Source organism: Myiozetetes cayanensis, unplaced genomic scaffold, assembly GCF_022539395.1.
Source record: "Myiozetetes cayanensis isolate MyiCay16 unplaced genomic scaffold, myiCay2020 scf4, whole genome shotgun sequence".
Taxonomy (NCBI): Eukaryota; Metazoa; Chordata; class Aves; order Passeriformes; family Tyrannidae; genus Myiozetetes; species Myiozetetes cayanensis.
Window position 1 is genome coordinate 63567405 of NW_026087631.1, and position 124134 is coordinate 63691538.

Consider the following 124134-nt stretch of genomic DNA (forward strand, 5'->3'; position numbering starts at 1 on the left):
GCAGGCAACTTACCACTCCCTGTTCCTTGTCATCTTTGCCACAATGTGCTTGGAACAGTCTTTTCCAACTCAGGGTAGGCATGTCCACCCCATGTACAGCACCATATAGATATTTATAAAATAAGTATCCTGTTTATTAATTTATTTTTAAATATATATATATTTGATACCTACAATGTATATCCTATGTCCAGCTGTCATTTTGAGGAGTGTTCAGAGTGAAGAAAGCCACATGCACACCACAGTAGTGTTGCCATAGGTACAAGCAGAAGCCTGAGTGTTTGTTGCTTGGATATGAAAGATTTTTCAGGCAGGAAAAAAAAAATTAAAGCATCACAGTTACTGTAAACCCAAGAAATGAGGGAAGATGTGCAAACAGGTTTGGATGAACAGGTTAAAAAGCAGTGCTTCTGGAAACTGATTCTATGATTAAAAAGTTCACAAACCTGGATGGTAGGAGAAGCTCTAGACTGGTGGATACCTTTGGGAGCTTTGGGTTCCTGGCTCTGTTGTAACAGCCAGACCTCTTGCCCTGCCCAGGCATTTTCCCCATGGTTACAGACAGCACTTTTCCTTTGGATTGCTCTTTAATGGTTTTTCTCCACTGCAGCACCTGCTGAAGCGATGACAAGCAGGATACCAGTGAGTTAGAAACCTGTGAACCATCTGACTTGGTACTGAAGTGGGGCTTAAGAGTTAGGCTTTAAACAACACATCACATAGGATATGCCATCAAATTCAGCAACTTCCCCTTGATGAAGCCAGTACTTTGAGTTGCATTTGAATTAGCCGAGTTACTTCCATTGAAATGTAGAACTATAGATCATCTAAGTTGGAAAAAACCTCTAAGATCATCAAGTCCAGCCATTAACCCAACACTGCCAACTCCACCATTAAACGATGTCCTCAGGTGCCAAATCTACATATTTTTTTAAAACCTCCAGGGATGGTTACTCCACCCCTTTCCTGGACAGCCTGTTACAGTGCTTGACAACCCTTTAGGTGAAGAAATTTTTTTCATAATATCCAACTTAAACCTTCCTTGGGGAAGCCTGAAGCCATTTCCTTTTATCCTGTTGCTTGTTACCTGTGACAAGAGACTGGTCCCCACCTTGCTACAGCATCCTGTCGTGTGATTGTAGAGACCGATAAGGTCTCTCCTGAGCCTCCTTTTCTCCAGGCTAAACACCTCCAGCTCCCTCAGCCACTAGATATGTGCTCCAGACCCTTCCCAGCTCCATTGCCCTTCCCTGGACATGCTCTAGCACCTCAATGTCTTTCTTGTGCTGAGTAGCCTCTTTCTTGTAGTGAACCCAGGATCTGAGGTGAGGCCTCACCAGTGCCGAGTACAGGGGGATGGTCACTGCCCTGGTCCTGCTGGCCACACTATTGCTGACACAGGCCAGGTGCCATTGGCCTTCTTGGCCACCTGGGTACAGTCTGGCTCATGTTCAGCCACTGTCGACCAGCACCCCCAGGTCCTTTTCCACTGGGCAGTTTTCCAGCCACTCTGCCCCAGGGCTGTAGCACTGCAGGGGTTTGTTGTGACCCAAGGGCAGGACCTGGCACTTGGCCCTCTGAAACCTCACACAGTGGGCCTCAGCCCATCAATCCAGCCTGTACAGACACCTCTTCAGAGCCTTGCTACCTTCCCATCCACGTTGGTGTCATCTGTGAAATGACTGAGGGCGCACTTGATCCCCTCATCAAGATCACCAATAAAGATATAAAACAGGACTGGGCCCGGTCCTGATCCCCAGGGGACCCACCGTCTGCCAGCTGGATACAGCACTTTTCACCACTACTCTCTAGGCCTGGCCATGCAGCCAGTTTTTACCCAGTGAACAGTGCACACGCCCAAGCTATGAGCAGCCAGCTTCTCTAGGAGAATGCTGTGGTAGACAGTGTAAAAGGCTTTGCTGAAGTGCCTATCTGCTGGTTGTCCTGCACATGCTGCGTGATGGCAATCAGTATGCTCTGCTCCATGAGCTCAGGTTGCCAGGCCTGGAGTTCCCTGGATTCTTCTTCCAGCCCTACTTGTAGATGGGCATCAAGTTTGCCAACCTCCAATCAGCTAGGACCTCCCCAGTGAGCCAGGGGAAATGATAAATGATAGAAAGTGGCTTGTTGAACACTTCCACAACTCTCTCAGTGCCCTTGGGTGGATCCCATCTAGCCCCATAGACCTGTGGGTCTCTAAGTGATATAGCAGGTCTTTTCCCTGATCATTTCCCCTTGGATCATGGGGGCTTCGTTCTGCACCCTATCCCTGTTGTCCAGCTCACAGGCCTGGGTATCCCGAGAACGAGGGGTCTTGCTACTCCAGACTGAGGCATTAAGGTGGCATTAAGTACTTCAGCCTTTTCCTCCTCCTTTGTCACTATCCTTCCCACCACATCCAACATAGGATGGAGATTGTCCTTAGCCCTCATTTTGTTGCTGAGGTATTTATAGAAACATTTTTTATTGTCTTTTATGGCAGTAGCCAGGTTAAGTTCTAGTTGGGCTTTGGCCCTTTCAGTGTTCTCCCCAACATCCTTGTAGTCCTCCCAGGTTGCCCCTTCTTCCACAGGTCATAAACTCTCCTTTCTTACCCAAGTTCCAGACAAAGCTCTCTGTTCAGCCACACCAGTCTTCTTCCCCACTGGCTCATCTTCTGGCCCATAGTGATGCCCTGCTCCTGTGCCTTTAAGATTTACTTCTTGAAGAATATCCAGTCTTCCTGGATTCATTTGCCCTTTAGGACTGCCTCCCAAGGGACTCTGTTGCTGAGCATATGTTACCCAAGGCAAAAATGGTATCTCAGATCACAGAAATTCGGAGACCCATGTTATCATGAAATATGAGTCTCTGAGTTATTTGACCTTGTCTGCTGGAAATTGGCAGAATCCCCAAAAACTGAGGAGAGGGAGTAGTTTACTTGACATCAAGAAGGCTTATTCTTTCATCTCTTGTCAATAAAATTTATGGAGTATTAATGATCATATGAAGCTGAAAGTTATGAATCAAGTTTGTTACATAATTATTTTTCTTCACATTTTATCTGTAAAGTATCCGACTGCCTGTCTGAGTCTTTCCACTCAGCACCTTCATGAGACTATGCAAGTACGAAGGAATGTGACTTAAAGGCCAGACAGGAGGAAAAAAAAGGAACTAAGCTATTCTCTATGCTTTTCTGTGATGTTTCAGTGTGTTATCAGAAGCCAAGGACTTCAGGGAAAGATGTCCTAGATAGAGGCACCACTGAGGAGGGGGGAATTTGCTGGGTATCTACAGCACCAAAGAAATCTATATGCTAAAGCAGATTTACAAAGATGCAGTAATGATTCTTCCCCACATGGTTTAGCAAACCCAATTACAGTTACACTTCCACAGATGACTCCAAATGCTGCTAAAAGAGTTTATTAAAGACCATACTAACAGTTCTCATAACAATGGCACGTACAGTGATTCAAAATCATGACAAATAGCGTGGAGTTTTGAAGAGCATTATTATAACACACCTTGGACAAGAACAAAGCAGATGTGCTGTCTCAGAACTCTACAAGCAGGCCTATGAAATACAAGAGTCACATCATACAGCTGTACAAGTATCAGAGAAAATAGAAAGGAAAAAAAAAAAAAGTCATTCAATTGCAGTCCTTGAATTTATTGACAGTATTACAGTACTTTATGGGCAAGGACTGGCTTGTTCCAGCTGCACTTTCCAGAGCACAAGGGCAGCTGGAAAAGCAAAAATATCCCCAATAAAAACCCTCCAACAAACATACCTCAGGTGCAATCACCACTCCAGACCTTCCTGCTTACGAATTTTCAGTCAGAAATTCTGACCTCCCTGCAATTACTTCGCTCAGGACAGTGTTTTGTTTTGCAAGAAAACAAAAGCAGGATGCTTCTTTAAGACAGTGCAAAAATATTTCAATGGTATCATCAATGGTATCGTAAGATTAATGACAATCAGCGTGGATCAATCACAGAATCTTCAAGATCAGAACCGAACGAACGTGCTGCCCCTTGACCAGCACTCCAGACTGAGGGCTTGCAGAGGGGAGGCTTCTTCCTCTCTCCCAGGCAAGCCATTGTTTCTGGGTTCATAGTGAGGAATGGTCTCAGCTACTCCAGGGTAACAAAATGCTACAGAAAGCCTGCAAGTATGAAATTATCCAATCCTCTGTCAAAAACTAACAAAAGAATATTGAAGTGGAAAAAAAGTACATAGCAGCCATGTAATTTGCCACGGCTCTAACTCTACAGCTCTAACGTTGATCCCTTCCTTACCACGTTGGTCACGGTAGCCAGAGCGTGCCTGGCGGAGCTGAGCAGCTCACAGCACCCCCCCGGCGGCGCGGGATTCCCGGCAGCACGCGGGGATTTGTGTTCTCCGAGACACACGATCTAATTACAATGGCAGGGCAGCTGCCGCCTGCTCCCGGTGTGTTGCCTTCGCAGCTTTTGGCTATGAGATCTTAGGCCCCTCTGCACTTGTCTCTCTGCAGCACACCCATGGACATGCATTCATCCAGGGTGCATCTCCAGAGCGGTCTGCCACCTCCTTTTTTAAGCAGATGTTGAGGTGTCTGCATATCATGTTGGCATAATCTGTGACAGAAGATCCCCAGGCAGCTCCACAGTACATGAATTCAATGAGAGATAACTGTGCTTTGTCAAACCCCCAAATCATCTCCTCCCAATTTCCACACAGTTGTGTGTTTGCATCGTAGTGAGATTATGTAGAACCTTTTTAATGCCTGCCAACTTCAGAGGATAAAATCACAGTGCTGCATATCAACAAAACCCAGCAACTCCAGCCTCCAATATAAAATAATTTATATACACAAAGCAGAATTTGCATCTTAAATAAGAAGAGATTGTCTCATTCTCTATGGTGTCTTACCCAGCTACTAAAAAATAAATAATTCACATCAGATTGATGGATTTGTTTCCTATACAGCACACGTGCGCTATCGGAGCTGACAAAGACAACATGAAAAAAAACCTTTTGCAATTAATAAAAGAGAATTGTTGAACACTTGCACATATTGGCACAAGGCAGAAGAGAATAGGGAACATTACACAGCTCAGCTCAGGTGCCTTCCTCTGTGGAGCGGGATTCAGATTTCAACTTTACAAATTCTCTGGCAACTTCATCATTGGTTCTCTGAGAGAGAATCCTCAGGATTGTAAGTCCAGTCTCATCCATGTGAATCCTGCGCCCGAGGGGGCACCAGCAAGCACAGCTTCCTTTGTCTGCTATGTCTCTGAGCTGCATCACTGCTATCCCCAGTACCCGGTCCTCCCGAGCAAAGCAGTAATCCTTCACACAGACTTGGAGCTCGTAGGCATCGGGGCCATCTTCGTTCCCCAGGATGCTGAAAGACACACACAGTTTCTAAAGTGTATAAATTCCTCTGCAAAATAAAGGTATCAGCCACAGAAACTCATTTCTACAGAAAACCTTGGTCAGAGAGGGAGAAGTGAAACTTATAGCATGTGAGCATTTTTGCTGATTTATAGCAGATAAGACAACCTGGTTACTTAAAAAAAAACCCAACAACAACCCTTATCAAGTTGCCTTTGCAACTTGTGTGTGTGTGTTAAACTGTGAAATGAGAGGAGCATGGAACGTTAAAGCCATGCTAATAGATTTTCAGCTCAGAAGACTTTAAGCATTTCTGCTTCTGTTAAGGTTGCTTCATTTCAGAATTACTATTTTAATTAGATAAGGTCTTTGTTAAAGATTCAAACTCTTCCATTAGAGCAAAAGCTAATAAAAATAAATCCCCAACCCTTCTGATGTTTCTAAAATTAAAAGAAGGAAGGGAACAAAATCTCTACACTTAGAGGAAGCATGCCTTTTCCCACAGAATAGAAAAATTGTATGAACATTCCCTCTCCTCCAGATTTCCACACGCTTTTGCTGGTCAGCTCTGCTCCACTCATTTTTACATGTACAGCTGAGTGAGCACTAGCCTGCAGCTCCCTTTGTTGAGCCTTCAAAGAAGGAATGTGTCTTTGTAATAATGAGAGAAAGCCAAATAGGAAGAGATCAATACTCGACGTTGAGAAACACCGCAATTTTAGCAGTGCAAGTACCAGTTCCAAGGGCTGTATCCTTGGAAACAAGTTCAGAAAGCATGTCCCGCAGGTCAAATAGGGATAAAAATGCACACTAAGACTAAGAGAACGAAAAACATTTAAAGAACTTTTAGCATCAATTCTACCAGTAAAAGATACAAAGTTCATTAAAATGACAGAGTAAAATATGTTCATAGGACACACAGTGCATTTCAGAAGGTAGCTAAAGGGCTCTGCTGGTACAGAACAGACCTCAGCATCCCACCTGCAGCAAAAATTCCCCTGATCTAGAGTTTCCTGCCAAGGAACCAGGCACGGGGCCAAGCTACTGGTTCACACACTCTTCTGGGCCCTGAGCAGGCTGTTTGTGGACACCGAAAAACCCTATCTGCCCTCTGCATCTGCACTTGCCACGCCAGATCCCTAGGCTATTTTTCACACTTACAAGTGAAAGGTTTCATTGTATTTTGGAGCCCAGTTGTTGCTCTTTGACTTGGTTGTGAACTTCCTCTTCTTGTCACTCTGATGGGGCCCAATCATGGTGATTTCAACAAATGGACGGAACATGCCAGACGTCTGCCACTTCAGGTCGTTGGCTGCCACAACTGGAAAAGAGAGTTATCATCTGTTCCCTTTCCGCTCCACCCTGCTTCCAATTTCTTGTTTCAGGGGACAATGTCACAGCATGCATGGGCAGTGTATGTTTGGTAGTACAAAAGATATATATGCTTTTTTGATCTCATTTAAATTCTGTGAAGGGAATTTAATGTTTGGGACATACAGCTTCTTCTGTATGCATGCCAAAAAATTAGCCAGAGAAATCAGGCATCCCTGCAGCTCCAGGCAGGCTGCCTTGAGAGTTCAGTGCTTATATCTACCTTATAGGTAGGATAAGAAAAAAAAAGGGGGACTTTTTGGAGGCCAATATTAAGGTCTCTGTTGAAAAGGAAAATGAGACTGCAGGTGAGACAAACAAACAATGTGAGCTGTGAGTGGTTCCAGAATCCACAATTATTAGATTTTTAATTCTCTTTCTGTCTCAGGTCACTGCAGGGAACACACTGAAGCAGAGGAAATAGCTCTGAAAATCAGCTTTTGCACTGCAGTGCAGATTTAGCCAGAAGAGAGGCCTGAAGAACTCTTTATGTAAATCTTTAGAGGAAATTAAAGTAGTTAAGTATGCTGTATTCAACTAAAGGAGACGAAGGAGGAAGAGGAAGCCTGGGATGAATCACTACTTTGGCTATTTTCAGAGCATTTCTTCAGGGACCAACGTGGCCTTCAGGATGGGGGAGAGGAGCCTCTGAACTCTTACTGGTTCTGTGATCTCTGGCTATACACTGAACAGTTTCGCAACACCACCCTGTCACGCTGCCCCGTTCTCTGCAGCACAGACTAAACTGTGGCGCCTGGTGAGAGCCATCATCTGATTTTTGTTTACTGCTTATACCGTTGCCAATAAACAACAGCGCTGTACATTGCCGTGTCACTGGCTGGACAAGCTCATTTGCTGTTTCTCTACATGTTCCTGATGTGAAACAGAGAAAACAGTTGTGGACTCAGATCCCTTGAGCTAACACAGAAATATCATGGCTGCCAACTGGAGGTTTGCCTCGATGCAGTCACGGAGCCTGAGCAATAACACGTTTTGCCATACCTTTCACCGTGACCTTGTGTTCACCAGTCCCTGGGTGCGTGTACAGGTCGATCTGTATGGACACTTCACCCACAGGATCATCCACACCGGAGCCTGTTGGAAGAAAATGGGGCACCCCCCGCGCACACATGGATTACTGTTTATTGGCACCAATCTTGGCCTCAGCAAGAAAACACGATGTTTTCACAGTGCACCTTCCATAGCCAGCTTTTCAGTCAACACCAATAATGTCACATTAATGCAAGATATCATCAGGCTCGCATGCCCAACACGCATGAACACTAACATTTCTTGCACTCCACCGTGAAGATCACATCCTATTGAGAATAATAGCAAGGATTTCAAAAGAATTTAAAAGACCTAACACTCAACAATGGACCTTCACAGAGAGCAAGGATTTTTCAGAGGTTCCTGCCAAGGTATTGTGTGTACATGCAGGCATTCCAGTGGTGGGCATCAGCATTCCTGTCCGCTCAGGGAAGAAGGGAGGACAAAAACCCCAACAAACAAAAAGAGGGGCAGAGGACATAACACAAGAGAGGAAGTTTAGGGGAAAAAAATACATAGATGCTAGTGATTTGCACAGAGCTATAGTGCGGTCTCACCCTCCAAGAACCTTTTTCCATGTTGCACATCAATTGTCATCCTGATTGCCTATCTGCTTCCCTTTGGAGGATAATGAGAACCCCTTCTCTGTTGTGCACCAAAAATGATGAGAGAGAAGTAATCACAATTTGCATACTTGTTTCCCTTTATCAGTTATCAGGGAGAAAACCAGATTTAGCTTCAGAGAGGAAAAGATAATGTGTTGCAACAGAGGGAGAAGATCTCATGAACCTCACCATTCACGTATTATGATTTTTTCATCTTTTTAACTTTTAATCATGATTATCATGGAATATGTAGGAGTGCCATTTTTCTGGGTAGTAAAATCAAGATGTCATGTAATTACAGAATAAGACTGCTTAGCAAATGAAAATGAAGTCTTTGATAAGATAGCGAGATTAATTTTGCTTTCGCTTTGATAACTGCCTGACCTCAGGTTGACAATTAGCAATGCTGTTGTAATTGAGGTACCTACAGGGTAATTGAGTACCTATGAACAACAGTGTTACTTTGTTAGTTTTGAGGCTGAGACACATTAGTAAGTGAAAAACTGATCTGTTTGAAATTCTAGATAAGGAATCAAACATTTTGATTAAATCTAATAAGTCAACTTTCATATGAATGATCTGCAGTAAAACCACTCATTTAAAATACAAGAGGTCGAGAGGTAATCTGTTCAATTCTCTGAAGAAAATTACATGCCACAGAACTGTAGGCAGTGAAAGTCATATTAATATACATGTAAAAGTATCTGAGTAACCAAAAGAGAACCTCAAATTATTACCTTAGGGTAGATTCTAATGCTTGACCTGAGTACAATAAACAGTCTTTAGGCTGTAACAAACATGATTTTGAACGTACTGTTTCCTCCCCACTTAGAAGGACAGTGTTACTTTTTTGTATATAAGCATAGAGCTTTAAAATCGGTAGGCTTAATTATTGACCTGACTCATCTGATGGTGTGGGTCTGTCACTTACACTGTTGGCGTTTTCCATAGGAACAGACAGGACTGCCAACAGTATATAACTGCCAAATCCACGTAAACATCAGCCAACAAACACTCAGGTCTTCATTTTATGGATCTTTAGTGTAATTTATACATTATAAAGGAGACACTGATGCTTCAGAAAAATGATGGTGGAATTATGCCATTACCTTTGAGGAAGATAGAATTTAGATTATTGTTTTATTCCTAGCTTTGTTCTTTCCTTTTCATACAAAAACCTTATTCAACTAACTGAAATTACAAAAAAAAAACCCACTTTGAAAAATGCCAGCTGAGCACATACAACTGTGTGCATGCACATGCTTGCACATGCAGTGACAAGCAGATTTAATCCTTAACATGAAAGTCTCATTGGCATTGCAATACTGAAAGGTGAAACTGCAGAACTGAGCTCGTGCAGTGGGTTACAGATGTATTTCACCTAAGATAATAAAAAGATTTGGGCAGCAAAAAAATAAACTGAGAGATGAAACATTACAAGATGAAACATTATTTTTTTTTAGGGGTCTCCTGACCACTCAGACCTTTAGCTATTCCCCTTCAAGCCAGGTGGTTCAAGCTTGGCATAACCTTGAGTGCAAATCAGACATTTCCATGTATTACAGTAGCCCTTCTCAGCAAACCACACACATGCAAGTCCAGGTCTTGAAATACACAGCCCGTGGTAAAGGGTGGGGGAACAAGTCTGCAGCATCTCCCAAAAAACAGTCCATTTTCAAGACAAGGTTCATAACCCATTAATAAATCTCAAGCCTGGGGACAGGCTCTCAGGCAAGGTACAGACTTCTAAACCGCGCAACCTGTGGCTCTGTCTGTGGGATGCAAGCATTCAGTGGAAGTTCACTTCTACAGGGAACTACAGGAAACAGGACTCTGGAAAAGGTTTCTGAGCATGGGTAAGATGACTTCAAAAGCAAGGCAGTTGGGTAATGTTGTTATGGTAACAACATTAATCTTGAACATACCCTTATCAGGAAGAACGTCCTCATTAGCGGTAAACCTTATACCTTTCCCATCATGCACTGAGACATGAATTCAAAAGGTAAGAAGCAAGCAGGATAAAGAGAGAAGAGTATGAATTACAATACAATCAGCAGTGTCACTTAAACACAAGACAAATATTCTAGCTCTTAATAACAAACAAAATATCCTCCTAGGTCTTCTGCTCCAGCCCAAGCTTTGGAGAGCAACGCTGTCTGTGAGTAAGGGATTATCTGGGTTAGAACAGAAGCAGAATTTGTGCTGGCAAAACTAAACTGCAAGCCCTGATCCAGATCTGCAGAGCAAATATTTAACAGCATAGTGCTATCGAAGCCTGAGTAATAAGGAAATGAGAGCTGTAGGTACCTCACAAACTGGAAGAAGCAATCATTGGGCAGTGAAGTAAGAGAAGCAAGAAGCATTTAAATAATTCTGCATAAAGCCATGTCCTCCCATGGGCTTGTGGGACACTTGACTTATGCAAAGGGAAACACTGGTCACAGCTGTAAATAGAGGTGCTGTCCTTTCTGCCCCTTCAACGAGTGGGCAGATCTCCAAACCCACCTACCAACTGTGAGTAGAAGTGTAAGCAAGTAATATCCTTCTTTAGCCCAAATCCCAGGAGAAACTCATGCCTTTCTCAGAGATATTCCATCACAGATATTAGGTGGAGGATCTCAAATCTTTCATTCCCCAAACAGAATCCAAAACTCTCAAGCACACTAATATACAAGATGCTGATTTGGACCAGCTCAGCCTACTATGCCTGGTACCTGTTCTACAAAGTGGCTCAGATAAGTCACAAAAAATGCCCTCAGTCAGCTATGAGATATAATTGATTACCTCGCAACATGTGCATTTTATGTCCTAAAGCTAGAGTTTCATTCTTTCTAAGCTTCTTAAAAAATACATAAATAAATACCCAGGCACACATTTCTGTGGCAACCCTCTATCCTGCTGCTCAGAGATTATGTTCTATTATCTTTGTGTTTTGGCTAAATATTTGCCCCCAGTGAAGTTCTACAGTCAACTCATCATTGCATAAAGCTGCTTTCTCATATCAGCTTTGAATTTGTCACTTTGTGACTTCAATGGAGCAATTTCTTTTTCTAATTTTAAATACTCCTGACTGGCATGGACTGGAGGAGGGCATTGCATTGCAGCACACTTCCTTGTATCTTGGGTCATCATGACAACATAAGAGAATCCACTTAAAAAAATAGCTTCAATTCATGGTTTGGATATGTATGTGAAACATTTTCATAGAGCAGTAGAGACTGAAAGCACTCAAGTGTTCACTCAAGTTCCCTGTTAAAAAGTGTTCTGAGTAACTGATGGCAACAGCCAAATTTCCGGAGTCCCTTGTGAATGTAGAAGTCTTTGACCTGTCTGGCCACTGGATGTCATCGTTGCTCTGCTGGGACACAGCTACAGGACCATTCTCTCAGAGGCAGGTACTGACTTTTAGTTAATTTCAATGTTTTAATGCAGTATGTTTCAACCTAAGCAAGACCAGACCATGCTGCTAAAGGCAGGGATCACAGAGTTACAGAATCATCATGGTTGGAAGAGACCTTCAAGATCATCTAGTCCAACTGTCAACCCAGCACCACCATAATCCCCCTTAAACCATGACCCCAAGCACCACATCCACACCTCTTGAACACTTCCAGAGATTCTGTTATCTCCCTGGGCACCTTACTCCAATGTCTAACCACCCTTTCAACAAAAAAATAAATTCTAATATCTAATCTGAACCTCCCCTGGGACAATTTAAGGCCATTTCCTCTCATCCTTTCACTTGAGACATGGCACAGCAAATTCCCACCTCACTTCAATCTCGTTTCAGGTCCCCCAAGTCTCCTCTTCTGATGATTCAGCCCCCCACAATTACACTCAACCTTTCACTTTAGAAACAAACCTTGCTTTGCTTACGAAATCTCTGTACTTTCTACTCAGTTAGAAGAATGCCAGTATCAAGCACGCTCATTTGCACAAATGGGAAAAGTTTGTCAGCTAAGGAGTGCTTTCCCCTTGATTCTGGGGCTCGGTGTGATGGTATGCTGGCAGAGTTAGTACCATCTGGGTGGTTGCCAACTCTCATAGTCTTGGAAGGATTAAAGGAGAAGGATTCCATGCAAAAAGATGGCAGGAGGACACCCCTATGGAGCTCTGAGTTTGCTGCTGAGATGAAGTAGCTTAATGACATATATTTAAACAGCCCGAGAGCTTAAATGCATTAGTTTTGGTTTTGACCTAACCTCTAGTAGCACCTATAGCCTCTTGGTGAGATTCATAGTCAGCTGGTGAAGGTCCTTGACTAGAGACCAAATTATTCTCTACAACAATCTGGAGATATTCACATGGAAGCAATGAAAGATAGAGACAATTAACTGTTTATCCCTTCAAATTCAATGAAATAGTACCACTAAGCCATAAGGCTTCCCAGAGAGCCACCAAAAACTGTGGTGACCCATCCCAGCAGCTTATTAATATGTTGTGGTGATCTGTAAACATCTAGCTCCCACATATCCTTTAGGTCCATGACTCATCACACTTCTGTCAGTCAGCTTTAGTCAGGCCTGCACGGGCTGTGCTGGCAGCTGGCCTGTGACACAGGCACTGACTACTTTCTGCAGTGGTGTCTTGCTGAAATGGTCCCCCACACCACCGTGTTAAGTCTCGGTACAGTAACTTCAAATTTCACTTAAGTCACCCACCCACATTAATTCATGAAACGTGACTGATAAGGATTGCAGAGAAAAAAGACCACAAACACCCCAAGCCTTATGTTCCACATATCTCTGCTGTCTCAAAATGTAGTCATGGAGTGGGAAATAACCCCCTTTTCCTCCTTCCCAGTTTTAAAAGCTCTGAACTGTCACGTTTCCAGAAACGTTGCTGCCAAAAGCACTCTACAAACTGGCAGTACAAGACAGAGAAATTATGAACAGAGTGGAGAGCTCCATTCAACTCTGCCAACAATACAAAAGAGTCTTACCCTGAGCTGTCTGACTCTGGACAAAGGTTTTGATGAGAGTGTCTGTGGTCTGAGTGTAGAGAGAGAGAGCATATCGAAGAGACTGCAGGTCTGGACTCTTCTCCAAGAAGGTTTTTTTCAGACCATTCCCACCAGCATGGAAATATTGCTAAGAGGAAAAAGAAACAGGAAAAATACTGAGCAAGAATTGCAACCAGCAACAAACACATATGTGCTATTGCATGTGCAGATAGGAAAGAGCTGGAAAAATTCACAAAACAGCTTCTGTGCTGGAAATCCAGCTCTTAGACCAACTGATACCAACTGCTCATGGCTTTCCTCTTCCAAAGCACTGTATGTATGCTGACTCCCAGCATGCCAGTTACCTGAGCCTATTCAGGTTTAAACAAACTCTTGCCATTTCCTGAACTGGGACAGGCACTATCCTCCCACACAGGATTTGGGGATGGAGTAAGGGAAAGACAGAGACAGAAATGGAATCACTTACTTTGATTGTATCCAGTGCCAGGTCCAGAACAGCACACTGCTTTGGAGTGAGACTCCTAGTTTCTTCTCTCACCATATGATCCTGCAAACAACCATTATATTTGACACGGGCATGCTATGAGAAGGTAAAGAAAAAGGAGGCCCCACTATCATCACTTTTTCTGGATTCATGCTGTAGTTATTTGGTGACAGCATTAATTCAGCTCTTTAAGGAATGCTTAATGGAATATCTCAGTCATTTATTACAGCTTAACTTGAAAATAAACTCATTTTCTCTCTTTTTTTTGCGGCCGCAGGACACATAAATAAGGAAAGAAAGTGGACAGAGATAAGTGACAATTTAAAATCACAGTCTGCCTCTCTAGAAAGCTCAAACAAAAGTCTGTCTGCTACCACTGTCATTCTAGAGCAGCTACAACAAAACTCCCAAAACACCACCTAAATCAAGGAATTCTGGTAACTATAAGTCAAAATTGTGATATGTTGTTTCTGGATTTTTTAATTCTTCTAGCTACAAAGATCACTAATTCATCATGTCATCAGTGTCATCTTCTTTTGCTAAAAGAACACGTTGTTCCCATTAAGACCCACCATCTCTAATAGCAAACAGCCAGAAGTCACTTGGTAAAGAATTCCCTTTCCTGAAGTGGGAGCACACCCCTGTTAAGACTCCTGGCTGACAACAAGGATGTGCCATTCTTTGGTGTTTCACCAATCTCTTCTCTCTGATGCTTAGTCTATGTCTCAGGGGAAGACAGCATATTTTAGGAAGTTGCGCTTTGCACAAACTCAAATTGTAACTGGACAGTCAGGCCAGCTGGCTGCAGGTTGGGTGCTAAAGCATTCGTGAAAAAGATGTAGGCAAATCAGGCAAAGGTTATTTATGCTACTTTAAGCACGTCAGAGCCTCCGATAAGAGACACTTCCCAAGACGCACAACTGCTAAATTGCCTTTCAGTAAAGCATGCCTAGTGTGTGGCACCATGTGTGCATTTCACACAGACAGACCTGCTGGCTATCTTGCAGTTTGGTGATTCTTCACACTGCCTGGTGCTGCTCCTATTCATTATCCACTGCGATCCATCTCCTGCCTGATGGAGACGGGGATCGCCGCAGTTCAGGTGCAGCGCGAGGCATTTGCCATGCTTCTCACAGACATCTAGCTGGCAACTTCACACAGTGCTGCATTAAACTGCACAGAAGATGCCTCTCGAATTGTCAGTACCTCAGACAAGCTCACACTGTGCTTTCTTGAGTAGCAGAGACATGCCTCCACTTGCCTCTTTCCCCCGCACAGGACGCTCCTGGTCTGGGGACCTATGTGCAGTGGCACAGTACTCTGTAAGCTGCAGAGTATCTCCTGTTGTGACAAGCTGTCCTGAGGGAAGCAATACCTCTCTTCCCTCTTCTTCATGAGCTAGGATTAATTCAATTGAAGATGATGTGGCTTCACACTTCAGTAGACAGAGGGTAAAGCATTCTTTTCTCTCTCTGACAGTCAGATAAAGAGCAAAATCAGCCAGAGCCCAAAGCCACATTAGTAGGAGAGGCCAATTTACTCAGGGTAGCTGTGTTTCCAAGTCAGAGTGACTTTCACATCTGTTAAGATGACTTTCTAGACCTGCCTGCCAGATTGCCCAGACTGTGACAGAAACCAGGTGGTTTTTCTTTCTCAACATTTTTCTCTTAAACACCTGAAGAGCTCATTCAGCCCTGTTCTGAGCGGTCATTCCCCCAGTGCCCATGCTGTCAATGTGCAGCAGCACATCACTGCTTTCTTTGAATTTCCCAGTGTCATTTACTTCAACACATTATATAAAAATAACCCAGCGACTGGACTGGAGATGCTTGCACCTACTCACAGAGGAGCCCACGACTGTCATTCCTCTGCATACCTGCCCTCTGCAAATCCCACACTGTTCCTGTAAAGGACTGTGCAGAGTGCTACCTTGCACTTCCCAGACTGCCAGCCAGGAGCAAGATGCAAATATTTACGTCAAATAATTACGCAACCTCAAGCAGAAGAAGTAAAAGACCCCGAACAACCCAACAAACTTGTCAAACTCATCCTTGTATTCTGCACAGGTACTCTCAGAAGAAACTCTGTGGTCAGAGCCTGGCTATTTAACCTGGGGGCAACAAAAGGAAGAAGAGGTGGCTGCTCCCTGCTCCAGCTGCTGGCTATTAAGCAAACTAAGCAGAAAGAGTTTGATAAAAAGTGGGAAGCAGATATGTGGCACCTAGGTGCCAGGTTTATGGTTGGCTTTCTGAGCATTTTAAAATACACTGTGAAATTGATTTGTCGTCAGGATGAGAGCCTGTGCTTGTCAGGTCTGTCAGTCTCAGTTTTCAGCTGAGTTATCTGATTCACTAGGGCTCTGTTCTCCCTGCTCTATTTAAGACCAAAAAAGCTTAAAATCCATCCCATAATTTTCCCAGGCTTTTAGTGGAACTGCAAAATGAAGAACATAGAGACTCTGAAGGACCATTTACTCATGCCTTCCCTGTTAGCCTGTATGTGCCTGCAAAAACAAAAGGACAAAAATTTGTAACATCCACGATGCTCACAAGGACCCAAACAACGTACACTCTTTTAACACTCCTATTCTTCTAGAAGTTTTCGGACGCAACGTTGGTTCACATAAAGGTTTCCAAAATTCACGTTGGTAGAGTGGTTTCCCACTTGAGCACGACTCTCTTGCCACATATAAAATCCTGTGTACCTGTGCTGCTGCAGTTCTTTATGCGGATGTGCAAATAAAGGTTTGAACACACACCAGGGCTTGCTTGATTTGCATGATTATGTGCATTTCTAAAAATGCACCCCAGGGTTAACAAAGTTAAGCTTTACTGTAACTGAACTGAAGACAGGCTGCTGCTGAGGGATGGCCTTCATCTGACCAGTGCAAACGGAAACCAGCAAAGCTTCCAACTCATTCCTGGCAAAAGGCATATGTTTGAAAATTCCAGTAAAAAGAACATATGGAACAAGTAAAAGACAACATTGAATGTCAGTGGCCACGCTCAAGAATGCCAGCAAGCCACAGGAACTCACAGACTGCCCTTGTGACGTGGGAGAAGGAACAGAGCTCTGCCCCTCAGACTGCAGGAGGGCCTGTAGAAGGCAGGGATGGCTTCTCTTCTGCAAATGCTGGGTTCTTGCTGATGTTTTTGGAGGGGGAAGGGGATACTCACAGTAAACAGGAGTCACACTTGGATACTGTGGTTCAGCTCCCATTTTCCCAGGCTGGCTACAAAGCTCCTTTCTACCCGTTTTTCCCACAGAAGCGACACACAGCACTGCAAGTGCAGGAAGCAGTGAAGGAAATGCAATCCGTAGGAGCCACCATGTCACCAGGGAGGACAGCCTGACCGTGGGAGTGCATGAGGACATCACTCAGCACAAGTGACAGCTATTCCCCCCGGGGAGCCACACTTGAAGGTTTATTTTATGTGACTGTTAACTGCTATGTAACAGCCTCAAAATGCAGCTGGAGAAGAGTGTGCACATGTAATTACATACCTGCATGTCCAGATCACTTACTAGGATTGCTAACAAGCACCACCTTAAATGAGCTGTGTACTGGCCTGGCTCATAAACATGTATGTAAAATGTGTCTGCTAGGCAAGAGAAATACATAGGTGTATGAAAACAACTGTATTAACTGTGCAAGACAAAAAATATATGTAAAGAGGGATGAATAGATTTTGAAATTACTCCTAATCACTTAGGAGACTGTCCTTTGGTCTGGGAAGATTTCCCTGATTGTGCTCCAAGACAGAGTTCATGTTCAGCTCCCTCGCAGAACAGTTTGTGTACTGTGACGCTTCAGCTTTAGACCTCCTCTTGCACAATACTTGTCTTGTAGCACAAGTCCAACCACAGCATAGTGCAATTTGAATGCTGGAAGGCGTCACTATTCTCATACCATTCCTGTCGTGATCAGTGAATTAGTGCTTGATTTGCTTATGATGAGGTGGCGTGCACTTCATAATGCTCATGTCATGCACTGTCATGTCATGCACTGTCAAAACACATCAACAGAGCCTTCATGCTAAATGCCAGCTTGCCTGTAAAGAGAGCCCACGCAGAAGGAATTTACAGACACAGGCTCTCTTCCATAACAGTTATTTTTGTAACAGTCCATATAATTCATCCACAGCTAGCACAGTCGTCTTTCCAACCAGTACCTCATTAGGGACTCCCTTTTATACGTGGGGATACAGAGGAACTGCACAGACAATTGAGAAATCTACTTTTTTTTCGTTTTAAATTGATGCCCCAAACTGATCACTGTATCTACAGAAGAGAAAAACTACTTTGATGATTAAACTCACAATAAAATTAGCTGTTAAACACTATACTAATGTTAGTAGAATGCATTTAAAAGCACATTTAATGCATTTAAAAGCATCTCTCTACAACTGCATTCAGTGACAAACCACTGGAAGCACAAGACATGCTATGCACTACTACACCTCCATGCTTACACACAGGGACAACAACAGAAGCCATGCAGGACAATACCTTCAGCTTTGACAAGTGTCCCAGTTCCTTAGCAGCACTGAAAATCAACTGTGTGCCCTATGATGGTGAGAAGTTAGAAAAGAAAGGAGGGGAAGAAAAAGGTTATGAACAAGCTTTGCATATATTTCCAAGCAAGTCAAGTCAATTCACAGCTGAAACTTTATATAACCTTCCCAAGGCCAGTCACAACAACTGGACTCCTTGCCGGTTTATTATCTAGTGTAAAACCTGGCATTTCCATGGATACCACATCAGGAGCTATTTCAGAGCACAATATTTTGCTAACTGGTTCTCTCTTGTTTACAGCAGCTACTCATTTACCCAGTATGTGGCTTCAAATGGATTGCACAGGGTTGGGGTGGAGGCAGTGCACTGGAATCATCTCCATGTGCTCCTTCAGATGTCACATCTAAATACACATGAAAACAGCATAAGAGTGGCCAGAGCAAAGGGTCACAAAACTGATGAAAATCTCTCTGTAGAGGTGGGGCCTAATCATCAGGGTGGAGGTAAAGCACACCTCAGATCAGAAACAAAACTGCACCCGAGCTGTTTACAAGTGAGAGATTGCCAAAGTCCAGCGAATACTACAGCATCAAGGGCTTGGCCAATGGCTCTTCTTCCTCCACTGTGCCTTACTGAAGCTGTATAACCAATGAAACAGCATAATGGGAAGATAAATCCCAATGTCAGGAAGTCTTGCTTCAAGTCACTTATGCTCCTGTATAATGTATTTTTATATACTTTTTCAGCAATGGTTGCAACCAAGATATTTTTCTTTTTTACCCTATACATCATTTCTCTGTTAGCAATATTCCCTTTGCCTGAGGATTGAAGCCCAAAGTTAATGAGAAAGTCAAAAGCAACCAAGACAATTCTCCAGTACCACCTCCCAAAGATACTTAATGGGGTGTGCTATAATTTATTTTCTTCCATTTGATTCATCCTTTTCATTCATTTAATTTTGTCTTTTTCTTAAAAAAAGTCACCATTGTCTATTACTCCACTTGGTGTGAAACCCCAGCTTACTATAACTCTGACTACAAATTTGCACTCCAGCTCTCTCGGGCTAGTCAGATTTGGGCTTTAGGACCAAGACAAAGCTACAGGTGAGCCCTCTTCCCTAGTTAAACCTCCCCTCCATTGTCTCTCTCAGGAAAACCTTCAGCACGTCAGGAGCAATGCCCTCCCAAAGACCATCTTTGGCTCTCCTCACTTGTACTTGGTCACTAGGGGCTGGTGGTACAGTACATGTTACTGCAGGTATCAACTGAGAAGTGCCCAGGGATGTCCCAATTGAATGCCTGAAGTAAGATTCCAGGGATGGACACTTCCAGGAATGCGTTTGCAGTAGGGCCTTTTGCTCAGAAAAACACCTGGGAGATGAATCACAGAATGGTTTCGGTTGGGCAGGACTTTCAAAGATCATCTAGTCCAATTTCTCTGCAGTGAGCAGGAACACCTTCAACCAGACCAGGCTGCTCTGAGCCCTGTTCAAACTGACCTTGAACACTTTCAGAGATGGGGCATCTACCACCTAGTCTAAATCTATCCTCTTCTGGTTTAAAATCACACTTGCTCCATGATACCTATGTACCAATTGGTCACTTAGGCACTTGGAAAATAAATATTAACACTTAAAATGTGTTTCAACTAGATCAGGTTGGTCAGAGTCCCACCTAATCTGGCCTTGAATGTTTCCAAGGACGGGATATCCTGTATCAGGACTGTTGGCTCCACCAGCTAAAGGTCTCCAGTAAACCCCATTCTCCTTTCCACCGCCCTTCTTCCCTCTCCTTTACTACCCTTTCTCATCTCGACCGTCTTTCCCTCTCCCACTTAATCACAACTGCTATGACCACTCCCCACCCCAAAATACCTCAAACCATAGTGAAGCTAAATGTAAACCCAGAGTTACTATATTGCCTTTTATTAGTGCCTATCTTGTTCATCTTTTCTTTGCTGCCTTCCTTGGTATTTGGTTGTTTCCTTTTGTTTGTTGCCTGTGGAACAGGAACTACTCCATACGCGCATTTGCAGAGAAGACTCTGGGAACTGGCTACAACTGCCAAGATCACTGCTGAAGTAATTATTTTTTTTTCCCCTAGGATTAAAGTCAACATTAGCCCAGATCAGCCCAGCTAAGGGTACCTCTCATGAAAAAGGCTGTTGCTAATGGTAGCAGGTACCCTTTTATAGAAAGAAAACAGGCAGTTTACAGCTGTAACACTGGAAAGACCAAGACCCGCTCGAGGGAAACTGCACACTCTCTGCCCATTAAAACAGCAGCCCAGAGCTGAATTTTTAAGATGAGGTTTTTTTCCTTTAGTTTCCCTGGCTTTGGAAATTTCTTCAAGCTGAAAGACTCTGTGACCTGAAATTACAGATCACCTCTTGATTTGCTCTGCTCATAACAATCACCTAACCCTCGCTATTCCTCAGCCTTTTATATTTGTTGACTACAAATCGTCACAGAATGAACATTATTGATTTTGTAGCTAAACAGAAGCTCTTGATAAATGATTAAATTCACAACTTTTGGCAGGGGTGGAGGGGAGAGTGCAGACAAGGACAATACATCCACAAAGGAAAGCTTATGAACTGAAACTGGGAGCTTGACTTGCTGTCAGTATCCAGTGGATAGTGTTTAAGACAACTACTCTGTAACGTAAAAGAGAAGTATTTTCTCTGTATTTTCAGCAAGCAAGGTTGAACATGATTGCATACCAGGAACAACAAAGAGATTCCACTGTGGGCCATGCCAAATAACTCACCAGAGTACAGGGTTTCAGCCAGCAGATGTGCCTGCTGTTCCGTACAATTGGCCACAAAGGTTTTTTTTGACTTATGGGTCTTAAAATTTAAGGTTTTCAAGCCTATAACCAAGCGGGGGGGTGTGGGGGGGATCAACATTTTTATATTCTGAGTTCTGAAAAATGGAGTAGTCTCAAAACACACTAACATCAACATTTCTTAATTCAGTATTTTCAACATTCACTGATTGCTTTTTTTTAGATACACTTGAACAACAACATTAACCAGCCTTGGCACGTAGTCTCACTGCTGCAGGCTTCTAAGGAGGGCAGGCCAGTAACACTGAGCAATACTCAGTGACTGGATACGCTTCACAGAACAAAGCTGCTCAGATAACTACTCATTTCTTGCATGCTAAGAAAATCCTCGTCAATCAGTGCAATCTAATGCATCTGCAAGGAGAAGTTATTTTACTGTTACACTGAGTTTGTCACCAATGCTGGTAACATCTAATGAAAATCTGGACAGCTCCTTCCTCTGCCAAATGGCATTCTTGTAAACAAGATGCCATACTGCTAAAAAAAGTTATTTATTAATGAAAAAAACACCACAAAGTTCTACAGACAGCACTTATTCTAGGGAATGAAAACAACTAAACTCAAGCTATCAGGTAGTTTTGAGAAAAGCTGCCTACAATGGAATTGCTTAAAAGGACAAGGATAGAAATGGGGAAAAATTAAGTCCTTATCATGCCTAGCTCTGTGGCAAAAACAGCTGGAAGGGGGACAAGCCTTCGTGCTGGTTTTTTTTGCCTCTTCCCATAATACTAGCTGTATTTTCCTAAACTTTACAGTAACAAGAAACACACCTATAGTCCACAATTCAGAGATTTTAAATTCCTTGTTAGTGATCTGATGCTTTTTTCTCCCTCAGTGAAAGTATTTAGAGAAGGATCATCAGCTGACTCAAGTCTAATTGTTAGAAGCCAACAGAACTGCACTGATTTATATTCCAAGCACCTCAAACCCTCAAAGCTTAACTGTCCTACTGCTCAGTTGACAAAGTTAGGAAACAAAAGCCTACTGCAAGTCTTTTGGATTCCAATCCTTTTTTGTAAAACATATTATTAGTGAGGCTTATTTTTCTGAGATATACCAGTGAAAGGAAGTTTAATCTGCTATTGTACATTCCTTTCCCGTATTTTTTTTTAATTCCTACATTCAACATCAATGAGATCTGATAATTTTTAAACAGCATTTTAAGTTCATTTAAAAAACTCTGTCATATCTGGCAATGTTCATTTGCACACATTAAAAGACTATTTTTTTTCCATTGTGGTGTATTAATCACTGACAAAATAGGCTTAAAAGTGGGGATGAAAAGGGGAAAATAATTACCTGACAGTACAGAGATCTAGACACATGTGCAGTTCACAGACCATAATTTTATTCAAGGCTAAGAAAGTTTTTTCTCCTCATCACAGAGGCAGCCTTAAACTCTTCTGCTCCTAGCTAGCACAAGGGAGAGGATTCATTTAAACTAACACAAGTTAAGAAAGGTTTCTGAAAACCTCTTAAAGCCACACTCTCTTCCACCACAAAACAGCTCTGAAGTGGCTCAGGCAGATGAGTCTGAAGAACAGACGGTTTGGAAGTCACATGTCCTCAGCTTAAAGGAAATTTAGTTCTTATCCTGGACCATGTTCTCATTTTGTGAGGAGAAGTCTGACAAGTAGAAAAAAGCACAGCAGGAACAAACATAAATGGAGCCTCTTGTGAATGGTTGCAGTGTACTGTGTGAAATAAATAAAGGAGAGGCTCCAGAGGAATCATCTGGGTGTAAACTAAGCAACTCTTCACTGACCTCACTAGTCACTGATGGCATGGTACAGTTTCCTCCATTCATTCAAGCAGTAAGAAAGAAATATGTAACTAACCCATTAATATCCCCAAGTGTTGCGCACTGAACCCTGAAATAAAGACTCCCAAAGTGTATATATCCACTCAACCAAGACAGAAGGTGTTTAATTAAAAGCTGATCTTAAAATTAGGGAGGTGTGAATTACTTGGTGAGTTACTGGAGAACACGTTGCTACCAATCTCACAAGCCACAGGCAGCCAATGCTCAGAGAGGCTGAAGCATCTGAAAGTCATGAAGGACCCACAGCTCAGGTTCATCAGAGCGGGAGGTTGTAAAACTGCCCTATCCCCACTGGATCCTTCACAGGCAGTAGCTGACACTTTCCCCCTTGGGCCCCACCCTTGCACAAAATATTCCAGAAGCTAATTTAAGTGGAACAATCAGTCTGGAGAATGGCATTTAAGCACTGTGCAGTATGGGGGTCATGCAAGTGACAGGTGAGACAAACTGCAGTGTGACTTCTACCTGATGCTTGCCATGATCATCATCATAACCACTTCTGCACCTCCATCAATTTTACACAAAGAAGAGAGAGTATGCCATAAAAGAGATGCTTTTCTGACATGAATATCCCCTACTTCTTAAGAGCTGCAAAGGAGTTTTAGGAGGGAAATCCCCATCAGTGGTCCTTCAAATCTGGAGAGGCACCACTGGGGCTTTCTTTTGCTGAGGGCTGGGAGGAAAGTGTGTTGCAGTGCCTGAGGCTATTTGTGTCTGATGTGCTTTCAAAAAAAAAAAAAAAAACAACAAACCACCACCACCAAAAAAAGCCACCAACCAACCAAAAAACCACAGTATCCCCCCCAAAAAAACCCCAAAATTAGATAAGAGGTGCTTGACAGAGAAGTAGAATAGCAAAGAGAATGTACTGCTTCTGCCCATGCTGACAACCCTGAGTTTTGCCTTGCCTTGCCCTGCCAGCCTTCACTACTGGGAATGATGAAAATCTGGTGGTGACAGAATAAATTGCTATGACCCAGAGAATAGTGGAAGAAGCTCTTTGTCCTTGTAGCTCATCTAGCTTCAACACAGGTTCCCTGCTCGAGGCCTGCAGACAAGGCCATTTGAATCACTGCTTTGTTCACAACTGTCCTTCTGAAACAGCGACTCTCTCCCAGTTTGGACTAGTTCAGCCTCCTTGCTACCATCCAGTGATGACCATTTTGCACTACCTCAGACAACTGAGGATACGCTTCAATTTGCTTCTCAATTTGAAACTGAAGTGATGGCAACAAGAAACTCTTTGTGAAGAACACTCTAAATGGCTTACAGCAACATCCCACAGATTGGAAGAATTGGCTGATAGCACTTATTGCCTCCTTCATGATACAAGCACTGAATCACTCCCCTACTCTGCCTTTGAAATACAAAACTAGCAAGTATAAAGCTCAAGCAGCTCCTCCTTAGTTCTGTCTGAGGCCCTTGATCTCACTGATTCCATTCCAAATGGGTCATGTTAATGCCGCTCTTACATGATGATTTTAGCACCTGTCCCCCGAGACTCCTTATTAAAAGTGATTCAACCGAGAAAAAGAAATTTCATCCTCCTAAATTAATTTTCTTTTTCTTCCTTATAAATTAAAAAGGCAAGCGGAAATTATTGCTCTGAATCCAAGCTCAGAGAAAGCAGTCTTCAGCAAATTGTGCCTTATGCTAATTTTATGGTTGTAGGTATGACAGCACAGTTTTAAAGTTGCCATCATCAAGGCCAGAGACAAGGGCCTTCCCTCTCAGAGCAAGAAACACCTTGTGCAAGAGGCAGGTTTGCATCACTTCCCTAGACACTGAAACCCAAGAAGTCCACTCAAAATACACGAGGGAACTGCTGAATAGTGAAAACCACTATTGTTCTTCCCACCACTGGGAAAAAACATAAATCTGCGTAAATTAGCCACAGACTGGAAGTTTACTCTAACAGAGAGACAAAAAGAAGTTCTGGATCATCTGTAAATAATAAGGTTATAGCCCAAACTTCACAATGCCTCCAACTGACTACATCCCAGAGCAGCTGGGCATGCGTGACTGATATTTAATCAGTTTCTGTGGTTTCTCAAAATTGGGGAAGAGTTAATCTTCCATTGTTAAAATCACTACTACATTCATGACACACATTCATCCAGCAAGTCCACAGAGCTGAACAATTACACAAAAGACTTCCTCTGAAGGAAAACTGTATGGACACACTTCCAACTCCCCAACATCACAGATTTCCTGCCATGCTGACGTTAAAGTCTTCTGGGGAGCAAAACAGGGGATGGCTTCATTAATAATCAAGCTCAAATTAACCATATCTGTACAGAGAGACACTCAAATTAGCCCTGATGATTAGGCAAAAGGGCTTACAGGTGTTGACCTAATGCCATGAACACAACACTAACGGCTCGATAATCCCACATACGCAGACAGCTCTCCTTAGAGGATTGCAAATCCCTAATCAATGACAGTTGATACACTGGATAGGAACTCCTTTTGGATCACGGATTTTTAATTGTTTTTTTTTCTGAGGCTTGCTCTGTATCTTGCAACCCTACTATAAAGAGAGCTGCTCTCTTTCTTTACTAGGTTACAGACATGTTTTTCCAACCTCAAGCAGCCAAATTTACCTGGAGAGATGACTCATTAGGTCAGGGAGATGAATTACACAGGCAATGGCAACGCTTTCTGGTATGAGTCAGGGAGAAGAAAATGCTTTACCGTATGGTCTGTAAGAGGAGGCAGCACAATCAGCTTCTCCATGGTATTCATTACCACCCTCCAGAGCTCTTTCAGCACCCGCTTCAACACTGTCTTTTCACACACTGTTGCAAACAGAGTCAGGCTGTAGGGAGAGAGCAGGAACTAAGTTCAAAGAGTGCAATATACAATAAAAGAGGAGATATGTATAAAAGAACCAGTGCCTTACCCAAAGCAGTTATAATGATTGTTTTAAGGGTTAAAATCTTCCCTTTTTCACAAAGTATAGCCTTTGCTCAACCTTGGAGTTCTAGAACTAGAGATAATGGCCAAAATGGATTTTTGACATTTCTGATCTCAGTGATTTCTATTTATTGACCTGGGGGTTACAGAAGGTATCACTTGGTGACAGGTGGTTGGGAATAACATATATAGTCCAAATAAGAGCAGGTACCATCAAACAGGTTTCCCTTAAAAAGATGTATCAGGTTTATAGAGAATACAGGAAAAATTATAAATATAGAATAATAAGTTTTAACTTCAAGCTGTATTATAAGGATATATGTCGAAAGTCTTAAATTAACACTTCCCAGAGTGTTATGCAGAAATTCCTGTACAGCTTCTGATAGCTGCTCAAGTCTCTAAATCTTTAACCTCTACAACCCCCCTGAAGCATCTCTTGGACTCCTCTATATTTTGTTGTGATTGCATTCAGCACCAATCAACTGCCATATGTTTGTCTGCTCTAACATAAAGACATTCTGCTTTATCTCCCTGGTTTTTCTCCCTTTATTATTGTACAGGCTATCAAAAAAGGCCACAAATCACCAGAATTTCCTTTGTTGGACTTTGGCATTTGCTGATCACACTGGAAGAGCTACAGAACAGGAACTCTGTGGCCAGTAGCAGGGCACAGGTGACAGCTGGCTTTTCTACAGTGTGTAACACCTTCTCCCAATTTCCCTTCTTCCCACAGCTGGTTAGACAGTAAATGAACAAAACTAAACAGGGATAAGATTGATGCGGGGTGGGGGGTGTAAATGCAGTAAGCATCAAAAAATACTCTCCTTCTTCAAAGGAGGAAAGAAAATAATCCAGGCTTGGATTATCATAATCAAAATTACTTGCACCACAGCTGGATGACAAGCCTGTAGCATACCAAGTTCCCAGTGGCACAAAGGAGTCTGGCTTCTCAGGATTCATGAAGGCATGCATGGAAAAAGCTCACACGAGAAAGCTCCTAAATGTAATGACTGCTGCAGAGAGTCACTTAGCACACAATGACCCAAAGCAAAGGTGGGATAACCAACACTAAGAGCAACCAAACTCCCTATATTTTAAACTTGCAAAGCTTCACATCTTTTGCAGCATTTATTATGAAAACTGATGACCGCCCCTTCCAAAATAAAGAACTGCTGTGCATCAGCAGGAGGTTTAGCTTCTACAATGATTAAAAGCTATTTCTCTTTGTAGTTCAAAGCTTGGCTGACAAAAATTATGTCCAGTTAGCCACATTTAGCTGTCCCAGTACAGCTGAATCCTGCTACGTGGTATTAATGGCAACAGTTAATGAAAGCAATGGCTCAAGCTTATGCACATCACATGGTTCGGAAGCTTATTTGCTAGTCAGAACAAACTGGGTATGACCAGAACACACACGCTTAAAACAATTGGGATCCTGAGTAGTACATGTATCAAGTATGCAAGCACTGTTTTCAATGTGTTTGCTAACTGGTTACAGTACAATACCTATAGGAAACATAGCTACAAAATTTAGAATTTCAAACTTCTCCACTACTTGATCAGTAGTGTGTTTTGCTGATTGCTTTAATTGCCAGAGGTAGAAAAAATAATTGAGAGTGCACTGTGGCACTGAATGAGGGCTGAAGAGGCTATCCATGGCTTGTGAGAAGCAGATATGAGAAGAAAAGCTATTAATTCTTCTTGAAAATTTGGAGACCAGAAATCTCAATAACAATCCAGGAATACAGAGCTATTTTCCTCTCTGCCCCATTCCTGTTCCAATCCAATGAACTGTATGTGCAGCATAAATTTGAACACTCCCTTACTTTCCATCCAGGAAATCCATCAATGGCCTCAGGACATTATCTGCATCTTGTGCAACTGTGTTTCTGGCATTAGCAGCAGAATTTGCTGTCCCTTTCACTTGACAGAGGATATCAGACATTTGCTTGACGCACTCATCAATACGAGTCTGAAAGCTGAAGAGATAGGAGAGAGGCAAAAACAGGATTATCAGTGGCAGAGATATAGGGTAAAATATTGCAAATTCATAAACCATGCACTCAGTTACTCTTCCTTTATGAGACTTGCTGCTCTTTTCTTCACTGCACTTATTTCCAAGGGGCACGCTTTCCAGTTCCTTATGCCCACCACCCACACACAGCTAATCACCTCTGAACACGAGACACAATCACATTTGAGAAGAGTTTGTTCATTCTTCTTGCAGAAAGAAATTACCCTTTCCTGATTTCAAGAAACACTGTTATTCTTAGCTCAAAGCACCCTGCTGTATCCTTTTTCTGCTTTCTCCATTTTTCTGCAATGACACAATGCATGCACAACTCTGAGCACCCAGGAGTCCATCAGCAGAAATCTGGTTATGACCCATCACAGGCTAAGTCTTTAAAATAACAGAGACAGCCTGAAGGCAGGCACCAACTTTAAATCAGTTCAGTGCCATACAGTCCATGCCAGGTGTCAAACTGGGATGTGGGGCTCAGCTGTGCAATGAGCAGTGTCCCTGTAATGAAGTGACACACAAGGCATTAAAGTACAATTACTTTTCCATCTCTTCCTGCTAAGAGGAGGTTCAAAATTAAATAATGCAATGATAAAAAATTATGAATAGATCAGCAGAGCTGATAACAAATCAATTCAGCAAATAAAGGAAAATGCTTTGACATTTAAAAGAACAGTTAGTAACAACAGGCACTACAAGTGACATTTAACTATCCACTAATGGCACAGGGGCTTGAAACCAGGAAGATAAGACACTGGTAGGAGCTAGGGTAAAGTTTTAAGAGCAGGGACGCAAGTCTGGAAATCAGCTTTGCATCTGCCTAAATGACCTGAACTTCTGGTGTGCGAGCCACCCAGGACACCTGTGGGTTGGGTGCTATGGTACAACTGCTCTGCCCTGTGGCTCTCACCTTCTTTCTCCACCTGGTCACCTTTCTCCACTGACACCTCCAGCCTCACAGTCCCTCTTGCTCCCTTCTAGCATGCCTCTCACTGGAACAATTCCAGAGCTTTCCTTCCATGAAGCCTCCCACCTTCCCCATTTCTAGCAGAGAGAGGCTTGCAGCACTCATTTGTGGCTGCATTGTCAGCTTAACCAGAGACTTAAATCACATCAAATGAAAGAGCATAAAAAAATTTCCTGTACTGCTGACAGTCCCTGTTCTGCCACAGGCTCATCCCACCCCACAGTTCTCCCAAACACTGCATCAGCTGCAGGGCCCCGCTTCAAGATGCATTAAACCTCCCAGCCAGGGCTAAAAAATAACAATGCCTTAAAAGATAAAAAAAATTATGAGCTAAAATTTTTACCAACTTTGTGAAAAATAATAAATCAGTTACTGTGGCAACAGGTTCACGTGAATGTAAAGTTTGTGTAGATGTACAGCTTGACAGGAGTCTCTGGCAGCAGCAAGCTAAAAAGTGACCTCACCTGTGCTGTCAGACAGGGCCTGCTACTCCCTAATTCCTGCAGAAATTCCCGTCTTCAATCCTTCAGCCTCTAGGGGCAGAACAACAGCTAGCCTTGCATGAAGTATAAACCCTTCCAAGACTCCTGTTCGCTATGATACCTCTTAAAGCAGAAAGTACTTCTATGTCCAGACAAAATCCTCTCTCAGCTCAAAGGTGACGAGAGTCCCTGGACATGTGCTGCCTGATCAGCAAATACAGTTATATTACGTAGATGAAGAGGAGTTAAAATCTGCAGCATCAGATGTTCACAGTGTTGTAGGAGCAACTGCTTACAGACTCTGCACAGAATATTGCAGATATCTGTCTTATCTTCTAAGTTTACATCCTTTAGAAGATTCTGCTTATACAGTAAAACTGCAGCTCTGCTTTTCACTCCCTGTTACTGTTAAGGAATGAACAAAGCATCTGAGCCATCTGACTGGCTAAATTTCCCTCTGGCTTATCTCTCTAAAACACTTCCCAGTAGGTATGCTGAAACTGGATAATCTCTTTAAACCATATTTGCAAATGTCAAGATTGTACCTTAATTATTTTGTAGCAGCAACACCATGGAGACAATATTCAGATTAAAAAAAATAAAAACTCACCCTCCTAATTATGATTTCTCACTCACCCTTCATCTAGTTATGAACCTTATTGATTAATTTTGGTTACAGTTTGAGCCTCTCTATTTCTTGCTACAGCATCCATTACTGGCACTGGGAACTCCTCACTTATCTCCCTGCTTAGCTCCCTGTGCAGAAATCCAAACAGTCATTGACAAATCCCACTATGATTTTTCAGTCATAAATACTGCAAATCTGTAGACCCCAGGAGGCCAAGTTGGTACAATTTGCCTTGCCTTGCCTGTATTCAAGCTACATTGTGGTTTATTCCTGCATTAATCCTGTTATGGAGCCCAATATGAAATGAATGGGGTTTGTAATGAGAAGGGGTTGTTTTTGAAGATCAGTTAGGAGTTCTGCATTTTTAGATTTTCCTTAATTGACAGCTTTTATGGTTTGCTACAAAATTATTGTAAAGCTGAGCACATTTTTATCCTCAGGTAAATGGTAACATGATTCGTAATAAAACTTAATTGCTATCAATTACTCTGGTGATATTTTAGAGAGCTCCTCTTCTTGAAACATTAGAAAACACCATTTGCAGCAGCATTAGAACAAGTCAATCTCAAATTCCAAACCTGTTTCCTTCTTATTCCAATATTCATTTAACAATCAGAAATCAGTCAGCTGTTTCATACATTTAGAGCAAAATGTTTAAACATGAATGTTGTTTCATAAACGCTAAGCTGGAAACTGCTTTCTGAGCAGTAAAGGAGCAGGCAATTCTGTTACTGACAAGCACTGCTTACAAAAAAAAAAATCACTCTATGTAAGTCAAATACATTTCACAGTTGAGAGATCTCCATGTTATATTTTCCAAGCAGAGCAATACAGAAGAGAAGGACTTTAAAAGTATTTCTCACTTCTTTAGATGGTCTCAGTATTTGAAAGGCAATGAATTTAGGACAAAAAAGAAAAATATAATGCAGTTCACAGGAGTTCCTTTTCTCTTCTTAACCTGACTGAATGAGATTAGACAAAAGAAAGGAATGCTTCAAGGACAGGGACCTCCTAATACTCACCTGTTACCAAACACTGCACTCAGCTCATCCAAAACGTTGTTCAGCTTCACCTGGAGCTCTTTGAGATGGTCACTTGCTTCTGCATCCAACTGCAGATGAAAAAGAGCATTTAGTTTGAACCCAGAGGGCAGTCTGCTGTCCTTTGCAGTGTTTCTCTTCACTGTTGAAGGTACACTTAATAAGCAAATGAACTATCCCCACTGGACTCTGCCATCTAGGATGCTCTCCTCCACTGCCTGCTGCTGCTACAAAAGCTGTGAAATTATCAACATCAATTATTTGCCTAAAAAGCAGCAAGTGATTTCCCCAGGCTCCAATACCCTTCAATGCCCTTCCTGAGGTTTGTGAAGTTGAGGAATAAAGTGCATGTGAACTCCCTGTGGCCAAGAGTGTAACTAGGCAGAGAAATCACGTACTGTGCAGTTATCTTCAGCTCATGGGTCATTTCACCCCTCTAAGTTTAGAATGAGACAGGGCTTTTCAGACTGGTTGTTATTTACTTGTGCGTGATCTTGAAAGAAGCTGTTTCACCTTCCACCCTGCTGCCAAATATTCCAGCTGAAGACTGACCCAGCCCCTGCTCTCAGAAGGTTGGACCCCAGAGATCTTGAAAATCTGGTGACAGTATAATGGCAGGAGCTGTCGTGCACTTATTGCTTTTGGAAAGTATAATCTCAGCTTTAGGTATTGAGCAGATGCAGCTCTACTCACATGGAGCCAGACAGCTTTTTGTATGCAAATGTTCAGAGGAGACTTCAGGAAACAAAAGCAAAAATAAGGTGCCCCAAGCACTACATGAATGCTGTTGACACCTTGGCAGGTTCTGTAAGAAAGCACTTCCTCCATTATTATCAGCACAAAGCCACCTGTTTTTGCATGGAAAAGTGCCCTGTATTCCAGCTCTAGTCATCCCTCCAGCATCAAAAGAACCACTTCTGAGCAACCTACCTGTGTGTACACCTAACAACACATGATGAATGCTTTGGGATCACTTGCTCTGAAAAAGTAACTTGTAAAACAGATTTGCCTTTGTATGCAGGCAGGCAAGATGTTTGTAAAATAAAAAACCTCACAGAAATGCTTGTATTTGGCATTCACAACTTCAGTTCTTACCCCTAAGGCAGAGCGTCTATTTACAGATCTAATGAGCCAGGTACCAGTACAGTGGTATAAATCAGTTTAGATATTTACAGTATATCCATCTATATAGGATTTGAACACAATGGGAGTTCCCATTTCTAAATTCAGTGCCAAAGCCCTTTTCATATTCCTCAGCATCTGTCAGAGAAAGCGAAGCCTTAGGGGATTTGGAATCTGATCTGTTCACTTTCCTGTTGTAAGCTGGCATGGAAAATTGACTCTATTACGCATTTGAACCTGTGCTAATGAAACTCCTGGATCAGAATTTTAAAAGTAATTAAACTAAGAACCAACAACCAAGCAAATGATGATTACTTAGGCCTTATAATTTTAAGCATTGCTACCTCTGATTATTTTTCCTTTATTAAACTGAATTTCTCTTTCTATTAACTTTCTAACACCCTTGCTCTATGACAGCAGAAGGAAGCTAATGTCATGCCAATCAGCATTCATTCCAGCCAAGCTTGTAGGTAACAAAACAAAAACAGCATCTGGTGGTGGTGGCTTCTCTTGCCCCTACATTAATCCTTCCCTCCCACGGCCCAAAGGCACAATGAGTCACAAGCTGTCTGGTTTGTTATCTACAATCAATGGCACGGAACTGTCCCATGATTTTGGCCATTTCTGACAGACTTGAGGTAGGAGACCAGTTCAAGATTCATCAAAACATTCCAACTAACTGCTTTTCCAGTTGGAAAAAAAAAAAAAAAAAAAGCCAGAAGAATTTGGCACAAGACATCTGTTCTTCACAATTTGCTTCTTATGAGCTACCAGGTGCACATTCTAGAAGACATCTGAGGTCAGGATGAACAGCTTATTGCCCTGGTTCATGAATTATTTTTCTGTGAGGTGGCATGGAATTACTTTAAGCTTCCCCTTGCTACTGTACTTGTTCACTGCAAACTGATCTTCCTCAGAGCAGAAGAACAGTTGATTGCTGTCCCAGTACTGTGAGAAGAGACAGCAGGAACAGTGCTTTGCCAAGGGGATGAGCTCCATTATCTGTGGTAAGGAACTCTTATTCCTCCAAAGCATCAGCTCACAGCTCCCTGGCTGCATCTGGCAAGACAGCTGCCCAGATTTAACTTAGAGGTGCCCAGCCTCACCCTCAGGAAGCCAAACTGTGCTGGGTAAACATTCTGGTTCAGTGTCCACCAAGTCCTCTGCTATCCTAGAAAAGCTGTTGTCCTCTGAGCAACTGCTACTGAGGAGATGGAGTTCAGATAATACACATTACATAAGTGCTTAGGCTGTGGAATGCTTTGGCTTTGGGAAGCAAATTTCAGGAAATTACCTGAGGATGATTTAAGTCCATTAGGAAGGGGCTGGTAAGTATGTGCGGCTGTTTCAAACACATAAATTAAATGCTAGCTACAAAGTAGTGTAGCATGTGGTGTACCTGCAAACTACTCTTTGCCAATGTGGTGAAGCACTGATAACAGTGCTCAAATGAACCAGCACTGGTATTGCTGCTGCTGCTCAGCAATGAATTCTGAGCATATCAGCTATCATTGATAGCAGGAAATGCTACTTGGACTGCATGATAAATCTGGCTGGTAAAGCAGAAAGCAGTGTTAGGCAGCTGGGTCACTGCCACATGTCACATCCACACCATTTTTGTTGTAAGCTGGACGTGAGCAGGCTTATGATCTCCATTCTGTGAGTGTATCAGAGATAATTCAGAGGAGGAATGAAAAGTTCTCTGTGCAAAAAAAAGGCACAGTACCTACAGTGAGGTGGCTTCTGATCTCTTGAACCAGTGTTTCAATTCCAGTCAAATTTGCGTATTTGAGACTAAATGTGTGATACTGAAAAAACTGAGGTGCAAAGAAGGAAAAGCTAACCCTGAATTTAAATTTCAGGGAGGAAATCAGGGCTCTGTTAATTTTCTGCCAAGATTTGGGACTTGGTACTTCAGAGAACCTGGGCCTCAAAGTCTCATCCAAGCCCATTTAGGGCTGAAATCTCTAGTTGTCTTCTAATCTGAATGGTGGCATTTACAGCACAGGGATATCAACTTGCATTTAGGTTGATCTCCTGCTTCTCTCATGCATAAAACAGAACCCCTGAGTCTAAGAATTTGCTCTGATGGGGTTCCAAGTTATCCAAGAGATGCCATTAGTTCTTCTTTGGTTTCCACACCAACTGGTGAAGTGTGAGTGACCAGAACTGAAAGGCTTCTCTGTAGCTGGTGTAGGTGGAGAGACACGGCTCTTGCCTTTTAAAAGGCTGAAGATGTTAATCAATTCACATCTACAAGGCAGAGACACTGTGAAATCATCAGGTCTGACCTAACCTATCAGCAGGTAAAGAATTATGCCCTGCTAATTTATTTTAGCTTTATGCTAGTTATGGAGTTCCTCTGACTCCAGTTTGAAGCTGCTTATTTTTACTCTGCCTTCCTCTACCAGCCCCTGGGAGCTCCACTCTGCAGAGGTGACTGTGAGCCAGGGAGCTCACCAGGTCCCACCCCCTTTTAAGGACCTGCACTGAATCCAAACAACAGCTGCCAACTTCCCAAATACTAGGGTGGCCTTAGCTATGGCGTGTGGGAAGCTAAAGAGGAGCAAACAGTGGATACCGCAAATCCTCTGAGAACACTGCTATTAAATCTTGGCTGTTTCTAAGCTGCCCTGCAATTTGTTATTCAGGTGGCTAACTTAGGATTTAAAATGTGGGCTAACTCTGGCTAAGCATTAAGAGGAGAGTTTCCTGAAGCTTTAATTGTGCAGATTAGCTTGAAACCAAAGGCATGAAAATTGTGTGATGACAATATGCAGCTACTCAGCAGCTAATTCCTTGAGTTCCCCAGGCAGTGCTTGTCTCTGATACTCACCCCACATGATTGACTTCAGGGAAAAAAAAGGTGTAGAAATGTTTTAAACTAGTCTTTCACAGTACATCTAGACTCCAGCAGTATGCAATGCAGTACCACACTTTTTAATTTCAGTGCCATGAGTTCATTACTTGTAAAAAGCTAAGCAAAATAATGGACTGCAGGCTGAACTCTGCAGGAAAACTGCAGAGGTGGGTGGAAAATGCAGGAGACATTAAGTTTTATTAGATAATGTATGAATAATTAAATAAATGGGCCAAGTTCAGCCAAACACTAGCACTGAATGTTTGTAGCTCACCTTAGCACAGAGCTAAATTATAATCTCCATTCTGCGGTGTATTGGAGATGATTCAGATGAATCAAAGGTTTCAAAAGGTGTTCATCAGTTTTTATCCAGGACTCACCCCCCCAGTTCCACTGTTCATTATGCTTTTAATGCAATCTGCCACTCCATAAACACTGCCTTCCTAAAACATGCTTTAGGGATGTCTGAGAATGCTCCTGAGTCATGGTCATGCTGTTTTGATCCCACGAGATCAACACAGCACAAAAGGGAAATAAAAGTATTAATTATAATTCCCGAAAATAATTTAAGATACTTTTCTCTGTGTATGCACATATGTCTGTGTGTGCATCAATATATTTGCCATGAGTTCTCAAGCATAGACCCAAGAGAATCCCCCCACACAGAGCTCTCTGAAGCTTTGCTGGCTGTTGTCCTTATTGTTTCTGACTAATAATGTTCACAGATCACATGATGTCAACACATTAAACCATTTTTGCCCTGTTTTGTACCTGTGTGATGTATAGATGAATATAAAAGAGATCTCTCACAGAAAGTAAGAACTGTCCTTCCTGAAGGAGGATAAAACCCACAGCTACATTTTCCAAAAAGTCCTGTTTTCAAAGCTGTTGTCTCATCAATTGTTACCCAATAGTCAGGTTCAATCTGCATCAGAAAGACTACTCTACTAGGACAAGACCTTGTTTACTCTAGCAAAACAGAGAACCTGCAGGTTTCAAGTCAAGAAGCAAATGTACTACATAGTCACCAAGCAGGAAACCCCTGGGGACAGCAAATAATGCAGGCACCTAACACAACACGATTTATTTCTGGTGATCAGCAGCAGCCCCATGAAGTGCAGTAAGCATCATTTGAGAAGAAAAGAAAAAATCACTTCCAAAAACCAGCTTCCTAGAGTGTTTGTCACATTTCTTCCTGTGTGTTTTATTGCTCACAGTCTGGATTTCTCTCCCCCTTTTTTCTTTTGATTCCACAGCACAGGGGAAATAGTGGAATTATTACCTGTGTTTTACCTTAATTACACCTCCTGAGGAAGGTTTTAAGGGGCAGAATGCAGAAAAGAAGTCTAGGCAAAGTAGCCAACAGTCTCAAGAAACACCTGTTATTCTCCACTTATTTAATACAGTATCAGGGGATATTTTCAATTTGAACTATAGGGAAACCCTACTTAATGGCTACCGCTACAGAAAATAGTAGCAAATTGCTTCCTTAAGGGAAATTAAATGCACAGGCATTAAAATTTTATAAGCCGCTTCACAAACATTTCATCACAAGTTTACTTTTTTCCCCAAAAATGAGCATTTAGCTACTGCTGCTATTACAGCTGGGACCGTATAATGCTAGCTCTTGATGTAGGGCTCAGAAATTAGTATTGTTGAGGTGACATGTGAAAGAATGACAGCAGTTTTCTTTGCCTCATGGGGTAAATCTATTTGTTGAGATTTTTGCCACTTCATAGAATTCTGCCACTGAGCACAAGAAAGATTTGGAAAAGCAATATAGGCAAAAACTAAGCTGTCCATCAGCAAAGCTGACTCTCCTCTTGGCATACAGGTCATAGCACAGGCTCTATCACAACACAACCAAAGTAAATGCACTTGAAAATAATTTTTTCCTAACATCAGCATCAGCAGGCTTTTCTTCATCTTCCTGAATCTTGAAAAGCAGTGAAAAAAGAAGAGGGAAAAAAAAAGATACATACATTATATTAGAACAGAAAGAGTGATCTGGGGAGAATAAAACATTATTTCTGTAAAAATGACCGTCTCATAAAAAAATAGACACATCTGAGTATCCCTCAAAACATGAGTGCAGAACTCTTATTTGCATATCTGTAATGTATTAGATTTTGGACATTTCATGCTAAAGGTACTGTCCCACAATTGCATGCCATATAAAATGATTCAGCTCTCAACAGTTCTCAGACTTCTCTGTCTTCAGGGTTGAGAAACCACCAGCCACACCCACATCCAGCCCACATGAGCATGACATGCAACCTTCTCTTTCCTTCTCCATGCTATTCTGTGCTTCAAAATATTTGGTCCTGCTTTTTATGACAGATATAGGTGAAAAGTCTTCAGCCACTGCTGCCTCCTCACACTTACAGGGCCAGGTGTCACAAGGCTCTTGTCATGACTGCAGGCCTAAAGAACCATTACAATGCACATACCCCAGTAACAGCAGTGCAGCAGGAATGAGCAACACTCAGTCTCTGGGCTCTCTTACCTCTTTACCACCCATGGCTTCAAACATCTTCTCCAGCTGCACCCGCAGTTGTTGGATGTTATTCATCAGGATGCAGGGCTGCAGGGACAAAAGCAGGTGCCTGTTACTGCTCAGGATGCCAACACATTATCACCAGTGAGAGACCCTGTGCCTCAATACGCTTCCCCAAGTACCACCAGATCCAAGGCAAACAGGAGGTAGGGCATGCACAGATTTCAGCACTCAAACATATATAAAAAAAAAAAAAAAGTCATTTTTTCTTCAGCTTGAAATGGGACAGTCAGTTCCAGAACACCCAGATAGGAGATGTCTGCAAAGTACCAGATCTACAGAGCAATCTGTGCCCACTTTTCTTTTCAATCACCTCTGTAACACACAACTCAGGCAGTGTGGAAGTTAATTTCAAGGCGACCTGACAGCCTCCAAGCCCTGCAGATCATCTTCAGGACCTGTTTTTATTTTAGGGCCAAGCCACAATTCAATCTGCAAAAGCAAATGAATGATGATAACAATGCTAAAAATATTTACACCATCACCACGGCCAGGTGCAATGTGAGATTGGTTTCATCAGGACAATTATGTGATTCTCCAGAGCAAAAGAGAAGCTCAGCACAACTCACCAGTTTCTCCTTGGAACAGTAGGACTCGAAGCTCTTGGAGAGTATGTCAGCATACTGCATCAGCACTTTCCCAATAGTCTGCGAAGACAAGATGTGAGCACTGTTACTTGTCCTCTACGACTGCATAAGAATTCCAGGAAATAAAACAAAAAACCCCCCATCACATTGTTTTACTTCTCACTAAGGAAAGACTAACATCTGGATGTTGAGGGTATTACCTTAGCAAACCTCCTATTATAATGAGCAACAATGACAGGATCTGGGCACTCCAGCTTCTTAATGATCTCAAAGCTCTGATTGAGCTGGGTGAAGACATCCACCACCGAGCAAGAGAACAGAGCATGCTCAGACGTTTGCTGGAACTAAAACAGAAGTACAGAGAGTCATTGTCAAGCAGACAGATCTGAAATACACCCATTTCATGTATGTTTCCATCATCTGTGGCATTGAAGGCAGGACAAATTTATCCAAACCTACATCTTCCTCAGGAATTAATCAAAAAAACTCTCAAAAGGCGTAGAGATGCTAAATAGCCAATTGAATTGGGTTGCAAGTTTACTGTCCTTTACCAGTGATGACATGACAAGCACCAGGGAAGTGCAGCTTGATGTTGAGACTCTTGACGAAATGCATGGTCTGTCAGTTAATGAGGAAAGAAAGAGAGAGTAAAGAGCTCTTTTTAATTGTATATTTTAAAAAATTTAGATATTAAACAAAATGTTTCCATTAGTATCACAGACTACAGTCACTGAATAAACGAGAAAGCTCTTCTCTCCATTGGGAATAGTCAGCAAATTAAGAATAAGATTGGTCTGTCAGTGGATTAAGGTCACATTCTCACTGCATGACTAAGTACATGCAAAGTGCCTCAATTTTCAATTTCAATTACCTCTCCCAAACAGAGAGAGCACCAAGCCACTGGCTGACAGATTAACAGCAGCAGAACAGACATAAATGAATTATATATACCTTGCTATTAGAAAGCTCTCTGTGACCTGTAAAGTCCTAAAATAAATGAGTTTCCCAGTTGTTTGGCAAGCAGAAAGGGCCACATCCTCCATTTGTATGACAGTTGAATTTACAGTGTTTTATTTGGTTCTGTGCACTGAGCGATGTAGGACCAAGTGTTTCACTCAGTGTGACCTACATACCCCATCTTTTTTATCTCTCTCCAGAGCACCATGCAGGAAGTCTAAGGAAACATCTTCATTTTCATCCAGCCACTGCATCACAAATTGCTCAAACCACCTGTGGGAGGGTCAGGAAAGACAGCAAGTTACAGCAGGAAACAGAGCACTCCAACCAGTGCTACAGTTCCAGCAAGCCTTGTGAAGGCTTGCCACTGTTAGATGTCTGAATGCTGCTGTCTGTGCATGTAGTCCAAGTTCCCAAATATACTCGTACCTGTTCTGAAGCAACCAGTGAGCAGGGCCTGTACCATGACTTTGGCTGGACCAGCAGGACACAGCCCAGCTCAGCCTCTGCAGACTGCTGGTCTTGAGTTGTTTTTGTCCTTCTCCCCATCTTTTCTTTTCTTGGTACCTTCCCTTTTTTTCCCCCTGAGAACCACATTTAACTTTGCGTCATCTCAAAGCACTTTGTTGTTTCTTCCCCTTTCACTCAAGTGCCAGACAGCACAAGGGAAACTTCCACACCCACCATCTCTGCATGCCAAAGGGCACCTCTCCTGCTGCCCACTTGGATGTACCAGCTTTCACACGAGAGCTGCAAACAAATATAAAGGGAGGAAAAGAAGCACCTGTTTCCCAGGGCCCTTAAATCACCTCATCTGGAGATACAGATATCTCCCTGGAATACCAGACAGAGGAATCAAGGCTAGAAGTTTTCTCCACTTTAATCCTACTTTCCCTTTCCCCAAGGCTCCCTTAGAACACCCTCCCATTTCCATGGGCTGCTGGTCTCACTGTGAAGATGCCTGAATAAGATCAACCTCAGGTGACATTTGCTAGGGCTTGACAGCCTGTCAGCAGCTCTCCATTGTTTTCTTCTGAAGAAGCACAAACTTAATTCATGTTGAGCACTGGACCAACTGCATTGGTGCAAGAACCCCAAAACAGGGAGTTTCAAGAACAAGGACAAAAAAGTTTGTTGTTCCCCTTCACTTTGGAGGATAAGCTAAATGGTAGAGCAGAATTTAAGAAGCTGCCACTGCTGAATCTGAAACATAAGCAGTTTCTCACATGAGCTGGCGTCTGGAGTTACCTCCTGCGCTGAACAAAAGGCTTCTACGTTATCCCACCTTGTCCAAACAGACAAGGTGAGAGGCAGCTTCAGTGATGGGATCTTACAGCTGGTCCCTCTCTTCTCTGCTCTGTGGGACATCTTCATACAGTACAAAAAGGGGGGGTGTGTTTTGTTGTCTGTGTTTAAGCAATAACATAGCACTTACAGCCTTATTTAAATGTCTGTCTAGAATTTGTTGCATGCAAGTGCCAACATAGCACAGCTGAAGCAAATCTTCATTTCAAATATTACTAAACAGCATTCACAAATAAAAGAAAAAAGTGCCCATGTGTGATTTAGTCCATACAAAAGATTATTATATGAGCTTCAGAGAGTACAGCCTCCTCTAAACAGGCAGCTGTGTTCATAGAGATTGTGCTAATTATGGGCTGAGTTTGCAAAGAACATGAAAGCATGTGCCAGACATGAGAGGGAGATCAAGAGCAAATTCACAGGCAGAGCACACTAGATAGCCTTAAATACTCTCTACACTTTGAAATATAAAGCACATCAATGCTAATATTGGAAATTGTAACTGACACAGTGTTAAAATGCCAACAGAAACCTGTCTATGCAGCCCTATTTATTATAGACAGCAACAGTGGAACACTGTCACAGACATATGGACTTCCTGTATTCTGGAAAAATTCCTTTTGAATGGCACTTCAGGCTCCTAAAAGTCAGCATATGTTGAAGTCTGCTGCAAGTTTCTCAAGCTTTCAACATTTTCTTTTAAACTGCAATAGTGTATTTTAAACAGCTCGAGCCTTAGAAGGGAACTCAGGCATTTTACAAGGAAGCAGCTATATATCTTCCACCTGTTTCACAGTTCCCAGGCTGTGAGCTGTTGACTGCTTCACATGTCATAGGTCAGTGCACAGGGAGGATTACTTGTTGGTGCCAGAAGCCACAGTTTTCACTCTGAGAAGCAGAGCAACTTCTTGATTATCATTCATCATTAGTTACTGCACCACATTCACAAGAAAGAGCCATTTGCTGTTGAGAACAGTCACTGCCCATTTTTATGGCTACCATATGCTGACGTACAAAATCAAGTGCATAGGTATTTTACTGTCTTGCCAAATTGTCTAAATAAAGGTGGCAACAAAAAAGGTACTGCTGGGTGGGGTGAGTATGGTATATCTCCTTCCCCCTCATTAAAAAAAGCATTGCCTTCAGGAAAAAGTTTACTATGAATATTAAGTGAATCGCTTAGGTCAGGTCAGGACATTCTGTAGATACATTTGCAAGGCCAGCCTCAACTTTGCCCTTTATTTCTGGCAGGAAAACACAAGAGATGCAAATAATTCATAAATACTTCCAGTCTATGTGCATATTCAGGACCAAAATATGCTCTGAACTGTAACACAAACCTAGAGTTATCTTAGGCCAAGTACCCCTTACAGTGCCCTATCAGGTCTTGGGGTGCTGAGCAAGTGAGGGGAACTGCAAAGGCAACATATTCTAGAACCATATTCAAAATTATCTAGCACAAAAATGAATAAAAATAATCTGATTTCATGCAGAAATAGCTTCGAAATGTTATATGGCAAATATCTTCTCCCTCGTCTGCTTCAATTATTGATCTAGACGCAAACGCTGTAATGACTCACGCACCAGCACACAAGGCAGTAGCTCACAGTGCTCCTTCAGAGACATTCTGTGCTCACTGGGGTCAGCAGTGACTCCAGACAGCACAGAAAACCCCTCCAAACGAGGTATGCACGGAACACACTTCAGTCCTGCCTGTTGGGAAAGGGAGCAGCACTTTGGGATTAAATGGAAGTTTACCTCTGCTGGCTGCATGACAGAGAGGTAACACAAAAGGCTACCATTTCAGCTTGGCCATGAGCATGGCTCCTGCAGTGTCACACTTTACAGGTGAATTCATCTTGTGCATTTGCTGTGGGTATCCAGTGAACAACCTGTGGGCCTTGGCAAGTGCTGAGGCAAGAAGGCAGGCAGGGTTCCAAAGAGTAGAAGAATAAATACTGTGTTTGATGAAGAGAGCCAGGATAAGTCAATAGGATCTCAAGGAAGGAACACCTTCCCCCACCAGGGAGGAGGCAGCTACAATGCTAGCTGCATGCTAACATCAGTATTAAAACAAAACATAGAACACTTACTTTACACATCTAAAAAGCTAGGTCAGCTGGCAGCTAAAAGCTGAAGAGAGGAAGTTTTGAAGTCTCACTCCCAGATACATAGCTATTTCCGTTTCATAAACTGCTGCCAATTTTCAGAAAATAAAGGAAGTATAAACACTTCAGCTTCAATACTTTGGAGCCTTCACTTTGTTCAATTATATCTCAAGGCTATCAGAAACATGGTTTCTCATAGTTTCAACATGAAAAGCGAGTCTGTGGATAACCTCTTGTCTGACAAGAAGTCAAGCAACCCAACTGTTGTCTGGACAGCAGCAATTTAGTTTCACCTAAAGAGTTTACTGATGTGCAAACCTGATGTGTGGACTCCTTTGTTTAAGGAAGTTTCAAGACTAAAAGTGCTTGTGATGAAGCGAATCAAAGGACAAGAGCACATAGCTGTAATTGATATCAAAGGGATATTTCATGACAGGTGAAGGTTATGGTTGAAATAAACATCACCTATGTGTGACAATGTGCCTATTGTACTAAAATAAAAGAGTGAAGTAACAAAGCCATCGGCTGCAAATGCACATGAGCACTGAAGCCCTACCACAAAGGCCAACAGAGCAGAACAGACTGCAGAAGTCTGCAGAACAAAACTGAGCGTCATTATCCTGATTACACAGGAGAAAAAGAGAGATTAAGAATGTCTGATGGCTTGCCTGAGACTGCCCCGACTCAGAGGCACAGCAAAGAGAACAGGGCTTCTGAGACTGCCATTCCAGCACCCTGTTCACTGAGTTTATGCCTCTTGCTGACCTGATTTGTTAATCAAGGCCCACAGCCCATGCCGAGCAATTATGCCAACTGCCTCCGTCTTATTAGTATGCAGCTGGCACCAGGCTTGAGGGACCACATGAACAACAGGATGGGAGGAGAATTCAAAGTGCCAAACTGGAAACACAGTCCAGGCATGATGTGTTTTCCAAGGGGGACATGTGCAAAGTGCTGCATTCGGACAGAAGTGAACAGTCACGTACAGGATGGGAACAGTAGCGTGGCAGGACACAATGATGAGGGTGCCTGTGGGCTGGCCTGTGGCCCACTGGAAGCACCACTAGTCAATGATACCTCTGAATAAAATTTTAAAAAAAAGGGTTGCTGTCAACCCAGAGAGCAGCAGCAACTGTCTGCAAGGCAATGCAAGGCAAGGTCTAGATGAAACATCGATATTTAAGGCTTGGTATCGTATGTTCAGACACAGGCCAGCTGGAAAGAGGTGAGTAAACCTCCCTTACAAGGAAAGCTGGGAAGAAACAAGAACCAGCAGAAGACTGGGAGGAGACACGAGTAGAATATTTTAGTCTTGTAAAGCAAGAACAATTTATTCTCCGTGTTCAGCCTATAACAAGCTCAAATCAAAACAAGAAAGATTTGGAGGGAGAAAAAGGAAAGTATGTTAAACTCCTGAAAACCAATGGAGGGGTAACAGTGACACACAAGAAAAAAGGAGATGTGGTGCAACCACCACTGAAAGCCTCCGAAAACCAGTTAAAATAGTGGTCAGACCCAGGATACCTGCTCTTGCCTTAGGCAAGGAACTCTAGCTACAGCATTATCTCTGCTTTGCTCCCTTTTGGGCTCATAGACCTTCTCCAGGTCTGAAATCTACTGTTGCTCTTTTAAAGTTAAGTAGAAGTTACAAACAACTGCTTCGAGCTCAAGAGCAAAAGCTTATCTGATGTTTACAGCTAAACCACCCAGTCTTTCTAAAAAAGAGAAAACATCTTACAAATCCTGTTGTGTGTACGTATGACATCCACACACACAGACATACAGTATATACACATAAACCTGTGCCTACTAACACAAGAATGTAAGCCTACATCTGCTGTTCAAGAACTGACCAAAGCCCACACTGCAGGCACAGAGGGACTTAGAGACTGTCCATGCCATTGCTAAAGCTTTTGAAATGCTGGGAGATATTGTACAATAAGGGACCGAGTTGGGTCGGGGCAATGGCATAGAACACCACAGGGGACAAACATGCACATAAAAAAGCACAGAAAATCAGGAGTGAAGACATGCTGTATCATGAAGGCAGTCACGGGAGAACCAAATGATCCCTCTACCCTCAAGGTAATGCAAGGAGACAGATAGTGGGGATTTACTAAAGGAGACATAATACACTCACGCTGGATATTCAGGCACTTTTCCCTTGAAGGCAGGCAGATCACGAACATATTCATTGTACAGCCACTTCACTTTGAAGTGTAAATTCATATAGTCCGCGCTTTTACACAGTCTGTGTTTCTCATGCTCTGTAAGGAAGGAAAAATAAGCAGTTAGGCCTGAACTTACCACTATCATTGCCATCAGGCACAGGAAGGTTTTATAAAGTGTATCTGCACTATGCAATGTTTTGAGGATGAAGCATCTACAGAGTCATAAAATCTTCACAACACAGGATTTTGGCAGCAGGCACGGATTCTTGGAGGTTGACCATTGGGGCTCTGGAGTTTATTTCTGTAGCTCTAATTAATACTTCCATTTGTTGAAGATTTTTGGTTGTCAAAGCAATAAAAACAGAGCAATCTCTTATGGTCTTTTCATTTAACATATCGCAGTTGAGATTCCATCATTGCAGAGGAAAAATCATGGCAAGCAAATCTGTTCACTCTTGGATACAAAGGCAATAGCAACATGTTACACTACATCCCATAGGAGACAAGCAGAAAACACCAAGAGTTTGACAATATGAGTCACAAGAAAGTTCAAATGAACTACACAAGAGGTGGAGCCTTCCCTGATCCCTTCTTTTCCAGAAGGCAGCATCTGCTGTTGAGCCTCTTCCTCCCTCCAGGTTTCCTCATGTTTTTGTATCCAGACAATGCTGGGACAATGCAGTTCTTCCCTGTATAATGCACATACCTCCACAGCATGACCCTTCCCACACACCTATGCTGCTGAAGCACTGGCCATACTCAGATCTACATTTCAACTCCTCAAATCACAGCTCCCCTTACTTAACACAAGGAATGTATGCACCATGTCTTCACTCTCAAGGCCCTTCACAGCCTACGTCCACACTACCATCTTCCAGCAATTGACTCCCACCTCTGATCAGCCCACAATCCCTGTTTTTAAACTACTTGTTAAGTTCTCCCAAACGCTTTCTCTCCCAAGCCACCCCTCATGTGCTTACAACAGGCAGCTCCTTCTACTGCACTTCTTTTCTTCAAAATCTCCCTGGAAAAGATTGAAATTAATTCCTTTTTCATGATGCTATGAGGATTCAGCAGCTGGCTTTTGTCTGCACTGTGACCCTGAGTTATCAGGTGATCAATTCTGCACCGCTGCTCCCCAGTGCTGCCTGTCCATATCCATCTCTTTCGTTTGCCAAGCTTCACAGCAGGAATACACTTTGTGCCAAACTTCTTTGTTCACTCTAGCACCACAGCAATCTGCTAGTCCATGACTACAGTGTGAGATATACTAAGACACACATGATTTTAGCTCAGGCTCAGCTTTACACCCTTAGAATTTGACTTTAGGCTTTTCTTCCTATCTTACATATGAGTACCTCATTACTGATGTAACTTTCCATGGGCATCACTGCTGATATGCAGACAGGACTCAGCTATGTTAAAAAGAGGAAGTATTTTTCTTAACTTTGAATGGATTTAATCTAGGACTTCAGTACAGGTATCCAGTAACTGAGTAGATCTGTGCACATGTGAGCAATACATGCTACAGACACTCATAAGTGGAAGACACATCTTCATGATGCAAAATGGCCATAGTTTTCTAATCAGTTACCTGACAGACAAGCTTATCTTACATCATCATCATCATCATCATCATCATCATCATATATTTTCATGTAAATGTGAATTCTTGCAACTAATTCAAAACACTGAGAAACTTCCACATCTCTCTTGAGCTTCACTAATCTGCACAAGAAGAAGGTCCACATCAAGTATGAATTATCCAACTGAAAACACTAAATGCAGAGAAATTTTCATTCAAAATTTTTCCATAAGCCTTGGCAACTGCCAAGCAGTGGAATGCCCAGTATCTGAGAGACACAGTCCCCAGGAGTCATGGTTCAATGGACATATTACATGTAGTATGGTCCATTTCCCTGCAAAGTGAATTTGCTTGTATTGCAGCTGTGGAAAGTACATTCCTTTTTTATGTTATGTATTATATTATGTTATGTTATGTATTGTATTTTTTTTGAGCACTAAGGAGTATACTCAGTGTCTGAACTGCTGACATCTCTCAAGCAACTGCAGAAGAAAATATAAACACTCTCCACAGATCTGGAAACAAACAGAGCAATAACTGTGCCCGCTTCTCTCCCTGTGACTGAGGAAACCAGTGGACAATTATAACCTCATTAACTTGGACATGCGCTGCCTCCAGCTGCTGTTCCCGCATGGGGAAAGTGCTGTTCCTGCAGAGGGAAGGTCTGACTTGGACAAAAAAAGGACTTAAATCAGACTTAGTTCCTCAAAATTAAGCAATGCACTAAAAGCAAGGAATTCAAGCCTTTTTCTGTTTTTTTTTTAGAACATTTAAAACACTTCTAAGTTGCAGAAGACAAAAATGCAAAGCAGCCACGGAAGCTAAGCCCAAGGACGGCTACTAGGACTACCTGGCCATCTAAGTGCTAAAGGAAACACTTGACACTAAGAGCATAAACTATAGGAAAGTAAAAGAAAGAAGGAGAGGTCTTACCACCGTAAAAGAGAACTTTACGTATGCGAAAGAGAGGTGGGGCTTGTGACAGAGAAAAGACAAAAGTGAACTATAACAGCTCAAACATTCTGGAGGACAAAGAAAGCCAACAAAGACTCAAATCCCCCTCATTCCCAACAGCTCACACCATCTGCCTTCCCTCCTTCAATGGACCCCGCACAGTTTTGATAAGCTGCTTCCTTTATAAGGGGAAATGTTTAAGACCACCTGAAGGTGACATGGAAACAAATCAGTCAGGGCATACATTGAAAACCCATTTTAGAAAAAGTGAAGATCCTGGGAGCCATTAAAGTGAAGATCCTGGGAGCCATCAGTCTTAGAACATTTCTGTGCTGCTTTATAACCTGCTGGCTTTTAAAGAGCTTAGCAGCAGCAGCAGCAGCAGAACAGCACAGAGATATTGTCCAGCAACTATTGTGTTTTATCCTGAAAAGACCACAGAGTTCTGTAAGTCTCACACACTTCCTCACCAGATTTCATCTGCAAACAGTCCCCAGTGAAGAAAAGCTTTTAGGGTCACCAAGGCCATATCATTAAGGCATTAATAGGGAACTGCTCCCTAGCAGCACAGTTTCTAGCATCACATCCAGTTCTACTTTTTCAGGCAGAGAACAGTGCTTCCACCACATCCTTCAATTCACAGATTATGCTTCCTGATTGTTAGCCTACTTTTCATGGGTTAATTTCTAGCAAATAATGCCAAATTTCTGCAAAGAAACTCTAATAGGTACCGAGGCTGTTGAAGCATCAACACTTTAGACAGATGGCATCTGTGTGTGCCTCTGATCCCCTTCTCCTTATTAGAAGTGAGAAAGTGGCAGAATGATTTATTTCAATCCTGCCTGCCAAGTCTACTCAGTCTCTCTACCTATCAGAGACGCTTCCAGTTTGCAACTCTCCTAATGCTGATGTGTCCAAACTAAGATAAAATGGTGCTGTCAAGGATGACGTTGATTTTCTATTACTGTCTTTTAAGGCCTTTCTAATAAAGGAAGAGCACAAACCTCTTTGCTCGAGGTGTTTGTGCTTTCTGGGCCACAGAGGACAGTGAGAAACCTATTAACTCTCATTAACCAGTCAGTGTCCCAGAGGTTGTCCCAGCCAGATGACTTGGAAAATCATCATCTACGCTACAGTGATTCCAGGGGAGCATGATCCTGCCAGCCAAGAATGGGACACACGGTCATCTGATCTGTTTTGCTCTTAGGTTGATGGGGAACACAGGACACTTATCAAAGACTAGTCCTGTACTGCCTTCGCCAGTAAACAGCCAAGTGCCAGGTCTGCTGTGAATTGTGCCTTGAGTTATCACTGCTTTGGGGAAGACAGAAAACAAGAGGGTTAGATCCTGGAGCTCCTGCTATCTCTGATGATGAGTCTCCTTAGGAGAGCTGAAGGCGTAAGATCTGTCTGCAGTGCACTTGCCCTTTCAGCAGTCAAACACATGGCTGCCTGATGGCTGCTACCAGTTCCTAAAACACATTTTAGAGAATAGGAGTTTAATTTTTATGACTCAAACATTTCTCACATCAGCAATCTAACTCTACAGAAGGTGCCCAAAGGACACATGGTGCAGCATCCATCCACAGGCTGTCATGAACTCTGGATCTGAAGCCCTTAAGCACTGTATTCTAGGCATAAGTTAGGGTTTATACATTGTCCTGCACAGGCTGCATGGGTGCACATGGGGGTAAACTCCAGCTAGGAAAGGCACGATGGGGAAAAAGGAAAACAACTCACACAGCCTACTACTCTCCATCTCAAACAAACTATCTCCCACCTGAGCCTCCCAACTCTCTTCCACACTGTGTCCTGGAGAGCACTGTGGAAGTATGAGGCTGGAAGGAGGCAGGGGGCAGTTTCATGCAGCCAGGCCTGCCACTCTTTCCACTCCAAACCCTTCACGTGGCCTTTGTGCAAGAAGAAAACTTAATGTCACTGCAGAGTGGAAGGGCCAGAGATCCTCAAGCCAGGAGGAAAGGTATAGAGCCACACATGAACTGGAGCTCTGACCTCAGTAGCTATTCTTCAAGAGACATTACCTACATCTTAATGCCTGGGACCCAGCAAAGGGGCTATTTCCCAGAACTGCTCAGTCCATCAGGTACTGTTAAAAAATTGGACTGATGGATCAGAACAGGAGTCTTCCTTACAGCACATACCCTCTATTTGTACAGCAGCAGTATGATCTTTCAAGTCTTCTTTGCAGATCTGTTTTAATGCTGGCATTAAACTACAGAACACTAAAGCTAGTGTGAGAAACTACATCCAAAGTGCTAAAACTATGGGTAACAGATTAAAACTCTTTGTCTATTCACAACTACAAGCTCTTTGTCTACTCACAACTCACTTCAAGGAGCATGAACTTACCACTTGGTGAGGTGAATGAGCTCATGTGATCCAGAACTTAGGAACAGAACATAAGGGAAAACATCACGAAGAAAGTTAGGAGCAAGTGTTATAGTCTGGGTTCATGTGCACATGAACATATCTCTACAAAATAGATTAGCTTTTGTTGAAGAGAGCTCCTGATGCATACAGACCTTCGAGCACACCAGAAATGTACCCAGGGATGATGCCACGAACCGGCAAAATGAATATGAAACTCTTAGTGCAGTTAAACTGGTAGAACTATCAGTGACTGAACCTGAGAAATGACAGAGCCAAGAGCTAAAGACAGCAAATCTAATCATCATCCTTCACATCATTCAATTGGTTTCCTTCAATCCCTTTTTTAACCTAGTTTAAAAAAAATACACTTAGCTAATCCAATCATCTGCATTTAAAATATATGTACTAAGGCCTATAACTGAATTATTGTAGAGCTTGTTCTAAAGGTTATCTTCACAAGTTTCTGGAGAGCAAAGCAGTGAGGAATCACACTTGCCTCAAATAGAATTTTGCACCCTGAGGATTTCTTGAATATATATTTGGAAGAGACACACCCCAACACTCTCTATTGCTGTCCAACCCTCCTGCAGAACTTGTGCAACTAGAGTACAAATACATTACCATGCAGTTTTTCAACTTTTGCTCAAAATGCAAATCCTCCTCTGTCCATCACCCGCCTTTGTGTCAACTTTTGTCAGCAATAAATATTTCGAAAAGGGATGGTCTTTCAGCAAGTATTTGCTATGCACTGGGGAACTAAGGGGTGGAAACACGATACCAGTCCTTGTCTTAAGAAGCTCCCAAGTGACCAGAAGGTTGTCAGGAAAAGGTAAAATAAGCCCAGATTGATGAATGGGAACAGAGTCAAAGGGGACATGGTATGAGATGTGAACAGAGAAAACCTGGGAGGCCAAGCGAACATGGCAATCAAATAAAGTCATTAAAAAGACAAAGAAAAAAAACCAGTCAAAGTCATGACTCCTTTAACAGTCAAATTCACATATGTAACCTTTTTACAGTTACATTTTGGATGCAACAGGGAAAGAGAATCTTAGGAAAGTAAGCAACCAGATTTGGAGAGATGTCACGGCTGCAGAAAAAGGAGGAAGATAGGGCACTTGCAACAGTTAGAAGAATAAATTGCATTATATGTTCTCAACAGCAAGCACACAGGAGTAAATAGAACCATAGATTGGCTTGGAAGAGACCATAATGATCATCTCGTTCCACCCACCGTGCCATGGGCAGGGACATCTTCCACTAGACCAGGTTGCTCAAAGCCCCATCCAACCTGGCCTTGAACACTGCCAGGGATGTGTCACTCACAGTTTCTCTGGGCAACCTGTTCCAGGGCCTCAACCCACTCACAGGGAAAAGTTTTTTCCTAATATCCAATCTAAACCTATTTGAAGCCATTCCCCCTTGTCCTGTCACTCTATGCTCTTGTAAAAAGTCCCTCTCCATCTTTCTTGTAGGCTCCCTTCATGTACAGGAAGGTTGTAATTAAGTCACCCGGAAGCCTTCTCTCTTCCAGGCTGAACAATCCCAATTCTCTCAGACTTTCTTCATAGCAGAGACGCTCCATCCCTTCTATATAAGTAAGGACAAAACTGAAAGGGGAGCTAAAACGGTTTGCAGGAGCAAACAGTTTCTAGGGAAAGATAACATGAAATTATCACTGTTGCCTCAATCTCTAACATATCAGCAAGTAGTGACAGTCCCTATAAAAGACGTTCTTCAACAAAGTAGGTCTTAGTCCTTCTTCCCAGTGTCTGTTCTTACATCAGCATGACCTCACAAGACAAAGGCACTGCGGGGTACAAGCATATATAAAAAGCTGCTAACACAGAATTGAGAACATTTCATCCAGCCTTGCAGCCTGCTGAACTCAAGCCCACAGCTGGCAAATAGCCTCCCCCCACAGCACAGTCTCTGTATCTGTTGCACTGACAGAGATTAATAAAATAAATGGAGTCAACCTTCTTCACTTACAGAGCAACCCCACAGACTGTTTCCAAAGAACAAAACACAGGAAACTCTCTTACTGGCAGCATTTTTGTCCTAGCAATTTGAACTGAGAGTCTAATAGGCTCTCATTTCTATAAGCAAGCTCAAACCAAACTGGGGACAAGTGGATTGAGCAAAATTTTGTGAGTGACCAAAAGCAGTAGGTTTGACTGGGGTTTGGAATATGAATACAAACACTAGCATGCCACAAACAGCACCAGCACTTCTCTTTTATCACAATAGCCCCTTATAGGTGATCATAGAGCCCAATACTGCAAAATACTGAGAAAGCAACTGCTACCACAGCTGCAGAGCTAGTGGGAGCTGGATGCTCTCTGAACCTTGTAAAAAGCTGATAAGATTGTGCAAATCAATGCATAGAAATAAAATCAAGTTCAGAAACTGTAATCAACCACCTGAAGAGTACTTCAAGTAGCAGAATTCCTTTCCGGAAGTTTGCTGGGCTTTGCATGCCTAACTCTTTTTCAGAAACAGTAAAATTTCTTCCCTACCAGGAGGTGGAATTATGTAAAGGCTAATTCAAAGTGAAGATGTCTGCAGCAGGAATTTTCTAACAGCATCTTTCTGCCAATGGCTTAGACCATCTATGCTGTACTATCCAGGGAACTAGAGCCATGGCAAAACCCAGAGTCCGCCCACGTCTTCAGCCCTTTTTACCACAGTACACTGCAGAATGAAGCTGCTGCTGGCTGCTAATCTAAGCCAACGTGACCTCAGGTCAAAGAGAACTTCTGATTTCAAACCAGCTGGGATGACAATAAATAGCTTGCAACACAGCCTGACACAGAGGCCTGGAGCTCACACAGACCTCGGCCTCAATTCTCCCCCATAAGGCAGCTGTGCACAAACAAGCCACTGGAAATCCCTGCTCCAAAAAGTGCTGCTACTCCTGTGCTTAGGCCTCATTTTCACCAAATGGATGGAGAAGAAGAGATCAGCAACAAGTTAGCTAGCAGCAGTGAGACATTCTCTTACCTTCCATGGCGTATTTCATATCCTGGGCAAAAAGACTCCACATCACCTCTGCGCTGATCTTCCCAACTGCAAGCTCCTGAGGAAACCTGAGGGGACATTTGGAAAAGCTTTGGTATGTGGCAGAGCAAAAGGCTCTTCTTTATTCAGCTCTGAGCTACACTATATACTGAAAAACTCAACCTTACAGAACTGCCTTCACCCTGTATAAAGGTCCGGGTGTGAAATTTGGAGACGGTGAACTGGACTCTGTGGCATAGATTAAGTAATCTGAAACCAACACTGGTTTTAACTCATAAAGCCAGACCCTGGATGTCTTTTCAAGTAGTAATGTATACAATAATTCTGGGAGTGTGATCTCGATGCCCTTGCACCTTTTTCCCTTTCCTTGTCCATTTTTTTATTCTCCGTTTCAAGGGTTACTAGGCTGACATGTGAATGATAATAACCTAAATGTTAAATCAATGATCACTAGGGCATAATCCAGCTGTTTGTGTATAATACTGTGTCAGATCTCTCTCTCTCCTGCTCTGTGGGACTGTTGGAGGGGTGTCCACTGGTTAAACAGACCCATTTCAGGTTCCTTTCCAACGCTATGCCAGCTCCACCCAATGCAATCTCCCAGTGCTGCACTGAACACCATGTTCCTAAATCACAGTGTAAGGCACCACTGTGTGCATTAATGTGCACCCCAGAACTGCTCAACATCAGAAAAAACCAAAAAGAACTCTCACCCCGTTTTCAGGTGCCTCCCTGAGTTCAGGATTGTAATAATCAGGGTGTTTGTGCTCGAACGCCAGCGTAACTGAACCTTTTGAAACTCTTCCATCCCAATCAAAAAGAGTTATTTATAAAGGCAGAGACAGATAAGACAGAAAGACAGACAGACAAGATAAGTACTTCTATAAATGCACAAGTGACAGAAGAGAAAGAAAGCAGTTCAACAAATAAAGCAGAGCGCACACAGACTAGTATTAGCCACACGGGACATGGAAGATTCTTACTGATTCAGGACTGGGGTATAGGAATTCTTGTCCTCTTCTATGATGGAAACTATCAAAGTGATAAGCTTGGGCCAGAAATCAAGGTTCCTGATGCTGGGGCCCTGTTCCTCAGGAGGAAGGTCCTGATTTTTATTCTGGGAAGGAAGCCATTGGAAAAACAGCATAAACTTTAAGGGGACAGAAAAAGCTGGCAAATGTAAATCATCATCCAAACTCCAAACACTAATTACCTGTGGGCCTTTTCTCCGAAGAGCTTAAAATTAATAATTACTATTGGCAATTTGCCTGATCTAATGCAAAACACAGTAACATGCCAAACCATGTTGCCTACTGGTGGCCTCAAACCCAACTAATCCCTGTTCTGTCATTTACCATGCCAAGAGCAGGCCAGGCTCCAGGAGTCCTGCTGAGACAATTATTTTCCCTAAGCTAATTCCAAAAACTTGCTTTTTAGGCACCTGGTTCATGACTACATCCACACTGACACATTGTGTGTGCATTACTACAGAGTGGTTAGAGGAGCTTTTATGGATTTGAAAACAGTTTGTGTCTAGAGGCACCTCCTAAACTCAGTACAGGATAGTGGCTGCTAGAAAACAAGGTAAAATTTCACTGCTCGAGGTTTACAAATGTTAAAGTTTCCTGGATCAGTCTACGTCTGCTCTAATTGGCTTTTGCTCATTCAAAGCTACATCAAACCTTCCCTTCACAAATAACTGCTGAGACTGGCAAAATGCATCATAATTAGTGTAAAACAATTATCATCCTCCACTTACTAATTAGCGCTCATTATTTGATTACAAGTTTTGTGCATTCAGAAGATAACAAGTCACGTAATTTTGTTTGTGTTGGCTTTTTGTATCAATTAGTATTCTTGTTATGATCTTAAGGAAATCAGAAGCTTGGACTTCTGCCTTCTTATCAGCTACTCACAGGGTCTGTCTGGTACTCGCGACTGTACAGCTCATGACAGTTGTTGAAAATGTACTCGTAGGTGGAGTTGAGACAAGCTTTCACACAGTCCTTCACTACCTGGCTGGCTCGGGGTGGGCTCTGCAGCTCTTGGACCTGGCAAGGAGACAGCAAAGGGAGTCAAACAAAGCACTGTTCATAAATCAAGCAGGGAAGGAACACAGTGCCAGTTTGGGAACCACCCAGGTCTCGGTGGATCTGCTTTCAGCAACTTGTGCTATCAGTGACCTGAAGCCACAAATGGGTCACTCTCCCCAGGTATCAAAAAGCAGCGATGACACTCCTCTCCCCACAGGACCATTTGCAGACTAAAAAGAGATCCTGAAGTGTCGAGGAAGATTTCTCAAAATAGACAGATCATGTGGCTTGATATGTGTATAATCTGAGACAAACACACAATTTCTGCTGAATTTATAGGATTTTGTTACAAAGCCAGCGAGTAATCTTTCCCAACACTGGAATAATGTACAACAGACCAGCAGAGCAGATAACATCTGATCTGGAAAGTCTTACTGAAGACCACTTGTATGCCTTCAAATACAAAAACGTGCATTAAGGACATCTTTCATCACAAGCTTTATTGAATTTTAAAGCACATCAGAATCCCTAGGGTCATGCCAACTGATACGCCTTCTCCTCTTGCAACAGCAGCTGTTTTCATTATTTCTTTGTTATGTTGCTTTAGAAAAATGCTGCAGGAGCACTTTAGACTAAACAGATAGGCAGGCATCACCCTGCAAATACAACAACGACCCAGCAACTTTGATACTGTCAGTATCTCTAAACTTCTCAGAGGATTTCTATAAAGCAAACTTTCAATACAGACAGACTGTCTGAATGAACACTTAAAATAGAGTTCCAAAACATCATTTACCCTAAGGGTTAGGAGTAAAATTTTAAGAACTTCCTGAAACAGCTCAAATTTAACACTTGGTTTTTGATAAGATAAAAATTTCTAAGTGACATGTACAAACTGATGGCAGCAGGTTGTAAACTTTAAAAAAAATTTAGAAACCAATACTCAGAAATTAAAAATAATCTCATTACACACTGCTAGAACAATAAACTTAACTACAGAACCAGCACATTAGCATTCATAACAACTCCTCTGGATCTCTACAGAGAGTTATTATCTTATTGCAGTATTTTGCCACCCATGAGATAAACTCTAAAATATTTACTAGATAAAAGATAGTGAATAGATGGTAGTGACTGATATTTTGTAGGAAAAGCTTCCTAATGATGTTAACAGAAGCAAATTATCTTCCTAAAACTAGACAATTTTCTTTATTCCTCCTCCTTTTTTTTTATGCCATATTTATGATTCAAGAACCCTAGGCAAAAACCAATTTACATCTTCACAGTGCAAAACACAGTGAAGTAAAGACAAAATGTGGATGTTTATACATGTTCACAGATGATTTCCATTTTCCTTAAGTGTCTAAAACAAAACAACGTGAAACAATGCTTTGAAAATGGGAAATCAACTCCTGGGGGAAAAACTGCAGAGGTGCCATTCCCATCCCCACCCATATCACTACCTTCATCCTGAAAAAAGTGATGCTGGTCAGCAAATCCACTGTAGACTTCAGGTCCTGCAGGCGTTCACGGCTGCTGGCTGGGAAGTTATTCTGTTGACAGAAAAGGGAAATCCTGTTGGAAAGCACAGCCAGATCCATGCAAGGCTTCAAGCATGTGCTAAATAAGGAAACTGTCTTGGAAACATTTCCTGCTCAAGTAGCTTGTACCAGTCAAAACAATGCTCAATAAATAAGGCCTTTTTGCTGCAGGAGCTTATCTGTTTGCTTAATTAAATAGCTTCTCATAAGAATGTAAAGTCCGTGGATGCCAGAAGACTGACAGCCCTTGGCGGCAGGAAATCTCTCCTTGGCTGCAGAAGGAGCAGGCTGGGAACAGCCTCGCCCCTGGCAGCCCTGGCCTCTTGCCTGAGGTTGCTTGTGTGGGCCCTTTCCTTTCTGCACTCACTGCTTGGTGTTTTGGTTGCCCTTCTGAGATGTTGAGAGGTGTGGTGCATTAACACCTCTCCAGAGAAATAAACTGGACTGAGAAGGAAAAATGAGCACTGTTCCCTCTAAGAAGGAATCGTAACCACTCAGTCACCTGTAAGACCCCATCTGCCAAGATAACTACATATCCTTCAGTGCATCCTTCCCTCTAATGCATTTATTTTACAAACCCTTCCCATCACCCTGCTGTCCACAGACATACACACCTTCCTCTTCCACTCTCTGGGTTCCACTGAAACTAGAAGTCTTGTCCCTTCCATATACGACACATATTTGTGTATGTGCCCGTATGTATATATATGCATGTAAATACATATGCTGACTGCAGAAAGTTTTGTTTCCTGCATGAGATCCTCCCTCTCTGACCTCAGGCACTGCACCCTTTCCTACACTCCCACTCTCTCCAACCCGTGTCCTTTAACTGCATTCATGTTCCTCAGCAGGTTTTTCCATTAAAACCGATGTGATTTTCAGTTCTGCTGCAAGTACAATAGCAAAGGCAACCTCCACTTGGGTAGTCTCTTCTTATTTGCAAGTTCAAAAATTATTTAGATACAAAGGTAAAAAAGGGCAGAGGAGAACAAGTGTTCACTTTTTATTGAGGACTTGAAGAAGAACACACAGTCTCTTGACAGTAGTAATTGAGTATTACTGCAGTTCAGCTAACCACTGCAAACAATTTAATGCTCTTTGCAGTTATTTGTAGATGCTCATTTCTAGATAACTCTCCTTTTAAGGTTAACTTGTCTACATGTGGGCTCTGTGGAACTCAGGGTATTTCTCAAAATCAAAGACTTTGAAAGGTCAAGATCTAAGTACAAACCACTGCATGAATGTGAAATGCTGTCTCCTGTCTGGAAAGCTGCAAACTAACACCTTTTCTTCCGGATCTTAACCTGCTCTTCAGGGGTCTTAAAATAATTACTAAATGCTCTCACATTGCTTCAGACATTTCTCTAAATATAATGGCAATTAGATAACACCTTAATTATTAGAATACACAAATCTTTCCTGGTCCTCTATGTAAGATCTTACTTGTTTGTGCACAGGTCAGTTGCATTAGCCACCAAAAAGCAGCTTTTAATGAAGACCAAGCAAACAAAAAAGGCATCACTGCTACAGATTCCTATTGCCATGCATTGATAATTTGCCTTCTGCTACTCAGTGGCTCTATTTAGACCTTCTATTACTAGTACTGTAGCTTCAGAATAGCTCTTCATATACTATTCCTTTTATCTTCTTTTGCACTCTGCCCCTTTTCCTTTTTGTTCTCTCTTCCTAATGCACTTCTCTTAATCTGCTCGTGTTTTTCTCCTACATATGTTTTTTGTGTTTCAGATGAATGCACTAATCAAAAGAGGATCTAGTTTAAAATAAATAAATAAAACCAAAGCTCACATTTTGCCACCATTTTTAAAATTTTCAATGAATTAAACACCAACTGAACTAATATGGCAAGGAAATAAAGAAAAAGAAAGCTAAGTCACGTGATAAGAGTATACTGACTCTGCAGTAACAGAGAAAGAAAGCAGAAGGTTTACGAAGCCTGTTAGATTAATGCCAACATTTAAAACTCATCTAATCACAAAGTGTTGAAGAGGAGAGAGTCTCAAATCTGACAATACATCTTTTGTAGATCCACAGTTAGGGATAGTGATTTAAATTTGCCACATCTCAAATAACTGACAACATGGTTGTGGGTTCTCTAAAATATTTCTGCCATAGTAGGGGAGAACAACTCTGTTTTCCATTTTTAGATGATACCTGAAGTAGCTGATAAAAGTAACTAAAATAATTTAATCCAATCCAACTGGCGTTTCTAGGAGAGTATCAGAGATAAGCACAGTTCACAATCCTCAAATTATTTTGGAAGGCTTGAGGAAGTTATAAAAGAAAAAAAAACATGACTTAAGTTCTGTCCATGAGGAAAACTAAATGGTATATTTGAGTAATAACAAGTTTGTCATGACAATTCCTGACGACACAAACTACACAAAAAGTTAGAAGCATATGAGAAATCCAAATGGTGTGTTTCCCCTCTGCCCACCAGAATGCCTGAAAGGACTCTGTTTATTCCCACTCACCCTGTACATTGAGAGATCAATCCGAAGTGAATTATGAAGCTGGTCCAGAAGCTTCACAAATCGTTCTTTCTGTTGAGCAGAGAACACCAATAAACACCACATATCATCACTGTCCAATCGATGTTCAGAGTAAGCAGCAGGCTATCAGGTAGTGTCAGATCTCATGAGAGCAGGAGGAAGCAGTATGGATACATGGCATTGTGGAAACAGTGTTTTCTTTCGATTCTTGGATTTACTTTTAAACTGTAATTATTTCTGAAGTCTGTGTAACGTTAGAATTGTCAGAAAAAACACTCCATAATTACTCTGAAGTAGAGGCAGAAGAGAAACCCCTTTGATTTCTAGCCTGCAATTTACACCAAACTTGTATTTAAGAGAAAATATTTATTCAGAGATGAATAAAGTACAGCAGAAAAGGGTCTAATTCAGAGCAATAACACAGCTTCAAGACCTTATCTATTAGTTCAGTGACAAGCAGTTCAGTGACAAGTATTATAGGCTTCTTGTGACATATCTTTCTGAGGTAGATTTCTCCACTGGCTTCTGATTCAGCACTGTGAACATCTCCTCAATCTATTTGCAAATTCTCAATCTGATGGGAAGCATAAGCCTTTCCAAATATTTTGTTAGCATACTCAACTCCACCACAAGTTATGTAAAAAATATTTTAACCATTAGAGGGATAGACATTTCTTGTGGCTTCGAGTTTGTTTTTTCTTCCTTAAAGACGTTGCTATTTTTAAAAACAAAGTTCTGAAATTACTAGATTGCATGGTATATTTCACCAACAGCATCAGCAGCCTGAGTTTAGTATTGTTTGCTCATTCCATACCATCTGTGCCCTAGTGTAACGTGAACATAAAGAATAAACATCACATTGCATTACACTGATTGGTATAAAAAACGTGTGATGATGACGACAATAAACCCATGCTCTTTGTGTAGTCTGAAAGAGTTTTACTGCTTCCAGCTCCTCATAGATTTGAGGTTCCTTAAACAGAAGTTATTTACTGAAAGGTGGAAGCACCGCGGGGAAGTTACAGAAGTCCAATTGTAACATCACCAAACACGCAAACATACCCCAAAATTGGAGGCTGCAAAGCGGTCCGAAGCAGACACATTTGTGGAGGCAGTGGTGTGTGCATAATAAGCATTGATATTGGCAAGTAAGGTGCTCATCACAGCTGGCACGCCTGGGCACATGTATTTAGAGGAGAGACATGCAAAATGCCTGCAAAAGGACAGTTCTGTAAGTCATTGTGGTCTTTTCTGAGTGGCAGGGCTAGACTTTATCCCTTCAATAGACCCCTTATTCTGGTGGGCACTGACAAACAGATGCAAGTTATGTTTCATCCCTTTACGTAGCTTTCCAGCATCTCAGAGCCTTTTTCAGAATGATGCCATCCAGACAACAGCTCAAAATGAGAAACCCCTTCACTACAGCCCTTTCTAGATCATAAAACAACTTCTCAACTATTTGTTGCCAACAGCTTGTGACTCAGGTCATACCCTGGGTCCTGATGCCAATTCCTAGAAGCAAGCCTGACACAAGGTAATCTATATAATTTGCTGCTGCTTGAGGCAGACATGGGTTCTGAGGCGACATGACGCAGCAGCAACTGCCTCGGAGAGGCACAGAGGGAGCACACATGCTGGTATTTCTGTGTTGCACTGATATGTGATTCCTCATGGCTGACCCTTCCAACCTGCAGGAATCATGCCCACTCATTTGCATTTTCCCATTCTCTCATTAAATGCAAGGACCCTCCTTCAGGAAATCTCAAAATTATGCCAGGAGTGCCCAGGCTCATGAAATGATTAAATAATCAAAGCAAATCTGTTAGACATAAGGGGAGAAAAAAGTAATCAGAGCTTAAGAGGTCCTGTATTATGCGAGGGGGGCAAGTAAAGTTCATTCCAACAGGCAGGAGAGTTGAGCTGTTTTTAAGCTGGAATCTTCAGAACTCCCAAATGAAACCTGGAAGCTACTTTCCGAATATAGCTTTCTGCTGAAGGAACTCACAGAATCACAGAATAGTTTGGGATGGGAGGGACCTTAAAAGTCCTCCTCTGCAGTAAACAGGCACATCTTCAACCAAACCAGTTTGCTCAAAATCCGTGACCTTGAACATTTCCAGAGATAGGACATCTACCACCTCTCTGGGCAACCTGTCCATCCCGTATTTTACCACCCTTGTTGTAAAAAATTCTTTCCTTTTATGTAGGCAAAATTTACCCTCTTACAGTCATGCTTGCTACATGATACTTATGTACCAACTGGTCATTTAGGCACTTGGTAAATAGATATAAGCACATAAATTGGCTTTGTTTAACATTAAGAAGAGAAAACGTGAGAAGTAGGGATCTAATCAGTGTCTTGACTACTTAGCAGAGAGGGGAAGGTTAGAAACATAGAATCAGTCATTAAGGCTGGACAAGACATCCGAGATCATGGATTCCAACCACTAAAGTAGCATGGCCATTATTTATTTTATCACTAAATCATGGCCCTAAGTGCCCCAGCCACATGTTTTTGAACATTCCAGAAATGGTGATTCCACCATTTCTCTGGGCAGCCACTTAGGGAGAAGACTGAGCCAGGTCAAAATCCTTTCAGAGGGAAGACTAAAAGACAGGCAGCAATATGCTGCAGCTACAGCATAAGCAATTCAAAGTACGATTTTCCAGTCTGGATTTTAACCAGGAATTTCTTTCCCAGAGCACTACAGCCTGAAGACAGGAGCTAAGAGAGGTAGCAGACCTTCATCCTTGGAAATTTTCCACGTACTGAAAGAGCCCCAAGCAGCCTGGTCCAACTTCCAAGTTACACCTGTTATAAGTAGTGACTAGATCTACAGAGAAACCTTACAATACGCAGAAAAGCTGCTTGCAAGGTGACATGAGTACAGTTCGTAACTCACCCATGGACCCATAACCCAAAACTTTCTGCTTCTAATGTGAAAGAGTTCACTTTTGTCTGCTCTATATTTACATTTGAAATAAGAAATAAGCTAGGCACAGCGCTACTAGTCTGTAAGAAGAATGACTAATCCCAAATCCAAGTAAAAGTATAGTGACAAGGAGAAGGTTCTTTGAAGATGAAGAACTGCATTAGCCAGCTCCAAAGAGGACAAATCAGTGGCTCCATTACTCAAACTTTCTATAAATGCCTTCAGCAGCATCTGGCAAATCAGTCAGTTCAAAGGACTGTAACAATTGCTGCGGCAGTTGTGTAGGACAAATGCTTTCACAAAACCTCATCCCTTCTCACATCATCAGAAATATTCAGTGGGAATCCTGAGCAATATCTTTTTAACAGAAGAGTTCTCAAATAGGGATTTTTGACAGTCTGAAAACAGGAATGTCTCAGCCACCAATAATAAAATACGGTCCTTTATGCTAGTGAAGTTGCTGTAATTCCTTAGAATTATTTTTAAAGGTCTTCACACAAATGCTGAGATAGAAGCTTAATTCCAGCATTTTGCCAAACATTATTTTCCAGACTTTGAGTAAACTGGTGATTCAGAGACAGGCTCGCAGCAAGCCCCATAAGGAGCAGCTGTCACTGCCAAGCCTTCCATTACCAATACACTTCATCATCTAAACAGTAAAAGCCGCCTCAATTAGTTACACCAATTACGTGCACAAAACGCATCTTACGTCATGGCCTGATATATTGATTCAATGCCGTAACGCATTGCAAATTCATCCACGATCTCTTGAGCTGTCTCGTCAAAATACACCTTCCAGGCATCATCTCCTTTGGCATCAGGGATCTTCACCACCCCATTTCCTTGCACATCTGTGAGATGGTGAAAGAGGTTCTGAAAGACAAAGCAGGGAATAAGTTTGTGTGTGAGGCTGCTGAAGGTTTTAAACAAGATTCATGAAGATCTTGGAACTGCTGAGGTGGTGGCACTAACACAAATTCCTTTGTTCTCCTCCTCTTTCTTTCCCCCTACCCATTCTGTGTTTTCTGCTTTTGCCTTCTTTTCTTCTTGAGTGCTCATAGCTGAATTTTTTGCATGTGGACCTACAGCTTTACCCAGCAGACACTGTGAACAATGCAGAACAGTGTTTCAGTGCTCTGAAACCACACACTAATTAGTTTCCTGAAACCTACACATTTCTGTCCTCGGAAAGATATGTCTTGGACAAGCTATTTAAACTAGCTGATGTTACAGCTCTGTATCAGCATCGTAATTATTATTATACAGCAGAACAATCCAAAGAGGGTTTTTTCTTCTGAGAAGGATACCCTTAAGATCACCCCTAGCAACTAGACACTTGCATTATTATTCATCATTCCCTTTCACTTTATCTAACACTACAAAAGTTTTCAGCTATCATTGCTGTGCAGAAATTGCACAATCAGCTCAGTGGGTTTCTCAGTAATCCTCAAATTCAAGTCACTTGCAGTTTCATCAGCCTTTCAGACAGCTGGCTCCCTGCAGTAAGGGGTGCAAAAGTCTAATGATCTCATTAGTAGCTAGAGGACTGTGCTTTACACTACTATTTTTCCTGATTAAATTATCCTTGCTGTAAATCATCTTCATTTTAGAATACACAAATGAAAGAAGGGGATGCTTAAGAAAGAGACCTATTTGCAAAAAAACAGCAGCAAGTGATCATGGATGTTCAAAGAAAAAAAAAAAAAGAAATAGCTTACCAAACAGAAGCCATCATAAAATTAAAAAAACAAATATGTATTAAAGGAGACAACACAGCCTACTAAAAGAAGCCTACTAATGTTTTTTCTATGCTCCAGAGCTGTCCAATAGACAGCTCCTTGCTAAAGCCAGAAGATACCACAAGACTCATCCAACCCAGCGTCTGGAAAAATAATCCATAAATGTTGTTCCTGTTGATGAGCAATCCTCTCTGTGATGCAACTGCCCTTCTTGTCTAAGATGAATTTACTTAAACCTCACTGGACTTTAGGATATTCTTATATATAGGGCTCTGACTACTCTTCCTTATTCAGGCACTTAAGAGTCTCAGCCTACCACCTGCCTTCTCTTTGACATAGATAGACTGGGTACCGTGCACTTCTCCAAGGCAAGGTTATTCCTTTAGTCCTTCTCGTAAGTCATCTTTGGGTTTCTTTCAACTTCTGCAGCACTGCCTGCCCAGTTCAGCCCATCCTGAGACAGGTCGGTACCCAGTAACCTCATCTGATCTTCTGTTCCCCAACAGCACAGTTCTGTTTCCCCAAACAGTTGTTCATAACTACACACCAGTGCACAGACAAAAGAATTTATACCACCAGTATCTGCATCACTCAACAGCCAGAAACAAAACCCTCCGCAATCATAATTTACTTACGAAGCATTTTAGTATGCTTCCTCTAAAGAAAGACATAGATACAGTACACATTGAAAACATCACTCAAGGAATTTCAGACATTTCTCCACATTAAACTCATGGTTATTTGGCTCTGAGTGGATCCAATGCCTCATCTCTGCCTAACAGTAGCGCAGCTGTGACATGGGACAGACTGAGCCAGCCAGCCCCCAGCATGGGGGAGACAGCCTAAAGTTGCCTTTGCCTCTCTGACAAATGCAGGTCTGATGATTCACTATGTTACCAGGCCTGCATAGGAGGGAAAGGAAAGCTCACCTAAGGCAAAGGGGCACATTCCAAGGACATGAATGTCAGAAAATTGCTTCTTCAGTAGTCAGAAGGAATATGGTGGTGTTCCCAACTCTTACCTCATGAAGGCAAGTGTACTGAATATGATACGGAGCCACCTTCTCCTCGCCTTTGATCTCCACACTGATTTGCAGACGAATAGCCCCAGACACTGCAGACTTATCTGTTCTTTTCTCTAGAGGAAGAAAGATCAGCAATTGTATGCATCGTTCATGTTCAGAGCACAGACATCTTGGGGTGACAACACTGGCAAAGAAACTGCTGGAAGCTCAGGCTGAGTCACCTCAGAGAAAACTTTCTCTTTTCTTTCTAAACATTGAATACTAAGTAGACATCAGCAAAACAACTGCCATGATACACCCTCAATATGACACATCTAGCTAGAACTAGGTACATTTTTAGACATAAGACAGCCTTCCTGTCAGCAAATGTGCTACAGGGTCTTGGATTCAGTCAGCTGAACTAAAACCACCAAGGACAGATTCCTTTTCTGAGAACATAGCTGAATGATGTGGAATTCTTCCCTAACTTCATATAGCCCTGAACTCCTGGGAATTGCTGGCTGTCCCTATCAAGAAGATTTTGGACCTCTTATGACTATTACTGTGCTTGTCAACTCAGCACCTGTCGGGGGTGGATCAGAAGAGGCACCATCTGGCTACTCTAGTACTTTCCTCAACAGTCACTGGGAAAGGTCTCAGCAACCTGCCAGCCCAGTGCAGTGCACTTGATGGTTTTATAGTCTGGTAAAATGTTCATGTTAAAACAAAAGCAAAAAAAAGGATGTATGTAAAAGGGCAGTATGCCTCCAGCACAGGTGGAATACAGTCCTGCTCCAAGCATTTAATCCACTGTACTTTTCAATGCCTGACAGAAAAAACCCACCAACCTTCTGGCATGTTATGCTCCTCTTCATTTTAACTGGGATCATGTGCCCTTTGAAACTATGTAAGCTTTTTTTGTTTCCTTTCTTGCAAATTGTCCACATGCATCCAAGTGCTATCAAACATTCCCAAACTGACACGTAATGTTTTCAGTCCCAAAAGCCTTGCTCACCAAGGTTGTACCACACATCCATCTCTCCGCTCAGAGTACGAACTTCAATGATTGTCTGCCCCAGGAAATCATCTGACTCGCGTTTCAGTCTCTGCTTGACACGAGACTTGATGTCATCATCTTCATCCCATACTCGCACCTTGATCCGGTCAGAGGAATTATGGCACTCACTGCAAACAAAAGAAGTGCAATTTTAACAGTGCACACTGCAGCCAACATTTACATGCAGCACGCTTTGCGTTCCTCTTGATCCACTCATCCAGCATTAGAGGGATGTATTACTAAAATCTATTAGCAAAATGTAAACAATGCCTGTTTATTTAAAAGTCTGGTATGAACTACTGAACAACCTCTTGGTGCAATCTAAATGCTCCTGTGACATGGCAGATACTGCACTCCAGACGCAAGCTGAAGGACCGCCCTGCCCTGACCTCAGCCACCTACTCCACACTTACTAAGTGGTTGTGACTCTCCTGCTTGTCCTCACTGTCAGCAGCAGCTCCCCAAACTTGGGAATTCTCCTCACAGCTGACTGTGAAGCCCAAAGAAACCTGGGGATAGCTAAACTGATAAATGCTTTCATATACCCCCCCAAAATGATGATGAGCGTCGCACTGGTTTCAGTAGCTCACTCCATCAATGACCTCCTGTTCAGCTGTAGGTGCTGAGGGATACCTGTCTTTATGCAGTATCTAGGACAGCACAGTCAAGGCCTGTGACACACACCCTTCATGCTGGTTTCTAAAAATAGGATAAATAGCTCAGGTGGAGGTAGATCTCTTACTTCAAGATAGTCACAAAGCAGTAGTGTATGAATGCACAATACATTATAACCAAATGATACACGTACTGCCTGAGGGGAAAGGGTGGGGTACAGTAATTACAGCATTGGTATTTAATTACTAGAATTGATTCTGCCCATTATTCACAGTTTAGACTGATACTTTGTGCTCTGGGTAGATCAATAAAGACATTTCCATTAAGAGAAGTAGTTTACTGTTTGATGAATTGGCACCCTCCAGTTTAATGCACAGGCAGAATTTGCAGACTCTCCCTCTTTTTTAGGTGTTTAGACACCTTTTGTAGATCCAAAAAAGCTCTTGGATGACAGAAGTGGGCAGGAGAACTGTATTATAAGAGCTCTGCTCATTTACAGGGCATGCAATAAAGCAATTTGAATGCTCATATGAGACCATGACAAGGGTGATTACTCACCATAACTGCTACAAATGTCTACCCTCAAGCAAATAAAACCTATGAAAACAGGCAACTGCTGCTGAAGGCCTGTTTTCCAGCCTTTTTAACATTAACATGCTGCATCTGTTGCTAAGCAACAGGGAGAAAGAAGAAATGGGTCAGAAGAGATCTGCTAAGCCTGGTCAATAGGATGTGGCAGTGACTGGTATGAGCATGCTCTCTCACAAGAAACCATTTGGGCTCTTATTGCCACCACTGTGATTCAGGACAACATTTAACAGATGTCCACGCAGCTCCTACTGATTTTTCCAGTAGAGAGGGATAGCTGGGAATTATATGGACAAAGTCAGAGGCAATTCCATGCAGTTCTGATCATGGACAGAGCACATCACTGCTCCCTGTCTTTGCTGTGCAATCCATGCTGTATTTAGAGTTCAGGAGAAAAGAGGTTCTATGTTTGGCTTTATTCTCCTCTCCCTCCTTTTTTACTGCAAGAACATCTTCCTTAACAAAATCGTGCAGCCAAGTGTTCACAAGCAGGGAATTCCTGGACTTGCTGTTCTTTGTAGCTCTCAAATTTATCTGAGTACATTGCCATATTTACCAGCAACACAGTGTAACCATGTTAAAGAAATCCTCTCTTCCTGACATGGTGTGCTAATGTACAGCCTGGCAGTTTTGTAGAGGCTCAGTGTTCAGAAATGCATGGGTGCCTAAAAACACAGACTAGCACACGCTGCCATTTACAAAGCATCAATAAGTCCTGACTTCTTTAGACTTCACCTTCTGGTGAGACAGCTCTTTTTTAGGACTGCTTTGATCTTGTTTCTTTGCTACCAGTGGTCTTTCCTTAAAGAAAACATTCACTGTTCAGACCTAAATCTAACTTAGGCAGTCCCACATGCATCATCCCACGCTCCTGAGGTGGCTGGCTATCATCCTTCACTCGACTACAGCAGCATAACTCACTGCTAAGTGCTACAGGAAACTTTGCAGTAGCAATTACTGAGCTACTGAAGCTTCTGTTTTACCACACCTTTCTCTGCTGTTTTTAAGAGACTGCTCAATTTGTATTCTTTATACTGGTCCCATGCCAGAGAGTGAGCTTTATCACTTGCTCAGAGCAGCTGAAAGCCTTGAGCTGGTGGCTTACCATAAAACATCTAGGTTTGTAAGAACCACAGCCCTTGCTTTTGGTTATGTCAAATCCAGAGGTTACCTTCCAGAGAGCACCCCAAAACAGAACCATGAATACTGGGAGATTTGGGCTTTCTGACTGGAAGCAGGTTTTCTAACTAATGACATAGCTTCCAATTTGTGACGACTCTGTAAGACTGTGGCTAACAAGCTCTGCTGCTAGAAGCTTTCCCCTTCATTAATACAGGAGCTGGCACATTTCTCAAGATGCCTGCCCCACTTCTTGCTATGTTTTTATGAAGCTTGATTTCACTGTGTGCACACATACGTCTGTCCACCCTCCCACAGCCGAGCTCCCACAGCTTTCCCAAGAGGATGCAGAAAAGGAAAGTGACCCCAAGGAAAGGAAGAAATTACCAAATGCTCTCAGGTCCTCTTGAGTGCAAGAGACTGGAAACCACATTTGCTATGTACACAGCTCAAAAATTGCCTCTTTCTTTTTTATCTATATTGTCTTTGTGTTTACAATTCGGCCACTTTTACACTTAAAGCTACCAAATAAAGTAATATTTTCCAGAAACAGTACATCAAATTTTTAAGAAAAATTTAAAACAAAAAAAGGTGATTTTATTTTTTTTTTCCCCCCCATGAACTTTTTCTGCCTGAAGCCAGTGGTTGCTGCAGAGGAAGCAGCTGAGCCTGGTTCTGCTGACTTGTTCTTCATCCCACTCTCTACCTCCGTTCTCTTCTACCACTTTGGTCTTTCCCAGCAGCAAAGCCCCAGCACCCACGCACATCCCCTGCACTGTCAATATTTGGGTCTCTTCCCAGGCCCAGCTAGCAACTGGGCTGAGGGGAAGCACGCGAGCACACGAAGCTGTAGTTAATTCTGTTCTGCACACAGTGACATGCCCACACACACAGCAATTAGTATATTGGTGGCTAAACAGAACAAGCAACTGTTGAATTTACACTATAATTCCTCCCACAATGAAGTTAGTAATTTGCATCCTTCTAATCCAGCCCTAACTTCTGAGAAAAAAAAAATAAAATTGTAGAAAGTGATTCTTAGCTGTGAGATCTCTGCCCACGTTGGGCCAAATTGGCTCACATGATGTCAAGGGTTTGGGACAGAGTATTTAATGTGCTTTGTCTCCTCCAAAGTGTGGAGAGAAAGAAAAAGGAGAAGTGTCTAAAAATGACCAGAACATCACTTCTGAACCAACGATTCATCCTTTGAAAGCAAAAAAAGCCTAACAACATTTGTGCTGAATTTGCTAATTTTGATTTGTAGAGCTGACTACCTAATAAAGATAAAACAGAACAAGTAGATTTAAGCAAGAACAGACAGTGAAAGTGAAGGACCAAAGGAAGCAACAATATCTTGCAGATTTAAAGCTAGGTTGAAGCCCAGAATTAAGTAATTTTATTGTGTGTTGATATTAAAAATATTTATGGTTCAGAGAGTCTAGTGAATATCTATATGTCCATATTCTGTGAGCGGTTTCCTTTGAGTGTTGTGGCTGATGCAGCTCTCAAGAAGGGCCTGTAAAGTTTCACAGTCTGGTGCAGTGGACATTTCAGACAATGACAGAGAAAAAGAAAGAAAGAAAGTGCAGAGCTGCTTGCAGAAATAATGGATGAGAGAGCAGAAGCCAAGACTTTAGGACCTGTGATCATTTTAGGAGGACAGCTTTGCTCCTGAGGAGCAGAGCTTAAAAAAAAATCAGAAGGGATTTTTCTGGAAAATGAGAAAGGAAGGAGTAGTTTGGCAAGCAGTAAAAAGTTATAACAACATACAGAGACAGCAGGAAAAAAAAGTTGTTTGGGAAAATAGTGTGGCTGAAAAAGCTAGAAGATTTGGATGTGGTTCAAATGAAGTGTCATGACATGGCAGCTCTGTTGTGGCCAACCTCAATGGGAATGGAAGGCAGAAAACTTCTCAGAACATGTTCACTTTTAAACAGTGACAAGACTCCCCTACGGGGGAGAAAAAAGGACAGGGGAGAAAACACCACAGGCAAAATCGGAGTGGTAAGAGAATGGAGGAAAAATCCTTAGCACCTTAGAAGTTAAGCACGACAGCACAGTAATATGCCCTGAGAGCCAGTTGTTGCTAAGAACAAAGAAATGAGTTTTCTGTTCTTACTGGCATGAAGCTCTTTTCTTAGGGAAACAAGTCTAATCATTTGCTGTTACCCAGCACTACAACACAGACTGACAAATTAATGGTGCAGTTCTAACTACAGAGAGCAGGTAAAGTGACTCTGAGCATTACATCCTTAGTTACATTAACTCAGCTTTCCAACAGGTGCTTGCCACAAGACCTCAACTCTAAGATCAAATTTAAGTCTCACATTGGTAACTGAACGGGGAAACAAGTGGTATTTTATCAGAGTGCCAGTTTCAGTATCTGTGGTACCTGGTGAATAAAGAAAGCAAGAAAAACTGGATGGCCCCTGCCACACAGTGAAGGGAGGCTGAGGGGCAGCGTTGCAGTGACATCTATAAATACAGTGGTCTCAGAAGGGGAAGTCTAAAATACAGCTCTGGAACAGTCACACATAACCACAGAGATAACTGAAAGGTGCTGAGTTTGACAAGAGGCTCAGCATTTGAAAGGAAAATTGGGGAACCAATGTGACAAGTCAGTGGTTAGCTGAGCAATAGCACCATTCCCATAGGATTAACAGGAACGCGTATCAAGTGGGCTCTGCATGTCCTAGTAAAACACTGATTATCTGCTTGCAGGAGGCACTGCATTTGTTTTAACTCAGTTATTCTTCTGCAGTGAGAAAGAATAAAACATGCCTCTTGAAAACTGTTCAGTGACAATGTAATCTGTTCCAGGCAATGATTTCGCACCCACCATTCAAAGCTTCAGACACAGCTGTACTCAGACCATCCAACTTCAAGGGGGTATTACTCTAAAATGAATGAGTTTTGCACCCAGCCCAAGAAAAACAGCAACATCTGTTTGAATCCAGTAACTTGTAGGGTTCATAGTCATTAAAGACTGAATAAAAGGTACAGACAAGTAACCTCCAAACAAGCCCAGAGCTCTCCCTTTGAAGTGGAAACTCTGTCCTGTGGTCGAGTTTATCCTCCTAAATGCTGTCTGCTATTGTAAACCATGCAAATAGATGCTCAGCTTAAGCCTTTATAAAAAAAAGATGCCAGGAACCCTGCAATTTCCACTGACAGTCCCAAACACATCTAAATGGGGAATTACTGTCTTGTTCTAATTGCACTGAATATGGCAAAAATAGCTTCCCTCTAATATCACTGGACTGCATCCTAAGGAAATGAGAGTTACACAGACTTGTTATGAAAGCTTCTACATTCCAACAAGTTTTGTGAAAAAATAACAGCTAGATGGAGAAGAGAAACCCATGCCAGCTGCTGTCCCTGGAAAGCTTGCAGCCAGCTGGCTCCCATGGACCAATCCATACAGACAACTTGGAATCCAACTGCGGGCAGGACACTTGTTGCCTTCTGTCCAGCCAGAGTTAAAGGCAAGGGAAGAGAGCTGAGGACACAGGGGAGAAATGCACCTGGCAAATGGAGTAAGCCACCTATAAGCCTACTCATCATAAATAGAGGAAAGAAATTGGAGTTTTCTGCAGAAGGGGAAGGGATGTAAAGCCAAGGGGAACAGGATGCGAGCTCGCAGAACAACATGTTTGTACTGCAGGAATGGCTGAAGTTCCTGCTGCCAGGCACCACATATGCAGAGACTTTGCATCAAACTGGCAACACTTTGAACTTAGCAGAAAAATCAACACCTTATATTTTCAAAGGTCTTCAAATGCCAATGAAATATACAAAAATCTCTCCATAACAACACATTTCCTAAAGCTATAGATGTAAACATACAGAGAGATAATTTTCAGAAAGAAACAGGACCAGGAAATCACTAGCTCAGGCAACAGAAATACACGGAGAGAACTGGTCATTGATCTAAGCAGATGCCTACAGTTACACAGGCTAGTAATGACCTAAATAGCACTTATAATGGAAACACAAAGTGCTTTCAACCTTGTCTTTTCTAAAATGTGGTTCTAAATCCGGACTCCCAAATTGGGTCAAGCCTACCACAACATTTTTTTTCCTGAGAATATATGGAAAAGGAACAAAGCCATTTTTAGGAAGAGGTATTTAAGTTAATATACTTTTCCATCCATCACTGTGCATAAGTATAAAAAACCCAATTTGAAATAGGCTACTGCTGCCTTAAAAATTTAAAACTTGTTTAAGCTGCTTTTAATAAACTTCACTGAGTCTATGGAAAGAACTATATCACTCAGTTGTACATAGTCTGCCTTAATTCATGCCATGGATTACAAGAACAATGCTATAATTATAATGACTGATGCACAGAGATTTCTGGCTCTATATCCAACCTTCGAAAAGACACTGGAATTGTGTTCATATAAAAGGCACTGGCCCTAATGAACACCAGCTACAAACAAGTCCACTAAACCAAACAGAAAAGGAACAGCAATGGCTAACGTGCATATTAGTAACTGACCTGACCCCTCTTGCTCCAGTTGAAATGTTAAAGCATCTTGAACACCAAACTTTTCATATGTTTACTGCAAGGTTTTCAATAACCACCAGCACACTTTTCTCTCACTATAAGAAATTAACTTCATTCTGAGAAACAAAGACACCCCCCTGCCAAAGCCTTTAAATTTGACAATCTCTTGATTGTCCTGACAATCTCTTATAAAAAAGCTTGGCATGTAATGGGTATTTTTGGTTTGCATATGTTAATTTAAATTTCAATTTCATTATGGGGTAGAAAATTTTAGAATTTTCTTAAGAGTTGTGAGCTGCAAAAAGATCCATAATTTCAAAATAGAAAGATGGGTGTGTAGAAGACCAGTGCTGCACACACTTCTAAAATACTCTCTCCTCACCCAGCAGAAGATGAGCTTTGACACTTACTCATGAAATGACACCCTGAATCCAGTACTGAATGCTGTCCTGCCATCAGTGTGGACACTGTGCTCATTCCCTGCATCTCCTCCTGGTATTCCAAGGCAAGACAGAAAGTAGCACCAACTCTAAAGCCCAACAGCATGTTATCTGCTGAATCACAGACATGGCGATAAAGTCTAAACAGTGGCACCGTTAAAACTGTGACATTTATCACGTTTTGCTATCTATCTTTAAACAGAGTATTTGTTGAAGCTCCTAAAATTAGAAGGGAACACACTGCAAATACCATGGTAACTACTTGGCATGGTAAATCAAGGTCCTTAAGGCTCCCACACAGACTTACTGCTATTGTGACTAGAGTTATTCAAATGGCACCTAAGCATACTTACTACTTACCAAGCAGCAATGTTACCTTGGATTAAACTAAGAATAAAGTCAAGGGCTTACGAGCCCAAAATAGCACTAAGATTTTTCTGACGTTAATGAGTAGCTCAAAACTGCTTAAAAATAATTCTGTTCGTACTGTACACTATAAAGACAAAGCTGCGCTGATATATAAACCTGATTTTAAAACACAGACACTTTGCAGAGAGATCTCCCCACAAGCAGTTTAGGAAAGAACGGGGAAATAAAAAAAGGAAGGAAGGAGATGGTACAAAGGAAGAGCTTACACCTTAAAGGAAATAAGGATCTTTCAGATCAAATGAAATCAACAAGAATCTTCAGAAAACGCTTGCTGGATTTCATGTCTCCATTTTGCTTTGTAACACTTTCAATGACAAATTGAGGGTACTGTTTACTTATTCAATAAAAGCAGGATGGAACAATGTATTTTGAGCATAGCTCATATCTAAAGAATTGTGCCTCCACTCTTTGCTTTCGATTCAGATATCAATACCTTGGTCATCTTGAAAGCTCCCTCAAGAAACAATAACTCCCTCAAGTTATTGTTAAATTGATTTTCCAAAACTGAAAGAAGAGACTGCTGGCGTGACAGACAACTGACAACTAATTGCCTTTAAATTTTGTTGCCAAACACCAGTAGCAGGTCACAGCAACATGTCACAGGAAGTTTGCTTAGTCTTTTTACATGAATTTTATTGAATTTTGTTAGCTAGGAACAATAGTCGCTGACTTAAATGTTTTTCTTCCTCTCTAGCATTCTCCAGAAACATCAATATGAAAGTGTTCAGGAGGCACACAATTTGTATATACAAAAGGAAGACAGATAGGATAAACAGGTGTGCACTAAATACACTGTTAAAGATGTCAGCCCTCCACACAAACTCACACACACACACACACACAGAGTGAAAACAGAACCATCCCAGATGACAGATGATGTGGGAATGCATTCTGACAGAGAAGACATCGCTGCCAAAGCATAGACTGTACAAACAGGTAAAATGGGGGTGAGAGTCAAGAACACTCACAAGTAAAACTTCTCTTCCCATACAGGGTTCAGATTCCCAAAAATCGTTTTTGTCCTCTTCTTTGTTTTACCCACTTGAACGGTTACATACGGATCGCTGGACCCAGTCTTGTCTTTGGCCTGCAGACCCTGAGCACACACCACTGAAAGGCAAAGAGAAGGGTTACCACCACAAGACAAGAAGACAATGTGGCTGAACACCCTGTGAAGCAGCAGCTCACAGAGACAGGAGTATCACTCATGAGAGTTTTTCTGATGAACCTCAGCTCCTACTACAGTGCCTGCAGTAGGAACATCTCCATCTGCTACCTGTATGTACATCGACCAGAAGGAGACAGAGGTCAGAGAAGCCCTTTCTCTCAGTTCCCTCTGCCTTCCCACCAACTCTCTCTAACTGTAGGCTCACTAACTTCAGGCTCCCGAGTGAGACCAAGAGAATCCATGATTCCCCACTTACCGGTGATCGTGATCTTTGCTGACCATTTTGAGGTGCCATCGAGCACACTCTGCTTCACTGTCTTCATCTGCTGAGCATGTGTCATTTTGCTCTCACAGAACACGTCTCTGATCAAGTCAAAGATCTCTGGCTTGTTTCGCTCCCGGATCTTCATGCGATCCTTCATTGCCATGATGAAATTCTGGGTTCGGTCTTCAGCTCCATGCTTCGAGCTCTTCTCTGCTGCTCCTGTGCACCAGGAAACATGCAATGCTCATCAGAAACAAACAAGCACAGGATCTTGTTTCACTGAATCTGGACAGCAGGATCAAAGCTACGAGTTACCCTCCACACCGTGGCTCCTTGCTTTTACACTGACTTTTACACTCAGTCCCCCCTATTTCAACATACGCACAGAGAATCTGGACCATTTAGAGGTGGGAGGGGATAGTTCCTCTATAACCTGGGATCAGATTGCTCTCCTGACAACAGGCTGATTTAATACCCTTACAGCTGAGGAAGACCCAGAAATGAGGTTCTTACATTAACAGCAGATATCAGCAAGCCCCCTGCTCTCCTCATCTTGCTTTGAACAAATAAATCCCTGCTTGGGCAAGTGCTAAGAAGAGGACATAGGACCACCATTACAAATAGTATCTATGAGCTTGTCTCAAAGATGCACTTCAGCACCACAGAAGAGAAGTTCAGATGGCTTAACACTGTTGGCATTTCCTACTCACAAGTGCCACAGGACTCCCTGTTCACCACAGAGTCACTGCAAACCTCTGTCTCATTGTGCCTGGAACCACCCTGTTTGGATCAGGCATCGAGCTGCAGACACAAAAAGTGCCTCTCTGGATGCCACTCTATTTTATCAATTTGTATGGAGACAAATCATCCAATTCCAGAATTACACAGGTATATTACCTATAAGGTAGCAAATTCAATAGTTGAAATCTTGAGCCATCATAGGCGTGGGGCACTGGTACAGTATCGAGCAGCTGGAAACACAAGAGCCAGTTACAGTCTGTAACTGCATAGTTATTCAAAAGAATCTGGAAAAAGAGAAGCCTCTGGATGCCTGCATACCGCTTACAAAATTCAGAAGTTTATAACATTATGAGATAAGACTACTCCCACAACTGACTGCTTCCTACTCAATTTTGACAGTCATTTTTACTGTCAAAATTTAAAGACTGACTATTGTGTCAGATGTGAGACATGCATTAATGAAAGCACTGACATGAGCTAACAGAGAAGATAACTCAGGTGTGAAATGAAAAACAGGAACATAAGATTATTGCACACTGCCTCTTTACCCAGTATCTGCAGTAATTTCAAGTTACGATCTTGAATCGGATTAAGCTAAAATGCTACAAAAGTCTTGTGAACACATTCAATCATAATCTTTCTCTTTAATGTAATGTGCTTTTGCTTGTTCTTCTTCTCCAGGATAGTTTAGTTAAAGCAAGCTTAGTCCTAGAAAAGTTGTTTTCATTCAGGTGTTCACCAAAATTAAATTACCTTAAAATCAGAAGAAGTGGGCAAATATGATATCTGGAGGACCTTTAGTATAAGGTATTGTAGTTTTGCATATGAAACTGCTTCAGCAGGTAGAGACTAAATATGAAAAAAAATTATATTTACACTCACACAGGACCCCCAGCAGGACAACGTAACAGCCACCCTTGTCACCAGGCTGTTGTCAACAGGGTGCCTAGTGACTAGCGCTGCCTGAAGACACCCATGTCTAGGGCCTTCACTCTAACACCTTTCACCATGACTCAATTCACTTCAATAAAGAAACAAAACTCTATTATAATTTTCACCATCCACACCAAAGAGAACAAAAACACAGTTTGGAACAAACTGTGACCGTTGAAGTGTCAGAAGTTCATTAAGGAAACTGCATAACAAGGCATGCTATTTAGGACCTGGGTGTAAAACAAGCCATAATTTTACATTACCTGAGTATTTTTTCATTTCTCTTGCTAGAGGCTTGATGTTCAGTATTTAATTTAGTACAATAAAATGTACATGCCCCAGAGTTTCCTGTTGTTGGCTTAAGATGAAATGAAATCAAACACTGGAATTAATTACGCAGTCCCTGCTGTTTCTACTCACCGGTGATGAACCTAACATTTATTAAAGGAATATGAAACCAAAATGATACTAGGGGCTATACTTTGAACTTCAGATAAGAAGTGCTATTCAGTTTTAACAGAACTAGGTCTTCTGGGGATGGAGGTAGACTCTATACTGTGTATGCAGAGCTACAGAAAATTACTGGGAAATCAGGAAAGGCCAAACTGAACAATTTGCCTTTCCCAGCTGGAATTCTGAAATGTGTCGTGATCCAAAGAAACCAGCTGTGCCCTGACCTTTCTGACTTTAAGGAAATTAAGAACCTAATTCAAACATTAAGGGTTTGTGTTATGCATGAGAGGAATGCTCCATTTCTGCATGACTGTCTAAATAAATTGCTAGCCAGGCAGCTTGTGAATATAAATGTTTCACTGTCCATCACTGAGGCGGGACAAGAACTACCACAGTTTTGAGGTGGCATGGTCTGCATCACTGCCTTAATGCAAACACTCCAGAAGCATCAAATGATGCTTTAGAATGCAAACTTGGACAAATGGAGGAATTCTAGTTAAAAACACATTTAACATCCCCACAACCTGCAGAGACCTTGCACTGTGGTTTTATTCCTCTGCAAGGGCACCCTGGGTTGCAGGACATGTAAGCCATGTCACAGAGACCCCTAGAGCCCTCACTTTAGTCACCTCTAGGCTTGGCTCTGCCTTCAGAGGAAACTCCTCACCTCCATCCATGCTGCTTCCCCACTCAGCCCAAATAATTTGCTCAGATATGGTAACTCCATTATTCCTTCCCTGATTGATCTGTCCCTGAGCTGCAGACACCTTATTTAACAATTCGGGACTAATAAAGAACAGACAATGTCTGTTCTGCTGTCTCACCAACACGCTCTTTCTTAATTTTAACATCTGCTTCTTGGTACAAAACCAAGAGAATTCCCAAAGCAACCACTGGGGGACTAATTAACTATGATGGATGTGTTTTAAACCCAAAACATGTCATTATACTGAATGGCAGAGGATGCTTTTCCTGGTGTTGGACTGGGATTGTGTTTCTTCAAGCTGCAAAGAGGGTTTTGTCCAGTGGATCAGCTTTTCAAGTCGTGTGAATAGCAACTGACAGGCATCAGAATATACAAGTAATGTGTACAGTACCACAGAAATGGTTCTGGGCTTTCTTTCTCTCTTCCTTTCTAGGACTGAATTATGAGTGAATTTATGACTGGAAACAGAAAGCAAGTATGTCTATATTGGGAATTGTATTGATACAGCTATTAGTAAACCACCAGTGCTGTTATTCTATGCTTTAACATGAAAAAGTCAAGAAAGCAACACTGGCAGGATTGAAGGCAGCTGTTCAGTAGGCGGATAATGCTTAGAAATTATATATTCCTGAAACTTAAAATAGATATTCAAGTTTCAAATAAAGGTATCCCTCCCTCCCTCTGTGCAAATATTTTCCTACATAGAACTTTGGGAGCAAACAAATGTTCATCACCATGGTGTCTAATCATCATTCAACCCAGAAGCCAAGATGATTATCACAGAGTGACTTAATCAGTCTCATTAACAGTCCACTCACTGACCTGGTCTCAGGACTGCAGCCTCTGAATTCAGAGTACAATACACACAAGCTTCTCACCCAAAAAGCAACAAACACACCTGCTGCCTTCCAGTCTCGAGTCAAAAAACACAGGACAACTCCTGAGGTAAACCAACAAGCCAGAAGCCAGAACAGTTCAAAAGCAGGGTATTTGGTAATGCAGACCTGATGGCTTGTGTGAACTTCTCCAAGGTTTGGAGATAAAGCTACAGATTTCATGTTCAAGAGCAGTTTGAAGCTTGAGATCTCATTTTCAAGATCTCCAGAGGACCACATTCTGTTATCCCAAGACAATTTCTTTTCTCATGTTTAACTGTAATCTACTGAGGACGAGATTAGCATAACTAAAGGCTAAAAAGAGAGCACTGTCCCTTGAGCGAGCATTTATGAGCTTATGATAAAAAGGCAAGAGCCCTATCATCAGAATAATAACTTCTGAGTGCTCACAATATTATAAACCAGGTGGCTGGTTCCAGTTTACTGCACTTCAGACATCACCAGTTCATGGAACAGCCCTGCCAAACCAGTCTGCAAATGGGTTTTGATTCAAACTGAAACAAAGCATTGCTGAATTTGAGTATTTCATCAGTGCAGTCCCACATGTTTGTTGAGTGCATCAGATACTCAGTTTCTTAAAAATATGGAGAGCAAGAAAAGTACCTTCAGAAGAAATAACCAAACTTAATTCTTACAGACTTGGGGAGATATTTTATTTCCCCCAGAAAGACAAGAAGGATAGGAGATGGATAAACAGCACATTTTGATTCTAAAGAATAAAATCCCAGGTGTCTATCAAAATTTTAAGGCATAGACAATAGAAGTATACTTGTAACCAGCCAGAAAATTCATTTTACTCCAATGTAACATTTTCTGGAAGAATTACACAGATTGAAGTGAAGATGTATCCTGAGGCATCAAGGTATAATCAATAGAATTGCATTTGTCACCAGTCTGAAAATTCATTTTACTCCGTTGCAACATATTCTGGAAGCCTTCAATAGACCTAAGTGAAGATACGTCCTCAGAATGTTTGGAGTCTTTTGCCAACAGCAACAATAAAGCTTCTGTTAGGGAAAAAAAATCCCTCCTGAGTTCAGTAAACAAGAAAGTTCAATCTTGAATTTATTGGATCTCTAAACTGTTGTTCGTCCACCAGAACTGCTAGACAGTGTTCTGCACAGACTATGTTCTTCAAACATATATTAAAAAAAAAAAAAAAAAAAAAAAAAAAGATAATTTCTTCAATTTTCTTCTTGCTGGGTTCCAGTTAAAAGGATTTTAGCATGAACATGCCAAAGCAAAGAACGGAGTTGCCTGGAAATGTCTTTTAATAGATTTCTAGTACTGCTAACAATTGCTTTCCCATCCTGGAAGCACATTCACATATTGAATCCACCATCTTCTTCATCTCCCAGCACTGTCCTCTACCTTCTTCGTCTTTTAATTACACAATTACCATCTTCAGTTTGCCTTACATCTCTGTCCCAGCTAATTATACACTCTACACCCACAGTGGGTAATCTTGCAGACCCTGGTTCACAGTTTCTCTATCTTCCTTGTTATGATGCTGGACAGCTTACAAATAATTCACTAAGTAAAATTTTTGCTTGGTTGGGTTTTACCTTTCTACATGTTTCAGATATTTTATGCCCAGTGTATTCTCAGTTGTTTCCTCTCTGTTTCTACAACTCTGCATGATGAAGTAGCTTGAGTTTACATTCAGAAAGAAAATGTGAAAACATCCGCAACCCTCTGAATAAAATAACAAGTTCTTAATGCTTTGCTAAATATGAAAAGTAGAGTAATTTCCAGTTGTTTCTTCTATTTCATGGAAAAACACAGACTTATTGCCATCATCACATCCCACAGTCCATTGCAGAAGCTTATGTAATTACAGCTGGAGATTAAAAAAACTTCCCCCATGGTTATTCTTTGGCGACTGTTTCAGATACCCCCTGTTTTCAGGGTGTCTGAGTCACTGAAGTTGCCTTCTACTTCTACCTTTAATTTTCTTACAGAAAATTTAGCCTTTTTTTTTTTTTTTGGCTTTAGGCCATGGACATCTGTAAGGTAAGCCAGAGTCATAGCAGGTGCCCTACATGCACCTCTTACACCTCCGCCGTGGGCTCCACAACATCTCTTCAGAAACATTCTATAAGGACAGATCTCATATGGCTATTTTTACTTTTATTGAAAGAGCATGATTCCTGTCCTCCTGTCCCCCACTGCCAAGCTTCTCTTTCTAAAGATTAACAAATTCATACAATCCTCTCCCAAGACATTCTCATATTTTCCCCATTACCACTGAACTCCCTCCCAGCCTGAACTCTCCCTTCTTGAACGTGGATTCTTTTTCTGCAGGAACCTATTTCCTCTTACTTATTATCTGTTTCTTAAATTTGGGGGGGGGGGGTTTGTATTGTTTTCAACTTCATGATCACTGCTCTGTTCAACAGCTTTGTGCCTGTTTCCCCATGCAGCTGGTGCAAACCTAATATTCCTCTGTTCTCCATAGCATTTTTCCCACACTGAGATATCACAACTCCATTGCAACATTACAACATCCTGGGTATGCAACAGATTGTGTCAGAAAACTGAATTATGACTGAATTACATTCTCCTGGACCAAATGCAACACCACAGCTTTTTCCTTGGTCACTAAAAGGTGCCAATGATGCAACAGTTTTAATGCTATACACTGACCTTGCAACCCTCGAAGACAAATCCAGAAACTCTAAGCAATTGAGGGACAGAGAAGTTCTGCCAGTATCAGATGTGTCTTACAAATAAGCCATTGCAAATAGACCTAGTCCTAACTGTGACAAATTTAGGACTCTGCACACATCAAAAATACAAGTACAAACAACATCCTTTTGTGGTGTTAAGAAAAGCCATAAGGAAGAAAAAAAAGTGACCTATGATCCACTGGTATGCCCTGCTGGGTCATCCAGCCTGGCTTTCCCAAACAGCTACAACCTGAGGCAGATAACAAGATTTGACTTTTGTGTTCCTATAACTCCTAAATGCTCACAGGCATTTGCAAGTCTGCTTACACTTCAGAAATATGTTTATACTTCAGAAACTTTCCTGATTTCTTAGATTTAGTCCATCAAGCTGCAATGACAAGAAAAGCAGGAGTGAACAGAAACAGCCCCACCTTCCTACTCAAGATTTAACACATATGGTAGAAATTTCTATTCCGTTTAGACCAAGATATTTTGCTCTCAAGCAGGAATATAAATCTGAGACCAAATTAAGAAACAGTTTTACAAGCAAACAAAAATAACGGGACCAAGGCAGATGCCTAAATTAATACTTTTCTCTCTCCTTTTTTTTTTTTTCTCTTTAATCAAATTTCTTTTAAAGTTCTCCCTTGCTTGTGTAAGGTCTCATTTATTCTTCAAAGTCACAGAGCTCCTTGAAGAGATGACTTAGTTTTTTATACCTCAGAATTAAAAAAAAAACCAACAAAATAAACAGAAATGCTAACAGGAAGATGAAATACTGCCCATACACCCAAATATCACCTTTGTATCTGACCCACCACCTCTGCTGACTAAGCTCCAAGTTCCCAAAGTAATTCAGCCAGGAAGATCTACTGTTAAAAAGACAAAACACTTGCCCGATCTGCCCTTTAAACAGAGAATCCAAGCTTAGTCATGGACTCTATCCCCTAAGCAGGAACCCAGTGCTGCTCTGAAGAGTTGGCACAGGCTGATGCCTGGAACAAGCAATATGACTGGGATACCAGGGCAGGGGGGACTGAACAAATGTCAAAATATTCACCCTCACACCCTATTCACCCAGCCCACCGCCTCTCTTCCACACAGGATATGTTAGCAGACACCACCTCAGCTGACAAAAAGAGAGTAAACAAAACAGACAAACAAAAAGTCAGCCAAACCCAACAACTAGACATGAAAGAGTCAAAAATTAAACCTTCTTTTAAAGTACATCAACCATAATTCTGCAAAGTTCTCCTGTATCACTGGTGTCTGTGCCACAGGGCGAAGGGGTTAAGCTCAGGCACCTTTCCAGAAAATGCAGTCACTTTAATAACTGCAGCTTCACTGATTCCCTGAGATACCAACAGTACATTTAGGAAAGCTCTGGTAGCACTTCTGGAGAGCCACACTCCACTGGCCACTACTCACTCTGTAAGCAGTCAGCGTTGAGCAAGTCTTGGCACTTCTCATGGCACTTGACTCCACATTCCCCGCAGCGCATTCCCTGCCGTGCAATACCCCACAGCAGCCCCTCGCATTCGTAGCAGTACGTAGGAGTTGTGGCTGTCCACACCTCAAAGTTGTGTGGGGTTGTGCAAGAGATGGGGTAAATTAAGGCTTGCAAGGTCTTCTTATAGACATGAGATTTCTGAAAGGCAAGAGAAGACATAAACTCACATCCAGGAAGGTGACTGAGCCTGTTTTTGCTGGTTAGCACATGAATTTTAAAGAAAAATGCATGAGGGGTGCAATAAATCTACAAAGTAGGCAAATTTATAAAACTTATACAAGAGGTGTCAGAGGACATCCTTGCGCTTCCAAAAACATTTCTCCAGGCATTTAAAAAAGTGGAAGAGGTTGAAAGACAAGAATTAAGGTTTGTTGACAAGGAATATCTTGCATAAATCAAGTTTCACACACTGTCCCCCATGGCAGATAGCACAGGAAAAGATGGTGAGATTACTGAGTTCAAGAAGTGTTTGGACCATGCTCTCAGGCACATGGTGTGACTCCTGGGGTGTCCTGTGCAGGCCAGGAGTTGGACTCGATGATCCTGATGTGTCCCTTCCAAGTCAGCATATTCTGTGATTCTACATTTTTTGGCATTATATTGACACATTTAATGTTATTTTTTGCATGTTGAGTTTCATTATACAAACGGTGCATCTATATTTCTAGATAACTGTGAAGCTGGCTCTGCATCCCAGAGAGTCTGCATTCCAGAGAATCAAAGCAGGATGCTGCTATCCATAATTTGCTTACTAAAAGTTAATAGAAGCCAAGCAATCCTCCCACTTACCAGCTCTTCATCTTTGAGAGATGTTCTAGTGGCCATTGCTGAGGTAATTCCGGCTTTCCGGGACTGAACCAGTGACTAAGGAGGAAGAAAGTTTGTTATTCACTACCAATATTTAGGAATACAATGGCACTACATGCCCAGAGATGTGAGCAAGGGGACTCCCTCATGCCAGATATCAAACCAGCAGTCTACTGCATTCAAGTTGATTTCTTAAAATGACAGCTCACATCTCAGAAGAGTCAAATGCATATTCTGAATGGCCTTCAAATTTGTTTTCATCTGCCCAGAACCAGTCTCAGTTAAGTAAATTTTTATATGTTCCTCTGGTAAGAACTGTCAATGAAACATGGGTTCCCATCTCCACTTCCCTGTTCTGGTAGAAACAATAACTCTTCCATTGTCTAGGGTCACCACAGGGGACTCACTTTTCTATATCTATTGTCATTCATATCCAAAAGGATATTATTTCATCAGTTTTACAACACACACAAACTGTCAAAATATGATGGTAAAAGAGTTACAAATAACCAGGACAAAAAAAAAAGGGGGAGTGGGTTTGAATGTGCTGGTGTATCACATTCATTGGCCATCACTGAACACAATGAACTGCATTTTCCCCTCAAAGACTGCCTTTCATGTCGCCCCTAATGCTGTTTTGCAGCTGTGGATAGCACAGGACAGTGCCTTTGCAGGACTTCACAGTGGCATACACGGGGTTTCTGCAGCAAGTCACTCCAGTTAGATGAAGGCAGAGGAGGAAATTAAAGGTTGCAGCATTTGCTTTGAAATCACCAAACTGTGTCAAAGCCTCCATTTATGCTCTGCTTTATGCAGTTTGAAGACAGACTGAAAAAGTTCATTCCCTCAGTGATGGAGTGGGGCAGAATGCTGGATACACATGCACTTCAATACTCCAGGTTCAAAACAAGAAGAAAAGAAATGGATGGAAAATAAGGTAAAATAATTTTTTTTTTTTTTTTGGTGAAGACTTGATGGATAGTCTTTAGCTTCACTTACCATGGCCTGTGAAGAGAGAGAATGAAAGCATTCAAGGGAAGTAAGACAAGTTAATGCCATTATTGCAGAGATTTAAGATACAAGCAGTTAGCTAGACACATACTAAGCTTCCCATGCATAAGCTGGCAGAGAAAATTGCATGCATCTTCTCACATGAATTACAGGATATGGAAACTTTGGTCTTTCAGCTGTTACAGCATTTCTCCCAAGTATGAAATCGCTACGTGTGCTGAATATAGCCAACAAAAAAACATTTGTCCTGCAGAAGCCTTATTTCACCATATCATACAAGCATATGAAACTTGTCCTCATTACTCGCTTGGTTCTCATGCTTCCTCAGTGCAGAAGCCTACTGGCAATATTGCAAATAGCTTTTAAAATCCAAGCGCATATGCTCGTTTATCTATCCTCTGAAATTCCAGCCCTCTGGTGAGTTGCCAAACCTCACATGGACATTATAACTTTCCCTAAGGTACGTGATTTTTTTTTAGGAAAACACTTAAAAATAATGCAGGCCTGAAAATAATCAAATACTTTGTGTAGAATAACAAGGAAAAAGAACACAAAAAATACCTTAATTCTGTCAAATGAAGGTAACTGTCTACAAAACTATAGCTTATTCTCACTGAGATTTTTTTCAAGCACAACTCCTAACCCTTTAGCATAAGAATTAATTTAACGAAATGGGAAACCTTCTGCTTCTTGAAGTGACAGAAACCATTATCATACACTGAAAAAGTAAAACCAGCTGCACTAATGGCTATGTGAGAGAAGAGAAACAAACAAATCTCTTACCAGATCACTGACAAGTGGAATTGGCTTTTTTTTGCGTAGATCAGGCATGCTATCGATGCCATAGAGACCACCTGCAGGCCTGGAAATTCAGGAGGAAAAAAAAAAGAAAGATTAATTAGTTTAGGGTTGAGGGGATGAAGAGGGGGATGCTTCACTGGAGGAAGAAAAATCAGCCAGAAGATTATACTTAAGGAAGTGTAAAGTTAATGCTAAAAACGATTAAGTGTTTATCTTCTTCACGAACAACAATCCAGACATCCCTGTCGGGTGTTGGTGGTTAGGAGAGGAGCGTGTCAAAGAGGATCAGCCCAGGGGCAGGATGCTGCTACCCAACTTCTGAATCAAGGCTAGAACATAGTTAATCCTGGCCCTTGAGGTCCATATAATTATTAGGAAAAACCTGACATCTGAGGAGAAAGGAGATCCTTTTTATTTCCATAAAAGAGACCATTTGTGGTGCTCAGCATTTCAAGCCATCCAGACTTGTACACACAAGAGCTGCCATTTGCTGATGGAAGTGGCAATGGAGCAAAAGAGCCACTATCCCAGGAACAGTCAGAGCCTGATGAAACAAAACCCTATAATCTGCTTCCCACCTGACGATGCCAGACTGGATAATTACACCTGGAACCTGCTATTCACTGGTAACACCACATGGATGTAACCCTGTACTTGAGGCAGATTTATTAATTCAGTTTAAAGGCCCCCAGTAAATGCATCCATCTATAATGACTTTAGACACTGCTTTTTGCTAAGGCTGGAAACAGAGCACACACTGCTGTGACTCCATGCAACGAACACTCAGCCCACCAGGCAAAGCCCTTCTCACTGTTTCTCTCACCTTTCCCTTCTCCACGCTGCTTTCATGCCTTGCTAACATTAGGAATACGGCTCCTGAGGCCTTTTACTTGGCTACAGAGACTGCAAAGGAACCCTCTGCCTCTCCATCCTTAGCCATTCGTTTTCATACAATACCACATCGGCTTGCACCCTTTGGCATTCGTATGATAAAGTGGATAGCCCTTTCAACCAGTTTGTTTTGCTCATTTGGCACACTTGACCCAGCTGAAATGCTTTAGGGCACCAGTTACAGGAAAAAGGAGTATGGGACAAACTGTTTTAACTGCAATAAAACCCACAGACAGAGCTGCCCTTCCTAAGGATCCAGAAAACCAAACTGCCACTACAAATTTGCACATGCCATGAAAATTGGGAGGATGGTAAGTGACAAGAGGCAACCCCCAGAAAGCAGGACCTATTCAAGCCCCTGTTAAATACAGCCTAAAGTAAAAAAAAAAAAAAAAAAAAAGGAATCCAGGGTGACCAAACCCACAAAGCAGCAGGTCGTGCTCGAGAATAGACAAGGGTGTCACGACACAGACCAGCACAAGGCTGTACCAGAGAGGAAAACAGAGAGGAAAGCAGTCTATTATTACAGAAACATGAGACAGAATTGCAATAGCACAATTGACTTTTTCGAGGGGGCATGGGAGGGTGACATGTCCGAGCCAGGGCTGAGCTGACAGCTGCTGCTGGCTGGATGAGCCTGGTGGGAAGGTGAGCAGTCACGTGTAACTGCGCAAACTGTGCAGGCTCCACATGCAGGATGAGTCACATTTGCACGGCAGCACAGCCCCTCTGTGCTCCTGACACACCACCTGCATTCACTGGGAAGGGAGGCAAACCCAGACACGAGAAAGGTGGAGGTTTACAGCAGTTAATTGAATCTGCTGAAATATTTGGCCAAGAATGAGAACAGTTTTCCCAACACTGGGAAATCCTTACAGTGAGGTGACACCATGCTTTTACTAGAGAAATCCAGAAAAACTTTTTTGCTCAAGTTACACTGCAATGATCCCTTCTGACTTATCATAGAGAAATCTCACCTACATCAAGAAATAAGAAATATCTGCACAGTGTTTATATTGCTAGAAATATTACTGCCAGACTTACTGGGATTAAACACGGAATTTTGTCTGCTGCCCTAACATTACAAATCCTTTCTGATATCAGTGATACTTTTTTGGGGTAAAATAGGTGTCATGAAAGACTACTCAGATAATACCAAGAATCTCAGCATTACTTAAGCTACAACACAGCTTATTGATAAATTGGGGTCAGAGATTTGTGTCAAATCACTTAAATTATGAAAGCATATACAAAATAGAAAGGGAGAGTCCATAAGCTGAAAAGATGCAACAAAATGGTTACAAGTAATAATCCAGAGTCAATGCTCCTGCTAAAAGTCAGTTGCACAATTGAGAAATTACACTTCTTTTCTACACAATTTCCAATGATTTTTTTTCCAAGTCAATTGAAAGGAAACTGTGATACTCTGACCTTTCCCAGGGAAGAAAAAGCATTAAAATTGCATGTTTTATAAGTTCAAGATGAGCCTATACAAATGATTGTGCTCGAGAAACATGTCCAGTTACATCTTGGTTTCTTGCAAAATATTTTTGATTGGCTGAGGTTTATGAGAGAATCAGTGGTAGGCCAGGATGACAAACATGTTTGAAAGGTGCTTGTACTGGTCACTGAAGAAAGGCATCCTAGAACATAAACAGTTATGCACTCAGATGACGTGCTTTTAGCTTGTTAATATACATAAACGAATGAATAAATAAATGAGCAGCAACAATTCTCAATTTTCAAAAGTGTTGTGCTTTCAGCTATCTCAGTCTCTTTATTCAAGCACAATTTCTACCTTTCTTAAAAAAATTACAGTGTTTGCACAGACAGAAGAACTGACAGTGCCTCAAAGGTGTAGCTTCATATGTAGTAGGGTAACTCTTCTCTGCAGTGACTGTAATAGACCGTAATATTTATTGCATTATTATGGAGAGCTGTATTGAGGAATGAATAGCATTTCTGTATGAGAAGAAGATTTGCATTAATAAATAAAATATATAGATATGAGATATTACACCCAGAGACTGATTCATAATACCAATTGTATCTTTTTTTTTTTTTAAGTGATCTCTCCAAACCCAGTGATTACAGACAGGGAGCTACTGTTGCATTATTCTAAAAGTGAAAGTGCCTTGAAGCATGTATTCATCTTTAATACAAGTTTTATCACACAGAAGCTTCCATTAAATCTTGAAAATTTAAGCAAGCAAACGTGGTTTGCAATGATAGAAGATGACTACTTCCTTCAAATTACACCACTATTCTAATCTTCATATTGAAAAAATAAATATAAATGTCTAAATATACTTTGAGACTAATAAGCCACAATGTGGCTAAGGGTGGAATTAAAAGGTTTACCACCCACAGCCACCTTCTTCAGAAATGTCTTGCATGGGGAATACAGTGAATATGACAAACTTTTGTCAAAACTACATTAGCCAGACTGTTTTGTTACATCTTGCACAGAAAGGAAAAAAAATTACAGACTAGAGCAAACACTGGCTTGAATTGACAAAAAACATTTTTAAGTATTTCAAGGACTGTAGGTGTATTCATCTTTCAGGCTGGGAAATCATTTCGTGTGCACGAACCAATAAACCGAGTACACTGTCTCCATGTTAAAGCAGGAGAAGGTGCTGCTTATAGTTACTATAAATCACTGTCTTGTGCTCCAGCAAATTGCCAGTTCTCCAGCAGCATGCTCACCCAAGTCCTGGGCTCCTTGGGAAAGCACAGGGTTGCTAGGTAGCTCCAGGTATCCGCAGGTGACGCTTTGTGGGAATGCCGACACTGAAGAACAATAACTCCAAAAGCAGAAAGCCATACAGTGAAACCTCTAATTTAACTCCACGTTTTATTAGGGAAGCTTCCTTTAGTAGTATGGGAATTAAGTGTGTAGCAAGACAACCTCTTGCTGAGATTTCAGGGCAAATCAGCTGCTACTGACTGTCAGCTCCTAATGAGTGCCCCACCACCAAACTGAATCGCCCTCATCGTGTACCAGGCACACAACCTAGCGGCCCATAAAACGTGTCACTGTCTTTTTTTTTTTCCCCAGAGGATACCATGCTGGCACCTATTATGCAGAGTGTCATGCTGAAATTTACAATCAGGATCTGTCTGCTTCATTTGCTGCCATCGTGGAGAGAATTCGCGATCCCTCACTCTCATCTGTACAAATCAGGCACGATGATCACTGCTTTAAAAATACAAACTACAATGATTTCTAGAGTTAATGCGGTTTTCACTACTATAATGACCATAGAAAACACTGCAAAGACAGAACACTTCTCCAAACCTACCTTTTCCTTCTAAGAGCAAAAGACACAGCAGTCTTTCAGAGCTACTCTTTCACGCTCCTTATGCCACAAGTGACTGATTCAGGAAAAAGAATTTCATCCAGACTACTCTGAGGTGCTCAGTAACAATTATTTAATACCACTACCATAAGCACCTGCCACCAATATATTACAGATTATACATTGCAAGTATAACCTTGATCTTAACCACAGTTCTCAAAGAGCAGCACAGCCACCTCCAGCTCCTTAAGAGGAGACCAAAACACAGCAGCAGCCTGGCCCTAAGTGAGGTTTGGCCACTTCATTACTTCATTTAAAACACCAGAAATGCTGTTTTTACTTATAGTGAACTGCAGACATCACTGTAATTATAAAAACAACATCTCAAAACACTACTTACCCTCCTTTGAGCCAGGGTGGTTTTGATGGATCAGCCACATCTTGGCCCTTAAAGAGACAAAGGGAAAAGAGCAACATGAAACTAGTTTCCAAAAAGACCAGAAAATACAAGAAAAAGTATTCAGATTGTATTCTGAGGAAAGGGTAACAGACCACACTGCATGCTGGCAAATGCATACAGAAATTTATTCAAGCACCTCCAGTGACCAAGATGCCAGGATAAGTCATACAAACACAGACAGGCTACACAATTTCATTGAACACCTAGGACTGGAACCTGAAGAGCCTGTTCAGTGCACCTCCTCATTCAAAAGGCATTCTTGAAGACCAACTTTTCAGTTTTTTTCCAATCCAAAATAAGTTGGAGTTATTGGAGAGCTCCTGTTACTACAGGTCACCACTTAATCCAAATGCGGTCACAATGAAGATGTTATAAATTAAAAGCACTTGCATGAAATGCACAAATGACAGACCAGACCAACATGAACCTTTGTACAAACACTTGTGAGCTTTGCTCATGCTCAAATGTGAAGAGTCTTTAGTCCCCTAAGCAGAGAGGTCCCATTGCAGTTCCACCCATTCCTATCAAAGTATTTAATTTCTAACAGGTGTGAAAAAAGAGCCAGCACTTGCAAGATGACTGCAGGTGGACTGGGATCTCACAGTCCAATGGAAAACACCGCAGACTGCCAATGTGAGCATTCATATTTTGAATTCAAACAATATTCTCATGTTCATGTTCGGATTGCATTTATAGAGTAATGTTTTGTTTCTTTGAAAATCTTCAGTGGACTCATTAAAAGTGATAAATCCTTAAACACCTGCAATGTACCAAGAGAGAGGATTTCATGAAGCAAATGCAACCACATTCTTCTGAGCACACAGGGGAGGACATCTCTACCTTTGCTTCTGAACACTTGGAAGAGCTGTGGCTAGAAAGCAAAACTAAAATGGATAAAGGTTTTATAATGGACTGAGCTTAACATCAGATGGTTCAGCTGAGATGAATGACAGAGAATGACAAACAAACGTGGCAACATTCACTGGCAAAAGGAATTAGTTTAACAAACAAGTTTTCGATCATTTTACCTGATAAACCCTAAATAAAAGTGACTGATATATGAGACATTAAAAGACCGCAAAACAGCTTTTTCACTGCAGCCTGTAGACCACAAGAGCATCAGGAATCTGTCTGGGGGGAAAAAAGATCCAGGGAAAGCTGTTACCTTGCTGAATAATAACCATTTCCTATGGGCAACCATGAGTCAACAGACAACAGCCAGGAGCGTGGATGTGGGGAGGGCGATTAGGAAACAAATCTGCATCATCTCCCAGATTTGAGACAGGCCAAGTAAAAACTGCCAAGAGTTCCAGATAAATTATACTTTTGCTCATGTATTTTAATTACTTTTACCAAGCCTTTTAGTCATGCAAATAAAAAGAAAATGAGAGAAAGAACATCTCTAGGGTCAAGATTCAAAATCATCTAGGTACAACAGCACAAAACAAAAGAGCTTCCAGCAAGTGACAATATTGATGCAGGGCCATGGCAGGTGATGGATGTGAAGATACAAGAGTTATCACCTGCTGAAAGCAAAGTAAAGAGGTAATTTGCTCCAGGCAGCCTTCTCCCTGAGAAAATGCCAAGAGAACGAGCCCTTGACATTCATCAAACAGGGACTGATGCCTCAAGACCGTAGAAGAGGTAATGCAGTATCCACAGTTAAGGTGTGTGTGGGGAGCAAGGACATGTGATCCAGATTAATGTAGGATCATTACTGGCTTCAGCAGCTTGAAAGTGCTTCTGAGCAAACACGAAGAAAAGAATTAACATGGAGGCAAGTGAAAAACAGGAAAAAATGTAACAGAGGTGAATCAGTTTTGAAAAATTTCAGTTAAGCAACTATTTTTCTTTTTACTGTAAAATGAATGATGAGCTGAATTTTCACTTCAATAAAAAACTTTTGATGCAATGCCATGTGACGTTAATAAGGCCGGATAAGCTGAGGAGGAGGAAGGAGCTTTAAGGTGGGTAAACAAGTAACTGCAACTGAGCCAGCCATGGACAACGCAATAAGGAAGCTAGTGGGAGTAAGCAGGATCTGCTGATAAAATCTGAAAATGACAAACACAGGGGAATTATTGATACTGAACACATATGTCCAGTGGAAAGAACTGATGGCAGTAAAGACTGCAACAGTGGAGGATTAAGCGTGGAACAAATGGCAAGGTCAAAGCCTGCTTTGAACTGTGTACAGGGTGCTCCTCAGTGGAGAAAAACACGTGACAGTAGACTTGAGTCCTAGTCATCATACTGACCATATGCCTCTATGATGTGGCCATGTAAGCAGAGAACACCATCCCGAGTATGTCCAGTGAAATGCCCCCACAGAACTAAAAGCATAAATACCTTTGTACTGTGCTGGCAAGACTCCTTTAGCAAGGGCAGATGAAACACCTTTTTAGTCTATATCAAAGTAAAAAGAATTCACAATGGAAAATGGCAAAAGCAGTTTGAGGATGTAAATGCAATACTATAGAAGGAGAACAAAACATCTTGCTTACTCTAGCAAAAAGAACCTTTTCCTGTGTTTGTTCAGTAGGCAGGAGAACTGGAGAAGACCTGCAGCTAATCATAAACGGAGGATGAAAATTCAAAGGTGCCTCACCATGATAGTTCTGTGGCAGCCTTTCAAAAGGAGAAGCAGACACCAAACCTAACTAGTTCTAAAGAAGAAAATTAGGAGGTTTATATATGATGTAATGGCACGATATCACACAGTGGTAGAGCACTGGCAGTCACCAGGAGGTCCTCTGCAGCCCCTTCTTGCGCTGACATATGCAGTCAAAGAACCAGAGGCTTAAGGAGCTACAAGTGCTGGCTCAAGGGTCCAGACACCTCCATGAGTGCCAGTTAAACAAAGCAACCCATAGTTTGTACCTGTGTTGTGGGTAGGAACTCCTCATGTGTTCCCTTCCATTTAAAGAAGGCAAATGGCAGTGCTGTTCAGATGCATTTGCTGCAGAGGGGGAGTTTTCCACCCTCCAAAGGCAGCACTCGGACCAGGGAACAGCAGGGCTCCAGCAGCTGCTCTGGGACTTGCCACAGCTATGGTTCTGCTCGAGTTCAGCCCACAGCAGCAGCCTGACTCACTCACAGCCTGGGCAAGCAGCGGAAGTGACAGGCAGGTGAGAAGAACACTGTAACAACTGCGAGAGCTTTTAGCACTGTCCTTCCCAAAGCAAATGGGAGACGCAAAGGGAAAATAGACACATTTTACACCCAGTCATCCACATGCTGCATGTCACGGGAAGTGTTTTGCTGGCTTATGCATCTTCTCTGCACATCTCTGTCACTTGATCTTTCCTTGAAAGCAGCCAGACCAGTCTGAATCTGAAATGTTGTGTTTTTTGGCTTTTTTTGTTTGTTTGGTTGGTTTGGTTTGGTTTTTTAAACCTCCAGTAAGCAAGTGAAGGAGCACTCAAATGATGGAGACGCAAGCATGTAAACAAAACAGCCCATCACATCTTTATTTGATTTTTTTCCATTATTTCTGATGCTGCTGGATGACATTTCTACACCTACTGTCCAGCAAATACCTTCAGCTGGGGAAGTGCTTGTCACCCCTAGTACTGCAGTATATTCCCTCACAGTAAAGCATGCTGCAATCAGTTGCTGAAAGGTCTTCTCCAAGCAATTAAAGTTTCTTTTCTACCAAAAACCAGTTAGCAAAACAATACCAGTGACAGAGGAGCATAAATTTAAGGCCCTGGATTAAACAAGGTAACAGACATGATCATTTAAGGCACGGTATTCAGTCATAGGGAAGTTAATGTTTGGTGAAGCCTAAAAATGAAACTAATACGAGTTTTGTTTCCTCAGGAAAAGCAGCAACTAGGCTTACAAGTAATTCGAGAAACTATTCAACAAAGCTACAATTTTTAAATTCACAAATTCTCTCATACACAAGAAGATGCTTTAATGGCCAGAACAATTATGTACTTCTGTAGAAGCAAAAATCCATAAAATGGACGAAGCATAAAAAAAAAAAAAAAAGAAAAAAAAATCACCGTCTGGAGCACCACAAGGAAACAGAATAATATCCCTAGATCTGTCAGCCCTCCACACAAATCCATCTCTCCACATAAAAGACTTCCTAACAATGTAACTTTCCATCATATTTAAGCACTGTGTCTAACACATTATCCTCTCAAGATAAAAAACAGATGTAAAACATGGAAAGCTGCTTTATGATGCTTTATTTAAAAAGATTTAAAAAAAATCAATAATGACTTTTATTTGTTTTGAAAATCATCCTAACTTGCGTTCAAATGCCACGCTTTATTACTAAACCTCAAACCCCTCAGTTTAGATATAGGCTAATCTGAATCAGGCTAAACCAAGGAGCAACTGTTTCACTGTCTAAATTAAACTTCTGGTCATGCCTAATTAGAGCATTTCTTCAGAGGCATTAGCAGAGTCAAACTGAACTAAATTTTCCAAGTTAAATGAGTCTTGTGGTTCAACATCTTCATTGAACTCAAGTATGCTGCATTTTACATGGAATCCAAAGCCGCAACAAGTCAAGGGATTATTTTAAATTCATTTTCTATTCTGCAACAGCATCAATTTAATTAAGGATTGAAGAGCCCCAAAGGAAATTCATCCCACTTGATGTATCGTCCAGTACTACTTTTCTAGTTACCAGGTGAGCGGTCTAAAGGAGGTTGAAGTGGTTTTGCACTGAAGCCAGAAGGAGATGGAATTTAACACAAGTATTTGACGCTGCTTATCCCAGTGGTGAAAAATTCCTGAAAAAGCATTAATGGACAGATATTTACCAGTAAGAATGAAACAAAACTGCTCATACATGAGCCAACAAAGCTTAGAAATGCAAATTAATCAAACTCAATGGATGAGATCTGCATGGAGGCCCAAAAGCCCTGGAACATTCAGTCTACTCCAGGAAACCGATTTAGCCTCATTCATACAACAAAGGGAGAGGGAGAAGCACAGCAGGCACTGAATCCATGCAGCACAGGTTCAAGAAAATAAAACAGCTGAGGATCCAAAAGCCAGAAATTTCTCTGTACGAGATACAGTTGCAAACACAACTGTTGACAAAATACACAGTAGTCAATAAAATAATTCTGCAGATCCTGTTAGGAGGAAAGAGTCACCTGTTGCCCACAGCGTAATAAGCAGAGAGATAACCAATCCACAAGTAGAAAAGTAATAACTGTAGGTATTAAGGGAAAAATCCTACCCTTCCCATGGGGCACAGAGCCCTGCTCAAAGCAAAGTGAAGCCTGTAGCTACCTATAAAGGCTTGGAATCTGCAGTGAACACCTTTCAGCATCCAGTCTTGCTTAATCTCAGTATTATTGCCCATAGATGTACCTTTGACTTTAATTGATGTTAAGTGTATGAACTAGACAGACATGAAATGAAATAATATAACTGAAGAAAAACGAAAATACATTTGGTTTAAACAAGATTCATAAAGAGGAAGACCTGAAAGGACAAGATAAACAACTTGTACTCTGCTAACACGGTGCCTGTGAACATCACACACACCCCACAGAGCACCGAAGGGAGGAGATCACTCCAAGCATTCATGTTCTCCTCTTTGTACAAGGCAATACGCACTGAACAGACTCTTAACTCATACACAGTGTTAAACAAAGCCTCTGACAACCATGACATGCTAAACTGAACCTCAGCGCCTCAGCAGGAGCAATTGGCTACATGGAGACAAATCATGCACACACAGGGGTTTCAGAAAGAGATGCTGGTTACAAGGGACAACATGTACAACCTGGAGCTCTCCTCTACCTCCTTCTGCAAAGAAAAGAGAAAGATAAGAAGGAGAGGAACAAAAGTTAATAGACCAGATTTCTGCCATGAGGTCTGTAAAATGATTTCAGAAACTGGGGGAAAGGTTTGCCATAAGTTGATAAAACATTTGTGCGGCGAAGAGTTTTCCCATGCACTTCCTGGGACATACACCAGTCAACTAATCTCTTTCAATCAACCTCGAATTCAACTAGTCAAATTTCATCCATACATGCACATGCATTATAACATATGCTTTTGAGAACTCTTTTTGGAGTTACAGTTCCGGTTTTATTAACTGAAGAATTTTAAATAATCGTAATGCAGAATTGGAGCTGCTGTTTATCACACAGGAAAGAAAACCTGTACTTATTATAGAGAGAAACAGAATTTATTCCTCCTTTCCCCCAGACTGCATCCACTGCCTGCATCTGAAGCATCCCTGCTGCTTTCCTCCTCACCCCCTGTACATTTTGCCCAGTATGAGGAAACCGGCAGCTCCCACGGAACACATTTTGCTTTTGCAAATACCATAATGCAGAGAGATATTTTCTGGGTTTATACATCTAGGCAATTTTCCTCTGAGAAAAAAAATAAAAATCCAGAAGCCTCCTACACTAAATCTCATGTTTATGGATAGGCAATTTCAGGGCTAGTAAAGTTACATGAGAGTCATACTCAAAACTTCCGGTACAGACACGATAATTTTTAAGTCCTCCAATCAGATAATTCTCTCCCTGCACAGAAGAATCATATTACTCATTTGCATATGAAAGATGGAGGGTAAGGAATATCTTCATGGCAACAGGAGACACTCAAACTGGTTTAAAAACAAAAATAGTTTTTGAAGTTACTGTCTACATGGGTATAATTACAGACACGCAATCACTAAGACAGGAAAATAGAGAAGCTATTTTAACTCAATTGCTAAGGAGAAGTCAAATTACTTTAGCAAATGAAGTGCTGGATTGTAGATAAAACAAAAACCCTACTTTCCACCTTAAGACATGCCTGCATGGATGCTCATTAGGGAAAAAAGCCTCTGGACCACCCTGCAGGCTTCTCCTTTGGAGCTCATGGAGGAGAAATCACAATCGGCAGGGTGCTGCTGTCTCCTACCCAACAGCCCGTGTGGCAGAAGTGCTGTGTTGTGACAGTCAGCTCTGCACAGACGTGCCAACCTGGAGAGCTGAGGAAATCTGGGGTCCACCCCGGACTCAGGTGAGAACATGTTTTGTTGGGCATGGACACTTCTGACTGTTCTCCTCTGAAGAAATTTTTTATTTTACATATAATATCGTCACCCTGCCTGTCCTGTTCTGTTAGAGAAAACCTTCTCACCTAGACAGAGGCAATTCCAGTCCAAGTCCTCTGGTTTTGTCCTTCTTTTCGCACAGTCACCCTAGGCCCTTCCAACCCAAGCCAAATTCTCTCCTGAGATGGTCCACTGTGTCTCAGAGCCAGATATCCCTCGTTCCTGGGTTTTTAACTCCTTTGTACTTGAATGATAATCCTTCCTGATGTCTCCCGTGGACTCTCAGAGGGCAGGGGATGCAGAAGACCTGGACTTGTGTCCCCTCTCAGGTCTGCCATGGCTCTCAGTCACGTCGAGTGGGGAAACCCTGCTTTTAGCCCCCGGCTGGAAAACACTGAGGACAGATGGAGTCTCTGGCAGTGCAACAGCTCAACAGTAGCAAGCTACCAGTGAGCATATGCAAGCTACACATTTTTCAAGAGCATGTTCACTTCGCTCATTTGGGGCTGATTTTCCACAGAAAATTCCTTGACACAGACTAGCACTGCCAAATTTTAAGACCTCAGGGCACTAGAGTGTCTCAAATATAGGTCAAACTTGATTTTATACAAAAACAAAGAAATCAATCTTGCATTAGAGTAATTTTTTAATTAAAAAAAAAAACCACAAACAAACACAACAAAACATTTTAGCTTAAATTCCATACATATCTTTGATTTCTGATCCCCATCAATTTAAGGCAGTTGGGGACAGTTTCAGGCCAAATATAAAATTTGGCAAAGCTCTGAGTAACTGCAGACAAAGATCTAAAATCTTGTGTCTCAGTATAGCATGTGCATTTCATCAGTGGTCACTAACTTGGTTAAACCTCTATCACAGAACTCTTTCACTATTCCACTTTTGAGCAGTCACCATGCATGCACAAAAATCTCTATTTCAGGACTTTTAGTTAAAAAAAAAAAATCAAAAAAAATCAAACTTATCTTCATCTTCACTTTCACTTTTTTTTTCTTTTTTCTCAAACTCAAATTTGAAAACCTTCCCCAGATTTTCAGGGGATATTTTATTTTCTCTCTTTTGACTTCCAATTAAACACAACAATTACTTACATGCATCTGCCAACTTCCAAATTCTTCTGGTAATTTGCATCTGTGTACAACTATAAATAAATTAAACCTTTATGCCAGTGCATCATCTCTGATTCACCAAAACATGCAGATTTACCAACACCTTCAAAGTTATCATCCATTCCTTGGCTGCAGGCTGCTGCCAAACATATTTAGTTAAATACCCCAAACTGAACTTTTGAGCACACATGAGCACCACAGTGGTTCAGGTTCAGAACCGAAAAACCACAGCTGCAGAACTGGGTTTTCAGTGGACCTTACCCAGGAACTGGAAACCCTATTAACAACAAATTACATTTTTAAAGTGAGACACTTATCTACTGCTGGGGAAAAAAACCAAACCAACAAGATTTCACTGCATTCCAAGTATGATGCTTTTTCCAAAGGAAGAAAATAAAGGCTTGGCTCACACTTGAGTACGTGAAAGCAGGACATAAAACTGCAGCTTCTCTTTCTTTAAAAATACAAACCAGAACAACACTATTTAAGAGAGTCACAGAATCACAGAATGGCTTGCGGAAGGGACCTAAATATCATCCAGTTTCAATTCCCAAAGAGCTTCCCTGCCTAGCTCTGAAGGTCCTGACTGCTTTGCTTCCTGACATCTCCAGGGTTTTTTTCTCTTCCTTTTCTTATCCTTTAACCAGTATTCTCCACTACCCTTGACTCCTTTGACTCCTCCCATTTCTCAGAGCACATTTCCTGCATCACTATTTCATCACACACTTATTATTATAGCTTCAGTTGCCAAATCTAACATGTAGATCCACCTTCACATGAGTGTCACACAAGCACCAGCTTTTGTCAAGTCACTAGATGATGTTCAGGAGAATTGAAGCAGGGAGGCTCAGGAGGGCCAATGCACCCTCAAGCCAGATTTCAGGTACGAAGTCCAGCTCTATTCCTCCTTCTCCTTCTTAACTGTTTTGGCTACTTCTCTCCTTGTGAACATGCCTGTACTGCTCAAACTCTGCTGAAATGAGCAGCCTCCTCTCACATTCAGAAACAGGCTATTTCAATACTTCTGCTGCACTGTGACATACGCTAATCCAAGCCTCTGGACTGGTACAGAAGTCAAACACAGGTTGACAGATTGTTTCTTCACAATGAAAGCACAGTCACTGGAAAAGCACTTGGAGTTAGACAATTCTTCCTGTCAGAAAAAAGAGCCCTCTGATTACTCTGACTAGCTTTCATGATTGCAAGAAGAGTGAACACAGTATTTGACACACAGAAGTTCACAACAAGGATGTGAAGATTTCAACCTGCAATTCAAATATCTTCCACCCTTGAAACAAAGCCTCTTCCCTTAACTGTGTAGTGATTTGGACGGAGATGACACCAAGGAAGTCTTCCCACTGCCTTGGAGTGGGAAGGAGGCAGATGGGAAGGAGAGGAAGGAGGCAGATGGACTTACATCTCAAGTTTAGGTTCTGTTTTACCTATCAAAGGCCTATCAAAACGTGTCCCATCAAAAGATGCTGGTCAGCTCTATCTCCCATGTGCTCAGGGATAGATTTAGCAGCACATCTCCACCACTGTATCAGCTCACATTGGCACTTCAATATCAGTCCTGGAAACAAGACAGGTAGCTCCACAGAAATGAATGATTTCTCATCTCAAGGACAAGTTACGGGAACAATACCAAAACACAAGTCTCAACCTTTTTGTGTGTGTGTTTTGTTTTGATTTAATTTTTATTTTTAAAGGGTCTGTACTAGGATAACATCTAGCAGTGATTAAACACTGAGAACTCCCACTTCATGATAGAGTCACTTGAAGTCTAGATCCACTCAACTCACAAAAGTGCAAATCTGGATACTTACAGCTCAAATGCACACTTTGTTATCACATGTCTTAGCTATTATATTTAACAAGAAACCAAGTCACGAATTATGATGAAAAACTTTAACACCTGCTATTTTGAAGAAGCACTGCAAATCTCCTTCATGAAAAAAAAAGGAAAAAAAAAGAAAAAGAAAAGAAAAGAGAGAAGTGAACCTTGCTAACTTGTTTTTTAATGTGTTACACAATAAATTTTAGGGGGTTTTGTCAGTAGTGTTGTACAGCATATCTACTTGCCTCTGTAACTCTTTGCTCACAATTTCTAATAAACTGTTTACCCTCATAATGAGGTGTTGGCCGCTGGCTGCACAAACAACAGATTTTGACATCTCCTCAAAAACAATTTTTTTTCATTTTACCTGAATTTGTCTCCTCAGTAGAAATCCCGTTTCCTTCCTGCGCTAATCCTTTTAAGAGTCTCCTACGCATTTGTCTCTTTTCCCTCAGCACATTTTTGAAATTGTTGATGCATTTGTTCAGGTAGATGGTCTCTGCGCACACCTTGTCCAGGCTCATGGGTCTGCACTCCTTCGCTGGCTCAGGTAGGGTGTTCACATCTTCTCCAAGCTCCTCAGGAGGCAAGCATTGCCCAGTAGGGATTTCACAGTCAGATGATGGCACCAAACTGGAAACAGGAGGCTCGTGAGGAACAGAGGAAAGACTGGAAGGAGCAAATTGCATCTGAGCAGATGCTTCACTGTTGACATTTGTGTTTGCCTGGCTCTCAGAGGACTGACTAGGAGGGGTTTCTGCAAAGTTGTCAGAGCTGCCACCCATACCTGAACTGGTCAGCATAAGTGTGTTGTCATCATCCATCTGTAAGCCACTATCATTTTCCAAAAGCATTTCAGAATCACTTGTTTCCAGTTTATTAAATACCACCTGCAGAGCAGACCTGAAGTGGTGAATAGCTTTCCCCAGCTTATTGGTGTAAAACTTCATGTCTACAAGATCAATGTTGTCCCGGGAATGGTCAAGGAAATACTGTGAATTTTCCAGGACATCCCTAAACACCTGATCAGTTGGATCTTGATCATTCAGGTCCATTTGGATCATATCTTTCAAGCTGTCACTACTATCAGCCATTTCATCTGTTGTATGATCATAGCTAATGGTTGTCACTCCACTAGAAACATCTTCTCTTTGAATATCGACTTTCTCTGCACTGGTTAGTTTGCATGAAGTATCACAGTCTATTTCAATTTCTTCTGTGGTTATCCCCTCATCTTTTTCTAGAAGGGAAGAGCAATTCTTAGTGATATTTTCAGCATCAAGCCTGTGCTCACCACCATTATTTGAAGAACACATCTGTTTCACATGGCCAGACGAGTCAGATGAGCAGCAGTGGTTTCCATCACCTGATTTGGCCAAACCGGTCATCTGTGGATTTTGCAGAGGTTCACAAAGGACCTGGTGAATGTCACTGTCATCTGAAGGCTGCTCACTGCAGCTTATTGTTTGTGCTTCCTTTCCAGTCTCAGACACCGAGCTGCTTTCCTTAGTCAAGGCTGATTTCTGTGCAGAATCAGGTCTCTGCCCTGAGCACTGTGCTTTCCTACTCGTGCTTTTATTCTTCACCTGGCATAAGTCCGTTTGGAGTTGCCGCTTTTGCTCCTCACTGGTAGCAATCCGGACCCCTGAGCTCTGCAGAAGGATAGACTTTTGTAAGATAAAGTCTCTCTGTTCACAGCTGACAAGTTTCACAACTGCTGGTCTTGGCATTAATGGCTTGCCTGTACCCATATCCGATCTATAAGCATCTTTTATATACTTACTGCACTGAATACCGTTGAAGCAGTGATACTCAGACAAGAAGCTGCAGATAAGCTCTACTGTGTTTTCACCATCTTTCTCCGGGATGCCATAAAAATATAATACTGGTTCTTCCTTTTGTACCTCCTTTCTTGGCTCTCGAGCATGTGTACCCTGGGTTTTGCCACCAGAACCACCTTGTAGGCCTTCTATCTCACTCAAGACTGTATCCACGCAGCTGGAGACTTCATCCACAGAGCCTTTTATCAAGGTGAGGTGCTGACGGAGCTCTGCGATCTCCGTCTGGATTCGACTTATTCCCTGGAGCTCTTTAACGATGTAATCAACCACATCAGCTGAGCGATCTCTTGATTGCCTCCTACGGCTCTTGTATGCAGTGGGTTTCTCCTGGGGAAAGCACCCTTGCCTTTCGGCTGCATCCCTCCAGCTCATGGTAATGCTCAGAGAAGAAAGGTCCTGCCCCTCAGACACTCTGCTCTTTATTTCAGAAGAGGTCTGTGTGATACCATCAGAAGAATTTCCCTGCAAGTCCTTCTTGTTCTGCTGGACTGAACACGGTATTTTCACATAGCCATCCCAGTTCAGTTCCACCTCACCGACACAAACTTCACTGACTGCCTTGGAATCACGTCTTCCATCCTGATGAAAATCCCCTCCAGCTGTGGAAAATTCAGTGCTCCCGGGGCTCCTCTTTATTCCACAAACAAACACGTCTGTTTCAAACTCCACTGGGGATAGCTGGCACCGATGTGCATGGTTTGAATTATCATCTACCTGGCCTTGAAGAAGCCTCTTCATTTTGTCCCGCAGAAACAAATGGAGTTTTTGCTTCCGGAATTGCTTCCTGCCCCACAGTTTTACAACAGGTTTTCTGTGCAGAAGTGAAATTTCATTTTCTTGCTTTTTCAATCTACTTCTAGCAAACATCATCAGCTGCACCTGCGTTTCTCATAGTGCTACAAGCTGCAAAAGCACACATCAATCACAACTCGCATCCAGTTTTTATTCTGTCATGAAGCAGCTACCGAAAGAGGGGAAAAAACATTACGGTTTGGTTCAGATAGAAATAGCCAAAGTAACTTAAGCAGCAGAATAATAAAAAAACCCAAGAACAGCATACACATAAAATCAGACAGAAAGAGGATGTGCTATTTAAAGTGTATAGACATTGTCTTGGTTTTGGCCACCTCCCCTGATCGGGTTCTTCTTTGTCAAAATATTCGAGAAAGGGGGGGAAAAAAAAAAATCTAAAGAGCAATTGTGGTCATTCCCTTTTTCTACCAGGTTTGCAAATTGCTCTAAGCTTGAGCTCCTGGCTATGGTGCACTATGTGATTTAATTACCCCTCTGAATACAGAATTCTGACATTAGAAATTCTATCTTTGCACATTTCCTTTCCTTTCAAGTTCATAATCTTCATCCCTTCTTGCTTCAAACCAAAGCAGAAATCAAATTCAACTTGGCGCACTACCAGCTAGCCCACAGGAATTGCACAAAGTGACGTAAAGTGGCAGGAAGACTGGATGACAGATTTCAAATGTAAAACCTTTATACTATTTTAATACTTTCATCTTAATATTTTGCTACCAAACAGTATTAAAAAAAAACAAAAAAAAAACCAAAAAAAACCCCAAACACCAAAATGAAGCAAACTCAAAAAACCTCAAAGCTTGCGAGCTCCCGAGCTAACCTGCAGTTAAATATGCCACGCTCAGCATATGCACAAACAGGCTGAGCTGACAGCAGGAATATTCTGTATGTCACTTCTACTCCAGCTCTCAGGATTTTGCAGTGGATCATTTTCCCTGATTTAAATCCCCTCTACAAAGAGCAAAATAAAAACAAAAAACACCCACTATGTGAACTACTTCAAACTTTCATGTGTCTTTGCTTCACTTAGTAAGCAACATAACAATCAGCTTTTTCCTCCAGAGTGTAAGGCAGACAGAGACCCATACAGAGAACCTCCTGGAGCCAGTGTGACTGGAGAACACAAGTGTATTTGATGATTCAGTTTGGACTTGCTGCTGAAGCACATATTCTTTCTCATATTCTAATGTGAATGAAGACCTATAGTACCTGTCTTCCATTTTTGGGATTACCTCGTTCTCAAAAAAAAGAAAAAAACCAAAACATTTTCATGCTCCACAATGCACAAACCTAACCATCACACCATCACATCCACTCGCTCCAGAGCTCACAGAAGCTTTCACATGGTGCCTCTTAGGGAGCGCATACAATGACTCCCGTTTTCAAAGCACTGACTCAAAGTTTCCAAACACTTACTCAAAGTTTCTTCACCTGCACTGATCCCAACCTGCTGAGGTGCAGAAACCCTCCCTAACATGTCCTCAGCTCCACCTCAGCTGGGTGTGCTGCCGCCAGCTTTTGCCTGTTAGCGAGCATTTTCATCATGGTGAGTATCTTGTTTTCACTTTTGTTGCTTCATTTTGTGGGCAGGAAAGGAGAGAGTGTTTCTTGATCTGGAGGAAGCAGCACTGCAAATACCAGTCGCTATAATAAGAGCTTAATTATTATGCTATAACAGAGGTTGCATCTGTGCTTCAGGTTTTAGTCCCATCATTGAGCATCTCAGCTGAACTACCATACCAAAGGCAGCATCTGGTATTATGTAGAATAAACAAATTCTCTGTGAAATTGATAGCTGCTTAAAAGAAAACAAGTTTTAATTTCATAGAATTTTCAGGCCATTGGTCAAAAAAAAAAAAAGGTGGTTTTTTTTTAATGTCTTTCTTATCTAACTACTCCCTCATAGAATAGGTTTCACAAAAGAACTATTTTTTCAAACTCTCTTCTTCGCCACAGTTTAGCTACTTTCACTTGATTGGGTAATTGATGTTTAACACCAGAAAATCACTTCTCTAACAGCATTAAGAAGTGAACCCTCAGAGACCAAGCACCTCAATTCAATGGCAGCCAAGAAAGAGGGCTCCACAGCTGTGGCTCCCTACTAGTGTTGCTTGAGGGTAGCACACAGAAATGCTAATTTCAAATATTATCCACCATACTGAACTCCAAGTGCTAGGAGAAAAACCTACCTATGCTTGTGTAAGGTTTCCCTCAGAAAAATCCTCATCATGTTCCCTTCTGCACTCATCTTTCAAGGCACCAGAGGGGCTTAATGATCATTTTAGTTTAAAAAAAAAAAAAAAAAGAAATCAATTCAAGATGGTGTTTGCTCTCATCTCCTTTGTCTGCTGCAACTTTCAACAGCAGCAGTTTGATACAGAAATCACTTTTGCCTGCTGAACACTTACTTGCAGGACTGCAGCTGTTCCAAAGCTGGAAGCTCAAGTGCAAACAGCACAGTTCTGTCATTTTCATTTATATATACAGTGTTTGTGGTTTATGTATATGTATGTATGTATATATAGGTGTATATATAGATATACAAGAATACCTATTTCGTTGGAGATTTTCAAAAAAACATCTTTGATTTCATCAAATACCATCAGTACCTTTCCATCTTACCCCAAGAAGGACAGAAACTGTTTCCTCCCCAGCTGGGAACAAGGCCAGAGCAGAACACGTGGACAGCAGCTCTAGCTCAGAGGGAAGCCTCCCTACCTCTCCCTGCAGTGGGTGGAAATGAACAGAAATTGCTGTTTACCACCCAAGAGCAAATCACTGCCCACTTAGAAGAATGCCAAGAACCAAGTAAGAGAATCACCCTCTTTGCACCTCTCCCACAGGCTTCCTCTTCCTCCATTCCCCTCTGGGCATTCATTCGCCCACCTCATTCTGTGGGTTGTCCCCACAGTGCCTCTGCACCTCCTGCCAGGGTCCTTCACTCCTCTCCACCCAGGGTTGTGTGTGTGCTCCTGTCCCATTCCACTGCTCCAGACTTGGGTGCTCTGCAGTCACTTGTGCCCTGTAAAGATCCCTTATCATGTTGCCTGTGTTAGGGTCATTCTTTTTTGTAGCACCGACGTGCAAAGCGACAATGAAAGTTAATGCGGGTTCAGCCAGGAAAAAAAAAAAGCTAATCTAGATGCAAATCCTTGCTGAAGTCTTTTTCTCTTCCAGAATCACTCCAGGAGCCACAGTAACACATAACAAGAAATCAACTCTTTAAAAAAGAGAGTATTTGGATCCTGGTATCCTGCCAGATGCTGCGATCCCTCACTGACTACACAAGGTTTGTTCTGACTGCCTTATTAGCAGGCATTTCTCTCCAGAAGAACTCCATGCTCAGTGCAATGCAGCTGTCTCTGGGGATGCAGGTTGGAGAGCAGCATGCAAAGGCACCATCATTTCTATGCTCCCTAAATTCTCAAAATGAAGCAACACTCAAGGTAAAAATGAGGAATACATTGCTGCTTTACTTGGGGAATTTTTGGGTTATTTTGCTATTTCCATGAGGACAAAGCTGACATATTAAGGTTTTTAACAGGGGAAACACATGAGCTACCACAAACACTGTACAGCTTATTACCTTGTCAATGGACACACTTATGAAATATCCTTGAACATCACCCATGAACAACAGTTACTTTTCCTCCTGACATACGGATTTGCCATGACAACAGGAGCAAAAGCATGGCATGCCAGCATCCATGAAGGAGAAAGAAGAACATGAGAAATCCCATGAAGGAATAAAATGCAATTATGTTATCTCTGCTGGGGCTCAGCCATATTATACACTTTGGGCACTGGGGGAAGTCCAGGCTCTTCCCAGGGAGAGGGGATGGCTGCAACTCACTCTGAGCAGCATCTTCAGCTCTGTGAGTCACTGGACCAGCATGGTCCAAAACAAAGCCAGCACTGTGGTGCCTTCAGCACTGCCCCACGCTGCAGAGAACTGCCTGCAGTCCAGTGGAAGAAAAGGGTGTGGAAGCACAAAACCCTATGTCCCTCAAACCTTTGCTAAAATGAGGTGGGTTTATCTTAAAATCATACAATTGTTTACATTGGAAAAGACCTTTAAAACCACCAAGTTCAACCATTAACCAAGTACTTCCAAGGCCACCACTAAACTAAGTGCCACATCTACACATCTTTTAAATACTTCCTGGGAGGCTGATTTCACCACTTCCCACTTGGGCAGCCTATTCCAATATCTGACATCCTGACATTTTTACTGGCTATCTGGTTTTCATCACACCAAGGTAAATACTGAGACACCTTTACCCCACAACATCATGCTAGAAGGTGCTGGTACCTCAGGGTAGACGTAATGTTCAAGGTCACCAGCAAAGAGATTTAAAAACAATTAACTATGATCAGAAAAACATTTCACAGCAGCCTCTTTGGCTATTGATTCTTGCTACTGAGTGAAGTCTTTTTGATTAGATTATATTTACAGTATCTTCCACACAAAGTGGTATTGTATTACCTGTACTATCAATTACACCAGGAAAAGCAATAAAATGTCTGATAAATTGTCTTGCTACTTTATAAAGAACCATTTAAAAATGAAGAATACCAATAACTAAAATGCAGGACATTTTGGGAATAAAAAAAATTGGCATTAACAAGAGAAAGAAAATCATGGCTAAGGCTGCCATAGCAACATCGCCCCAGCACTCTGCATGCTGAAACATTGACTCTTCCTGAGAATATTACAGCATTTTTAAACACATTAATTGCTGAAATAATCCTAACAACAAGGCTTGACAGAGGTATGAAGGGTTACCATCAGTTTGGTGATGTATGACTTCTGGAGATGAGCCTGCAATTTTCTAATTAAAATGATTACATTTAATTTTGGGTTGGATCATATCTGAACATGGCACTATTGCTTTGCTTCTGAGAATGTGTCTCTCTTCAAACCTTCTCCTGGTAACTAGCAAAACCTCTAACTTTTGAGTCCTGGCATGGATGATTAAGAAAGTACTGAGCTGAGCAATCCTGGGCAAAAAGCAGGAGAGCTGGAGAACAAAGCGTACTGTTGAGAAACATGTTCACCTCAGGACATTTTGGCTAAAATGTTAAGCTGCAGAAGAGACACATGGAACACCACAGTGGATTAAAGATGAAATACATCCATGCCATTGAACAGACAGTAGTTACAAAAGAACAAAAGTAATTGTAAAAACAAACCAATGTGAGCAGAGGAACTATTACTCAGACCCTCAGCAACCCTTTCACAGTTCCTTTGCAGCATAGCTTCAACTTAGGTTCTTGCTCAGGAATTACTGCACAAGCTGCAAAACAACATCCCAGCCCCACCTGTAAAACTTCCTTAAGTTTTTTAGTGCTTCCAATTGTATTTTCCGAGTTTCTTGTACCTACAACATCTGTTTTTATACAGCTGAGCAAAAACTGTAAGGGAACACTTCAGTGCAGGTATCAATGACAGCCAGTCTTCCCAGCTGACAGGTTCAAGGAAAAGAAACCCCACACTAGAAATCTTTCCAAAGCAGTTTGACAGATGTGATAAAAGGTCAGGTGTGGTCAGTCAGTCATCCTCATGGTGGAAAAATGATCCAGGGAATACTGCGTACTACACAGTTCTGCACCTCCCACATCACAGTTATTTCTTACCTTTTACACAAAGCCATCCAACCAAGACAAAAAAGCAGCTCTGAATAATATTTTGCTGCACCAGCAAGTGCAGCTACAAAGTGAAGGAACAGTAAAAATAACAAACTATGAGTGTACAACACCCACTGAAGTGTTCTGAGTGCATTCAACAATGTAAAAATTTCTGTTACAAAACAGCATGAAATTAAATTAATGTAATTAAAGAGTGTCATTATGTAGTAGAACAAGGAGATAGCACTCCCTGCCTTAACTCCTTAACACCCTCTACAAATGTAGGGACCACCACAGCAGTTAAACGTGTCTCAGCTTTCTGTAAAATGGGACTAATGTCAGTCACCCAGATGACATCCCTTCAGTGAGCACAGATGGAGAAGGACCAAGTTGTCCAGGCCTTAAGTCCAGCTGTCTTGGGAATGCCCGGAGGGCACCTCAGCACCAGGCAGCCCTTCCATCCTTCGGGATGTGCTCATTTCCCTCTGCAGCGCATCCTTCTGTCACAGCTTTTCCTGCAAGCTGAAAGCAGCAGTGGCTGGCACAGCGATGCATCGCTCGCAGTAACAAATGAGGTCTGTCACCACCTGGCAGCCAGGAAAAGGCGGTATCCAGAGACAGAAATAGGGGTTGTCCCCAAACGCAGCGGGAGGCACAGCCTGGAAGCTGTCGACTATGGCAGTGCAAAGGCTCATGCCTAGCAAGCAGCAAGCTAAGTCTAAGGCACTTACCTAGTTCTGAGGCAACGCTGTGCTGAGATAAAGGCAAAAAGGATAACTGACTACCAAAAATAGAAATCACAGCTGTTTCTGTCATTCTTATGTAAAAATTTCTTGACTCCTTAGCAGAGAACACAAAACCTGAGCAGCAGCTAAGAGCAGTTTAAGAGCAAATGGAGAAACAACTAAGCTCAGCAGCCCCCTTATTTCCAGAGCTTGGGGGTTGTGTACCCACCTGAATCAACCAGTAAATGTTTGCCCAGGACAACTTAAAGCACTAATTGTTCCTTAAACCAGATTTATCAGGAACCTAAGGACCAAGCATTATGCTGAAAAGACAAGCCAGGATCAAGAAGCAACTTCTAATTTAAAGAAAACAGCTCCAAGGACTGAAACAAAAGTATGGGGGCATGCCAAGTTGTCTGGCCATGGGATCAGAGCTGTGGAAATGTCTGCCAGGCTTCAGGGAAAGGTTTGTGATTATTCAGCTACCTCTAACCAGAAAGCAGACAGACAGCTCTGCCAGTACAAAGTCAGTACCTATGGCTTAAATAATGTTTGTGTACATTATGAAAACATTGAAGGGTGCCAAGAGCTCTGCCTTGACTAACAGTGACAGAACGGGCTGTACCTCTCCTCTACTTGTAACCCAGCTTACAGCCCAGTGCCAAGTTATTCTGTGAACTCTCCAAGTGCTGCATTTCTGGTAAGAACCACCACGAAACACATCTGTAAGAATTTTCTCAAACTCTTGGTGACTCCCTGAGGAGGTTTGCAGCTGGTTTTTCCAGGTGACAGTACCTCAGCTCACAGGGACATTCCGGTAGGAAAGGGACAGGCAGCACTCACCAGTGAATTAGGAGACCCTACTTCTGTTGTGAGGGCAGAGAGAGCACAGCCCTGGTACTAGCTGGTGCTACACAAGCTTGCTCACTGATTTGACCTGCTCTGCACTCCTTTAGGGCAGACATTTGGCAGTGTTTAGCTGGGATGGGTTAAGATAATGTATGCAGCAAATGGAATTAGGGTTTTCCAGCTCATGCTACTAAAATGCAGCACTCGGCAACTAAAATCCTCCTGGGCTAAAACTGCAGCTTTACTTCTATAAGCTTTCTCCTTTTCATCTTGAGGACAGAAGACCTCAGCATTCTGTATTAAGTCTTGAGGTTTATCCCCCAAAGGCTCACTCCATTAGCAAAAGAAAGCTGCCCATATAAATGGAAGGAAAACTGAAAAGATATCTGAAACAGTCACACCATCTGCTCTGATTCACGAGCTTGTACAGCATCCTCATCGCTCCTGCATGCCAGTCACTCCATCTCATCAACTCACAAGCTTCTCAGCACAAGAAATCAGGCCAATGACAAACACTCTGTGTTAAAAGCAAGCCTTTCCTCAGTGACATTTAAGGAGAATCAAACCAGTAATTTAATTACTTCAAGTTATTTGCTTTTCAAGTGATCAAATTTAAATTATCCCCAAGCTCTTTCCCTTTAAGTCTTCTTCCCATAGTGATTTTGATGTCAAATTCCAGCTGAGATACAAACCCTCCTAACAGAAAAGTATTAGAAGTAAACAGACACAACCTCAATTATACCAGTCATAAGACATCTACAATTAGTATCTAATGGGTGAAAACAAAAACTAAGAAACAGAGCATACAAATGAACATACTAAGTGTAAATTGCTTTTACAAAGACATTTTTAAATCCAGTCAGCTTCAAATGGAGCTATTGTATTGCTAAAGTAAACACACACACACACACACAGCCCACTCTAAAAATAAAGAGCAATTCTCCTTGGTCGCTGCCTACTTGCACTTTATACCGAGCCACTTCATTTGTTCCAATCTTTCACTTACCTTGCTGCTTCAAAATAAAACAAAAGGTTAAAATGTAAAGGAAATTTATAGAATTAATAGAAAACTACAGAATACAATAGCTTGTTCTCATAGAAAATACAAGTCCTGAAGGATTCCTAATCTTCTTAAAGGTTCACCGGATAATGAACTTTCACTATGGAGATTATCAACATATTGTTGGTGTCCCATCTGAGGTATCAGGGAAAGCAACGTTAAAGGCACCGAGAGTTTCCCGTTCCACAGCAGCACTAGGATGAGAAATCACATAAAGTTGAAGGCATGTTTTGAAGGGAATAAAAAATGCAAACAGCTACTAAAAATCCAAAAAGCAAAAAACAGCAGAAGCCAATGATTGTAAAAGCCAAAAATGAAGAAATCCTTTTGGTTTCCAGGAGCATCCCTCAACAGAAATTCTTTAGTTCCCCACAACAGTGCATCTTTTCCCTTTCTCAGGCTGTACCAAGTACAGTTAAAACTTCATCCTTCTCTTCAGTTGTGACTCAACAGAAAATATTGTACTTCAGAGGCAGAGAGAAAGCTGTGCAGCTATTGCTACTTTACTCCTCCTCGTCAGCTGCCTACTGCCTAGCTCCTCACACACGCAGCCTCCCTGCTCCACTCCTCGCCTCAAAATGATTCTCCACTTTATTATCCATTCAGAAGGAAATACGAACTGATGAAGCCAATCTGACTAAAGACAAAACGCACTCCTTTGGCATTACGAGAGCAGGCAGTGCAGCGCAGTGAGCTGATCTCTGCTGGAAAAGAGCTCTGCCTGACTCCTGTCATCCTACGGGACTGTGGAGAAGGGGGGGCTGGGGGAAAAAAAGCTCAGGACTCAACATAATTAACCAGCTCCAAGAAGATTCTTTGCCCAGTTTATTTTTATCTCTCCTGTTCACCCCCAGACTAACCCGCAAGATTCAGCGATGCCCTCACTGAAATGAATCCAGTTTCCAAGGAAGATAAGTTCTGGTACAAGTGTGGGGGATTGAAACACCCGTTGATCTCTCGTTTCCCAAAAATAAAAGTCACATTGTTACATAAAAGAATGACTGCAGAAGTGTTGTGCACAGAATCAGATCCACTCACGTTGTACTGACACTTCTCTCCTGGGAGTGAGCAGCAGCAGGCACTCATCCTGAAAGAAGCAACTGAATTAAAGGCACTGTTCATCTGCCCCACAGCCTGTTCCAGGGGTATCCAACACACTGCTGCTAAGACAATCTTCCTGTTGAACAACTGATCCATGCTCATATCCTCTGTCCCCCCTCTTCATGCACCCAACACAAGCACCCACCTCCTTCCTGAATACTGATTCTCTGCCTTTAGCATCAAAGGCACTGTACGAGTGCTGCTTTTGCTCAAGGACAACTCACTGCATCTTTCAAAACAGTGTCTTTTCACAGTGTGGGGTGGGATTTTGAAGAGGCCTATATGACTTAGCTGTGGAAATGCCACTATCCTCCCATCTGTTCGAATACCTCCTACCTCCTTGTGAGCCAGCCTTGCTGTGAACGATAAATCCCCTCCAATGTCTTACCTACAACAGAATCAACTTTTATTCACCACTTCCTCCACAATCACCACTGTGCTCCCACCCCTGCCCTTGCTGCAGGGGGAATATTCTCCCAGCACCTTCTACCCCCTGCTCCCACAGCTCCATCCCAGCACTTTGCTGTACTGCCAGCTGACAACAGCCAGGCTGATGTCCCTGTCAGCTCATTTCTTTGGTTTGGGTAAGGGCAAGTTTTGCACACAGGCAGACTAATGCCATGGTTTACATCACCATCTGAGCAGTGCCACTAGTGACCTGCACCTCTGCTCTTTCCATGTGCACTGCCCCTTTCAGTCAGGCACAGAAACCACCTTCCAGACCCCCTGTAAGGCTGGTGTTCCTCTGTGGTCAGTCATATCCTCCAGCCCTCAGAATAACTTCTCATTTTTGCTCTTTCCCTTGCTGCAGGGGTAGGGACTATGGGTCAGAGTTTGAGAAGTGCTTTAGCTTTAAATGATTTTAAGAGTCTGACCCTGAGTTTCTCTCTCTACATATATTTCCGTCCCACCTGGAGAACAGGGCTTCAGCCCAACTGAGGGCACCGAGTCCTACTGCAATAGAAATTATTCCACTAAACACACCAATTATAGCACTTGAGCTCAGAGTTGAAGCTCTGCATGAAATTCATCCACATAAAGACGAAGATTGCCCAACTGAGAAAATAAAATGCAATCCAGGATTTGCGCAGCACTTAGTATCTTCAAAGCCCTGCCTGTGAATAAGATAAAAAAGATCCTCTGAGAGGACTCCCTCATAGCAGTAGCTTAAAAAAAATATTAAGTATCCGTCAGACAACACTTTCTTATTTGCATTAACTGTCTACAGCACCTGAAATTAGACAGTCTTACAAGCTTTTGCGTGCCTCTTTCCAAAGATCCTACTACAAGTGGAACCAACATCATCTTGCCATCCTTGCCTCTGTCTTTCCCTTTTCCTCCTTCCTCGGTCTTTGCCCACTGCTGTAGCCATCAGCACCAGGCATTAGCACATCAAAGTGCCAAACACAAGGCTGCTCTAGCCACAGGTCCTAAGATTCAAAAAAACCTGTGCAAATTTCCAAGTACTGCCACATGAAATCCCAATACTCCCGTGGCTGTCATATAAGAACAGGAGCAGAAAAACACATGGAAAAAGTGAGCAGGTCTCAACAGACAGAGACAGGAGACATTGCTAATGGAGGTCATGAGCAATGAAATGTTGGAAAAATGTCACTGCCCTCACCACAGCTCACAAGGAGCTGGAGAGGAAAATGCGGCTAAAAAAGACAAAAAAGCAGGTGCCCTCAGAAGCAAGAAAGGTGGCACCGTCCAAACATTTAGAACCCCTAATCTAATGCACAGGAGATGGAAACAGGCTTTTTCAGAGATTTCTTCTGAAATAATAAAGATAATTCATAACTGTGAAAAATAGGTATGACTTGTCTATTTCTGACTTGCCTATTTTACGACTCTAAAAAAAAGTCAGTGAGAAAGAGTATGCTTTACCTTAAGGCTGAGAGCACTGAGTTATTTGCCTTCTACAAGAGAAATAAACTTGCACTTAAAAATTTAAATACTTCTTACTGCAATTATTTAATTCACCAACAGATTTTAATTTTAGGTTGAGCCAGCAGGGAATTATTAAAACTGATAAAGCCAGGCTCAGCTATATAGGCCAAATGCTTTGATGTCTGCGAGGTATACATTACCCTTTCTTCTTTTTTAATCCTCATTATCTATTTCATTCCAACTTCCTGTAAAGTAGTGAATTACTGATAAAATTGTAAAAAGTAAGCAATTCCTTCATGAGCACGAGTGGATTAACGAAAGGAAAATGAGCACTCTTCGAGCACAGGTCCTGCTCCTCCCTCTCCCACACTTAACGCCCCATCTCCCTCCAGGAAGACAACCAGGAACATTTCTAGTGTCCTGGCTCTGGGGGAAGCACAGAACTGAGTGGCTAAGGAAATTAGATGATAAGAATGTTACACAGAGAGATGAAAAAGAAACAAGAGGGGAAAACTTAGAGAGAAAAGTCAATGGAGAGAGCTTGTCTGGTACTGCAGGGGAAAACTCTGTCCAACTCACTCTCAGGTTTAATTTGTCTCACAAATGGCCCTGGACATCTCTGACTCTGGAGCTCTCTAAAATAAAATTTTTATTTGACTGGAAAAAAAAAAAAAGAAAAAGCCATCTGTCCCAAGTGCAATTGCCTGCTGCATCTCCCTGAAGGCAGAGTTTTCAGTAAGGCAGCTTGAGTTCAATGCTTCACTAGACCTTACCAGTTCAAATACACTGTGTAAAGTTTATCAATTTATTCAGCAGTCAAAATACACTATTTATTATGTTTTTCAAAGCCACAAGAAGATTAAATCAATCAGCAGTCCAAATACGAAGTGTTAATGAAAAAGCAGCGACCCCCTGCTGTTTGACAGCTGTCCTCAATGAACAGCAGCTCTGAGGAGCTGTGCATCACACAACCCCAAGCAGGGCTGCTGAGACCGAGCGTGGAAGAGGAGACTTTATGTTCTGAGGCATGAAAAACTGCCCTGTCAACGATGCTGCTGTTGTTACAGTAGCTCCAGAACACACGTATGAATCATATGCTTAAGACATTGCTTTCAGAAGAAAGAACAACTTCAAGAAGGTTTCATTCAAAGCACTGACTCTTTCTTTTCCCCTTAGGAAAGGCTAAGGCAAGGTGCAAGGGCAACATGCAAACTCGGAGAGGAAGAAAGATACATGTATCTCCTACAGCACCTTGAGCACCTTGGAAACTGATAATGGCCAGACATCAACATTGAAAGAGTTGAAGAAAAAGGAGGAGATAATCTTACCCAAAGTTCTCACCCTTTAAAAAGTTGGGGTTTTTCCTCTCATACAAGTTGCATTATTTTGTTTATAGAAAGACAAGAATGGAACTGGCTCATTGGAATGAAAAAGAAAAAAGCTAAAGATCAGAGGTTTTGGGATTGCTTACTTTCCAAAGATAGACAACCTAAGTCCCTTTGTTGTCAATGGCTGCAACCAAACCACTGGCTGACTCATTTTCATAGAAAAGATGTTTACGTTCAACATGTTATCATCATTTGACTGTAAGGACATCCGCTGAACTCTGAGACATGAACGTTTCTCAACTAATAGAAGGAAAGACTTTCACATACTTGGGAATAAAGAATATTTCCATGGCCAAGAATGCAGTAAAATTCAAGGTGTGGGAATTTTGTTAGGTTAATGACAAAAATGACTTAACATAGCACCAATGTTTTTGAAGAAACTATAACGAACTATACACTTTACAGTTTAGGCCAATCTTTATCAGGCAGAGATTAAACGGAGACCTTAGAGTTGCCTACAATGAGTCCTCCCATCTCTGTCCCTCTGAAAGTGCTGCTGCCACACCAGACAAAAACTCCAGAGGCTGGAACAGATATAGTCTGACATGGGAATTTTTAAGGTGTAAAATCCTTAAGGGAGTATGGGTCATGAAGGTTGAAAAGCTTAGATTATCTTTCTCCATTTGATTTGTTTATAGTCATAATTCTCACTCACAACGGCAATGCCTTTCCTAAGAGATGTGAGGCAGCCCTTCAAATGCACAGGCTAGACCTGCCCATCCCTTTCTTGTCTCCATGTGGATGTTTGCACTCTTGGCTTTTGGGTACCAAAAACCAAATGCTGTTAGCTCTGCAAACTAGCACTTCACAGAAGAGGTTATTTTATTCCTCATTCAGTAGGTTCCAGCCTCTTCAGGGCAGAAACAAGCCTTGGCTCCCAGACACCACACTCCTTCCAGAAGCTGCTGCCAAGACAATGCCAACCCCACTCGTCACAGCCCACACCAGCTTTCAAAGTCAGGGTGATAAGACTTTAAAAGCAGAGCTGTCTCAGGTGACAGCCTGTGGGGTAGTACGTTGTCCCCTTGTGCCCCAGCAATGACAGACACAATGCCTTCCTTAAAGTGCTTAAGGAAAACAGTAAAATACCCCCAGAGCTTTTGCCCTGGGTTTTGGCTGCCCATCTGAACACACAGAAGCCCTTCTCTAGCTGAACTGTCGTTCTCCATTTTTAATCAAGAAATTAAGTCGAAGATGGACTCAGAAAAATGATACTGCCTTTTTCCACTCAGACGACTTGAAAATTTTAACAGCTGGATGTCCCCATTCCAGAAACATCTGTTATCCTGGCTTTTAGACTAGAGTCAGTTTAAATACCTTAGGTCAACAGGCAGCATTTATAGCAGAGAAAACTCTCCCTCTGCTGCCTCCTCCTTCAAATTACATGTCTCTCCCTCCTAAATGCATCCAAAATGTAAGGACTTGATATTTCATGAAATTGGAAAATTACAATCAATGCGTTAATTGCACATCTAATTAAATAATCAGCGTTCCTAAAATGCAAAGGCATCTGGGCACAGACATGTGCTGGGGGTGGAAAAACCTGTAATTACACTCTCAGTTGGAGCTGTAATTGCTTTTTTCATCAAGAAACCTGGGAAGGAAAAGTTGCAGATGACATGAAATGTAGATCTCAGGTAGACATAACAGCCTTCAAATGTGAACTAGTTGAAGCAAGCACAAGGGAAGTAAACTGTTCAGCATTTCTATTGTAAATACAGATAAAGGAATAACAGACTTAACTTGCAGCAGTGGAAACCTAGGCTACACACCTGAAAAAGCTTTTAATCAGAAGTGAGCATGGATTATTTAGGGAAGCTAAAAAAACTCTATCACAGAAGGTTTTAACAAGTGGAAGCACACACATTTTTACGGGATGCTTTTGAGGAAGGTAGATGGTCTAATTAATCTCTTCAAGTCTCAGTTTTACTGCTCCTTATCTTTATCATTCCAGAACCTGTCTCAGGTAGGAAACTGCATGGGAACACATATACCTGACTAAGAGGCAGGAAGGTACATTACTCCCCACGGACAGTCTGCATGACAACCCAGCTTCCCACAACACAATAGGCTAGTTCAAACACTGCAGAGCACATTTTCCTACCTGAGCTTGACAGTGAGAATGCAGAAATCGTCTCTCACAGAACTCTCCACACATTCTGCAAGGTCGGTCCAATGCGTGGGGATTTGGCTGAAGGAATTAAGTGCCTAGATCCTACCTGGTAGCATTCTGTGTGAACTTTAAGACACCTCTGTCTCCAGTTGGAGATAAACCCCTTTCTCATCTAGGAAAGAGGATGTCCTACCGCTCACAGACCCATAAACTATTTAGTATTGTTTCCTTCATGTCAGTCAGAGCGTGATAACATGCTTTATTTATTGTATCAAAGCCAGGCCTCCCATTACAAGCAGTTACACCACCATGGTATGCGGTGAGGCAAGGGGCACTCCTCACCATACTACTGAAGTAATTCAAACATTACTGGTGTTTAGATAGCACATCTGTGCAGTTAAAAACTCCCTGTTACAACTGAAGAATGAGGGAAGCATCAGGTCAAGCGCTTCTTCTCTGGACACTCATCTCAAGACAACAAACCCGGCTTCTCAGAATACTTAAGTTGAGAGCATATCAAAGGCTAGTAAGTCTGGCTCCCAGCTACTCCACTTACTGCTCTGGTGACTCATTTCCACAATCTTTAGTCAAATAACCACAAATCAATTCATGGATCAGAGGGCGAGGAATTGGAAAAACCCTTTTCAAAAGCCAGGATGGTTTGTCCAGCCTCATATAACAACATGGCAGGGGAGTAACAACTAATAACCTTGCGGAGCAATGCCCAGCTACCTCTGCTGACAGATGGTGTCCTCCTCATTGCTACAGATGCACCAGCTGGGAGAAAGTATTTTTTACAATTCTGCCTTCATCTTTATGTCTCTGGGCTTAAATAATATGTTTTTCTCTTAGGTGGGAATAATTTCGTGTATTTCTATTCCCTTCAGAAGGCAGTAGTTGATTAATGAACCAAAACACCACATAATTACTTGTTATGAACCACGTAGAAGCCCTCTGTCAATCTTTGAGGACACTGTTAGCACAGGCACTGAACAAGAAAAACGTGGCACTGCCACACCATAGCTCTGACAAAGCCAACTCCAGCAATCACACCCAGATTAATAAACCCAGACACAGCTTTCACACCTCCAGTAAAGGCACTTGACAGGCTCTACACTGGGCCTGAATTAACTGGGTCTAGAAGTCCAGTCTGTCTACTCTCCTGATTGTGAGGGACAGAGGAGGAAATTTAATACAAAAAATGAAAAAAATGACTTAAGCCTCTGCGAGGGGATGAAAACTGCATTACAAACCAGGCTCTGATAATGTAGCTGACCTAAGCCCAGTCACTGAGAGGCCAATTAGCCCCTTTGTGATGGGAGGGGCAAGCAGAATGAGACCAAAACACTCCAAACACTGAGTAGGGGTGGCAGGGGGATCACTCCAGTGGCTCTGTTTGCTGCTCTCCAGTCACAGAGGCCACTCCACCTCCACAGAAACTGGAGCGAAGTGGATGTAAAGGCAGCCTGAAAAAGGGATGATTCCAGCAGCTGTAAACAGTTGTATATTACATAGCTATTACTACTGCGAGCTAAAAATTGAGCGACACAATTAGGATAACACGCATCCATGTCACAAAATATGAAGGAGAGTTGTACTTGTTTTAAATTAGGTTTCTTAAATTAGGCATAAGGAAATTCAGAGTGAATACACCAGCCAATCTATAGGTATTTGTGTACACAAAACTGGATCCTTCAAGTACCCATTATATGAGATACCACAAAAACACTTGCATGCATTTCAATCTGCTGCGCTATAATAATACACTGAATCAAAATAAAAAAATGTAAATAATTGCATTAAAATTTAGCACTCTCAGTTTCTCAATAACAGTTTCTCAAAAATGTGTTTGCTGTCTTAAAATATAAGGTGAATATTGACTCATTAACAAAAATAAAACACAGATGGAGACATGGTTAAAATAAACTGATCTTTTACATAAAGCAAGCTATTTGTATTTCAAATATTCTTGTACGCATCAACCTAAAGTATTAACCAAAATGAGGCTAAGTAAATTGAGTCTCGGACTGATTTATATAAATTCCCTTCTAGCTGGACAGCTCTATTATCTCCTTTTTAGTACTTATCCCTGATTTTGAATCTGTTGCTTTTCAAGCTCTCCTATAAAATAATTTTCAAATGTTAGCTTTTAAAACACTTTTAACGAATATAGGTTCAATTGCAAATTACTGTCTAAATAAGCAACTGAAAGCCCACGGAGAATTTCTAGAATTTAAGAACAAACCTGTTTACAAAGCACACCGTATTTTCTGAAACTGTTACCACTCGAACATTTGTCAAAAACCAAAATTATATCTATGACAGGTTCATTACCAGGCATGAGTCACTAAGAACTACCATTCTTCAAGAAACCCCTCACGCAGTCTGGCATCCTTAATATTTACTGCACAACTGCACAGAAAAGCCACAGTACAAGAAGGGCTGCAATACGATTTTCACAGTTTTACTTCAGTGACAGCTTCTAAGCAGGAAATACCTCTCCTCCACACCTCTGGTTGTTCTCCAAAACCCACACGGTCCTGCAACATGGCACAGCTCGACAGCAAAGGCAGGCAGGTGGGCAGAGTGAACATGGGGAGGCCACGCTACAACAAAACAGTGACGGAGACTGTGCTTCCACAGACATTTCTGACAGCCTACTTAGAGGCTTCCTGGATGATGAAGCCCCATTCTTTGCTCCCACAGGCGACTGTCATACAATAGCATTCATAAACAGACCCAATTTTAGATTAATTAGAAACAGAAAGGGCAAAGAAACCAATTTGGAAGCTGTTCACTAACAATTAGAAAAATCGCTTTCTGATTTCTAAGCCTGGGTTTGCTCATAACCGGCTTAGACCCTTCTGTTCTTGCGCTAACATTAACCTTTTGCTTAAATATCTGTAAACTTGCCAATATTTACTCCCATGCTCTATTAGTACATGGCAGCAACGTCTGCTCTCAGCTTCCAGTCTACCAAGCTGAGCCATACTCGTTTGGTCTCATCTCACACATCCTCAGCACCTTCTCTCCCAGGACTGCCCTTGTGTTTCCTCCCCCACTTCTATTCTCTGATGTTTGCAAGAGTCCCCATCTTCTACAAAGCATTTGCTGGTTTCCTACACGTCATATTAGAAATATTATGGACATAAAGGCAGAAGAGACCTACTGCCCACCTGGTCTGCCACAATGTAGCACACAGTATAAAGCAGCGTGCCACTAATAACTTTACTGATTTCCCATTTGCCAGGCTGTAATTCTTTCTTTCATAATTATTTCTACAGCCCCACTAGGGAGGGCAGACGGAGTGAACTTATAGTTACTCAGAACAGCCCTTCCTTCTCTCTCTCTGATCCGGTGCATAAGTGTGGCTTAAACAGGATCCTCCTGTTTTGAACAGGATACTCCCTTAGGCCAGAGAGTAACACCACTGCTCACCTGGGTACCACATCATTCTACAAACCTGAAGGCACAAGCCACCCTGTACAGCAAGACCCACCCTGTACAGCAAGACTCACTGCCTAGAGCACTCCAGTAAATTAGCACTCAGGTTTATCTTAGCCCTTCCAGCATCTGGTACCGGCATGCTTGAGTAACAGATGAAAATCTCAAGATACATTTGGGATTTCACCCCAGCTTTATGCCTAAATTATCTTTGGTTTTACAGCACATAAAGGATGAAGCTGTCACAGTGCTCAGGAAATTCCTCCCGCAGAACAGATATTGATGCCCTGATGTTCCCAAGTGCCTTTCAGCAGAGGATGTATGTTACAAAACCAGCTCACAAGCTGCCAGGAAAGGCTGAAGGCCTTTCCTTACAGATTCAAAAGCCAAGGAGAGGAAGAACTGGTCCCAACCTACCACTTAGAGGTTTCAAATTAAACCAATGTGGAACCAGTAAAAAGCCTTTTTGAAAGTGCCAGCAATTAACCATCAAAGCAATGGAAATGATCCCACAGTCTGATGCAGATCTGGCTCATCTGATCAGTCCTCCACAATGCCACAAACCTGTCCGGACTCTAAATATGAGCAGACAGCAGACAACATGGGTGTGTCCATGATATAGCTTAAAAAATACCATTTGGATGTCAAGAAATGAGTCCGGACACAAAGAAAATTCTTGTAATCACCCGTCAAGAACTAGTCCTAATAGGTAGCATTTATTTGCTGTACCACAAGACCTTCAAGTGGCTTGAATTCTATGCAGAAAATAAATAGGTTACTCTATTTCTGGCTGACACACCTGAAGGACACTCAGAGGGACCCGGACAAGCTCAAGGAGTGGGCCCATGGGTATCTCATAAGACCAAGTGCAAGGTGCTGCACTTGGGTCAGGGCAACCCTCGGCACCAACAGGCTGGGAGGTGAACAGATCAAGGGCAGCCCTGCCAAGAAGGACTTGGGGCTGCTGGTGGGTGAGAGGTTGGACATGACCCAGCCATGTGCACTCACAGTCCAAAAAGTCAACCGTGTCCTGGGCTGCCTCCAAAGCAGGGTGGGCAGAAGCTGAGGGAAGGGCTTTTGCCCCTCTCCTCTGCTCTGCTCTGCTGAGACCCCACCTGCAGCACTGCATCCAGCTCTGGGGTCCTCATCATGGGAAAGACATCAGTTTGTTGGAATAGTCTGGGGAGGGCCACCAAGATGATCATAGGGCTGGAATACCTCTCCTACAATGAAAAGCTGAGAGAATTGGGGTTGTTCAATCTGGAGAAGAGAATGCTTAGGCTGTCAGTAACTGAAGGGAGCCTACAAGGAAAATAGAGACAGGGTTTCTACAGGGGTATGTCATGACAGGACAAGGAGTAATGGGTTTAAACTGAAGAGAGTAGGTTTAGGTTAGGTATTAGGAAGAATTTCTTTACTGTGAGGGTGGTGGGACACTGAAACAGGTAACCCATAGAAACTGTGGATGCCTAATCCCTGGAAGTGTTCAAGGCCAGATTAGATAGGGCTTTGAGCAACAGGGTCTAGTGAAACGTGTCCCTACCCACAGTAAGGGGGTTGGAATGAGATGATCTTTAAGATAACTTCCAATCTAAGCCATCCTATGGTTCTATCATTCTAGCATTTGCATACTACACAGCACCATCCAGCACCAGACAGAACATGCTGTCTTCAGGCATTATATTAAGCATTATTATCAGCTTTTTGACATAAAAATGCCACTTTTACAATGTGGAGGGAAAAAATGAAACATGTTACTTCTGCACACACGGTACTAGAAGATTCCCATTACAATCACCTCTACATGACTCCAAAAATTAGCTCAGGATCATGAAAGGCAACCCTGCCCTACATCTAACTAAGTTGTATAACCATGTAGCTTGGAAAACAACAAACAAGAAAAGCAACACTAGAAGAAAAAAACTGTCATGTACTAACACCCTTTTTCTGACTGACTGCCTTTTTCTATGAAGTTATATTGTTATTCAGAGCATTTGCTAACTTTGCATGAATAGTTAATGCTTCATTTATGATGCTCTCAGCCAGTAATGGTTAGCTCATCTTTTCCCCAACTCTTGTGCTTTGTAAGCTGAAGCCCACTGCTATCTCTCTGGTGCAGCATTTCTTGTACAGATTGCTTCAGTAATACACAGCACTGGGAAATATCCCCTCCTCCCACACAGATCCTTAAAAATATGAGTGTGAAGTCTGGCTCTCCCAACAGCCAAGGCTATTTTTAAGGTCTGCGTATGTGGCAGGTAGGAGTCCCCCCACCCACCTCTCCCATTGCACCCCTATTCTGAGCAGAGGCAACCGACTTACTCCACTGCCAGATGAAACTCTCTCAATTTCTACCGATGAGCACCATGCACTGGTGTCGTGTCGAGGAGTTCAGGACACCACAGATTTCTGTGCCCCATTCCAAATAAGATACAGCCTCTATCACCAGACCACACTGCTGTAATTCTATGTGCCATAATACCCCCAGAGCAAGACACAAAGAAGGGAGTTTTGCATAAGGTGGCAACAGTCGTCTCAGCTCCATCATCTTTAGTGTTCTTCTACAGCCTCTGATATACACTGCATAGAGGACTTGGTCCACTCTTCAAACATATCTCAGTTCCATTTTTACTGGAAGAGTCACTACTGCATCAAGTCCTGAAAAAAGACAACCACTTGATCAAGAAAATCTTTGGAAGAGTCTTGGTACAAATGTGAATGCGAGCTGGGCAGCATCAGATAAGGGAGAAGAGCCTACTGCAGTTCATCCTGGTTAAAAGGGATGGACTATGTGCACAAAGACAGCCACTTCAAAGACTCAAGTCACTTCTGGGGGAAGCCGCCACAGAAATTGCTGCGGCCAGATTGCCTATGAAAAATGTTGGCAGAGGGGAAAAAAGGCAGCAGTTCTCAACACATAGTCTAATAAGAAATCTAAGAATTGCACAAGACACAGGTCATTTATGCATATCACAAACCCATGTTCCCAACCACAACTTTCTCTCTGGTCAGAGTTGTACCTCCATGGAGAAGAAGGAAGGCAACTAAGATAGCTCTTCCTTCAGAAAACACCAACTTGTCAGAATCAAAATCTGTATTACAGGGTGATCATGATTTTGAATGATAATACTTGTCTGGTCTAAGATGCCCAAACAGGTGAGGGGGTGCAGGGATGAAGCATTCCCTGGAAGAGTGTTACAGCTTAGCAGTTAATGCACTTTGCTAAACTGTGGGAAACATATGCTAAAATCTCAGTATGGCTCAGTTTAGATCAAGAACAAGAGTCTTATTCCTCCCTTATTCTAAACACATCTAGCTTTAAAAAGTTAATAGGTATAATGGCAGTCTATTCACAACCACCCCAGTACTGTCATTATGACCTCACAGGTCAGAAAAGAGAAGCAGACTTCAGCCAAACTGGATTACTTGAACATAACATGCAGTACTGGCACAAAATTAAGAAGATGCACCTGATTAT

General features: G+C 42.0%; 1 protein-coding gene across 4 annotated transcripts; it reads right to left on the minus strand.

Moving 5' to 3' along the window:
- Positions 1-3380: 3380 nt before the first annotated feature.
- LOC126647378 (protein unc-13 homolog B-like) lies at positions 3381-111411 on the minus strand. 4 transcript variants are annotated; one of them, XM_050329564.1, is made up of 33 exons: positions 110667-111411; positions 100175-102551; positions 95572-95594; positions 89754-89800; positions 85143-85221; positions 83331-83405; positions 82460-82679; positions 74625-74852; positions 74169-74310; positions 65458-65627; positions 64461-64576; positions 62410-62573; positions 59830-59980; positions 58750-58818; positions 56180-56269; positions 54600-54734; positions 53667-53800; positions 52666-52751; positions 44702-44828; positions 39328-39424; positions 38395-38538; positions 38177-38254; positions 37557-37634; positions 31051-31139; positions 27758-27910; positions 25710-25833; positions 18342-18398; positions 13815-13895; positions 13328-13475; positions 10311-10367; positions 7733-7825; positions 6521-6680; positions 3381-5369 (listed from the first exon to the last, which is right to left on the minus strand). In XM_050329564.1, the coding sequence occupies exons 2-33, from the start codon at positions 102516-102518 to the stop codon at positions 5084-5086; spliced, it is 6045 nt and encodes a 2014-aa protein (XP_050185521.1). In that variant the 5' UTR covers positions 102519-102551; positions 110667-111411; the 3' UTR covers positions 3381-5083. The 4 variants fall into 4 exon arrangements, with proteins under 4 accessions (XP_050185521.1, XP_050185520.1, XP_050185524.1 ...); XM_050329563.1 differs by having other exon boundaries at positions 100175-102609; XM_050329567.1 differs by having other exon boundaries at positions 100175-102459; positions 110667-111410.
- Between the last annotated feature and the right edge of the window lie 12723 nt (positions 111412-124134).

Excerpts from the sequence above, each read along its gene's own strand:
- LOC126647378 (XM_050329564.1), bottom strand. The coding sequence starts at position 102,518 with ATGATGTTTGCTAGAAGTAGATTGAAAAAGCAAGAAAATGAAATTTCA. Across the intron at positions 31,140-37,556 it reads AAGCCATGGGTGGTAAAGAG|TTGGATGCAGAAGCAAGTGA; the intron begins GTAAGAGAGCCC and ends TTTCATCTGCAG. Across the intron at positions 25,834-27,757 it reads ATGGATTTCCTGGATGGAAA|CCTGACTCTGTTTGCAACAG; the intron begins GTAAGGGAGTGT and ends CTCTCCCTACAG.